The 144179-nt window shown below is 42.3% G+C and overlaps 2 protein-coding genes across 5 annotated transcripts in view; both read right to left on the bottom strand.

The window, feature by feature from the left end:
• LOC122539984 (uncharacterized) overlaps positions 1 to 9506 on the bottom strand; it is a 36189-nt gene extending 26683 nt beyond the window's left edge. Inside the window, exons 1-2 of one of the 3 annotated variants that reach the window (XM_087981812.1) lie at positions 9178 to 9316; positions 8393 to 8526 (exon numbers count right to left, since the gene is read on the bottom strand). In XM_087981812.1, the coding sequence (XP_087837938.1) occupies positions 8393 to 8414 (22 nt within the window). In that variant the 5' untranslated portion in view covers positions 8415 to 8526; positions 9178 to 9316. Of the gene's footprint in view, positions 1 to 8392; positions 8527 to 9177 lie in introns of all 3 variants that reach the window. The other 2 variants (XM_087981808.1, XM_087981804.1) reach the window with 2 other exon arrangements.
• A 38046-nt stretch (positions 9507 to 47552) lies between these two features.
• LOC122547290 (interferon gamma receptor 1) lies at positions 47553 to 138290 on the bottom strand. Of its 2 annotated transcripts, none has more exons than XM_087981795.1 (7): positions 138151 to 138290; positions 61460 to 61589; positions 61178 to 61359; positions 59812 to 59975; positions 57707 to 57863; positions 51584 to 51693; positions 47553 to 48065 (listed from the first exon to the last, which is right to left on the bottom strand). In XM_087981795.1, the coding sequence occupies exons 1-7, from the start codon at positions 138152 to 138154 to the stop codon at positions 47832 to 47834; spliced, it is 981 nt and encodes a 326-aa protein (XP_087837921.1). In that variant the 5' UTR covers positions 138155 to 138290; the 3' UTR covers positions 47553 to 47831. The 2 variants fall into 2 exon arrangements, with proteins under 2 accessions (XP_087837921.1, XP_087837914.1); XM_087981788.1 differs by lacking the exon at positions 138151 to 138290 and adding an exon at positions 108568 to 108948.
• Positions 138291 to 144179: the final 5889 nt, after the last annotated feature.

Raw genomic sequence — 144179 nt, 5'->3', positions numbered from 1 at the left:
ACTTTGATTTTCAGATTAAAACTGTATAAACATGGAAGTATCATCATTCAAGATTAAAGAAAATCATTATGGAAAGGCTGAAATTCAAAATCTACATTTGGGGAAAAAGTGCACAAGTGAGTTCTCAAGCATGCAGAATTCACTCAGATATGTACTTAACATTTGCATGTTCAAACGTTCACCCATCTTTTCCCCACTCATGTTAGGATGTAAAACAACAAATGAGATTACATGTTGGCAGGTTGTAAAAGACGGCACATGTATATTTCATGTTTCTGTTCCATCATCGCAGAATGACATCCGTTGATGCAGTGCCACCCTACAACTCATTGTGATGTTAAAAGATTAAACTGGAACATCTCTCTGGATATTAATGTAATATTAAAGAGTTAGACTGCAAAGCTGAACATTCTGGAAATGGTGGGGGTGACATTCTGTCTCACAGATAGCATGCAGGAATGTGGATGACTATCCATTGTAATTCACACTTCATATAGACAGTTATTTGCTAATACTCCTCCTACTATTATCAAATTGAGGGTTATAAAATCATGAGGGGCATAGATAAGGTGAATAGCGAGAACGACTGAACAGGTTAAACCTTTATTCACTGGAGTTTAGAAGAAGTAGTGATCTATTAAAACTTATAAGATTTTTGAGGGACCTTGTCAAGGTGTTAAGACGACGGTTCCCCTCATGGGAAAACATTGAACTAGGGGACATAGTTATAGAAGAAAGGCACATTTATTTAAAATTGAAATGCATGGGAATTTCTGATCCCAGACGATAATAAACGTCTAGAATGCTTTTTCCCCCAGAGAATTGTGGAAGCTAGATCACTGAAAGTATTTAATGGGGACGCAGATAGATTTTTGAAATATTGGAAGAATCGAGGCTGGCAAGAGAAAAAAAAGAGCTGAAGGCAATGGTGGAAAAATAAAGATAAAGACAATTACAATTACAATGCAAATTCCTTTTTTGTGAAGGACAGATTAAATAGAACAGCCGCCACAGATTTGTAAAAGACAAATTGTGCCCAACTAACTAACTAAAGAGAGGATTGATGAAGATAGTACTCCAGATATTGCAAATAAAGTTGCATTGGTTCAAAAAGCATGAAAACAAAGTACCATGGAACTGGTTTATTCAGAAGCCAGGAGTACAGTTTTTAAAAGGATAGTGGTAACTTTTAATATGCAATTAGCAAAGGGAAAGAGAGCAAGTGATTGTGGTGAACTGATGTTTTTCATATTCAAAAAGTACATGCATTGAGGACCAGTAGATGCCAGCATTAAGACCATTACATGTTAATGTCATTTTTGTTTTACTTCTGTTGCTGAACAAAGAGATCTTGGAGTGCAGGTTCATAGCTCCTTGAAAGTGGAGTCGCAGGTAGATAGGATAGTGAGGAAGGCGTTTAGCATGTTTGCCTTTATTGATCAGTACATTAAGTATACGAGCTGGGCAGTCATGTTGTGGCATTACTGGAATGCTGCATGCAATTCTAGTCTCCCTGCCAAAGGAAGGGTGTTGTGAAACTTAGTCACAGAGATGTACAGCACGGAAACAGACCCTTCGATTCAATTCATCAATGCCAACCAGATATCCCAACCCAATCTATTCCCACCTGCTAGCACCCAACCCATATCCCTCCAAACTCTTTCTATTCATATACCCATCCAGATATCCTTTAAATGCTATAATTGTACTAGACTCCAGCACTTCCTCTGGCAACTCATTCCATACACGTATCACCCTCTGTGTGAAAAAGTTGTCCCTTAGGTCTCTTTTATATTTTTCCCCTCTCACCCTAAACCTATGCCCTCATTCTGGACTCCCCCACCCCAGGGAAAAGACTTTGCCTATTTACCCTATCCATGCCCCTCATGATTTTATAAACCTCTACACAATCACCCTCAGCCTCCAACACTCCAGGGAAAACAGCCCTAGCCTATTCAACCTCTCCCTATAGCTCAAATCTTCCAACCCTGGCAACATGCTTGTAAGTCTTTTCTGAACCCTTTCAAGTTTCACAACACCTTTGCGATAGGAAGGAGACCAGTATTGCACACAATGTTCCAACGGGGCCTAAAAAATGTCCTGTATTGCTGCAACATGACCTCCCAACTCCTAAATTCAATACTCTGACCAATAAAGGAAAACATACCAAAGGCCTTCTTCACTATCCTATCTACCTGCGACTCCACTTTCAAGGAGTTATGAACCTGCACTTCATGGTCTCTTTGTTCAGCAACACTACCTAGGATCTTGCTATTAAGTTATAAGTCCTGCTAAGATTTGCTTTCCCAAAATGCAGCGCCTCACATTTATCTAAATTAAACTTCACCTGCCATTTCTCAGCCCATTGGCCCATCTGATCAAGATTCTGTTGTACTCTGAGGTAACCTTCTTCGCTGTCCACTACACCTCCAATTTTGGTGTCATCTGCAAACTTACTAACTATATGTCTTATGCTCACATCCAAATTATTTATATAAATGATGAAAAATAGTGGACCCAGCATCGATCCTTGTGGCACTCCACTGGTCACAGGCCTCCAGTCTGAAAAACAACCCTCTACCACCACCCTCTGTCTTCTACCTTTGAGCCAGTTCTGTATCCAAATGGCTAGTTCTCCCTGTATTCCGTGAGATCTAACCTTGCTAACCAGTCTCCCATGGAGAACCTTGTCGAATGTCTTACTGAAGTCCATATAGATCACATCTACCGCTCTGCCCTCATCAATCCTCTTTGTTACTTCTTCAAAAATTGCAATCAAGTTTGCGACACATGATTTCCCACGCACAAAACCATGTTGACTATCCCTAATCAGTCCTTGCCTTCCCAAATACATGTACATTCTGTCCCTCAGGATTCCCTCCAACTTGCCCACCACAGACATCAGGCTCACAGGACTATAGTTCCCTGGCTTGTCCTTACCACCCTTCTTAAACAGTGACACCAAGTTAGCCAAGCTCCAGTCTTCAGTAAGAGGCCTAGCAATCACTTCCCTAGCTTCTCACAGAGTTCTAGGGTACATCTGATCAGGTCCTGGAGATTTATCAACTTGTGTGTGTTTCAAGCCACATCCTCCTCTGTAATATGGATATTTTTCAAGATGTCACCATCTATTTCCCTACATGCTATATCTTCCAAGTCCTTTTCCACAATACACACTGATGCAAAATACTCATTTACTATCTCCCCCAACTCCTGCAGCCCCACACAAAGGTCGACTTGAAAGAGTTCAGAAAAGATTTTTAAGGATATTGCCAGAATTGGAGTGTTTGAACTACAGGAAGAAGCTGAAGAGACTGGGGCTATTTTCCTTGGAGCATCAGAGTCTGAGGGGTGATCTTATAGAGGTTTATAAAATCATGAGGGGCATGGGTATGGTAAATAGACAAGTGCTTTTCCCTGTACTGAGGGAGTCCAAAACTAGAATGCATAGGTTTAAGTGAGAGGGGAAAAATTGAAAAGGGACTTCAGGGGCAACTTTTTCACACAAAATCATAGAATCCGCATAGTGTGGAAATGGGCCCTTCCGCCCAACAAGTCCACCCTGACCCTCCCAACAGCAACCCACCCTAACCCACCCCACCATCCCTAACCAATACACCCAACCACCACTTCCCCAAACACCAAGGCCAATCCACCTAACCTGCACATCTTTGGATTGTGGGAGGAAACCAGAGCACCTGGAGGAAACCCAAGCAGACACGGGGAGAATGTGCAAACTCCACACAGAAAGTCGCCCAAGGCTAGAAATAAACCTGGATCCCTGGCGCTGTGAGGCAATAGTGGCAACCACTAAGTCACCATGCCGCAGAGGGTGATGCATGTCTGGAATGAGCTGCCAGAGGAAGTAGTGGAGGCTGGTGCAATTACAATGTTTAAAAGGCATCTGGATGGGTGTATGAATTGGAAAAGTTTAGAGGGATATAGGCCAAATATTGGCAAATGGGACTTGATTTATTTAGGATATCGACATGGAAGAGTCGGACCAAAGGGTCTGTTTCCGTGCTGTATATCACAATGACTATATGATTTTCAAAATCTTAAATTTGAAACTTGAGGATGCTATAAAACTTCTCAATACAACAAATAAAGGAAGAATGTATCCTATTGGAGTAGACACACAAGAGATTCAACTTAAGTGGCAAACAAGTGGAGAGCCATTACAATCAAAATGATACCTTTCTCAAAGGAAATTTACAAAATCAGGGGACTTGGATTAGATTAGATTACATACAGTGGGGAAACAGGCCCTTCGGTCCAACAAGTCCACACCGACCTGCCGAAGCACAACCCACCCAGATCCATTCCCCTACATTTACCTCTTCACCTAACACTACGGGCAATTTAGCATGGCCAATTCACCTAACCTGCACATTTTTGGACTGTGGGAGGAAACCAAAGCATCCAGAGGAAACCCACGCAGACACGGGGAGAATGTACAAACTCCACACAGAGAGTCGCCTGAGGCGGGAATTGAACCCGGGTCTCTGGTGCTGTGAGGCAGCAGTGATAACTACTGTGCCACCATTCCGCCCAGGATTGATTCATAATTTTTAAAAAATATTTTTTCAAAGTTATTTATATGAAGGGGAAATTATTGCCAACATAATATTTATTGAAAACAACAAATGTTGGAGATCACAGCGGGTCAGACAAAATGCATGGAGAGATGGCAGCCTCTTCTAGACTCGAAATGTTAGCTCGGTCTCTCTCCATGGATGCTGCCTGACTCGCTGTGATCTCCATCATTTGTTGTTTTCAGTACAGATTCCAGCATCCATGGTAATTTGCTATTAGCACTCATTGCCCTTCTTGAATTGCCTTTATGGAGATGCTGATAGCAGCTTTCTTGAACTACTTGCAGTCAGTGTGTTGAGGATACTCAGACAGTGCCATTAGGAAGAATGAGCTCAAAGATTAACAGATCAAGTACGAAGGAATAGTGATACATTTAAAGACCAGGATATTGTATGACTTGGAATAGTAACTTGCTGATGTTGATATGCCCATTTGACTACTGTCTTTGCCCTTCTAAATCATAGGAACATAGAACAATGGTTAAGGGAAAAAGGCAGCAAAGTGCTGTTGAGGATTATCAGATCAGCCACGTACTTACTGGAGCAGAGTTGATGGGTCAAATGGCCTACATCTGCTCCTACATCTAATGGTCTTGTTGGAAATTGTCATAGACAGTGATTTGTTTGGCACGAATGCTACTTGTCACTTAGTGGCCCAAGAATAAATGGCGTCCTTCTGTGGTGCAGAATTCTAGTTATCTATGCCCTGTGGAAAACTGGCAAAACTAGTTCTCTTAAATCTAATCATGTGATCATATTTTGTACTGGTGTTTGAAATTTCTACATTATTGTACTTTCAAATGGCACTACAATACTTTGTGGGTGAATGAGAATTGTACAAGAGCCTGGAAGAAATATTCAAATACATAACGTGGGTGGCATGGTGCCTCAGTGGTTAGCACTGTTACCTCACAGCGCCAGGCACCCAGGTTTGATTCCCACTCTGGTGACTTGTGTGTGGAGTTTGCACATTCTCCCAGTGTCTGAGTGGGTTTCCTCCAGGTGCTCTGGTGCTCCCACAATCTAAAGATCTGCAGGTCAGGTAAAGTGGCCATGCTAAGTTGTCCATAGTGTTCGGTACATTAGTCAGGAGAATGGGTCCGGATGGGCTACTCGGAGAGTCGGTGTGGACTTGTTGTCCCAAAGGGCCTGTTTCTATAGTGTGGGGAATCTAATCAAACATAACTGCTAAATCTAAAAGTGGCTGTTAAATAAATTTCAATTAACCAACTGACAACCACACTGTATGCTTTCGCAACACTCAAGCGGTTGCAAACTGTGATGTAATGGATAGTTTGCTATTTTGTAGGAAGCAAAACAGTACTAATAAACACATTAATCATTGTGTATGACTCTGCACAATGACAATAGTATAGAGGCAATAGTGTGCTTTGTAGAATGCTTGTGCTCATACCAGAGAAAGAAATATAGTTTATTATTCATTAATCAGATATCAACGGGGTTTTGATTTGTTTTTAAAATTGCTATAATTCAAGAACACTGAATGCAGCCTGTATTTTTTATTAGAGAATCTTTTGTTACTTTAATAACAAAAGTATGAGAAAAAGTAGCAAGAAATATGAAAACAGACAGTGACAACTTCCATAAGCATCTGAAAAGGAAATAGTAAAGTTAGTGTTGGTCCTTTAGAAGGTGACACTGGGGAATAGTGAAATAGTGGAATTAATAATGGGGAAACAAGGAATTCGCAGATACTTCAAAAAAGGCACAAAAGAATCCCACAATTAGCAGAAAAGCATCTAGGGAGCACTGGATTAGTGGTGCTGGAAGAGCACAGCAGTTCAGGCAGCATCCGAGGAGCAGTAAAATCGACGTTTCAAGCAAAAGCCCTTCATCCTGATGAAAGGCTTTTACCCGAAACGTCGATTTTACTGCTCCTCGGATGCTGCCTGAACTGCTGTGCTCTTCCAGCACCACTAATCCAGAATCTGGTTTCCAGCATCTGCAGTCATTGTTTTTACCTATCTAGGGAGCACTATCAGGGTAAGGGAGTACATGATGAATGGTAGGATTCTAGGAATTACAGAGGACCAGAAATAGCTCAGTTTGTGTGTCTGCAGGCTCTTAAAGGCAACAGGACAGCTGGATAAGGTCGTTAGCAAGACGTAAGGAATATCTGCCTTTATTAGTCAAAGCACTGAATATAAAGAGGAGGAAGGTTATGATGGAGCTGTATAAAATGTTAGTTAGGCCACAGCTGAAGTACCGTGTGCAGTTTTGGTCATCATACTATAGGAAAGATCTGACTGCTCTCAAGAGATTGCCAAGGAGAGTCATCACGATGTTGGCTGGGCTGGAGCAATTCAACTAGGAACAGAGACAAGATAGGCTGTGGTTGTTTATGATACAGCAGAGATGACTAAGGGTGACCTGAGGGAGGGGCATAGACAGGTAGATAGAAAGAAAGAAACATTTTCCTTAGCACAGGAGTCACTAACTGGGGTATTGTTTTAAAAGGAGGTTTAGAAGGGATTAAAGAAGAATTGTTTTTAACCCAGAAGGTGGTGGATATCTGGAATCTACTGTCCGAAAGGACAATAGAGACATGAACTATGGCAACATTTATAGTGTATTTAGATGACCACTTGAAGCTCAATGGCATGCATGTTTCTAAGCCGAGTGCTGGAAAATGGGATTAGAATAGGTTGGTCTTGGTGACCATTGTAGAATTAATGGGTTGACGGGCCTCCTTTCCTGCAGTAAAGCTCTATGGCACTAAGCTCTGCTTGTCCAACCTTTCCCCTGAAGACAAACCTTGCAGGTATCAATCCAATAAATGTTCTCTGCATAGTTTCCAATGGATTTAGAACCTTCCTTAAATAAGGAGATGAAACCTGCACACAATATTTGTGGTCTCACTGATGCTCTTTATAACTGGACCTTAATTTCCTTACTTTTAGGTTCAATTACTTTCCTAAAGGATAGCATTCTATTAACAAGATTTGTAAATATTTTCTAACCAACCTGTTCAGAGACGTTATTACACACCTCTCGAGCCGGAGTTCTCCAGTCTGGAGTTACGTTCACTAGCACTGCACCAGAGCTCTCCCCTCCAAATACTAACCAGGCCTGAACCTGCTTCGTGTCTGAGATCAAACTTTTTCAGACTAATGTACACAAAAGACAGGGATTCATAACTTGAGGTTGAGAAGCCAGTGATTAAGGGTTAATGGACCCAAAATATTGGCTCTCCACAGATGCTGCCAGGCCTGCTGAGTTTCTCCAGCAATCATCATCATTGGCATCCTTCACAGACACTTCTACTCTCAGGGTGAGTCCATACAGAGCAATGTGGCTTCCGTAGACTCTGCCACACTTGGGGCAAAAGATGGTTGTGTCCTTGAACACCCATTTCCTGCAGTGGAAAAAAACAGCCAGTCAGACAGCACTTGAGGTGCAGGGGAATAACGTTTCAGGCATAAGCCCTCATTCCTGATCAAAGGCTTATGCTCTAAACGTCAATTCTACTGCCCCTCGGATGCTGCCTGACCTGCTGTGCTTTTGCAGCACCACACCTTCAAGTGGTCATTGACTCTGATCTCCAGCATCTGCAATCATTCCCATCAACCATTTCTTGCAGGCAGCGCTGGATCTCTTATCAATAAGCCACGTTGGACTTATTAAAGATTCATGTTCGCTCTTGATTTAGCAAACCATTTTGGTGCTAATTAAATGGCTCTATTCTTTCAAAAGCAAAAATTAATACCCGTGCGAGAAGCTTACATTCACTCAACCACTATTGAGTTTTTAAAAATAGCGTTGAACTACGCCCTCACCTTGGCTTCTTATGATTAGCATCTAACCAACATTACTGTCCTTCTTATTCAAAAAACGTTTTCCAATACAGTATTCTGCTTCAAGATTGAGGTCGTCCAGAATTTTGCTCTCCTTCACTGAAAATGTTGTCACTCTGAAGTAGAAAACTCAGTCCTAATTTTTTTTAAAAACAAGTCGAAATCCTAAAACCTTACATTAGTCAGAGCTTTTAAAGTTGAAAAAAAAACACGAACGTACAGTATAAAACTACAGATCGGAGGTTACACCAAACCGCGAGCGAGAATATTGCAGAAGGTGTAAACCAACCGAAAGCGGAGGTGAAAGATGCCACTGCTGCTCCCTGACTGTACAGCACCAGTGCACGGCACGGCACGGCACAGCACGCCAACCCGAGGCCTGAACAAAGACAGGAATAGGGCCGGCTGGGAGAGGAAATGGTGGTCCCCATAGGAAACCTCCCTGTGCGGGTTCAAATCATCATTCTGCAATGCGCCTTTTTAAAATCTTAACCCTAGATCCAACCCCGCCCCCGAAAAAGACACAAGAGCTAATTCCCACGGAGTGTGCACGGCAGAGAGCGGAGGAGAGAGGGTGTGTGGAAAGCCCCTCGGTCACGGAGACTTTCTCCAGTTGTATTTGTTTCTGTTCTGTCTTCGAGGTGGGTGTGAGTAATTAGAGAGAGAGAGTGACCGTATTTTTTGGGGGGGGGAGATCCCACCGTGAAACCGTGTACAGCCGGTACCGACACGAATACAATAAAATCCTATGATTCTATGTCACTTACTTTGTCCGTGGAGTGAACGGCAGAGGCAAAGTACAAAGGAAAGCAGCAGGCTCGATACTGAGCCTCTACTCCGACACATTGTAACCAAGCTCTTCAATCTCTCGGCCGGATCCAGAGACAGTACAGACCCCGGGCAGGAGCCCCCGGCCTGCCTAATCCGGCGCAAGACTTCCCTAACCCCTGGCAGCAGCTTTACTGCTCTGGTAGACTGTCTCCTCGCAACAGGAAGTCGCCTCCAAACTTGCACAAATCCACAGCAACCAAGTTCACTTGGCGGACTTTCCCGATGCGTCATCGTTATTTTGCATAATAAAGCAAGTTACTGCAGATACTGGAAATCCAACTCAAAGTAGGAAGCGCCGGAAACATTCATCAGCTCTGAGAGTCATACATTTGTAAAGCACAGAAACAGATCCTTCGGTCCAACTCGTACGTGCCGGCCAAGTTAAAAATCACACATCGCCAGGTTATAGTCCAACAGGTTTTATTGGAAGCACTAGCTTTCGGAGCGCTGCTCCTTCATCAGGTGGTTGTGGAGTATAAGATTGTAAGACACAGAATTTATAGCAAAAGTTTACAGTGTGATGTAACTGAAATTATATATTGAAAAAGACCTGGATTGTTTGTTAAGTCTCTCGACTGTTAGAAAGACCATGATGGTTTCAGTTCCTTAATCTGTAAATCGCAAATGAACATTATCTGGGCCAACATGACACCAATTGTTAAAGTTCACTTGAGAGTGAAGTTCACTCAAGTTCACGCAATCTTATACTCCACAACCACGTTGGACTATAAACTGGTGTTGTGTGATTTTTAAGTTTGTACACCCCAGTCCAACACCGGCATCACCAAATCATGCCGACCAAATATCCTAAATTAATCTAACTCTATTTGCCAGCATTTGGCCATATCCCTCTAAACCCTTCCTATTCATGTACCCATCCAGATGCCTTTTAACTGACCTGATAATGACTAAATAAACCACCTCATGAACTCGTGCTTCCAATTAAACCTGTTGGACTATAACCTGGTATTGTGTGATTTTTTACTTTGTACACACCAGTCCAACACCCCGGCACCTCCAAATCATGACTTTAAATGTTGTAATCGCAGCTCATTCCATACAAGCACCACCCTCTGCATGAAAATTTGCCCTTTAACTTCCTTTTATATCTTTTTCCTCTTACCTTAAACCTATGCCCTCTACTTTTGGACTCACCCAACCTGGGAAAAGATCTTGGCTATTCACCCTCATGATTTTATAAACCCCTCATGATTTTATAAACCTTTATTAAGTCACCCTCAGCCGCTGACGCTCCAGGGAAAATAGCCCTGGCCTGTTCAGCCTCTCCCTATAGCTCAAACTCTCCAATCCTGGCAGCTTCTTTGTAAATTTTTTTTGAACCCTTTCAAGTTTCACAACATCCTTCCTGTAGCAGGGAGGCCAGAATTGCAAACAGTATTCCAATAGTGGCTTAAACAATGTCCTATAACAGCAACATCACACTTAGCATTGACCAATAAAGACGAGCATACCAAACGCCACGTTCACTATACTATCCACCTGCAACTCCACTTTCAAGAAACTATGAACCTGCACTCCAAGGTCTCTTTGTTCTGCAACACTCCCGAGGACCTTACCATTAGGTGTATAAGTCCTACCCTGAGTTGCCTTTCCAAAATGTTGCACCTCACATTTATCTAAATTAAACTCAAACTGACACTCCTCGGCCCATTAGCCCATCTAATCAAGAGCCCGTTGTACTCTGAGATAATCTTCTTCGCTGTCCACTACACCACCAATTTTGGTGTAATCTCCAAACTTACTAACCATACCTCCAATGTTCACATCCAAATCATTTATATAAATGATGAAAGTGGACCCAGCACCGATACTTGTGGCACTCCACTGGTCACAGGTTCCCAGTCTGAAAAGTAACCCTCCACAACCACCCTCTGTCTTCTATCTTTGAGCCAGTTCTTTATCGAAATAGCTAGTTCTCTGTGTACTCCTGGTAACTTTGCTAACCAGTCTACAATGAGCAACATTGTCAAACACCTTCCTGAAGTCCAAATAGAACACGTCTACTGCTCTGTCCATATCGATCCTCTTCTTTACTTCTTCAAAAATCTTAATCTAGTTGGTCAGACACAATTTCTGTGCACAAAACCATGTTGACTATCCCTTATCAGTCCTTGCCTTTCCAAATACATGTTAATTCTGTCCCTCAGGATCCTCTCCAACTGATATCAGGTTCACCGGTCTGTAGTTCTCTGGTTTTTCCTTACTACCTTTCTTAAATTCTGGCACCGTGTTAGCCAACCTCCAGTCTTTTGGCACCTCACCTGTGACTATCGATGATACAGATATCTCAGCAATGGGCCCAGCAATTGCTTCCCCAGCTTCCCACAGAGTTCTAGGTCCCAGGGATTTATCCACCTATATGCATTTAAGACATCCAGTACCTCCTCCTCTGTAATATGGACATTTTTCAAGATGTTGCTTTTCTCCCCCATGTTCTCTATCTTCCATATCTTCTCCACAGTAAACACTGATGCAAAATTCTTCTTTAGTATCTCCTGCAACTCCTGAGCTTCCACACACAGGCTGCCTTGCTGATCTTTAAGGGTTCCTATTCTCTCCCTAGTTGCCCTTTCATCCTTAATGTATTTGTGGAATTCCTTTAGATTCTCTTTAACCCTATTTGCCAAAGCTATCTCATGTCCCCTTTTTGCCCTCCTGATTTCCCTCTGAAGTGTATTCCGACTGCCTTTATACTCTCCTAAGGACACATGGTCTCTATTGTCTATACCTGACCACTTCCTTCTTATTCTTCGACTTCTCTAGTCATCCAGCCTTGCCCCTCGTACTAGCAAGAACATATTGTCTATGGACTCATGTTATCTTATTTTTGAAGGCTTCCCATTTTCCAGCTGTCCCTTTACTTGCAAACATCTGCCCCCAATCAACCTTTGAAAGTTCTTACCTGTTACCATCAAAATTGGCCTTCATCCAATTTAGAACGTTAACTTTTAGATTTGGTCTATCCTTCTCCATTACTATTTTAAAACTAATAAAATTATGGTCACTGGCCCCAAAGTGCTCCCTCATTGACACCTCAGTCACCTGCTCTGCCTTATTTCCCAAGAGTTTTGCACTTATCTAGTAGATACATCCACATACTTAATCTGAAAATGTTCCTGTACACACTTAAATTCCTCTCTATCCAAGCTCTTAACACTATGGCAAACCCAGTTTACGTTTGAAAAGTTAAAATTCCCTACCATAACCACCCTATTATTCTTACAAATAACTGAAATCTCCTAACAAATTTATTTCTTAATTTCCCACTGACTATTAGGGGATTTATAGTGCAATCCCAATAAGGTGATCATCCCTTTCCTATTTCTCAGTTCCACCCAAATAACCTCCCTGGATGTATGGCCAGAAATATTCTCCCTAAGTACAGCGGTAATGTTATCCCTCATTAGAAATGCCACTCCCTCTTCTCTCTTGCCACCCTTTCTTTCCTTTATTTAGCATATATATCCTGGGACATTAAACTGCCAGTCCTGTCCATCCTTGAGCCATGTCTCTGTAATTGCTATAATATCGCTGTCCAATGTTCCCGACCATGCCCTGAGCTCATCTACCTTACCTGTTAGGCCTCGAGCATCTGAGGAAAGTTTTAGCAATAAGTGATTGTTTATTTTAGCCGTTATTATTTGCATCTGTTCAGTTTTAGTTCTCTCAGATTTCAGGTCAAACTTCAGTAGCTATAAGAAATATCCATAGCAACAGCATCTTGCATTTACATAGCACTCCAATGTAAAAATGTCCCATGACACTTAGCAGCATGATGAAGCAAGATTGAACACCACAGGACCAGATCAGAAAATGGGAATTCAATCCCTTCCAAAGTGCATGGTGGTTTAGTGATTAGCACTACTGCCTCACAGTTCCAAGGATCTGAGTTCAATTCCACCCTTGGGTGACTGTTTGTGTGCAGTTTGCACATTTTTCCTGGGTCTGCATGAGTTCTTTCTGGATGTTCTGGTTTCTTCCCATAGTCCAAGCATGAGCTTGGCCATGGGAAATGCAGGGACTGGGGGGGATGTCCATGGGAGGGTTGGTATGGATTTGATGGGTTGAATAGCTAGCTCCCACACTGTAAGGATTCTATGACAGGTGAAAGGCCGTCCACTTTTTACAAGGTAGCCAAGAGTGTGATTAAGCAATCTTCATTTGCCTTGATGGGTGCGGATTCAAGGTTATTCTATAAACCTGACACCATGCAAATAGAAGAGCTGTTGATTGTAATGCTCATCCATTCCATTAAACGTTCCCACTGAGTACCAAGTGTAGAGTGTTAGCAGGATGTATTGTGTACAAAATGCACAGTGATTACTGTTCAGGGCTCCTTTGACAGTCACTTCCAAATAGACGAAAGTGGGGACTGCAGATGCTGGAGATTACAGTCAAGATTCGAGTGGTGCTGGAAAAGCACAGCAGGTCAGGCAGCATCCGAGGAATAGGAAAGTCGACGTTTCGGGCAAAAGCCCTTCATCAGGAATGAAGCTGGAAGCCTGGGGTGGAGAGATAAATGGGAGCGGGTGGGGCTGGGGAGAAGGTAGTTGAGAGTGCAATAGATGGATGGAGGAAGGGGTAAAGGTGATAGGTCAGAGAGGAGGGTGGAGCGGATAGGTGGGAAGGAAGATTGGCAGGTGGGACAGGTCATGAGGATGGTGCTGAGCTGGAAGCTTGGAACTGGAGTAAGATGGAGCAGGAGAAATGAGGAAACTGATGAAGTTCACATTGATGCCTTGGGGTTGAAGATTCTGAGGTGGAAGTTGAGACGTTCTTCCTCCAGTGGTCAGATGGTAAGGGAGTGGCTGTGGAGGAGGCCACTCTGCCAAGGACATGCAGGTCCTGGGCCTCCTCCATTGCCACTCCCTCACCACCCAACGCCTGGAGGAAGAACGCCTCATCTTCCGCCTTGGAACCCTTCAACCCCAGGGCATCAATCAGTTTCCTGATTTCCCCTCCCCCCACCTTACGCCAGTTCCAGACTTCCAGCTCAGCATCATACTCATGACTTGTCCCACCTGTCCATCTTCCTTCCCACCTATCTGCTCCACCCTCCTCTCTGACCAATCACCTTTACCCCACCTCTACTTATTGCGCTCTCAACTACCTTGTCTCCAGCCTCACCCCCTCCCATTTATCTCTCCACCCCGAGGCTTCCAGCCTCACTCCTGATGAATACCCAAATGCTCCTGCCCAAAATGTCGATTTTCCTGCTCCTCAGATGCAGTCCTTTCCAAAGACACAACTCTAACAGCTTAAAGGACAAATGTAACAGATGCATGGGAACACCAGCTCTTTTCAAAATCGTAGAGCATCTTCTGTCACAACTGTATCACTGTTCCTTCACTGGCACCAGGCCAAAAACTTGAGACTTGCCCTACATTTCCTTCCCCAATATAAAAGTTGACAAGTCATGTTGCAGCTGCATAAGACTTTAGTTCGGCCACATTTGGAGTATTGCGTACAGTGCTGGCCACCGCGTTACAGGAAGGACAGAGAGACTTTGGAGAGGGTACAAAAGAAGTTTACCATGATGTTGCCTGGATTGGAATCTATATCTACAAGGAGAGATTAGGCAAATTTGTATTGTTTTTGTTAGAGCATCGGAGGCTGAGGTATGATGTGATAGAAATATAAAAAATTTTGAGATGCATGGAAAGGTGGATAGTCAGAGTCTTTTTCCTAGAATGGAAATGTCAAAAATGATGGGGCATGGATTTAAGGTGAGGGCAGGAAATCTTAAAGGAAATGTGTGAGGCAAATTTTTAATGCAGTGGGTGGGAGGTACCTGGAATGCGCTGCTAGAGGAAGTGGTAGAAGCAGATAGGATAGCCAAGATTGAGAGACATTCAGCCAGACGTATGAACAGGCAGGGAGTAGAGGGATACGGTCCATGCGTAGGCAGAAGGGGGATAAATTTGGAATGGCATAGTGGTTGGCACTGACATAGTGGCCAAAGGGTCTGTTTCTATGTTGTACTGTTTTATGAACTATGTAAGTATTCAGAGGGAGTTGCATGTCCTTGTATGCAAAGATAAAGTGCAGATATAGTAATCAATTAGATAAGCAAGTGGTACGTGAGCAACAAAAATAGAAATTGCTGGAAAAGCTCTGCAGGTCTGGCAACATCTGTGGAGAGAAATCAGTGTTAACCTTTCGAATTGAGTGATCCATCCTTAGACCCTTTCTCCAGGCATGTCCACTTGCTGCCACATCAGTGAATGGGTTGGAGAGAGGAGCAGAACTTTTTTCAAGATGGACATGTTTGGAGAAAAGGTCTGAGGACAGGTCACTCGATCCGAAAGGTTAACATTGATTTGTCTCCACAGATGCTGCCAGACCTGCTGAGCTTTTCCAGCAATTTCTGTTCTCATTTCTGATTTACAATTTCTGCAGTTATTTCAGTTTTTATTTAATATGTGAGCTGTTGGACCAGAAGAACTTATTTTTAGTTCTATGGTTATTAGGGAACAAAGTAGCAGTGGAATAACTAGGGAGGTCCTGCAGAGATGTTAACATTTATGTACTAAAATCAGTGAGATAACCTTTTTAAAATCTGCTTCATTGCTCCATCTGTGGCAAGTTTGGTTTCATGACAATCATGTCTCACGAATTTGATCTGAGTTTTTTGAAGAAGTAACAAAGACGATTGATGAGGGCAGAGTGGTGGATGTGGTCCATATGGATTTCAGTAAGGCGTTCGACAAGGTTCCCCGTGGGAGACTGGTTAGCAAGGTTAGATCTCATGGAATACAGGGAGAACCAGCCATTTGGATACAGAACTGGCTCAAGGTAGAAGACAGAGGGTGGTGATAAACAATAAGAGTATACTTAGGAAGTTTGCAGATGGCACCAAAATTGGAGGTGTTGTGGACAGCAAAGAAGGTTACTTCAGAGTACAATGGGATCTTGATCAGATGGGCCAATGGGCTGAGGAGTGGCCGATGGAGTTTAATTTAGATAAATGTGAGGTGATGCAATTTGGAAAAACAAATCAGAGCAGAACTTATACACTTAATGGTAAGGTCCTGGAGAGTGTTGCTAAACAGAGAGACCTTGAAGTGCGTGGTCAGAGTATTGAGTATAGACGTTGAGAGGTCATGTTGTGGCTATACAGGACATTGGTTGGGCCACTTTTGGAACATTGAGTGCAATTCTGGTTTCCTTCCTATCATAAGGATGTTGTGAAACTTGAAAGGGTTCAGAAAAGATTTACAAGTATGTTGCCAGGGTTAGAAGTTTTGAACTATAGGGAGAGGATGAAAAGGCTGGAGCTGTTTTTCCTGGAACATTTGAGTCTGAGGGGTGACCTTATAGAGGTTTATAAAATCATGAGGGGCATGGAAAGGATAAGTAGACAAAGTATTTTCCCTGGGATGGGGGAGTCCAGCACTAGAGGGCATAGGTTTAGGGTGAGAGGGAAAAGATATGAAAGGGACCTAAGGGGCAAATTTTTCATGCAGAACGTGGTGCATGTATGGAATGAGCTGCCAGAGGAAGTGGTGGAGGCTGGTACAATTACAACATTTAAAAGGCATCTGGATAGGTATATGACTAGGAAGGGTTTGGAGGGATATGGGCCAAGTCCTGGCAAGTGGGACGAGATTAGATTAGGATATCTGGTCGGCATGGACGAATTGAACTGAAGGGTCTGTTTCCATTCTGTACATCTCCACGACTTTATTACACTCCAGTGAAACGTATTAGGATCCTTTGCTATGATAAGGGTATCAAATAAGCAAATATTTTCTTGCTGTTGTTAGAGTATTACACAGTGACTCGACCAACATTACGAGGATGGTTCCTCATTCACACAAACTTGAGTCATAATGAATGATTTGCACTGTTTAAGAGGGTACATAGTTTTCAAGAACGCATTGGAATATGGAGTATCTCATGGTAATGCACTCACAGATGAAATCAATGCCACTGATACCTTCACTATGCACCTAGAGCCCAAAGTCGGTGCCAACTTCTCCCGTAAGCACATGTATGATGCATAGATTCCCAAGGAACTGTTGCTACCTTCATTGCAGCATCATTAGAGCCTGGATATCCCACTCCCCTCTCTGTTTGCAGACCTTCACCCTGACTCCCTACTTCATTCAGCACACCCCTCTCTCTGTTCAAAGCCCCGCTGCCCACCCTGCTTGCTATCTTCCTGATCGTTCTTATCCTGACTCCTCACTGTCTGTCTCGGTCCCATTTGGTGTCTTGGCTAAGTGATGGGTCAACAGTGGGGCAGCATAGGCTGAGAGTGGGGAAGTCGTGAGGAGGCAGGAGCGGGACAGACTAATATTTGGAGGGAGGCTGTGAGCAAATCACAATCTCATGGTTTGAATTTGTTTAGAGTAGTTGAAAAACACCCACTTTAAATTTCTTTTTTCTTCAGTGAAGGTACCTTGCTGCATGTCACTAGCTTTGATATCATGGGCACGTGAGAAGACATGAGTGCATCCCCTACAAATACTGTGCTGCAGCAAGCACAGTTATAGGAAAATATCAAATGAATGAAACACAGAGAAAACTCAGACCGCAAAGTCCAATAATTACAGAACTTTAGCGATCAATTAACATGAGCATAATGAGTATATACTACCACGCGTGCTTTCTCTATAATAGTGATTACTCTACTCAGGTCTAATAAAGTCACTTGTAATGTCAGAGTAATGAAGGGTGGTGAGTAATTTTGTTTTTTATTTTATTCATCCGTGGGTATGGGCTTTGCTGACGAGGCCAACTTTTATATGCATCCTTATACCCTTGAGAAGGTGGAGTGGTATGCTATTTTGAATTGCTGCAGTCCTTGGGATGTAGAGATACCTACAGTGCTGTTAGAAAGGGAATCCTGTGATTTTGACCCAATGATGTTGAAGAAATGACGATAGAGTCCCAAATCTGGATGGGGTGGTTGATACGGGAACTTGAAAGTGGTCGTGATGCCATGCATTTGCTGTCCTTATGCTTCTCAATGGTAGTGGTCATGGGTTTGGAAAGTGCAATCGAAGGAGCCTGGTTGAATTTGTGAGTGCATCATGTAGGTGGTACACACTGCCAACACTGTGTATTAATAATGAGGGAGTAAATATTGAAGGTGGTTGATAGGGTGCCAATCAAGTGGAATGCTTTGTCCTGGTTGGTCCCTCTGGGTGACATGAGGTGACATCAATTCAGCCACATTCCCAAATTTCACAATAATTTCCATTGATTGCACTATCACCCAAAGTGAAAATCATTTTTTTAGTGTTTTCATTCCAAAGCATTGGAAATTAGATGGGAATTCAATGAAAGATATTTTATACAAAAAAAACTAAGAATGACAAAAGTGAAATATAATATTTCAGTTGAAGAGACAGGATCCAAATACAAAACAAAATTCATCAAGACTCCATCTCTTACATCTTTTGGAAGTTTTATCTCATGCGAATCTGCTCCATTAGAAGATTAAACAAATTGGGCTAAGTCTACTGTGACAATATAATGGCTTAAGAAGTGTGTTTTATTCTGGTCTTTTTTGAAGAGTGGTTTTAAGACAGACATATCAAATGTCTAATTGGATCCAATAAAGTAAACAGCTTGTGAGGTCTTGGGGTTTTTTAAAGCTGGAATGATAGAAGCAGCCTGAATGGGGGTGGGAGTGGGAATCAAGCTCCCTTTGAGCCAGGATATATTGTTTTAGTTTTTCAGTAATAGCTGCTGGGTTCTAGTGCTTTAATAGCTCTCCTGTCTTTCACACCTTTTATTCTTGTCCCATCCACCCTTTATCAAAACTTACCACATCTTGAACTTTTGACAGTTCTGACGAAAGGTTGCAGACCTGAAAAATAAGCTCCGTTTCTCTCTTCACACAGATGCTGCCAGATTTGCTGCAACCTTTTTCCAGCACTTTGTGTTGCTTTTCTTTTGAAAATTCCCTCCCACTCATATCTAGAATATTTCTTTCAGTAGCTTTCAATTATTGATTGTTGTGTTTTCTTAACTACCTCCATACCATTCTTCATAAAGGTCAAAAATCAGAAAGCACAAGTATAGATCATTACAGACTTCACTAAGTGCGTTTTTCTCTACGATGGGCCCCAAGCTGACACATCATCTTTCAAAATACATTGCTCACAACCCTTACTCAGCTTAATGGTAGAATAACTGGTTTAACTCATTGTGCATTGTCCTTAACTTAAAATACACTGTCCTACGGTCTGCTCAGGACTTGAAGATATTTAGGCAGAGCGTAGCCTCATTCCCTTAGGTTCCACTGTGGTACTGGTGGAAGTGACCACTTGGAACATAGTGAACAACCTGGTTTTCACACTTGAGATGATTTGGAGTTGAACTCTTCCATTCTCTGAATCTTATTGCCAGCTCCATGCAAAGCTTGCCCAGTTCGCCCAGTGTATGTCAATCTCCATTGATAGTCTAGGCTTGCAAAGTCAATAGCTGAATCTCCAGCAGTGGAATTAGTAGATGGCTTCATCTTCCAGTGAAGAGAGACTTGTTTCACACTCTTGCCTGTGGTAGTTCTTGAATGCTTGTGCCCAGTGAGCCACTCTAAACTAGCCTCTAAAGTTTGTGAGGTTTCCGTATTCTGAAGGTGTTTGCAAAACTGAAACCAATTATCAATGTGCTTCCTTTCTGCCACTGGCTGGGACATGTATACATTCTCAGCAACAGAGACAAAATGTAACTTGTAATGTAAGAGAAAGCAGGTAGAATGAAGTTGCAAGTATCTACAGATTGTTATGATCCGTGTAATAGAGAGTGAGAAGAAATAAAGGAGGATCTGGTCAAAATACAAGTGTATGATCAAGCAATTTTAGCATTTTTAGGGACAGCCGACGGGGCTGTCCCCTTTCGCCACTGCTTTTCACATTGGAGATTAAACCATTGGCGGAGGCCATTCATAGGGATCCCAATATATCGGCTCCAGAAGTGCGGTCAAAATAACATAAGATTTTGTTGTATGTGGGTGACGTCCTCATTTTGTTTTCTCAAACCCAGCAGTTTCGGTACCTCGCCTGATACAGTGCATCAGTGTGTTTGGCACTTTTTCGGGGTACAAGGTTAATCTTGCAAAATCAAAGGCTATGCCTATGGGTGGTCTTATGAAAGTGCTAGGTCTTGAGGGTGAATCTTGATTCCCATTTAAGTGGTCACAGGAGGGTTTTGTTTATTTTGGCATATTCATCACTCCAGTTCTTGATTGGTTGTTTAAAGCTAGTTTTGTTCAATTATTCGACAAAATCAAACAAGACCTTCAAGGATGGGAAGCGCTTTCGGTCTCGTGTTAGGTTGGATGGTGCTTTTTAAGATGAGTATTCTCCCTCATTGTTGTACCCTAAACGGATGCTCCCCCTGATTTTTGATAAGCAAACATTCAGGAGACTGAATGGCTGGTTCAGCTCTTTTATTTGGCATCATAAGTGGCCCCTTATTAAATTAACTAAACTGCAATTGCCTCACAGATTGGGGGTGAGTGGATCTCCTGGACATTAAAAGCTACCAACTAAACTCGCTTTTATCTTACGTGAGTGATTGGGCATGTGGGGACCCTCTTTCAATATGGTTAGATATCGAAACCTCTCAGGCAAAGTGCCCCCTTACCAGTTTGCTGTTTTTGGACAAAGTGAGGACAGTTAGGGAATATTGCCATAACACAATAGTTATCAATATTGTTAAAGCATGGAGGGCAATTCAGCAGAGGGAAGGCAATATTGGCAAAATGTCTTTTCTTACACCTATAATGGGTATACCGAGTTTTCAACCAGGGATGATAGATTCAGGATGATAGATTCAGGATTCAAACATTGGCAGATCGGGGTGTGTCTTGCATGGGCGATTTATTTGAGGGAGGCACAATGATGTGTTTTGATCAGTTAACACGGAAATACGAGCTATGTAACAGGGACCTCTTTTGTTTCTTTCAAGTTAGGGATTTTATTCAAATCTGATCCCTACAAATCTGACATAGCAAGGAGGGTGCTTAGTGCTAAGTGTACACTTTCTATCATCAAGTGGGAGTGGCCCCTCAGATGAGTTCAATCGGCTTTGTATGGTATGGGAGAGAGAGAGCTAGGCGTTGAGGTTTTCTCAGAGGCATGGGAAGATATTTAGGAAAACGCAAGAAAGATATCAATTTGCAAAAGGACCCATGCTTTTGTAGAGGTTTTGGAATGAGAATTTGTTTCCCCTTTAAGAATTACTGGCAGATATAAATAATGATTTCACAGGCCAATAGAATTTAGATCAGACAGACTGACTGACGTAATTGTAATTTCAAAATTTGCTTCAACCTGTTGCAAAAGTTCTTTGTGGCTTTGATTGAAGAGACAAATCCAGTTGATTATAGAATCATAATCATTGGACTGATAGTTGAGCTCGGCTAATTTGTCAAATTTTAGGATGCTTTTACTTTCATTCGTTTATGGGACGTGGCTGCTGTTGTCAGGTCTAGTTGCCCCTCCCTGGCTGCTTCTGAGAAAATGCTGCTTAGCTTTCTTTTTGAAGCTTTGCAGTCACACTATACCACATAGCTGAAGTCCTCCTCCCTCCTTGGTATCATCCTGGTAAACCTCCTTTGTATCCTCTCCAAGGTCATGGTATCTTTCTTAAAGTGTAGTGTTCAGATCATACACAGTACTCCAACTGTGTCCAAACTACAGACTTATAAATGTTTAGCATGACTTTCTTGTTGTGTATTTTTCAAAATACGTAAACTGTTTTTCTGATTAACCTGTGAACTTTTTCCGTTTCTCTTAAAAGTAGAAAATTGATTGACCATTTGTGCTTGCGTTCTTGTAAATCCACATCCTCTGTTCCCTCCCTGCCCCTACCACAACCCCACCCCCACTCCCACAAATTCCGTTTAGATTATATTGCCTTTGCATATTGTATTTTCCAAAGTGCTTAACTTACATCTATCCATATTAAGTTTCATCTGTTAAGTTTCTATTTGATCAGAAAGTTCTTGGCACAGGACATTGTCTTTTGTGTTGTCCTCTGCTGAAGGAATGCCAATCAAAATTTGCCCATGGCAATAAATTGCACCTGTAACTAACCAACTTCAGTTCAACCTAAAGGCATGACTTTTACTGATTGGCATAATTTATGAGTCATTTGAAACCAGGAAAGTCAATTACTTATTGCTTCATCCAAAAGCTTCCTTTGATTAAAAAAAAGTTTGCAAATGTCTTGAGCCAAGCAACTTTCATGTGACTAAAAGGTGGAGACTGTTAATAAACGTTTCAGACATTACTTAACAAGATCTAACAGATAACATTGAGCAAAACTGTAGGCTGACTTGTTTAATAGTCATTTCAGGCATTGAGCTTTATTGCTTTAAGATTGAATTAGGAAATGATGAGCATACTCTTTCCACTGCTTCAAAACACAACCCATACATCATCATATGAAGGAATAGTTGTAGTTTCTATAATCTAATTTTATTGTGATTTATAACATATTTTAAGAATGTGAGACTAATCTACATATTAACTCTGTGGATTGATAATGTCATTCGCCCAATGAAATTCAGGCCTGCTCTTTTGTCGAAAAGAGTGGTGCTGAAAAAGCACAACAGGTCAGGCAGCATCTGAGGAGCGGGAGAATCAGTAACATTCCTGTTGAAGAGCTTATGCCTGAAACGTCGACTCTCCCATTCTCTGGATGCTGCTCGATCTGTTGTGCTTTTCCAGCACCACCCTGTTTGACTCTGACTCTCCAGCGTTTGCAGCCCTCACTTCCTATCTCTTTCTGGGCAAACTAAGGATATGCATTACCCTGGTGGTAAGCCTGAAACTTCCCCCATTATTAGGCCTCAGGCTTCATTTCCATGAAATGAAGTTGTCAAACTGCAAAGAACAAGAGGTTTGGAAGGAAACCAACTGAATGTTAGCAGTAGTGGCTTCAGGTTGGTGGGAGAAGGCGAGAAATTGGTTTGGGAAGGGTGGATAATTGTGCTGGATAATGTATCTATTGAGCTGATAGCTGAGAAGTTACGAGGTTGGGTAGGAAAATAACCTATAATCATTTGTTAGCTGTTCTTGCTGGCTCCATAGTCAGAAACTTCACAGTGGTGGCATCCTTTGAAGAGTCAATAGTCAGATAAGCATTTTGGAAAGATAGACTGAAAGGAAAATGAGATGGTGTAGCTTTGCTAGTGAAGGAAGGGATCAGTGCTGTAATGAGAAATGGCATAAGTATGGGAGATCAAGATGTGAAATCAGTCTGGGTAGAAATAAGGAATATCTAAGGGAAGAAGTACTTGGTAGACTAATCTACAGGTCCCCAAGCAGTAGTTCTGCAGTGGGGCACGATTTAAACCAGGAAATATCAGAGCCTTGCAAGAAAGGTACGGGCAATAATCATGGGTAATTTTAACATGCACATGGATTGGATGAATCAAATTGTCAAGGGTAGCCTGGAGGAGAGGTCATTGAATGTATTTGAGTTGGTTCCTTGGAGCAGTTTGTTGTGGAACCAACCAGGAGGCAGGCTACCCTGGATTTGGTATTGTGTAATGAGGAGAAATTAATTGATAACATCAGAGTTAAGGATTCTGTAGAGTGTAAGAAAGTGGAGTCCCACAGTAGTGTTCTGGAATTAAATAAAGGAAAATAATAGGCGTGAGGACACATTTGGCTGAGTAGATCGGGCAGGAAGGCTAAAAGGTAAGACAGCAGATGAGCAGTGGCAGATGTTTAAGGAGTACAGAATTCCCCACAACTAAAATGTATCCTAGTAAGGAAGAAAGATGTTAAGGGGGAGTGTGTAAAAAACATCCATGGAAGGAAGTCAAGGACAATATAAAGTCAAAAACTAAGGTATACCATATTGCAAATGCCAGTGGCAGGCTGGAAGATTGGGAAACTTTCAAACATAAACAAAGGGATACTAAAAAATTTATAGACAAAGTTAAGTTAAAGTACAAAACAAAACTAGCACAAAATATCAAAAAGGATAGCAAAAGCTTCTATAGGTATATAAAAGGAAAGAGAATTGCTAAGGTGAATGTTGGTCCCTTGGAAGATGAAACCAGAGAGTTAATAGTGGGGAACACCAAGATGATGGCAGACATGCTAAATCAATACTTTGCCTCAGTTTTCATGGTGGAGGACAATAGTACCATTCCTCTTGGAACAGGCAAGACAGAGGCAATAGAGAGAGTAGAACTTAGATTAATCAACATTGATTGGGAAAAGGTACTCAGCAAACTATTAGGATTGAGGGCAGACAAGTCCCCCGTAAGGAAGAGGTGGCGGAGATAGTGGATCCATTGGTTAGATTATTCCAAAATTCCCTGGACACAGGAAAGGTTCCAATGGATTGGAAAATGCTAATATAACTCCCTTATTCAAAAAGAGAGGGAGACAATATGTGGGAAATTACACACCAGTTAGTTTAATAACTGCTGTTGGAAAAGTGTTATAATCAATTATCAATGAAGGAAGAGCAGGATATTTGGAAGTTCATAACGCTATCCATCAGAGTCAACATGGTTTTATGAAAGGTAAGTCATGTTTGACTAATTTGCTGGAGTTCTACTAAGATGTAACAAGCAAAATGGATAATGGGGATCCTGCAGATGTAATATATCTGGACTTCTGGAAAGCATTTGACAAGATGCCGCAAAAAATGTTAATTCATAAGGTTGGATCGTATGCGATTAGGTTAATTTATTAGATTGGATAGGTGACTGGCTGATGGACAGAAGACAGAGAGTCGGGATAAATGTTTTGTTTCTGGATGACAAGCTGTAACTAGTGGGGTGCCATAGGGTTCAGTCCTTGGATCACTGCTATTTACAATCTACATTAACGACTAGAATACAGGGATAGAAGGCTCTATAGCCAACTTTGCGGACAATACAAAAATAAGTAGAATAATAAGTTGCAATGACGAAATAAGAACCTTACATATGGATATAGATAGGTTAGGAGAGTAGGCCAAAATGTGGCAGATGGAGTTTAATGTGGATAAGCCTGAGGTTACGCATTTTTGTCAAAAAATGGGAAGGCAACCTTTTATCTAAATAGGGAAAGACTTCATTGTGCTCCAGTGCAGAGAGATTTAGGTGTCCCCGTTGATGATTCACAGAAAAAAGGCACAGTGGATAAAGAGCGTAGTTGGAAAAGCACAGCAGGTCAAATAGCAAAAGAGGGAAAGGGGAGCTAATGTTTCAGGTTGGAACCCTTCATCACATTGCACAAGAAGCTTGAACAGTTCAATCATTTCACCCAAACCTTCCACCCTGACCTCAAATTCACCTGGACCATCTCTGACATCTCCCTCCCCTTCCTGGACCTCGCTGCCTCCATCTCCGGCAAAAGTGCTGCCTAGTGCTCCCACAAGGAGCTCAAACAGTTTGTCCACTTCACTCAAACCTTCCACCCTGTCCTGAAATTCACCTGGGCTATCTCTGACACCTCCTTCCCCTTCCCTGACCTTTCCGTCTCCCTTTCCTGCAAATTTGGACTCGACAGAGAACTAGTATGCTGGTACAGCAAATAATAAAAAAAAGTGAATGGAATGTTGATTTTTATAGCTAAAGGAATAGAATATAAAGGTAAGGAAGTATTGTTGTAATTATGCAAGGCATTGGTGAGACCGCACCTGGAGTATTGTACAGAGTTTTGGTCCCCTTATTTGAGGAAAGATATAGTGACATTGGAAATAGTTTAGAGGAGGTTCATTAGGTTGATCTCAGAGATGAGGGTTTGTCGTATGAAGAGAGATTGAACAGATTAGGCCTATACGGTCTGGAAGTTAGAAGAATGAGGGGAGATCAAATTGAGATACTCAAGATGATAAAAGGCATGGATAAAATAGATGTGGAATAGATGCTTCCTCTTTTGGGGCATTCTAGGATGAGAGGTCATAGTGTTAGGATAAAGGGACGCAAATTCAAAACAGAGTTGAGGAGAAACTAATTCTCCCAAAGGGTTATGAATCTGTGGAATTCGCTACCCCAAAGTGTGGTGGATACTGGGACAGTGATTAAATTTAAGGAGAAGTTAGACAGATTTTTAATTGTGATGTGGATGTGCTAGTGTTGGACTAATTGGTTGAAACGTTATGAGGAGAAGGCAGGAAAATGCAGGTGAGGAGCATATCAGCCATGATCAAATGGGAGAGCAGACTCAATGGGCTGAATGACCTAATTCTGCTCCTATATCTTATGAATTTATAACTTGTCTGTTAGATGCAATCTAAACAAATGGTTCCATTCCATTCTTATTGACCATTCATAAATTAATAGGAGGTTCATAAGTCCCATCATACTGTAGTGCAGTGGTGTACAATGTCTGGCATAATAAAATGCAACATTAATTTGAAAAAGGTTTAATTCATGAGTCCTAAAAGAGAATTTGATAAAATGGAAATCCACAGATGACCATTACTAATGAATATCTTCAAACTTATTCAGAGATCACTGGCCTTTTCCTTCTTGCTGGGCCATCACAGAGCTTTTGTAGACTAACGCTTTGGGTGGATCAAAACAGATACCAAGTACGACCCTCTTCGAGCTTGTGCTCAGACCTGACTTTGATCTCTGTTGCCATTCCATCTGTTGTTGCCAAGTCCAAGCTGGAGCCTGCTCCTGATTCAAACTCCAACCAGGCCTGCTTCCTGGATCTAGGCTAACCCTCCTGCTCCTGATTCAACCTCCAACCAGGCCTGCTTCCTGGATCTAGGCTAACCCTCCTGCTCCTGATTCAACCTCCAACCAGGCCTGCTTCCTGGATCTAGGCTAACCCTCCTGCTCCTGATTCAACCTCCAACCAGGCCTGCTTCCTGGATCTAGGCTAACCCTCCTGCTCCTGATTCAACCTCCAACCAGGCCTGCTTCCTGGATCTAGGCTAACCCTCCTGCTCCTGATTCAACCTCCAACCAGGCCTGCTTCCTGGATCTAGGCTAACCCTACTGTTCCTTATTCAACCTCCAACCAGGCCTGCTTCAGGATTTAGGCTAATCCTCCTGCTCCTGATTCAACCTCCAACCAAGCCTGCTTCCTGGATCCGGGCCTTCCATCCTGCTCTAGATGGGTCAGCCCCTGGGCGACTGTTTCATGCCCTGCCTCATGGTCTGGCTCAAGGAACCAAAGGGACTCATAAACCATCAGTCAGCAGTGCCATGATTGGGGCCAGAGAAGCAGAGAAGCCTCTATCACCATCACAAGGACGTGGAAGAATTGGTTATCCTGACTTATTCTGGTGCAGTTGTATGTCATGTATTTTCAGAAGATTAGACATAGGGAATGTTGAAAGAACTTCACTAGATGTTACAGCCTGTCAGAATAGCTTACAAATGGCAAATGATCATATCAATGAAGTGCCAGATGTCTGTCAATTTCACTGGAACCAAGCCACATCATGATAAGCATCTTTGAATTAAATATCTAGGGCTCTTTGGCTATGCATCAGATGACTGAAAGCAGAATTTCAGGGAGGAATTAATGTATTGAAAGATATTGGTGTAGATATCTGCCTTTTCTAATTTGGTGCTAATATGAATGATTGCACAGCACCTTTGGTAGATTTCTTTTTGTAGATTGCACCGAATTTTCCTTCCATTTATGAACATGTGAACAAGGAACAAGAGATGCCACTCAGCCTTTTGGTCCTTGTGAGAAACGAAGCTCACTCACTTCAATAATTTCAGTCCAAGACAAGATTTGAAGCAATCAGTATGTTTATTATACGCTTGCAAGTGGGAAAGAGATGCTTATAGCTACTGCTTGTACAAGCATATCTGGCTTAACCTACATCCTCACAGCACCTTATCTATTTGTCTGTAATATCTACCATTGTTTGCAGGCACATTTCATTCTTGTATGCACATTTTAGCTAATACAAAAACAATTATATATTTCCTTCATATAGTTTTCATTCTTGTTGACTCAGCTCTTTGTTACATCCATCTCCTTTTGAGGAAGGGAATTTCAAAAACTCACGCTCTCTGAGAAAAAAAAAGGTGTCTTCATTTTAAATGGGTGGCCCCTTATTTTTAAACATTGTCCAGTGTTGTACATTTGTCCAGCATAGGAAACATTGTTATGACAATCACCCAGTTGAGTCCCTTTCGTGTCCTATTTGTTTCAATTCAATTCTGATTCTTCTAAACTCCAGAGGGATACAGACCTAGTCTGTCTGGCCTTTCCTTATAAGGCAATCCTCTCAGTCCAGGTATTAGTTTAGTAATCTTGTTTGAACTGTCTCCAAAGCATTAACATCCTTTTGTAAGTATGGTGACCAGTACTATACACGGTACTCCAGATGTGCTCTCGCCAGTCACCTGTTTAACTGAAGCATAACCTCCCTATTCTTGCATTCATTTTCTTTCACAGTAAAACATAAACTTCTATTAACTTTCTCAATTTAATCTGAAATTGGTAAACTAAGTTGAGCTACACATATGACACTTTATTTATACAAATATTTTTCTGCTGTATGAATGCACGCAATCTTTGTTTTATCTACTCCTTCCTCCAATTTCTTAATTTTGAATTATTGCTCTCCAACATGAAAAGATCCACAATCCAGATTTGAGCTGCCTGAGTGTTTCCTTTGGGAAACTACACTAGTGAGAATGCTTCCCTCCCTGTCGTAGAATGATTTCGGGGTAATGTAATGGGCAACATTTCTTTAAATTCAACTGGCTGGAAATCACATTGACCAAAATAAGATGCTGGAATTGTGATTGGGTGCCACAGATACCTTTTGCTTTCCATTTTGAGAAGTGTAGAATGCCCTGGATGAAATTTACCTGCTACAAACACTTTGTAGATGAAATTCCCTGAGGCCTTATCTGTTGTGACCGGTGACTTCGACCAGACCAATTTCAAGAGGGTTCTGCCAAAGTACCTCCAACAATATCTCCTGCCCAATGAGAGGACTGAAAGTGCTAGGCCACCGTGACACAACCATCACAGGTGTCGACTGCTCCATCCCCAGCCACACTTCACAAAATCAGATTGCAACATTGTACTTCTGCTCCTGGCTTACAATCAGAAACTGAAACGAGAGGATCCTTCACAGAATGCTGGTCCAAGGCAGTGGAAGAGCATCTCTGAGACTGCTTGGAATTGAGGAACTGGACCAAATTCAAGTACTCATCAGAAAACCTAGACAAGTATGCCACTACTATGTGTGGAAGACTGGGTGCCAAAGAAGTCAGTCCAGGTGGATGAACTGGGTAATCCACTGCCTACTGAAGACCAGGCATGCAACATTCAAGTCGGATGACCCACACCAATGCAGAAAATCCAGATATGATCTTCACAATGCCATCACAGATGCTAAGAGGCAGTCCCAGACTATGTTAGAGGCCCAAACCAACCACACAGACACCCATGTGGCAAGGCCTAAACAACATAACGGGATACAAAATGAAGCAGAGCAAGATAGCAGACAAAAACACATCCCTCCCTGATGCACTCAATGTTTTTTAAGCTCAGTTCGAGCAGAATGCTAGTGGCACAGTGTCATCTGCCCCTACAGCCCCAGACAGACCTGTTGCCTCCGTCACTGCTGCAGACGTCCGATGTGTCGTTCTGGGAGTCATCCCAAGGAAAGCGACGACCGTGCACTTAGTTCCCATGTGGTATTCACTGTTATCTTAAATTTCTTCATCCTACAAGCCGAAGATCCACCTGCTTTAAGAAGACCATCATCACCCCTGTACCAAGGAAAGCACATTCAACATGCTTTAATGATTACCACTCAGTGGCATAATCCTGAAGTGCTTCAAGAGACTGATCATGGCCCACATTAACTCTAGCCTGCCTCAAACCCCTGCAATTTGACGACCAATGCAACAGATCTACAGTGGATACCATTTCCCTAGCCCTGCACTCATCCTTGGATCACCTGGACAACAAGAACACCAATATCAGACTCTTACACATTGATTACAGCTCTGCCTTTAATACCATTATCCCCACCAAACTGATCTCAAAGCTTTGAGACCTAGGTCGCGGGTCCACCTCTACAGCTGGATACTCAGCTTCCAGACCCATAGATTGCAATCAGTGAAGATAGACAGGAGCATCTCCTCCTTGATAACCCTCAACACTGGAGCCCTTTAAGCATGCATTCTTAGCCCCCTTCTATACTCCCAGTATCCCCACCACTGTATAGTCAAATTCCAGATGCTCGCCATCTACATGTTTTGCTAATGACAACACTCTGGCAGGACGGATACAAAACAATGATGATTCAGAATACAGAAAGGAGATATAGGACTTGGTGACATGGTGTAATGATAACAACCTCTCTGTCAATGGCGCCAAAACAAAAGAAGTGATCATTGACTTCAGAAAGAAAGGAGGAGAACACATCCCAACCCACATCAATAGAGCGAAGGTTGAGAGGGTTGAAAGCATCAAGTTCCTGGGAGTGACAATAACCGAAAACCTGTCCTGGACTTCCTGCATAGATGCAATGATTAAGAAGGCACAACAATGCCCCTTTTTCCTCAGGCAGCTTAGGAAGTTCAGCATGTTTGTAAGGACCTCACCAAATTTTACTGATGCACTATTGAAAGCATTCTATTGGGCGCATAATGACATAGCACAGCAACTGCTCTACCCAGGACCATAAGAACCTACAGAAGGTTGTGTGCACAGCCCAGACCATCACAGAAGCCAACCTTCCAGTCACATACTCCACTTGCACTTCTCGTTGCTGTGGAAAGGCTGCCGACATCATCAATGTCCCCTCCCACCCCAGTAATGCTCTCCTACAACCTCCTCTGTCAGGCAGAAGATACTGAAGCTTGAACACATGCACCAGCAGGTTCAAGAACAGCTTCTTCCCAAACTAAGTCACATCCTACACTGGGCCTCATTATAAACTGGGAAATAGTTGGAGTCCCTAACTTCAACAATGTTGATCTTGTTAATATTGATCTTGGTTCGTGCACCTGCTATGCGGTGTAACCTATATGTCTCGCTCTGTCTAAGCATCCTATTCTGTGTATGTCCTTGCTTACTTTGATTTGCCTGTACTACTCACACATAAAGTTTTTCACTGTACTTAGGTACATATGACAACAATAAATCAAATATAAATCCAAATCCAGACTTGTGGCTTTGGGGGCTGCAGGTAAAAATTGTAAATGGCAGGATTTTGATGGTTCCAAGGTAATGCCAACAGTAACTCATGAATAACACTTCTTTCCCAGGGTCAGAAATTTATGGTTCAAGTCACACACAAGATCTTGACTGCATACTCCAGGCTGATATTTCAGATCAGCACTGGATGGTAAAATCTGTAAATAAACTTGTATAGCTTTATGTAGTCCTTGTACTTACATGACTATACTTGTACTGCTAAGCATACCTTTTGGATTCTTGGCAAAGGCATCATTTTTCAATTCCAGGCTATACAGCCATGTTTTTAAAAATTAATTCACAGGATGAGGGTGTTGCAGATTTATTGCCCATATCTAGCAGCCCAGAGGGCAATTAAGAGTCAACCACATTCCTGTGGGTCTGGAATCACATGTAGGCCAGACCACGCAAGGATGGCAGTTTCCTTCCCTAAAATCCTCCCTAAGTTTTTCTGACATTCGACAATGGTTGCCATGAGACTCTTAATTCCAGATTTCTTCTCATTAAATTCAAATTCCACCAACTACTGTGGTGGGATTTGAACCTGGGTTCCCAGAACATTACCTGTTGTCACTGGATTAACAGTCCAGTGATAATACCGAAAGGCCATCACCTCTCCCTTAGAAGACACACATATGTTTACATCATGCCTTTTACAGAAATGAGGTTCCCAAAAAACTTCACAGGAGTAGAAAGAAACAAAATTTGCCTCTGAGACAAACAAGGAGACAATAAAAAGCTTGGTCAAAAGGTAAGCTTGGAAGAATATCTTAAAAGAAAAAAGAAAGATGAAGATGTTTAAGGAATGAAGATGTTTAAGGAATGAATGTCAGAATTTAGGAACAGGTTATACAGGCTAAACACAAGCTCCTCAATGCCATTTTGCCACACTATTTCCAGATCTCTTAATGCCTTTTTTCTTCAGAAACCTACTAATTCTATCTTCAACCTGCTCAATGATTGAGCTAACGTAGTCCTCTGGGCTAGAGAATTCTAAACTTTCACCAGCCAAAGGTCCTTTTTTGTGCTGCGTGACTCTATGAATCTTTGAACCTATGAAAATTCCTGATCATCTCACTCTTAAATGGTCTATCGCCCATCCTGAGATTATGTCTCCAGGTTCTAGAGACACCAGTTAGGGGAAGTATCCAGCCAGCCATGCCCTGTAAGAATTTGTAAGTTTCAAAGAAGTCACCACTCGTTTTTCAAAACTTTGGAGAATACAGATGCAGTTTTCTCAATCTCTCCTCTTAATTGTATTGCATCATCCTTATGTGTAGTATGTTGGATTTGTTCTTGTCCATTTACTTAACCTGTCCAGGTTCTCCTGAAGTCTTGCACTCTCCTCAGAACGTATATCAGCAACTGTGGAAATATTGCAATTGGTGCCTACATCATAATCACTTTTGTAGTTTCTGAACAGTTGTGGACCTAATGCAGAACCTTGTGTGCCTTCATAGTAACGGCTTGTCCTGGATTGATCCGTTTATTTTTACTTTCTGCTTTCTCTCATTCCAAACTAATATGCCCCCAATCCCATGTGTTCTAACTTTATTTACTGACCTCCTGTTTGGGACCTTATCAAAAACCTTCTGAAAATCCAAATGGCCTATTCCTTCTCCTATTTTATATGTTATTAGGCTTATGTAGACAGAAAGTGGCAAGGATGAAAATAGTAAAGTTGATATATTACTTGTCCAGGAACAAGTGTCAGTGATGGAGCACCTGGGTGATGGTTGAATAGAACTTGGCGCAAGTTTTACCATGAGCTGTAGAAATACTGTTGACCTCAAGTCTACATAAAGTAGAATGTGGGAATCTGCTCAGGTTTGTGTTGGCTGATTCACTATCTCAGTGCCATATTCCCACTTCCTGCCCATAGCATCTTGATGCCTTTAAAATCCCAAAATGCATCTATCTCTTTCTTGAATACATTCAGTCACTCAGCCTTCATGACCTTCTGTGATAGAGAAGTTCACAGGTTCACTACCCTTTGAGTGCCTAATTTTTCCTCATCTCAGTCCTAAATGGTCTACCCCATATTCAAGACATTGATCCCTGGTTCTAGACTTCACAGATAGAGAAAATATCCTCCTTCCATCTAACTGTTTAGCCCTGTTGGAATTTCATCTATTTCAATCAGATCCCTTTTCATCCTTCAATACTCTAGTGAATACAGGCCCAGTCAAACCAATTTCTGCTCATAGGTCAATCTCCTCATCAGCCTAATGAACCTCCAGATGGTAAATTTATCCTTTCTTAGGTAGGGAAATCAAAACTGCATGGAATGCTCCAAGCATGGTCTCACCGAGGCCTGTATAACTACAGGAAGATATCCTTACTTCTGAACTTAAGTTCTCTCTCTGTAAAGATTGAAACACTATTTGCCTTCTTCGCTACCTGCTGCACCTGCAAGTGTACTTTCAGTGAATGGCTTGCAGCTTTTACCAGCAATTTTATATATCTCCTCTTTGCATGTAATAATTCTTTTTTAAACTCTGGTTTAGACCAGCATTCCACTTTAATTTTTGTACCAGACTGGAATGAGTTATGGTCATACTTTAAAAAGTATGAACTATTGACTATCCACTGTCAGCCCTTTTAGTAAGGTTCCCCAACGCATCTTTGACAATTCAGACCGCATACCTTTGCAGTTCCTTTATTTAGTTTCAGATTCAACTACTTCACTCTCCAACATAATGAAGAATTCTATCATATTAAGTTACATTTCTCCAATGGACCTTACACAAAAATATTAATAGTTAATTATAGAATCAGTATAGATTAGAAGCCATTCAGCCCATGTGCATCAATCCTCCGAAGAGCATCCCACCCAGATCCAGCGAACCCCACCCCCAACCCCCATCCCTGTAACCTCTCATTTCCGATGACTAACCCACCCAGCCTGTATATCCCTGTACACAACAGTCAATTTAGCATGGGCAATCAACCTAACCTACACATCTTTGAATTGTGGGAGGAGACTGGAGCATCCGAAGGACACAGACACGGGGAGAATGTGCAAACTCCACCCAGTCACTCAAGATTGGAATCAAGCCCGGGTCCCTGACATGGTGATACAGAGGTGCTAACCACTGAGCCAATATACCACCCAATTCTTTCACTTTGCACAGTATCCAGTCTAACATAGGCAACATGACGAGTTGAAACGGAGATAGAAATTGCCAAAGTCGAGAAGATTTTGTTATATTGTGGGGAGGGGAAAGAAAAGCAGTGAAGATATCACTGAGAGTTATTTTAATTTACTTAATTAGGCACGAGTGAACAAGAATTTTGAAAGAGAGTGAGAGAGGTGGAAGCAGGTAAGATGGTCAAAGGAGGAAAAGTACCAGAGAAATAGGGCATCAAAGTCGAAGAGTATGGCCATGGAAAAGCACAGCTGGTCAGGCCACATCTGAGGAGCGGGAGAATCAATGTTACAGGCGTAAGTCCTTCATCAGGAAAGCCTTAAGCCTAAAACGTTGATTCTCCTGCTCCTCAGATGCTGCCTGACCGGCTGTGCTTTTCCAGCACCACACTCTTCGACTCTGATCTCCAGCATCTGCAGTCCTCACTTTCTCTGAATAGGGCATCAGGCCCAGTTGTGATATTGTGATGTGCCACACTGCCCATATGCCAAATTTGGCATAGCATGTGATTTTTTTTGTACTTTATTTTGTTTATAAGATATGAAATACTAAGAAACAATGCACAATGGTCCAAATGCAAACTCTTGCTGAACATAATCACATCTTCCAATTACCTTTATTAACTTTACTTCTGAGATAATAAAACACCTCAAGCTATTTTTTGCATTTGATATTTGGGATTACTTAATGTCAAGGCGAAATACCTGATTTATGTATGGGCATCCTGTAGAGCTTCCATTATGACAGATGCTTATCAGTATGTTGCTAGTGTACTGTCTGTTTCATAGAGACTACTGGAACAAAGCTAATTGCAACATAATGTGCCACATAGACAAAACCCAATTCAGATGTTAACAAATCCTTCAAACTTAAATTACATGCAAAAGGTGGAGAGAAATGAGGATAATTGATCACTGGCAAAGTCCACAGACTCAGCAGTCGGAGGAGTTAAATGAGAAGGAGGTTGGCAACAGTAACACAACAGACAGGTTAGGTTAGATTGACAAGACTGTGAGTTGGAGTATTGAAGTGTCTGCTCAGAATGAATGGATGTCAAGTGCTTCAATGATCCCTTCAGTAGATGCAAAAGCAGGCACAGAGGGAAACTGAAAGTTTATCTATAAGACCATAAGTTATAGAACATAGAACATAGAAAAGTACCGCAAAGAACAGGCCCTTTGGCCCACGATGTTGTGCTGAGGTTTAATCCTAATGTAAAATATAGTAACTTAACCTACGCACCCCTCAATTCACTGCTCTCCATGTGCCTGTCCAGCAGTCGCTTAAATGTCCCCAGTGACTGTGCTTCCACCATCACAGCTGGCAATGCATTCCATGCATTCACAACTCTCTGCGTAAAGGAGCAGAATTGGGTAATTTGGTCCATCGAATCTGCTCCGCCATTCAATCATGGCTGATATGTTTCTAAATGCCATTCTTCTGCCTTCTCCCTACAATCCTTTATCTCCTTATCATTCAAGAATCTATCTTCCTCTGTTTATATATACACTTAATGAATTGGCCATCACATCCCTCTGTGGCAATGAATTCCCCAGATTAGCAACCGTCTGACTGAAGAAATTCTTCCTCATCTCAGTTCTAAAGGGTTGTCCCTTCACTCTGAGACTGTGCCCTTGGATCCTAGTCTCTCCACCTAGTGGAAACATCTTCTCTATGTCCACTCTTTACAGACTTCTTAGTATTCTGTAAGTCTCAGTCAGATCCCCTCATCCTTTTAAACTCCATCAAGTACAAACCTAGAGTCCTCTACTGTTCCACATTTGACAAGCCCTTCTTTCCCAAGATCCAAACCTCCTCTGGACCTCCTCCAACACCAGCACTTCCTTCCTTAAATATAGAGCCCAGAGCTGCTCACAATATTTCAAATGCAGTCTAACCAGACCCTTATACAGCCTCAGCAGTACATCTCTGCTCTTGTATTCTGGCCCTCTTGAAATGAATGCTAACATGGCATTTGCCTTCATAACTTCCAACCAAACCTGCACATTAACCTTAAGAGAATCCTGAACTAGGAGTCCCAAGCCCCTTTGTGCTTAGACTTCTGAAGTCTTTCCCCATTTAGAAAATAGTCTACAACTGTACTCTTGCTACCGAAAGTGCATAACCTCACATTTCCGCACGTTACATTCCACTTCTTTGCCCACTCTCCTAGCCTGTTCAGGTCCTCCTGTAACCTCCCCACTTCCTCAAGACTAGCTGTCCCTCCACCTATCTTTGTACCATCTGCCAACTTAGCAACAATGTTCAAAGTTTGTGAGAAGATTTGTAGCTCGGGTGCTCGTTGGTGTGGTTCTGTTCGCCGAGCTGGAAGTTTTTGTTGCAAATGTTTCGTCCCCTGTCTAGGTGACATCCTCAGTGCTTGGGAGCCTCCTGTGAAGTGCTTCTGTGGTGTTTCCTCCGGCATTTATAGTGGCCTGTCCCTGCCGCTTCCAGTTGTCAGTTTCAGCTGTCCGCTGTAGTGGCCGGTATATTGGGTCCTTCGTGTTTGTTGATGGAGTTTGTGGATGAGTGCCATGCTTCTAGGAATTCCCTGGCTGTTCTTTGTTTGGCTTGCCCTATAATGGTAGTGTTGTCCCAGTCCAATTCATGTTGCTTGTCGTCTGCGTGTGTGGCTACTAGGGATAGCTGGTCGTGTCATTTCATGGCTAGTTGATGTTCGTGGATGCGGATCGTTACCTGTCTTCCTGTTTGTCCTATATAGTGTTTTGTGCAGTCCTTGCATGGGATTTTGTACACTACATTAGTTTTGCTCATGCTGGGTATCGGGTCCTTCATTCTGGTGAGTTGTTGTCTGAGAGTGGATGTTGGTTATAAGTCCTAGTGGTCGCAGTAGTCTGGCTGTCATTTCAGACATGTTCTTGATGTATGGTAGTATGGCTAGTCCTTTGGGTTGCGGCATGTCCTCGTTCTGTTGTCTTTCCCTTAGGCATCTGTTGATGAAATTGCGAGGATATCAGTTTTTGGCGAATACCTTGTATAGGTGTTCCTCTTCCTCTTTTTGCAGTTCTGGTGTGCTGCAGTGTGTTGTGGCCCTTTTGAATAGTGTCTTGATGCAACTTTGTTTGTGTGTATTGGGGTGGTTGCTTTCATAGTTCAGGACTTGGTCTGTGTGTGTGGCTTTCCTGTGTACCTTAGTGTACCTTAGTGTACCTTAGCAACAATGTTCCTCATCCAGCTCATTAATGCATAATGAGAATAGTTGTGGTCCCAACATGGACCTGTGCGGAACTCCACTAGTCACCAGCTGCCATCCCGAAAAAGGCCCCTTAATTCCCACTCTCTGTCAGTCATCATAAAAGACCACAGGGCTGCTCTCTCATTAGAGAGAGATGACTGGCGGTGATTTAATCTGTAGGTCACCTCACGTTCAAGGTAGCCTCAGTCAGTGTGGGAAATGAAACTGCGCTGTTGGCATTACTAACTAGCTGTGCAACCAAGTGAGCTAACAGTTAACTGTCATCTGGTTGGACTGTAGTGACTTTGGGGTCAGTTAGCTCAGTTGGCTGAGTGGCTGGTTTGTGTTGCAGGGTGATGCCACCAGCTTGGATTCAAATTTTGCACTGGCTGAGGTGATATTGAAGGTTTCTCCTTCTCAAACGCTCCCTTTATGTGAGGTATGGTGACCCTCTGTTAAACAACTATCAGCCATCTCTCTTTAATGAAAAGGTAGCCCTATGATTTTGTAAGACTATGGCATCTTTACCAAGGACATAGCCAAACCTGGAATGGCAACAAAAGAGCAGGAAGGTCAAGGAGTGCTGAAGGATTGAAGTAGAGAATTTGGAAGGCACGATATCTAAAGAGGGGAGCAGTGAAAGGAGGCATGCTGATCACAGAGAAGATTCCGGAAATGTTGAAGAGAAAAAGCAGTATAATTAGTAATAAGAGATGGGGTTGGGGACAGGGTGATGCTTGATATTATGTGTGAATTAGCAACACATCATTCACATTCTAAATTGATCAAATTGACAGTAGGTCTGTGCAGAATTGAACTGGTCAAGGGTCAAAGTAAAAATCTGTTCTCTATTTTCTGTTTCGTGATTGTAAAATCAAGAATTTAAATTTATTTATACTGATCATTTTTGCTGTCTGGAGCAAGACAGATGGGAAGAAAATTCAGTTTAAAGTCTGCTGTACGAGGGATTGGTGTATCAGATAAAGGGAAACCATGCAGATAGCAATGGTCTGGTGTGCACTGGCTAATATATTAAAGTAAATTCCCATGTTTAGGAAGAATAAATCTACAAGCTTATAAAGCTAACTTTCTATCTTTCCACATATGTCACCCAGTGCAGTCGAGTGTGTTCTGACATAGTTAAGTAAGTTTCAGGAAGTACTGGGTAACCTGCCAGGTTTCAAATTCCTCCACACATTTCACGCAATACAATCTACTAATGAATACATCCAGACTTTAAAATAGAATAATTATCATTTGTATGGCACACGACCCTTCTCGGAATAAAATACTGTTCACTATGAAAGTTTCTGTATCAGATTTATTCCATTTTGTATGTCAGTGGTAGCTTGCTTAGTAGTACTTCTGCTTTTGAGTCAGAACATTAGTGAGTTTAAGTCCTATTCGAGAGTAACATTTTATAGTTTCCCCACTGGCAGAATATGTAGGTGGGGGTGGCCTATAAAATTCTTCACTACCTACCCAGCCATGTCTGACCTGGCAAGTGATTTTACACAGGCAGACGAGGCCTATGCCCTTACTCCAGCCACTTAAAGGCAACTTCTGCCCCAGCCACAATGTTTAGGTGAGCAGGAACAGATCAGGGATGAGAGGGGCACAAAGCAGATTAGTGTGAGAAGGGGGAGGGAGATGTCTCCCTTATGGGACCCCTTTCCTGAATGTATTTACCAACTGCTCCCGCACCTCCACTAGCCCCCCCCCCCCCCCCCCCCACCTCATCTTCTGGTTCCTGACACTTGGCCAGAACAAAGTTTTCTTTTTGCATGGTTTCATTAGTCAGACTGTTCTAGTTTTGTGCTGAAATGTCCTATTAGCTTGGTCAGCTGATGGAGTTGGGGCCCTCCCAGGTATTCAGGCCTTGGTCATTGCCTAGAGCCCCGGAAGGATACTTCTGACATCTCAACTGTGACAGATGCCCTTGATGTGCCTCTGAACAGGACAAAGGGTTCAGAAAAGATTTCCAAGGATGTTGCCAGGGTCAGACGGTTTGGGTGATAGGGAGAGGCTGAAGAGGCTGGGGCTGTTTTCCCTGGAGTGTCGGGGGCTGAGGGGTGACCTGATGGAGGTCTATAAAATCAAGAGGAGCATATATATAGGGTAAATCAACAAGATATTTTCCCTGGGGTGGGGAAGTCCAGAACTAGAGGGTGTAGGCTTGGGGTGAGAGGGGAAAAATTTAAAAGAGACTGAAGGGGCAGCTTTTTCATGCAGAGGGTGATGCATGTATAGAATGAGCTGCAAGATGAAGTGGTGAAGGCTGGTACAATTACAACATTTAAAAGGTATCTGGATGGGTATATGAATAGGAAGGTTTTGATGGTTGTGGACCAAGTGCTGGCAAATGGGATTAGAATAGTTCAGAATATCTCATTTGCAAGGACGTATTGGACTGTAGGATCTGTTTCTGTGCTGCGACTCTATGTGAAGAAATCTCCACCTGACTTCATGAGTCAGCAGGAACTATAGTGATGATCTTACTGCTCATTTCATCAAAGTATCTGACATCACAGATTTTAGGGTCTGTTCAGAAAAAAAGAATGTATACAGTATGTGCAAGGACCTATAGTGCATATGTTTCTTATGATAAACATGTCAATAGCAAAGACCTGGATTTAACACAAGGGTGGGCTTTCCACGCACACCAGCAAAAACACCAAGAGTACCCCACATCTTGTTGCTGCACTTCCAGGCTGGCAGGTTGGCAGACTTCTGTGAGAGATTTCTGGAGGTTTAGAATGCATGTTGGACATGGGAAGATTAAGGGAGATGGGTAGATGTGGGAAGGAACACTGTGAGATGTGGGCCTCTGATAAATAATGGAGGCACAGTAAGTAGGACACCCTCCCCTTCCAATCCCATGTTTTACCCACCAGCCTGCAGGGTCCAGGGTTCAGTTTTGGTCACCTTGCTATAGGAAGGATATTATTAAACTTGAAAGAGTACAGAGGAAATTTACAGGGATGCTGCCAGGACTCAATGGTCTGTGTAATAGGGAAAAGGTTGGACAAGCTAGGACTTTTTTCTTTAGAGCATAGGGGACTGAGGGGGGTATCCTATAGAAGTGTATAAGATCATGAGAGGCATGGATAGGGTGAACGCACTCAGTCTTTTTGCCAGGGATGGGGAATCACGGACTAGAGGGCATCAGTGTAAGGTTAGAGGGGAAACAATAAAAGGGAACCTGAAGGGCAATGTTTTTATACAGAGAGTGATACGCATATGAAATGAGATGCTGGCAGAAGTGGTTGAGGTGAATACATTAACAACATTTAAAAGGCATTTGGACAAATACATGGATAGGAAAGGTTTAGAAGGATATTGGACAAGTGCAGGGAAGTGGTGTTAGCATAGGTGGACATTTTGGTGGCATGGACCAGTTTGGGCCAAAGGGCCTGTCTGGGTGCTGCAGGATGCTATGATCCTGACTCTATGACACTGTTTTACCATGTTGAGTTCAGAATTTGTTTATACAAATACAAATTGTGGGAATTATAAGATGACAGGAGGCCTGTGACCTTCTGACCTGCGAAAGAAATAAGCAGATTTATTTTGATAATGCAGAACATTGTGGTGATACAAGAAAATAGGGAGATATAAAATAAAGTTGTTTGGTATATCAACATTTATTTATGTTGTAAAAACCAAAAGAAAGCTTTAAGAACACATCAGGTCAGGCAATATCCATGGAAAGAAGCCAAATAAATTGTAGGTATTAATATCATTTTATCAGAATTTATTCATCATAACTTATTTGAATTCAATTAGCTTTATTGTCACATATCCTCAATGAGTACAGTGAAAAGTTTATATGTTACCACATACAGCACCTTCCTAGGTGCAAAGATATATCAGTCCAGATTCTTCAGTTACAAGATATTAGAAAATAAAGAAATAATAAGTCCAGTATTGCAGAAATAAAAGTTCCGAACAACAGTCTTCCAACCCAAACCACACTAGCACCTAGCCTCCAACCTGCATTGGGCCTTGGCTCCAGACAGCAACAAGCCTCACCTCAAGATTCATGTGGCTGGGAGATTGCTCTGGAATCACCTCGATAGAGTCACAGAGTTTTTAAAGCATGGAATGAGGCCCGTTGACTCATCATTAGCTGGCTATTATCTCATTGCTGTTTTGGGACCTTGCTGTTTTCAAATTGAATTTGCTTTTCTGATGTTTAAAACAATGGTTACAATTTAATGGCATTTCATTAGCTGCAAAATACTGAGGTCAGTAAATGCAGGATCCAAATATAAGAGATTATTTCCTTGACAATTACAGGAGGAGGTTCAGGCACTGTGCTGGTCTGCTCTGCTGTAACTTCATTTGCAACAGATTGCCTTCTATTCTTCATTTTCAAATAATTATACCAGCACTTCCTGTTTAACCATTTATAATGTAGCATCCTTCCTTCTCCCTTCAACTTTGTACAATGAGAACTCTGAAACCCCGATATGACATTCACCCACCGGAGGAAGCAACTTTTCAATATTTACCCAGAATAAAGTTCTCAAATTTCACTTGTCCAATTAATGGTTGCACCTCTCAGTATTTCATGTCATGTTAACTGAAGTTCAAATTTCAAGACATTTAGGTTTCAATGTTGCTATTGTGGTTTGACACGAATGTCTCTTGATTAAACTTAAATTAATAGTTATGGCTTATATTTTAACGTGGGGCAGTGTTTGTAGAGGAATAAGACAGTGTTATTTTCTGGGTCTGTAAATTATGAAGGAGCAAAAATGGCCTTTAATAGAGTGATATGTACTTCTTGTCAGATGTGGGAGTTTAAAGAGAGTTTAAGGGTTACTGCAGATTATATCTGTCATAAATGCTGTAGGTTGCGAATCTTATCAGATCGAATGGATCGGTTGGAGAGACAGTTAGAAGCAATGAGAAATTTGCAACAGCAACAGTATGTGATGGATGGCAGTTATACGAAGGGGGGCAAGTCTCAGATACAGTCACAAAGATGGGTTAATTCCAGGAAAGGTAAGAGAGGTAGGCAGCTGTTGCAGGAATCTTCTGTGGCTATACCCATTTCAAACAGGTATGCTGTTTGGAAAATGTAGGGGGTAATGGATTCTCAGGGGAATGTAGCATGAACAGCCATGTTTCTGGTGTTGAGACTGGCTCTAAAGCAACAAGGGGTACGTCAGGTTCCAAGAGATCAATTGTGTTAGGGAATCCTGTAGTCCGAGGTGCAGACAGACATTTCTGTGGCTAGCAGAGAAAAAGCAGAATGCTGTGTTGCTTCCCTGATGCCAGGATCAAGGATGTCTCAGAGCGCGTGCAGAATGTTCTCACGGGGGAGAGGGGCCAGCAGGAGGTCATTGTCCACATTGGAACCAATGATATAGGAAGGGAAAAGGTTGAGATTCTAAAGGGAGATTACAGAGAGTTAGGCAGAAATTTAAAAAGGAGGGCCTCAAGGGTAGTAATATCTGGATTACTCCCAGTGCTACGAGCTAGTGAGGGCAGGAATAGGAGGATAGAGCAGATGAATGCATGGCTGAGGAGCTGGTGTATGGGAGAAGGATTCACATTTTTGGATCATTGGAATCTCTTTTGGGTAGAAGTGACCTGTACAAGAAGGATGGATTGCACCTAAATTGGAAGGGGACTAACATACTGGCAGGGAAATTTGCTCGAGCTGCTTGGGAGGATTTAAACTAGTAAGGTGGGGGGGGGGGGGGGGGGGGAAGGACCCAGGGAGATAGTGAGGAAAGAGATCAATCTGAGACTGGTACAGTTGAGAACAGAAGTGAGTCAAACAGTCAGGGCAGGCAGGGACAAGGCAGATGTGATCTATATAGACTTCAGTAAGGCGTTTGACAGGGTTCCCCATGGGAGACTGATTAGCAAGGTTAGATCTCATGGAATACAGGGAGAACTAGCCATTTGGATACAGAACTGGTTCAAAGGTAGAAGATAGAGGGTGGTGGTGGAGGGTTGTTTTTCAGACTGGAGGCCTGTGACCAGTGGTGTGCCACAAGGATCGGTGCTGGGTCCTCTACTTTTTGTCATTTACATAAATGATTTGGATCCGAGCATAAGAGGTACAGTTAGTAAGTTTGCAGATGACACCAAAATTGGAGGTGAGGTGGACAGCGAATAGGGTTACCTCAGATTACAACAGGATCTTGACCAGATGGGCCAATGGGCCGAGAAGTGGCAGATGGAGCGGAAAGATATAAAAGAGACCTAAGGGGCAACTTTTTCACACAGAGAGTGGTACGTGTATGGAATGAGCTGCCAGAGGAAGTGGTGGAGGCTGGTACAATTGCAACATTTAAGAGGCATTTGGATGGGTATATGAATAGGAAGGGTTTGGAGGTATATGGGCCGAGTGCTGGCAGGTGGGACTAGATTGGGTTGGGATATCTGGTCGGCGTGGACAGGTTGGACTGAAGGATCTGTTTCCATGCTGTACATCTCTATGACTCAATGACTGGGAGACTACGCTGAGGCCATGCCATGCTGAGAGACAGATGCATACTGCTGCTTGACCAGCATTCCGAGCTGAGAGGTGCCATGCCATGCCAGGGAGCCACCATACCACACCAGGAGGCCACCCATGCCAAGCTGGGAAGCTGCCACACCAGGCTGGGGAATGCTATGCCAGAGTGGGAGGACCCCTCACCATATCAGTGCTGAAGCTGCAAGTTGACTGGCAGCCAGGAGAGAAGAAGGAATAAAGAACATGGAGAGGAAAGAAAAGAGAAGGAAAAAAAGAATAGGTGGAGCGGACAAGATCCGGCTGAAGAGTCCTACTCTGCCACCATCTTGTACTGGTTTATGTTATACCCTCTTTTATTTATTTATTATCCTGTTCCACAACTTCCTGTTCCTCTGCAGCCTTCTCACATTCCACTGCCATCTCACTTTCATCAGCATCTCTGATGACTTTCAAAATCAGCAATGTTTTCTTCATTGCAAAGTAGCATAATATATAACAAACAACAGAGTCTGGAGGCTTGCAGGACTTTCCAAGTCTTCACTAGATGGATTTAGTCACCTAAAACAGGTCAGAATAAACCAACAGTCAGCCATTTTACAAGTTTTGTCTGCTGTTCCCTCTGTATTAATGAAATAAAAATGTTTGTAGGGGAGTTCTACAATCAACAAACAATCAGATTACATGCAGGACTGGCTTGGTAGATTTTCATAATGTAAATATATTGGCATCTTGCTGGATAAACAGTCAAATTCAAGATGTAGCTACCTGACGAAGGAGCAGTGCTTCAAAAGCTAGTGCTTCCGAATAGACCAGTTGGACTCTAACCTGGCGCTGTGTGATTTTTAACTTTATCCACCCCAGTCCAATACCGACATCTCCACTTCTTGAGCTATTGCAGTCCTTGGCATGTAGATGAATTCACAATGCTGTCAGAAAGAATTCTTTGACAGTGATATCATTCAAATCAGAAGTGTGTGTGGTTTGGAGGGTACCTTGCAGGCGGTGGTGTTCCAATCCATCCATTTTCCTTGGTCTTTGAGATGGTAGAGGTTGTGGCTTTGGAATGTGTTGCTGCAGGAACCTTGGTGAATTGCTGAATGGGCAATAGTTAGATTCAGTTGTCATTGTTGGAGATGAGGAGAAAGTGAGGACTGCAGATGCTGGAGATCAGAACTGAAAAATGTGTTGCTGGAAAAGCACAGCAGGTCAGGCAGCATCAAAACAGCAGGAGAATCGACGTTTCGGGCATAAGCCTGAAGAAGGGCTTATGCCCGAAACGTCGATTCTCCTGCTCCATTGTTGGAGATGATGCCACTTATCAACTCAACCCTGAATGTTGTCCAGCTCTTTCTACATATGATGCAGACTGTTCCAGTGTTGTGAATGCTATTGAACATTGTATAATCATTAACAAACGTACCTATTTCTGAACTTAATCATGGAAAGAAGGACATTTGTGGAGCAGCTGCAAATGGTTGAGCTTCGGATAATACCCTGACGAATTCCTATGGTACAGACACTAGATTTTAATTATCATTGAATCAAACTCTGCCAGGTGCTCTGGTGGGTTCTGAACCCATGTTACCAGGCCATTAGCCTGGGATTATTAGAAAACAGTGACATTATTGCTATGCCAGTGCCACCTTAGGCTTGTGGTTGTGACATGCAACAAGGCCAACTACAAGCAGTCAGTCATTCAATGAACTTTTGGATCCCTTGTGAACACTCAATAAAAAGAAAAGAGCAGAATAAAACCCAATTTGTAGACTATTTAATTAAAAATCTGTTAGTCCCATTTTATTTTAAATTTACTGTATCTACTAATTCATCAGAAGTGAAATTACAGCACAGATTTTCCTCTTTATATGGTGCCATTAAACATTTTGCATAGGTGGAGTTTTTGGTGCTGAAGAGTTTCTTCCCATTTGACGTCACTCTGAGGAAGATCTTCTATTGCAGTCGATAGCATGTTTTTCTCTAAGGCAGAAGCTCAGGTTTAAGTCTCACCTCAAGATGTGTTGGCCACTGAGCCTGGCTGAGATAAATTCGCTCAGTATGCCTCTGGCAGGTGGTAAGAATGGGGCAGGTTTCTCATCAGCCATGTCTGATGGATAGTGAAATCCTCTCAAATTACAGTGACTGGTAACACTTCGCTGGAAGTGACTTGTGCCAGGGAAAACAATAGCAATGGAATCAGATATAAGCTAGATATGGGAAAGATTCCAGGACTCACATTCCCTTAGTTCAATTGTTGCAATCTTGCCTTTGATTCAAAAGGAAATCAGATTATGCCCTACTTCAGGAACTCAGTTTACAGTGTGGGCTGACATTTCAAGACTACCCTGGAACCTTAATAATAAAAACAGGAAAAGCTGGAGAAACTCAGTTGGTCTGGCAACATCTATGGAGAGAGATACAGGTAACAATTCAAGATTCTTCTTCCAAATTGGGGATTGATGATGAGTCTTTGGACTCAAAACACAAACTCTATTTCTCTTTTCCACATGGCAAATCTGCTGAATTTCTCCAGCATTTTCTGATTTAATTTCAGATTTCCAGCATCCACAGTACTTTGAGACATTGCTGCATTATGAGAGCAGTTTTGTTCCCAGAAGATTTGTTAAACAAGTATGTTATCGAGTATGACTTTTGTCCACTCTGTTACTAATTGTTATCAGAATGAGGAATGTATTTAAAATGATCTGCTGTTCACTTGTGTGTGGGACTACCTGATTCAGAATGTGGGATAGTCAGTCAGTAGTCCTCCCCAAAACAGTCTCATCAAAACATTAAAGTTGAGGTCTTTCGCTTAGAATGCCAATGTAATTTGAGGGTCTGCTGAATGGTGCATGTGCTGTGCCCAGTTGAAATGATTGTTATAAGTAGTCAAAGAAATGGCCTTACAGACTGTTAATAGCACCTCTACATCTTCCTCCCAATGGAACTATATGCTCATCTCTTTAATGATGTGGTTCCACCTTGTTTCCATGGAAGAGAGCTCAGGTATGCCACCTTCCTTTTACTGTTTAATGCAAATCAAATCATAGCAGATCCCAATAGTGTTATTCCAGTGAAGCCCAACTCCAAAAATTGCATCAGGTATTCAGTGAGCTTTGTTATTATTGAAAAACAAAAATGGAAATCATCGCCCACGATTGTTTTTTAGAGTGTCTGGGAGATTTGTCTGGGAGATCTCTCCATTTCCTGTTCTGTATTCATTTTTCATTCAATATCACCAGGACAGATATACTACTTATGACGTAACGTATGCAAGTTGGCATTTGTCTATTGTGAACACACTTGAAATTTAATCCGTTTCTCTTAAAATTTGAGGATATGAAAGCCATTATATAAATGATTGATTTTTATTTCTTTTGCAACTTTATTCGAAGCCAAAATCCATATATACAGTAAACATACCAGACAGTGAATATATAAATCCCAAACACTGGGAGAAGTTTTGCTACCACAATGTAAGTTAAACCAATATTAAACTTCATGTTGTACAATCCTGAAATATGAAGTCTTTTATGAAATTCCCTTAGTCATTAATTACACAATAATGATGCATAACATCTACCAGATGTTTGGGACATGGCGCTATATGACAACATGTGCACTCTTAGGAATTGAAGAATTAAGTAATATTTAACAGAGTTTGAGGTTGATCATATGGCCAGCCCTTCCCAGCGTATTTCAGATCAACAGTAAGTGGTTCAGTGACATCTGGATTTGAAATGGGCTTTGCCACTTCGTCATAAAAATCATTACTTTCAACTGGACACACATCCTCACATTTAATCACAACAGATACTGCATCCTCCTCAATCTTCATATCAGCATATGGCTTGATGGCCTTAACAATAAGCATCTAGAAAATAGAAATTGAAATTTTAGTTCAAAACTAGAGCACAGATAAACTCAATGCCTATGTGCTAATCTATTAAAATCTATTAATCAAATAATTGTTAACACCAATGATATACACAATCAAGTTGCTTAGTGACTGCTGACATATGTTTCAATTACATTACACAGGGAATTTTGAGGAGGCAGAAGTTAGTAAATCACCCAGGGCAGGAATCTCCCTATGTGGGGTTTCAGCCCGGGATTATTTGAAATGTCAGATATTGTGTTCTCAGCTCAGTCGAATGGATGCCATCAGCGCTTCCTTTGCCTTTTGCTCTGAGCATCCTTTCCATCTGTCCCACTTGCACCCCTCACCTCTTTCTCATCAGTATAATTTTGTTTAGTTTTTCAGTAGTCCCGTTGGGAATTTAGGAGAGTGGGAATGGAGGTTAGGGAAGTTGAATGTTCCTCTTGCAGAATGTGGGAGACACCTCTAGTGTCCTTGCCGACTGCATCTGTGGCATGTCACTCAACTCCAGCTCCTCGAAAACCAAGTTAGGGAACTGTAGCTGTAGCTGGATGAACTTCGGATCATTCGGGAGGTGGAGGGGGTTATTGAGAGGAGTTACAGGGAGGTAGTCACACGTCAGGTAAAAGAAGAAGGTAGATCGGTTACTGACTGGGAACAAAAAGGGAACCAGCAGGCAGTGCAGGGATCCCCTGTTGGCATTTCTGTCAACAACAAGTATACCATTTTGGAGACTGTTGGTGGGATAACTTACCAGGAGTAAGCCGTGGGGTACAGGTCTCTGACATAGAGTCTGTTCCTGTTGCTCAGAAGGGAAGGGGGAAGAGGAGCCGAGCATTCGTCATTGGGGACTTCATAGTTTGGGGAACAGACAGGAGGATCCATGAGAATGAAAGAGACTCACAGTTGGTGTGTTGCCTCCTAGGTGCCATGGTTCGTGATGTCTCTGATTGTGTTTTCGGGATCCTTGAGTGGGATGTGAAACAGCCCAAGTCGTAGTCCACATAGGCACCAACGGCATTGGTAGGAAAGGGGATGGGGATTTAAGGCAGAAATTCAGAGAGCTAGGGTGCTTAGTGGTAGAACAGAGTTGTTATCTCTGAGTTGTTGCCTGAGTCACATGCTAGTGAGGCAAGGAATAGAGAGAGAGACGAGTTGAACACATGGCTACAGCAATGGTACAGAAGGGTGGGCTTTGGATTCCTGGATAATTGGGTCTCTGTCTGGGGTAGGTGAGGCCTCTACAAACAGGATGGTCTTCACCTGAATCAGAGGGGTAGCAATATCCTTGGGGGGGAAATTTGCTCCTGCTCTTTGGGTAGGTTTAAACTAATTTAGCAGGGGGATGGGAACCAAAGTTGTAGCTCAAGTATACGGGAGATTGAGAGTAGTGACGTCAGAACTAAGATTTCAAGATTGCAAGAAGGCACCGGCAAGCAAGAAGCTGGTTTGAAGTGTGTCTACTTCAATGCCAGGAGCATTCGGAATAAGGTGGGTAAACTTGCAGCATGGGTTGGCACCTGGGACTTTGAAGTTGTGGCCATTTCAGAGACATGAGTAGAACAGGGGCAGGAATGCTTATCACGGGTTCGGGATTTAGATGTTTCAGTAAGAACAGACAAAATGGTAAAAGAGGGGATGGTGTGGCACTGTTAGCCAAGGACAATACTACAGTTGCAAAAAGTATGTTTGAGAACTCGCCTACTGAGGTAGTATGGACTGAGATTAGAAACAGGAAAGGAGAGTTTTCTATAGGCCTCCAAATCGTTCCAGAGATGTACAGCAAAGATGATCCTTGATAGGAGCGAAAGTGACAGGATAGTCGTTATGGGGGACTTTAACTTTCCAAATATTGACTGGGAATACTATAGTTTAAGTACTTTAGATGGAAGAAAATGAGGATTGCAGATGCTGGAGATCAGAGTCGAGAGTGTGGTGCTGGAAAAATACAGCAGGTCAGGCAGCATCCGAGGCGCAGGAGAATCAACGTTTCAGGCATAAGCCCTTCATCAGGAACTTTAGATCAAGTACTTCATTTGGGTCAGTTTTTGTCCAATGTGTACAGGAGGGTTTCCTTACGCTGTATGTAAACAGACCAACAAGGGGTGAGGCCACATTAGATTTGGTATTGGGTAATGAACCCGGCCAGGTGTTAGATTTGGAGGTAGGTGAGCACTTTGATGATAATGACCACAATTCAGTTATGTTTACTTTAGTGTTGGAAAGGGATAGATATATAGCGCAGGACAAGAATTATAGCTGGGGGAAAGGCAAGATTAGGATGAATAGAATGGGGAAGGAAACTGCAGGGGATGGGCACAATTGAAATGTGCAGCTTATTCAAGGACCAGCTATTGCAGGTCCTTGATATGTATGTACCAGTCAGGCAGGGAGGAAGTTGTCGAGCACGGGAACTGTGCTTTACTAAAGAAGTTGAATCTCTTGTCAAAAAGAAGAAGAAGGTATGTTATGATGAGATGTGGTGCCTCAGTAAGGGTATTGGAGAGTTACAAGTTGGCCAGGAAAGACCTGAAGGGAGAGCTGAGAAGAGCCAGGATGGGACATGAGAAGCCATTCGCAGATAGGATCAAGGAAAACCCTAAAGCTTTCTATAGGTATATCAGGAATAAAAGAATGACTAGAGTAAGATTGGGGCCCATCAAGCATAGCATGGGAAGTTGTGCGTGGAATCAGAGGAGATGGGGAATTGCTAAATGAATACTTTTCGTCAGTATTCACACTAGAAAAGGACAATGTGGTTGAGAGAACATTAAGATACAGACTACTAGACCAGATGGGATTGAGGTGCATAAGGAGGAGGTGTTAGCAATTCTGGAAAGTGTAAAGATAGATAAGTCCCCTGGGCTGGATGGGATTTATCCTAGGATTCTCTGCAAAACCAGGGAGGAGATTGCCAAGCCTTTGGCTTTGATCTTTATGTTGTCATTGTCTATAGGAATAGTGCCAGAAGACTGGAGGATAGCAAATGTTGTTCCCTTGTTTAAGATGGTGAGTAGGGACAACCCTGGAAATTGTAGATCTGTGAGCCTTACTTCGGTTGTGGGTAAAGTGTTGGAAAGGGTTATTAGAGACAGGAATTATAATCATTGAGAGAGGAATAAGTTGGTTAGGGATACTCAACACAGATTTGTGAAGTCTAGGTTGTGCCTCATAAACCTTATTGAATTCTTTGAGAAGGTGACCAAACAGGTGGATAAGGGTAAAGTGTTTGATGTGGTGCATATGGATTTCCGTTAGGTGTTTAATAAGGTTCCCCATGGTAGGCTATTGCACAAATCACGGTGGCATGGGATTGAAGGTGATTTAACAGTTTGGATCAGATATTGGTAGCTGAAAGAAGACAGAGGGTGGTGGTTGATGGAAATATTCATCCTGGAGTTCAGTTATAGTGGGGTACTGCAAGGATCTGTTTTGGGTCCACTGTTGTTTGTCATTTTTATAAATGACCTGGATGAGAGCATTCCTTACTTGTATAGTAGGGGATGACTTACCAAAGATTTTGGTAAGACTAATTCCTTCTTTACAAATATCCAGATGATGCTGACAGTTATAAGCCCTACGAAAAATGCAATCGCAGCTACATGTCCAAATAGAATTTTTTCTGCAAGGCAAAAGAAGAAACCAAAATAAAGCATTACAACTTTGTCCTGAAGGTAAGAGTAGAATTATACAATTATGCTGTATAAAATGTGATGCAAAATACTGTAACTTTCTTTGGAATGATGATATTATTTAAACCGATACCACAGAGCAGAACATAACATAACTTCTCTTAAAATGATGACCAAGAAATTCATAAATGAACCCCTGACCCTATTCCTAGTCCCAAAGTCAAAGTAATTTCTCTATATGAATTACTAAGTTAAAATAAAATATGAAAACACAATAAAGGGGTATAATTAAAACACACCTAATTATTATACATAAATGAAGTGCACTAGAAAGCCAATTTGTACTTTGGCATTAGTAGATAATGTACCTTTACATATCATTAAGATAATCATTTCAGATAGGAGAAATGGTTCCAGAAAATCAACAAACTGAATGACAGTGCAGCAATCCTTGGAGTCTCTTTGAGGAACATTTTTTTACTAAATTTCAAATCCAATCCTGTCGCTTCTGAGGCCCTTAACATCATTAGACACAAAGAATACATGCAATTCTCACAAACCCCACAGTGTACTTCTTCTGTCTGAAAATTGTTTATCTTGCTGCCCTAGCACCGAGGGCTTTTGGTTCTATATTTTAATGTCAATTAACATAATACTCTATTATTCTTTTTGTTTCTCTGATAGTGTATTGTCATTGAATATGAACTGTAATGAAATAATGCTAACTGCCATCACTAAGAGTAAAATGTCTCAATGTCAATGGAAGCTGAATAAAATTAGCAGGATAATTAAATAATATGCATTGTGTGACATTGAGACGTTGTATTCATTGAGTTCAAGGATTGGAGGTGAGAAGAATAGAGGGATATCAATTTGATTAACAGCACAATTTGTTCTACTAATTTCTCAAGGTTTTTCATTGCATTTTCTCTTATTCATTTGTCCAACAAAATATACTTGATACTCCATATGATGTACTGTAGATCATAGTGTGTAAGTCAACCTTTGAAGGCTCCAATACTACTCCCAAAAACATAACATAACTTATGACTCATACACCAAATATAAAACATGAACTACCAGTGTACATGGCTTCTATTTTGAAATGTGAGAAAAATAATATGAGTCAATCATATTAAATGACCATGGCATGGCTTATTGAATGAAATAGCTGTACAAAATATTTGAAACCACAACAAAACTATTTCAAAATGATCAAATTTGTTGCCTTTGGCATCACGCAGCAAATTCATTCTGAATCGCTTTGGGAATAGTGGCTTTACAAGGATCCTGTTCTAGATCAACTGTGGCATTTTTGGTTTCAGAATCACCCTTCCTGGACAAACCATCTCTCTCTCCATTTACTGAATTGGAGTATTTAACATTCTTGAATGATCTGATGATTTTTGATCTTGAAATTTGATAATGAAGCCTCATCAAACACAGCTGAACTCAAATTTATACTCTTTGCTAAAGTTTGTTCCTCATTCAACCAACCACCCATTCCAATTGCTGTGACCATGATTCTCAAAGTGGTTTGTTCAGGCACATATCCAAAGGTTGAACTATGCATTTTAAATCCCCTGAAATAACTACAATTTCTTCACAGGTGCATCTTGGTCTCATCAGTTACAGGTGATTCGAATGTGTCCCACAGGAATATGCAGCATTTTTATATAACCTAAGGGATGTTTATTCCACACCTTACTGATCTAGAACTTTGCTTCATCCTTATCCATCGAACAGCACAACAAATCTCACAAGGAACTTGGAATGCTCACGTTTGAAAATTACCAAAAGCTTCATTTTTATTCTTTTGGTTACACAGGTTATGCATATGAAACGGTTTTTTCATGTACTTTTTTCTCATTAGAATTGTTTCAAACATTTCCACTCAGCAGTCTGTCTAATAGGAGTGGGTGGCACGGTGGCACAGTGGTTAGCACTGCTGCCTCACAGCGCCAGAGACCCATGTTCAATTCCCACCTCAGGCAACTGTCTGTGTGGAGTTTGCACATTCTCCCTGTGTCTGCGTGGGTTTCCTCTGGTTTCCTCCCACAGTTCAAAAATATGCAGGTTAGGTGAATTGGCCATGCAGATTTGCCCATAGTGTTAGGTGAAGGGGTAAATGTAGTGGGTTGGGTTGCTCTTCAGAGGGTCGGTGTGGACTTGTTGGACTGAAGGGCTTGTTTTCACACTGCAAGTAATCTAATCTAATAGGATTATGGTTGATGTGATATAATGGGTCCTCATGTTTTTGCCAACTCTTGACGATGAATTACAGGAAAACAGAGGTATTTAATGTTCCCAGAATAATCTTGGTTTTCCGCTTCAACAATAGGCTATTTTACTCCATAAAGTGTTACCCAAGTTAGCAGTTAGTCTAAAATGCTGCATTGTTTGATTTGGTCCAGATAAGAGTGTACACATTCCTGATGATGATGTAACCATTCTGATGACTTTTCAGGACCCATTCTGATACAGACTTATGAAGATCTAGCCAGTGACTGGACTCTCTTCTGGTTTTACTTTTAAACATCTGCTTCAGGTCAAATTCCTTCTTCCATTCTCAGACCGGTTTTACTTTTACAAACACTGAATTCTTTTACTGTGGCAGTTATTTGGTGAGTTAGTAAATGTTATGAGTTGTAATTTAAATCCAGCTTTATCCTTCATTTATTTTCCGGGTGGACCAATTTCAAATCTCAGTTCATCAACACCATACTATGTGTAGTTTGCTCTATGTGATCGGTGGAGCATGATCCTTTGGGTGGTGTCTTAAACATCACTTAAATGTCCTTTAGTGAAGGAAACTGCTGTCCTTACCTGGTCTTGCAACACGGTTGACTCTTACCTTCCCTCTGAAATGGCCTAACAAATCACTCAGTCATAATAGTTGGTAGAAAAGGAAGAAGGTATGAAATCAGCAAGACCACCAGGTATTAACTAAGGCACCAGAAACAGAAACAGCAAACACAGCTTTGTCAATCCTAAGAAGTCCTCTTTGCTAGTATTTAGGGCTTATGCTAAAATTGCATGAGTGTCTCACAGACTAGTCAAGCAACTAGTCAAGCAATCTCAGTCAATGCTCACAGAAACATACCTTGCAGAATATGTCCCAGACATCATTATCACAAACCCTGGGTATGTCCTATCCTATCAGCAGGAAAACCAGCAGGGGTGTAGATCAGTGGAATATGATTGAGAAAGAGACACTCTGGGAGATTTCAACATTGAGCCCAGTCTTATAGCATCAAGTTGACAAAGAAACCTCCTGCTGATTATAACATTCCCTCCTCCCTCGGCTGATGAATCAGAATTCCACCTTGAACAACACTTCAAGGAAGTACTGTGGATGCAAGGGTACTCTGGGTGGGGGATTTCAATGTTCACCACCAAGAATGGCTCGGCAACAGAACTACAGATTGAGCTGGTCAGGTCCTAAAGGAAATAAATCTTAGACTGAATCTGCAGCAAATGGTGAGGGAACCCACAACAACTCACAGAAAGGCTTCTGAGGAAGGCCACTGGACTCAAAGCATTAACTCTGCTTTCTCTCCATAGATGCTGCCAGATCTGCTGATATTCTACAGCCATTTCTGATTTTGTTTATCTACAGGATTTCCTTAGGCTAATGTCCTTAATCAAACCACCTTCATTGATTCATCAATGACCTTCCCTCCATCTTGAGATCAGAAGTGGGGATGTTCACTGGTGACTTCACAATGCTCAGCACCAATAAGGACTCTTCAAATATTGAATCAGTCTATGTCCAAATGCAGCAAGATCTGGACAATATCCAGTCCAGGGCTGACAAATGACAAGTAACATTTGTGTCACACAAGTCCCAGACAATTATCATTTCCAACATGAGAGAATCTAACCATTGTCTCTTGATATTCAATGGCATTCCCAATACTGAATCCCACACTATCAACTACAGAGGGTGACCATTGACTAGAAGCTGAACTGGACTATAAGTAATGTGGTTACAAAAGCAGATCAGAGGCTAGGAATACTGTGGCAAACAACTCAATTCCTGACTCCCCAAAGTCTGTCCACCATCTACAAGGCAGTCACTGGTGTGATGGAATACTCCCCACCTGCCTGGATAAGTACAGCTTCAACAAAACTCAAGAAGCTTGACACCATGCAGGACAAAGCAACCCACTTGATTGGCACTACATTTACAAGCATCCAATCCCTCCACCATTGACATTGAGTACTATCTACAAGTTGCACTGTGGAAAATCTCTTCAGGGAACACCTTCCACACTGGTGACCATTACCATTTAGAAGGATAAGGACAGCAAATAATTTGGAATACCACAACCTGCAAGTTCCTCTCCAAGTTACTCACCATCCTGACCAGAAATATATCACTGTTCCTTCAATTTCAATGGATCAAACTCCTGGAACCCCACCTGCGATAGCAGTGTGGGGACACCTAAACCAAATGGACTGCAGCAGTTCAAGAAGGCCATTACCTTCTCAAGGCAATCAGGGATTGACAATGAATGCTGATCCAGATGGTGATGCCCACGTCCCATGAATTAATACAAAACCCCCAAAACACCACCATAAAACAAAAACATGCAACTTCCTTTTAACCCAACCTGCATCATGCCACTTGAACAAAAGCTCTGAGCAAACAATTTATTATTTTATTCACTCAGCTAGACCAGCACTTACTGTCCTCATTGCCCAGAAGTTAAAAGTCAACCACATGCAGGCCAGGCCAGGCGAGGATGGCAGGTTTGCTTCCTGAAGAACGTTAATGAACCAGTAGAGATTTTATGGCAAGCAGCAGTGGTTACATTGAGACCACTAACACTTTAATTAAGGATTTATATTAAATTCAAATTTTCACAGTTGGGAGTTGGTGGGACTGAACTCATACTCTCAGAAGGTTAACGGGGGTGTTCTGGATTACTAGTCCAGTAATTACCACTATGCCAGCACTGCTCAGAGGCTAACTGCTAAATCAAGGATGGCACTTCATGGCTGAAAAGGTGGATCAGGCGGTTTAAATCCTTCATGCTTTTTGGTGCCAACAAAATGGATGTCCATCGACTTGTAAACTGTGAATACAGTATGTCACCAGTTGTATGTTCAGATTATAATCCAAGTAAAGGGAGTGCATCTGAGATGCAAAGATTCAACAAGCTCACTAAGAGCTTTATTAAGAGAAATTAATGTGGTCATTTATAATGAGATTTTAGATAATAGTTAGGGGTGTGGCAAATATTAGTTATCATGGGATCTGTAGGTTAACACAGATATAGGACTGATTTCCGCATGGGCCTTGGATCCTGACCTCAGGATTAAATGAAAAACCTGAACCTGTATTTAACAACTGCATGTCAAAGGCACACCTTTCTCAGAGGCAGTCTCTTAACTGGTCACTTCCATGCTCACTTTGCTATTAAGACATGTACAAGGTGCTGAGGCAGGTAACTTTTCACAAGAGACTTTCAACCTGGAAGTGCCTGTACATACATATACTTAGAGCTACAATCATCAGGTGCATAGTCTTGAGGCTCCTCAAAGCTGAGGTATAGACAACCAACCGGTGCAATGTTTGGACAACAGGAGCAAGCCTTCCTATCTCTCGGAGACAGAACTGCTGGTTTGGATGACATCCCACTCCTCTAACATTGAGGTTCTCTCTACAGAGTTGTGTTGTTCTACTGAAAACTAAATGTCAGTGCACTCTTAAAATCTGGATTCATGATCAACTTACTTGGTCACATGTCTCCATGATGCCGACGGCCCATCCAGGTCACTGTCTGCCCATGGCAGAAGCCAGCCTGATATTGCTCTCCCCTATTTTCGTAGAAGGATCCTTCTCTGTCTTCAAGCCCACTTTCACAGAGGAGGAAAAATTTAGCCATGGGCTTTATTTGATGTATTTGGCCATTTCCATTGACATTTGAATGGCAGTAATTTACAATGCAACCTGAGATATAATTCTCACTATGTTCTACATTTCAACACACTTACCATGCAAACTTAAGAATTGGACTTGGAAACACTTTTGCGTTGACCATTCTGTTTTCATTTCCCATTGCATTGAATTCACTCGAGCAGACACACACGGAGTAAATTTTGGTTGTGTTATATTAAGCTTAAATTTTGATTTTCGAGTTGCACAATTTTTCTACAATAAAATAGGAAGATTATGACAATTTACTTTAATATCTGTATAATTTATAATATGTCTGAAATTAATTTGTCTTTTCATAGCTGTCACCAAAGAAACGTTGTGGTTTTTTCCAGTTTCAGTGTAAAATAGAAGCTGTCCAATATCTTGGACATGGGAGGACAACAACAAATGTTTTTTTTAACTTTACTCATTCTTGCTTTAATTCGAGGTTGTGGGATCAAGTCTCACTCTAGCATTTGTTATGCAATGATTGAATTTCAATACAAGTCATTAAGTGAAGGAACTTGAAATATCCTTAAGATTTAATGGATGGAATAGACACATACTATCTTTATTTATTTCATGCTGGAACCGTGGGCACTTGAAGAAATAAAACAGAAACCTGGCAAAAGAGGTGTTTTTTTTCGCAGTTATGAGACAAATTAACAAAGTAAACTCATCAGTACATCTAGTGCCATATAATTAGTCTCATGGATAAAGTGTGCAATCAGGGAGTTAAATTTTTGGTAGAGAGAGATTTCAGCGATGCACCTCCATGTGTTAAATGAGCTTTATTGAAAAAAGTTCCAACCAATTATGTCAATGCAAGGATAATAACTTGATGTGGATTAGAGGAAAGAAAGAATAGAAAAAGGGACAAAGAATAGGAAAGACAGCAAAGAAAATCAGGAAATTACAAAAAGCAGATTAGAGGGTGAATGGATTACAATGGGTAAGATTATTAAATAAACAGAGCTGGAGAAAATATGTGAGGTAAAGTACAGTTCTGGTGCTGAAATTATATGATGCATTGAACAAGAACAGGACTTAGATTATGGCAGGGCTGTATGCAAGATAGCAGGTTGATCAGAGAAGTATTGCATTGGTCAAGTGTAGAGGTAGGAAAAACATAGATGAGATTTCAGCAGCAAAGATTGAAGCAGGGTCAGAGACAGTCAATTAAATGGAAGTTCAGGTTCTTCATGATGGTTCAAAAGGTTAGCACAGGGTCATTCAGTAAGGTTGTAGATAATATAATGCAGCTTCAGACAGTGGCCAGGAAGAGGAATGGTTTGGGAACAGATATTGTTAAAAAACAATAAATTTTCTCTTCCCATATATATTTGGATGATCTTTCTGATCACACAATATGTAATGATATTGAGACACCAGGGTGGGGCTTGGAGAAACAATAGACCCTAATGGAACATGAGCTACTCAAACGTGTTGTTAAGTTACAGTTAGAATCCTGGGCTGAGTTTTAGGCGAGTTACTTTATAACTTATACTCAAATCAGGAAAATGACAGAGAAGAGATTCAGTAAGATGGCAATATGGATGAATGGCATCATTTTACCCGGAGAGACTGGAAAAAAACAGAGAATCATAGAGATTTATAGCACAGAAAAAGGTCCTTCAGATAATCGCATTTGTGCCAATCAAAAACAAGCATCTGACTATTCTAATTCCATTCTCCAGCTCTTGGCCCATAGCCACGTATGCCTTGACATTATAAGTGCAAATCTAAATATTCCTTAAATGTCATAAATGTTAGGCAAGGAATTCCCGATTCCCACCACTCGCTGGGTGAAAAATATTTTTATCACATCTTCTGCCCCTTACTCGTGCCTCACTCATGCATATATTCTCATAGTTTCACCCAAGCTGTGGCTTTAATGAATATTTTCTGCACACTTCCTGTGACATAATTCATAAAGAAAACACAAAGTGGTTTTTCCAAATTCTGAAAAATTTCTAGAAATAGGGAAAATATTCCCATTATTACATTATTCTGTTAGCAACAGGAGGCAAATTTAAGTTCATGACCAAAAGAACTTAGCAACAAAATAAGGAACATAACTGACCAAAGGCCAATTGTCTGACATGGTCATTGAGGTTATGCTCACGTAAACTGTGCACATCAACATTCTGTTAATGACATTTCCTTTTTTAGTTGTACATACCAATTCATTGTGTCCTTCTTGCCAAACACAAATATCACACCGTAAGTCATGGTCTACTTTCCGGCCAGTTGCTGTAGTGAGTTTCGTAACAAAAGGGTATATACAACTCAAAACTACTTTGTGCCCATGAACTGAAATGTCTACTGTGGGCGCACCTATTGTGGCTGTTCAAAACATAGAAACATTATAAGTAATTAACTAGCATTTAGAATTCTGCTAAAGACATTATTCATAAAGGATAGCTATTATTCACAATAATTGAGTGGCATTGACATTTTTACAAAAGTGGGATTATTGTTTCAGTTAAATCAGTGGATGCAAACATGTCACACAGACAGAATATTACGATGAGCACTTTCTCTGCTTACACCAGTGATGTTCACATTCCATGATACAATTTTTTAAAAAAATGTCACATAAAGATGTGATCAGGGCTAATTCAAGCTAGGAAGGCCTAAGGAATTATTGCAGCATTTTCTTTCACTTACCTGATTCTCAAGAAGTTCAGCCAAAAGAAAATCTCTTATATTTATTTATTTTAGTTGAGCTAGTTGTGAAGCCCCTCAGATAAAAAGATGACACTTGCTCATGGCAAGAACATGTACACAGAGTCTTTTAACATGGGGAAGCTATTGAGTTGAAGCTACCTCATAATTCTGGCTGACCAGGAAATGTTCCCACTCTTATCAGCTAACATGGTGTATTGGAAAGATTTACAGTCTAATAATAGTGCCACGGCTAAGTCCTACTGTGAAACTTGAACCCAGAGGTAGGAACACCACCACTGCATCATAGGATCTCGCACAGTAGCCAGTCAGCTGCTGCCACTGCACTTCTGTGGTTGGGTTTCACATAATGAAGACTGCCCCAGTGGAAGCTAATGTTGTGGTACCAATGATGTAATTGTGCAATTACTTCTTTGCATTAACTAGACCTCCACCGATTTTTTAATGGAAACCTCATCATAATTTGTCATAAAATTGATACTGCCTGGGAATACAGAGGGTTGGAGCAGGTAGTTAGGTTTGGGAGTGAGTCAGGACAGAATATATTTTGATGCACAAGATATTACAATCCTATGGCATAAGCAGTATAGACTGGAGGATCTTTTGATGTATGCTATTGCAGAAGAAAATGAAATAAATGGTTACAGCGCAGAAAGAGATGATTCAGTCCATTGTGTCTGTGCAGGTTCCCTGCAAGAGCAACTCCACTAATTTCATGCCCCTACCTTTCTGTATATTTGACCATTTATTCCAAAGTTCTGTTTTCTTATTACATTTCCTAGAAATACAATCCATGTTCTTTACATTGATCGGTATAGCTGAGCCTTCTGAAGTTCTGTTGAAACATAAGATGCACTTACCATTCTGTTGAAAACTGAATCTTTCCGTGAGGACAAATTGTGACTCCTCAAATTTTGTGATTGCTTGGACTTTGGCATAATAGGAATTTGATGTACTAAGGTTCACACTAAAGGCTTCAGTGACGTCGCAGTGATATAAAGCAATGTTTGAACAGGGTGGGAACAGCTGCCATCGAGCAGTCCTACATGTAAAGGAGAAGTAAAGAAAGTCCTGTTCAGATTGACAAATTTCAAACTATTTGAAATAATTATAACACGTTAAATATTAAAATAAATACACACTGGTAATCCCTGAACTGGACAGTAAAGTTTGTTGCTTCAGATGTCTTATTTACATAAGTCCATGTTAGTACGGTCTTAAAATTGTGTGACTTCAAAGACAAGTTCACTGGACGAGAAGGTTTATGATAACCTGCAAAATAAACAATATTTAAATATAAGAATATGGACAGAATCCAGATACACAAATTCATAGAAACATCATTAGCATTACTGAAGTTTTATAAATCCACTGCCAAAGTGTCCATATTTTGTGGTTTTGTTTAAAGGAGAAAGATCTGGAACAGCAGTTTAGAAATTTGAGACTTCCTGTTACAGTTTCCTAGTCACAGTGCTTCTCAGATGGAAAAACACATTACGAGCTGACTGGTTTTGCTCTTCCCTACAATCAGGAAGTCATGGCGGATGTCAATGATTATGGGAATCACTGAATTAGAAGTCACAGACGTCCATTCCTGCGTGGGAGCTTGATGCCTGAGGTGGAAGATCCAGAGCATTATGGTCAAAAAGCTGAGACATCTGAAACTTGACAGGGGAAGCAGACTTCTCCTGAACTTCCTCTCACAATTCTAGTTAAATCCTATGATTGATGGCAACATCCTGCATGGCTAATGTTACACATCAATGTGTCCGAAAGGATTCTACCCCTGTCTGCCGCTTGTTGGGATTCTCATAATGAGGCTTGGTTGGTGACCTGAATTTTTCATATGGACAAAAGGAAACCTCAATCTTCAGACACCAGGAAGAAACATCAAAATTTAAAAGAAAGCTATGTAGCACCTCGTGCAAAACTGTGTTAATTTAGAACAGGTTGATTGTTTGCAGTTTGGAATGCATTGTGATAAAATACAAAATAATAAAACTAAGGAAATGTTTTCTTCAGTTCTGTAATGTCATCAATCCAAAGTGTTAGCTGATTTATACTGTCATGCGGCACAGAATCAAACCCTTCAGCTCAACTCATGCAGGGCTGACCAGGTTTTCAAAACAGAAGCAGTCTCATTTGCCTGCATTAGATACATGTTTCTCTAAATGTTACCTATCCATCTACATGTACAAACGTCTGTTAAATATTGTAATTGTACCCACCTCTGCCAGCTATTTCCATATACTCATCACCATCTGTGCAATAAAGTTGCCCCTCAGGTCCCTTTTAAATCTTTCCCCTCTCACCTTAAACCTATGCCCTCCAGTTTTGGATTCTCCCACCTTGGGAAAAGGTCTTGGCTATTCACCTTACCTATGCCCCTCACAATTTTATAAGCCTCTATAAGGTCACCCCTCAGCTTCCTGTTTCAGGGAAAAACATCAACGTCTCCTTACAGCTCAGAGAAAGTGCAGAGCGAGAGAGATCAATGTTATCATTTGAGAGGTGTGTTCAAAAGTATTTTTACAGAGGGGGAGAAACTGTTCTTGAATCTGTTTGTATGTGCAGTGAAACTTTTATATCTTCTGTCCAATGGAAGAGTATGGAAGAAAGTATAACCAAGGTGAGAATGGCCTTTGATTATGTTGGTTTGTGATGAAGTTTAATATACATCATTTTGTTAATAATGATAATTAATGTTATTGCTAACATTGCTAACATTTTCATTAGTGGTACAGTGAAAATGTCACTGGATTAGAAATCCAGAACCACAGCATGAAACTCTGGGGAATGTGGGTTGGAATCTCACGACAACTGTATTGAACAATGCAATTATCTGGAATATAAAAGGCAGTCAAGTTAATTAATGGTGACCATCATTGCTATCATCAGTAAATGGGAAAAAAAAACAGTCTTTAATGTCTTTTAGAGAGGATATCTACTTTCTTTACCTCGCAATGGTCTACATTTGGCTCTGAAAGCATGGCAATATAGTTAACTCTTAATTGACTTAACAAGCTATTTTGCTCAAAGGCAATTAGGACTATGCAATAAATGCTGGCCATGTCAATAATGCACACTTACCCTTGAAAGAACAAAGGAAAGAAAACACAGCAATAATGCTTGGAAGGGATAAGGGGGCTGCAGGATAAATGCATGTTAGAATTGATACTGGTTCAAGGGTATGGGCCTTCATTTGAAAGTGGGAGATTCGGAGCAGTAGTGTTAAAAGTTGACATTCTTCACACACTTTAATGTTCTGCATTAGTTGTGCTGGCATCGCATATTAATATCTATATTTCATCAACATTTATAGTGGGAAGCACTAGCTAAACCGCGTTTTACCTGCTCAAATGGTTGTGATGACATACTTTGTTCTTCGTGAAGTAAATGCTACTTTGGTTTCCTCTGCTACATCCATCGTGCTCATTCGCCATAATAACAACATCAATGGTGTAACAAGAGTTTGCCCAGAGGCAATGCTAGATCAGTTTTTGAGAAACTGTGACTGAGAGCAAAAGGTCCAAATGACTTCAGGAACTCTGACCCTGAGGAAAACAAATTCATGCACGTGTAGGCAGAATGCCAATTTCTTTTTTTGTAAAAGTGTTTCTCTGCTTTATAAGTTTGTATTGTAAACTCTAGATTGATTATGTCAGGAAATCATCAGCAGAGCCTGGCAGCTGTTGTGCCTTGTAAATCTCAGCTAAAGTTACACTTCAGCATGTCAAATGCAATGAACTCACTGCTTACTGTAACACATGTAAGCCATAAGCCATGTAAAGACTCTGAAACAGTGGGGAAACTAAGAGAAGGTATCTTAAAGACATCATGTTGGAAATTACTCCTACTGGACTATCTTGCAAAGAACCGAAATCACACCTCATTTCGGCACTATAAATGCAATGTAAACACGGAGCAAGTTTACACTCTCAATGTTTTTGGTCCATTAACAAAGCTACAATTAACTTCTAATTAAAACTTTCTCAGGGATTAATCTGATCACACACCTTGACTCCAGAAGAACATGTGCCAATCGTCTAATGACACAATGACGGCAGGTCACACAAAGTCCCGAATAAAGTTCTCAGTGACTGTTGATGACATCACATAATACTCACTCATTTTAAAACAAGGTAGGTCAACATGAGCAAAGTCATTGATGGTCTATTAGTGGTTTGGAACATGGGACTGGATTTTATGGCACATGGTCAAGCATGTTTTCAGTCAGAGATATGTTAAATATAACTAGTGACTAGCCCAGTGCTTCCCCACCCAATGCTGACACACTCCTGATGGTATGGAAAGCTCCCATCATTTTTGGAAAGAAAATTAATAAGAAATTAAGCTGCATAACAAACCAAACAGACCAAATGGTTCACTGCCATGCTACAATATTCTTGGAATATGCAGGCAAGTGGGAATTGGTGGGCTTTTTTCTTAAATGCAGACCGATGAAAAGGTGGCTAAAAAAAGTTGCTGAGTCTTTTGGCATGCAAGTAGTCCTGTTCAGTAGCTTCACCAGGTTGACAACTGGCACATCTTTAGCTATGCCTGGTGTTGCTCCTAGCATGCCCACCTGTACCCTCCATTGAACCAGTGTTGATCCCCTGGCTTGATGGTAATGGCTGAGTGGGGGATATGCTGGGTTATGCGATTGCATATTATGCTGGAGTACAATGCAGCTGCTGTTGATGACCCACAGAATCTCATGAATGTCTAGCCTTGAGTTACTAGATCTGTCGGTCCCATTTAGCACAGTGATAGTGCCACACAACATGATGGAAGGTATTCTCAATGTGAAGATGGGAATTTGTCTCCACAAGGACTGTGCTGAGATCACTCATTTCTTCCAGGAGATTGGACAGTGCCTCTCATGTTCCATATGAGAGGAATTTCTCTCTCCCTGGTGTGGCAAGATTACCTGCCAGAAAAGTGAGGTGATATTGTAAGAATGAGAAAAAAATAGATTTCCAACATTGAGACAAATTTTTTCCTCAAGTGATGACTTGAATGATGACTTCAGATTCTTGCTCTTTTATGCCACATATCTTATTTCCAGGCATTTGCATCTCATTAATGCACCAACTGGACTTATGACGCATCATTTCAAACTCTTCTTTCCTCCACTGAGAATCTCAATGGGTCAACTTCCTACCATCTAAATCAGTGAGTGTAACTGCAGGCTGCAGCTCCCTGAATTCTTGTCCCAGCATCATACTCCTACTTCTGCAGAATGACATCCCTGTCTAGCCACCACCTTCTGCCACCCTTCAATACGCAACTCTATTTTAGCGAATCACCAGCTTTGTCGCATCACAATGTCTGGTCTCAGACCAATTCAGACTCTTCTCTAATTTACTTTTGAAGCTCAGCAGCACCTAGGACATGCAAGTTTCTGTCATGTTGTTTTGCATCCAAGGCCATATACACATACATCACTATAGGATACATCTTATGGCTCTCAGCTTGCTTTCTTAGGACTTCATCACTTTTGCTTAGTTCTGGGCTGTCAGCCTCTGTCTATCATTGCTTTCTTAGTAAGGACTCATCGGCTTCAGCACTGACTTACAGGCTGCCAAATCCTGTATGAGTCTCATTGCTTTCTTAAAGCACGAGATCTTTAGTGTTCAGTTACCAGCTGCCATCCTCTGTGGCTTGTTTTGCCTTTGAGAACAGAGGGTGCTTGCTGCATTGGGGAGCACTGAACAGTCAGTCTACCAGTCACTTCAGGAATGAACTTATCATCGTGCGGCACAGCTATGTCAGCAGTTTATCTGTGCTTCAAGCAAGTGCAATATGAAAGTCAAACTGGTGCAGTCCTTAGTAGGGTGAAGGGTGATGACAGTTAGTCAGGGACACTTCCATAGTCAGTCACAGAATCTCAGAATCAGTATGGTGCAAAAGGAGGCCATTTGGCCATCTTGCCTGCACCGACTCTTCAAATGAGCATGATTATCTTGTGGCAATCTCCTGCTTTTGCACGATATCCCTGCACTTTATTAATATCCAAATAATCATCCAATGTCTTTTTGATTGTCTCCATTGGATCTGCCTCCATTACATTTCCAGGCAGTGTGTTCCATAACCTAACTACTCGCTGTGTGAAAAAGATTTTTTTTTACATCACCCTTGAATTTTTTGCACATCACTTTAAATCAGTACCCTATCATTCTTGTCCTTCAGGAACCACTTTGAAAAAGAAAAAAAAAGTCATAAGCAATTTTCCTGATCTGCTACGGCATCACCGTCACCAAATCTCCCACTTCTAACATTACTGGTCAGAGTTTAACTGGGCCAGTCACTTCAACGCTGTTTGCCATTCACTGCCCCAAAATTCACTTCCTTTAGCACCAACGTGGCTGCAATATGTATCATTCACGGAGCATACTGCATCTGCTCTTTGAGCTGGAAGCATCTAAGAAGTGTCCTCCATTCTCAGTTACTGGCCACAATTGAGTGATATAAGTGGTATCAAATATTTGAGGAACAGCAGGGAGAAAGCTCCCTAAAATAAGGGGCAATACCAGTGTTATGACCATTTTGTAGTGCAGTGCTTTTTCCAATATCTCAGGCTCTTATGACCTCCCCTTGAGTGTTACAGGGCGGCTAACTCCATTGACTGGTGGCCTCTTCGTGTGGACATTTTGGAAGGCGCTGGTAGTGTTTGGAAGATGGCTGCTGCGCAGTGGTTTCAAAGACCCGCTAACTGAACTAATCCCATTCACAGCTGGAAATGTGACCCGCTGGTGGGAGTATATCAAGGACACATTCTGTCATGACCTATTTTCATGGCCCTCTGGGATCCCACACTGCCATTGCAGGGCCAGGAAAATTCAGCCCGCAATGATTTCTGTGTTCGGCACCAATGAGAAAGGCAAGAGCAATAAGATCAACAAACACCACAGTCTCCAAATAACACACCATTCTGCTTTGGACAGACATAACTGCACTGTCACCGTTATGGAGTCAATACCTGAATTTACTGCCTAACACCATGGTGTGCAATATGCTTGAAGCAAAGACACTCCATTTCCTCAGGCTTTGTGGGAACTGTCAATTAAATTTTTTTTGACAGCATTGGCCACATCCCTAGGAAAAAAATACTGAACCAGTGGTTCCACCTCCTCCTGTGGAAAATGGCGAATATGTATTACAAAAACCATCAGTGCTCCCATAGAACTGAAACAGAGAACTCCTTATCATGGATTACAGAAGTGAGATTAACTCAGGACTGCAAAATCCTGTTATACTGAGGACACTTCTGTTGTCAATGCAAAACATTCAAGTTTATGAGAAAAGTGCTAAACCTAACCAACTTTCAGTTCTTTAAATGATAACGCTTTAAACAACTTTAGAAAAGTGTGCATAGTCATTATTGTTGTACTTCATTCCATATGAAATACGAAGTCCTGAGCAATAACACTGCCCAACCTAGCTGACCCTCCATAACAGTCACATAAATCATTCCTTTGATGCCAATTTGTGAATGAAGGTTTAATTATTAGATGGCAATATCCATCTAAATATATTGAAGCAATTCTTATCATAGGTTAATACTGCATTATATAAAACCTGTGAATAGCCATCAAAATATAGAGTTAAAAGCATACAATTGTATTTGATTCATGAAATAAAGTGGAACATAGAAACACTACTTTGTGATGAATCCGTTTAGACTCAAATAAGGCCAAATGCATTTGGGAGTAGAGCGGAGGAGGAAAAGCAGAGGATCTTTGTTCATATGAATAAAGCCTATATAATTACTGTTGATTCACATGGGAAGAACATAATACAGGATGCTTCTGATGTACACATGGTAACTCAGTGGTTAGCACTGCTGCCTCACTGCACCAGGGTCCCAGGTTTGATTCCAGCCTCAGGCAACTGTCTGTGTGGAGTTTGCACATTCACCCTGTGTCTGCGAGGGCTTGTTCTGGTTTCCTCCCACAGTCTGAAGGTGTGCAGGCCAGGTGACTTGGCCATGCTAAATTGCCCACAGTGTTAGGTGCATTAGTCAGAGGGAAATGGGTCTGGGTGGGTAACTCTTTGTAGGTCTTCGGAGTGTGGACTGGTTGGGCTGAAGGGCCTGGGTCCACACTGTAGGGAATCTAATCTACACTTTGCCTCCGTCACCCACTCCTTCCATATTACAAGATACTTTCTCAAGTGCTGTGATATTGTTAAGCTGAAAATTGGCTGGAAAATGTAACTTTTATCAAACTTTGGGGCATTCATTCCAGATATGGGAGTCAACAAGAGGGTAATATGGAAGATATTCACACACCATTTGCTCAAATAATTACTTATCAGTCACTCATACTGTGTTGTGCTTACAGTTAGCTGAAAAATGATCAGAATTCTTTCCATTGGTAAAAATGCGTTAAAATGAAAGGAGGATGATTGTGTTTCCTTCATTAAAAGTAAACGATAGGACCCTGATGTGAAAGAAAATAGTTAAGAGATCAATTGTTCATATAGCTAGACTAAATAATCAAAATTTAATTATCACTAACCTTTGATATATCGCTTCTGCAGGCTTTAAGTAGCATCAGATTTAAGGAAATGCTTAAATGTTCTGGTACCTCTGCTTCAAAGTATTCAACAAGGATGGTCTATTGCATTACTAACTAAATACTAGTGACATTTCATCAATAATTGTGTTATGATAATTGCAAATGGGTCACACACACACACACACACACACACACACACACACACACACACACACACACACACACACACACACACACACACACACACACACACACACACACACACACACACACACACACACACACACACACACACACCACACACACACCTCCCCGCAAAGAGGAGCGTACCTGGGATACATTCACCTTGATATAACACAGGTGGATGTTACAACACTAGCACAAGTGCAGCATTGCAAGGCAAGAGAATGATATGTCTTTTAAACCAATTTTACTTACAAATCTAGAATGCCATCCTAATAAGCATTCCCTGCAGTGTGTCAAAACAGATAGTTCATCTCTGAAAGAACCAATTTTTTAAAAACTGCAATATTTGAAATAATGAATTAAAATCAGAAATATTGGACAAGCAAGGGAATCCGAAAGAGAAAGGCATACTAAAATGTCAATGCTCATTGAGTCCTGATAACAGGCCCTATGCAAAACAATAACATATGTTTTTGCTTTCACATTCTCACAGACTGACTATTGTCTGTTTTTATTTAATGGAAATACCCATTCATATAGAACTGTTTGTTTAGGGCCACTGATATTGTCATAACTTGCCACCTAAAAATAAAGTAGGGCTTTCTGCAGGAGAGTGAATTCCTTCTATAAGTTTTGAAATCAAATAACAATCCTATCTTACAAAAACTCTTAATTAGCAAGAACAATTACTGGTATTACTTCTTGAAACAGAACAAATGGATTCCATTGCATACCCCAGCGTGGCCGTATGAAATAGATACAGTAGTAAGGCATTTGAACCTTCAAACCTGCTCCACAATTCAATAGGTCACACCAGATCTGTTTGTGTTTCAAATTCCACATTGATCTCTATCTGCAATAACCTTTGATTTCCTTGTTTAATAAGATAGTATTTGGATTGAAATATAGTCATGCAGAAACTATCTGAGTTGACACACTCTCGCATGAGGCTCACACCCTGTAGATTGGCATCTTAAGCTTCACTTCAATAAAGTCATTGTGTTCAACAAGCTGCACTATTGTACACTCAAAAGGTGGTGTCAGAAGAGGCACTGCGGTGCATGCCCAGAGCTGAACTAAAATGCACAACTGCAATCTGTGAACTGCCACTTTAAAAAGAAGAAAGTGTCAAGGTTGTGAATCTACAGCCAGAGCAGATTCATGGCAGAAGAGAGCAGGTCTTGCAGTATACTGACACATGCTGGAGGCTGGGACAATCACAGGGCAGGATGCAAATACTGCAGAAACATCACGCAAAAGAAGGTGGCAAAAGAAGAAGCACAACCAGTCCACAGGAAAACCAGTGTTTACTGCAAGTAATTTTGCCCACAAGTCTAAGACCAAAAAGAGCCACAACAAGCAGCATAGATGCCATCAAGAGAGTTACTGCCTGAAGATTCTGATGAATCACTGTATATCATACAACAAGTTGGTTCAGTCAAGCCGATAGGGGAGCAGGGGTTTTCTACTTTGGAATAAGGATTGCAGAAGGAGCATATCACATCAACATCAAACATTATCATGAAGCCATCAACTCAGCAAAGGCACTGATTATAACAGACAAGCACCTTGCTCAAATCAAGCAAACTATCCAACAAGATGCAAATCTTCAACCATTGCAAGAAATAGTAACAAAAAGAAGGCCAGACAGCATGAGGATGCATCTGCTACTATAAGACCTTATTGGATATAGAGACATGAGTTGACAACCCAAGATGGCATTTTGTTTAAAGGAAATAAATATCTCAAAGAAATTGTGAGGAGAGATAATAAAGTACATCCATGCAAACGACCAGGGAACTGAATCAAGTCTGAGGAAGGCAAGAGATGTGTTCTACTGATGGAACATGAGCAATGAAATCAAGAAGTGGCGTTTTTGTCATGAGTACCAAGATAAGCAAGTTCGAGAGCACTGATGGCATATAACATCCCAAATAGTCCAGGTGAAACTGGAAGGACATCTCTTCATACTTGCAGGAACTGATTTTTATGTCCCTGGAGACTACTCTGAGTACTAAGAGGTGGTTCAGTTGACTTCAATGACTAGCACTGAGATTTTTGAATGTCTTAAAGTACACTTCAGTCACTGGCATTCCCGACATTGCCATGAATGACACTGGGTCTGCTGTTAACAAGTGAAGAATTGAGTTGCTCCATTAACATCTGAGAATTTCAATGCAACACATTATCTCCACACGAACCCCAAATGGAAAGGCTGAGGTAGCCGGGAAGATCACCAAAGGAATCATAAAGATTTTGAGGTAATCCTCGAGAGGAGACACGTAAAGTCTTTTCCCTGGGGTCGGGGAGTTCAGAACTAGAGGGCATAGGTTTAGGGTGAGAGGGGAAAGATAGAAAATAGACCGAAGGGGCAACTTTTTCACGCAGAGGGTGGTACGTGAATGGAATGAGCTGCCAGGGGATGTGGTGGAGGCTGGTACAATTGCAGCATTTAAGAGGCATATGGATGGGTATATGAATAGGAAGGGATATGGGCCGGGTGCTGGCAGGTGGGACTAGATTGGGTTGGGATATCTGGTAGGCGTGGCTGGGTTGGACCAAAGGGTCTGTTTCCATGCTGTACATCTCTATGACTCTATGACTCTATATCTACTGAAAGCACGGACAGTAGGCCAGTATAAAGACTGACATTGTTCTACACACAAGCTCCTCTCCCAATGGCAAAAAAGTTATTGAAGCCAAAAGTAGTAACAAGGCAGTGAAAAAGTCAAGCCTGAAATGGCAGAAAGTTAATTTTCATTTCAGCAGACTGCTAACCACTGCCAGAGTTGGAAAGCCAGTCAGTGTGCATTCAACAATCTCCACAAAGCCAGACCAAGTAGCAATGTGGGACCTGCAGCTGTCAACTCAATGCAATGCAGTGAAAGTGAATGATCAGATAAAACCATCACAACCACAGCCACACACACCCAACTGGAGAAGCAATTCCTCATCTAGAGGTGGCTTATCGTACCACCTACACAGAACACACATCAACCATTGGACACAAAGATCCAGAGCAATCGAACAACAGAAATAGAGTAACAACAGCAGCTACCACAACAGCAACAAATGACTTGAAACCAAATGCCAGTTACAACAACACAAACTTGAACCCTTAAGAAACCAGGAGAAAGTGAGGTCTGCAGATGCTGGGGATCAGAGGCAAGAGTGTGGTGCTGGAAAAGCACAGCCTGTCAGGCAGCATCCGAGGAGCAGGAGAATAAGCCCTTCATCATTACTTAAGAAACCAACATGATTTAAAGAATATATGTGCAATGCATTCACAAAGACTGATAGAATTAAATAGCTAAGGCATGAGAAGAGTAATTATATATAGTTGGTAATGGGTAACTAAAATTGTACATGAACATTTAAGAATCCCTACAGTATAAAAAGAGGCCATTCAGTTCATTGAGTCTGAGCCAACCCTCTGAATAGCATCTCATCCAGATCCAGACCTCTACTTTTTCCTGTAACTCTGCTTTTAGCATGGCCAATCCATCTAAGCTTTACATCCCTGGACATCAAGGGGCAATTCAGCATGGCCAATCCACCTAACTTAATCTTTGGACTGTGGGAGGAAACCACAGCACCCAGTAGAAACCCATGCAGATACAGGGAGAATGTGCAAACTCCATCCAGTTACCGAAGGCTGGAACCAAATCCAGGTCCCTGGTTCTGTGAGGTAGCAGAGCCATCATGAAGCCATTTCTCTAAATAAGAAGCCAATATGTCAATATGCTGCGCATACTATTCAGTGTTTTAGCAATGGTATTTTAAAAGTTGTCTATTTGTAATTAATATTCAGAACATCTGAAACGTTTTCATTCCCAGAAGATACTGAGATGTTTAAAGAAAATAGTGGTTTCATTTTTAGGTTACAAGTTCAAATGTTATAAATCTGAAATAACAAACTTGACATTGCACTAACCTCTGAATTCTAACCAAACTAGAGGTGGGATGAAAACTGGGCAACCAATCATTTTGTTGAAGTCAAATACAAAGACTGCATTCCTTCATCTTTCTCATGTTCCTCCAGGAGTATGACAGATAAAGGATGCACAAAGGGATGGATCCATGAGGCATGTGACTTTATAGCACTGCATTGAAGGCAGCAGGACCCACTGGTCCATTGGTAAACACAACCTCATTTCAATAACCTCCCCACACACATTCCTCAACACCAACTCTCTTAAGCTCACAGACCTCTCCCATTTTTCTCAGTTTTCCAACTCACTCTATTATCTCTGCACCCCCTCCATTTCTCTTCATGATCTCTGACTATGCTCTGATCTCTTCCTAATTGTCTGATAGCCAGACAGTGCAGGATAGAACACTGGAGCACCATCTTTCTAGATATTTTATGATCAACGTGGTCAGCAATGTTATTATACACTGGAGTGGTGGGACTTATACCCAGTCCTTTGCACTTCCAAAATAACAATATTTTTTCAACCTTCTCTCATATATATTAAGATGTATACAAGAGCACAGCTGACTCCCCAATTAATACCTACAATCTGAAATACAATAAACACCTAGTTAATGTCAAATGTATATTGATGCTCCCAAAAACTTCATGTAACCCTAGTTCCCTGTTAATTCATGATTTACTCAATCACTGATCTATACCTCCAAAATCCACAAAGTTTCCTGTTCCTGGGCTGCTGACCAGTTTGGTACGATCCCAAAGGTGCATTGCAAACTGATGGTTAGCAAGCCTGTTAGAAAAACTAGAGTCAGTGGGTATTTGGGGACAAACTCTTCATTTGACACCATTCAAGACAAAGCAGCCTGTTATTCAGGCTTGCAGTCAGATATGAACAAATACCAAGCATTTAAAACTTTATGATGTACAAGAAATACCATTTTGAGGGTGTGCTCCAATTAAATAGTGAGAAATCTATGGCCATCAACTTCATTCCCTAGCTGCTGTGTTTTTTACACACTTGTGGGATGTTGGCATTGCTGCTAGCTGATCAGCATTTATTGCCTGTCCCTAGTTGCCCCTGAGAAGGTGGTGGTGAGCTGCCTTCTTGAACTGCTGCAATCTTTGTGCTGTAGGTTGACTCACAATGTCATTAGGGAGAGAATTCCAGGATTTTGAAGAAGTGACACTGAATTTCTATGTCAAGATGGTGGGAACTTGTATCTGCAGCTCTTGTTCTTTAGTGGTCATGATTTTTCAGGATGCTGCCTAAGGATCTTTGGTGAATTTCTGCAGTGCATTTTGTAGATAGTACACACTGCTGCTACTGAGCCTCAGCGGTGATGGGAGTGGATGCTTGTAGATGTAGTCCCAATCAAGCAGGCTGCTTTGTCTTGGATGGTGTCAAATGAAGAGTTTGTCCCCAAATACCCACTGACTCTAGTTTTTCTAACTGCGAACCATTGACAACACTTTCTGACTTCTCCCTCACTCCACATGAAATACGTGTTTTGCATTTTTCACCAAACATGGCTGTGCCTATGAACATGATTCTAATGAGGATTTATGACATAATGCCAACCATGAAGATTGGAAAAATAGACCCCCCCAAGACATTATGAGCACTTAACCTCAAAATATCATCATTTTAAACTATGCCTTCCTTCATGTATTTAGAAAGGCAAGGACTGATTCGGAATAGTCAACATGTGTGGGAAATCATGTCTCACAAATTTGATTGAGTTTTTTGAAGAAGTAACAAAGAGGATTCATGAGGGCAGAGCAGTAGATGTGATCTATATGGACTTAAGTAAGGCGATCGAAAAGGTTCCCTATAGGAGACTGATTAGCAAAGTTAGATCTCATGGAATACAGGGAGAACGAGCCGTTTGGATACAGAACTGGCTCAAAGGTAGAAGACAGAGGTGGTGATGGAGGGTTGTTTTTCAGACTGGAGGCCTGTGACAAGTGGAGTGCCACAAGTATCAGTGCTGGGCCCTCTACCTTTTGTCATTTACATAAATGATTTGGATGCGAGCATAAGAGGTACAGTTAGTAAGTTTGCAGATGACACCAAAATTGGAGGTGTAGTGGACAGCGAAGAAGGTTACCTCAGATTACAACAGGATCTTGACCAGATGGGCCAATGGGCACAGAAGTGGCAGATGGAATTTAATTTAGATAAATGCAAGGTGCTGCATTATGGGAAAGCAAATGTTAGCAGGACTTATACACTTAATTGTAAGATCCTGGGGAGTGTTGCTGAACAAAGAGACCTTGGAGTGCAGGTTCATAGTGCCTTGAAAGTGGAGTCGCAGGTAGATAGGACAGTGAGGAAGGCTTTTGGTATGCTTTCCTTTATTGGTCAGAGTATTGAGTACAGGAGTCGGGAGGTCATGTTGCGGCTGTACAGGACATTGGTTAGGCCACTGTTGGAATATTGCATGCAATTCTGTCTCCTTCCTATCGGAAAGATGTTGTAAAACTTGAAAGGGTTCAGAAAAGATTTACAAGGATGTTGCCAGGGTTGGAGGATTTGAGCTATAGAGAGAGGCTGAACAGGCTAGGACTGTTTTCCCTGGAGCGTCGGAGGCTGAGGGGTGACCTTATAGAGGGGCATTGATAGGGGAAATAGGCAAAGTCTTTTCCTTGGGGTCGGGGAGTCCAGAACTAGAGGGCATAGGTTTAGGGTGAGAGGGGCAAGATATAAAAGAGACTTAAGGGGCAACTTTTTCACGCAGAGGGTGGTATGTGTATGGAATGAGCTGCCAGAGGAAGTGGTGGAGGCTGGTACAATTGCAACATTTAAGATGCATTTGGATGGGTATATGAGTAGGAAGGGTTTGGAGGGATATGAGCCAGGTGCTGGCAGGTGGGACTAGATTGGGTTGGGATATTTGGTTGACATGGACGGGTTGGACTGAAGGGTCTGTTTCCATGCTGAATTTTCTATGACTCTATGAGGTTCCACGACATGCACTTCTGAAAGCTCTAGCCCAAATAACTTAGCCAACAATTTCCACTTGATGCCGTCCCTGCTGCCATCCAGACAGATGACCTTGGCCACTGTGGATCTTTGTGCTTGATGGAGCATGTGGACCACCTAGGCTCCAGCAGATTAGCAATACTGAGGTCTTGTCTTGTGAGAGTGGCAGTGGCACAGTGCTGCCCTCTTTTAGGATGACAGCATTTGTGTTCTCACCAATACCAATCCTCCAACTACCTTGCTGTCTTTTCAATCAGCCAAGCTGGCACCAAGAGGTGCAGCCTAATGCTTCTCCTCAAATTCTGGAGGTCACCCTCCAAGACCATTTGTATTGTCCTGCAGTGAAATTCATTCCAATGGCCATGCTGCAGCTCTGGGATAACATTGAATATGAACCCGTGATTATGCAGGGGCATCCGAAAGACAGGGTCTATGAGGATGTACAAACATGATTAGTTTTGTTAACTTTTTGCATTACTGATGATGTATAGCAGGATAAAATTATTGTGTGAAGGTATTTGCTTTTGGCCTTTACTGGTTTTGACTAAAGGGACTTGGTAATGGGAAGTCTGAAATGGCTGTACCATCAGAGGATAATTAGTTCATATTGATGGTGAAAAATTCTTTTTAACCAAAGCAATGTTTCACAATGCAATCTCACTTACTCTGTACAGTTGCATGTGGTCTCTTTTCTGCATCCCTCTCTTACTCTCCATGTTCTGGATCTCAGAGAGATTCCCTCTGAGTGACAACAGTCACCAAATCTCCACCTCCATAGACCAATGAGTGTCTCCAAGGTTCTTATTGAATAGCCTTTGACCTGGCCTTGTGGCTTCAAGCCAGTGGAGGATGGTCAGGAGGCCTGTATGGAAGGATGCTCCTTGTATTCCTGCTATCTGCTTTGACATCCTTAAGGAGTTAAAGAATACTGACTGTCACAGGATAAAAGCATTGTGAGCACTACTAGGGTAATGGGCATTCACTAACATCACTTTCTTAATGTGGTCACACATCAACCACACATGAAGAGAGAGGTAACCACTGTGGTTGCGCTTATTGTATTTCTCCTCATTGACTTTGGCAACCTTCAGTGCATGAGTGCAAATGATAAGTCTGAAGCTTTTGCAAAAATCTTCAGCCACACACAAGTGCTGAGCAACAATCATCTCCAAGGAGAGAGAATCTAACCATTGCCTTTGACATTCAATGGCAGCATCTATCAACATTCAGGATGTTCCCACTGTCCAAACTCCAAATGAGATTAGCCACATAAATACTGTGGCTGCAAGAGTAAATCAGAGTTTAGGAATTCTGTCGTGCATAACTCACTTCCTGATTCTTCTGTCCACATTCCAGAAGGCACATGTCATGCATGTGAAATAATTCTTTTTACTTCCCTGGTTCAGTGACTATAAACAATCTAGCAACACTTAAGAAGCTCAACATCATCCAAGATAAAGCAATCCAGCTGATTGGCACCCATCCACCACCCTTCATCATTAGTGTACAACGGCACGTTACTCACGGAGGCTTCTTCAGTAGCATCTTCCAAATTCATGGACTATGCCACCTCAAATGACAAGGACAATACATGCAGAGAAATATCCCAACCACTTATAAAATTTTCGCTCCAAACAACATTCTGAATTGGAATTATATCACCGTTCCTTCACTGTCACTGGATCAAAATTCCTTCCCCAAAGAAAGGTGATGACCCGTGTTATTGGATTAATAATCCAAGGATCTAAGTAAGGGTCTGGGAACCTAGGTACAATCCCACTGTGGTAGAATTTTAACTGAATAAAAATCTACAATTAAAAAGTCAAATGATGACCATGAAACTATTGTCAATTGTTGGAAAAGCCCATCATGTTCACTAATGTCCTTCAGAGAGGAAATCTTTGTCCGTACCTGGTGTGGCTTACATGTGACTCCAGGTCCACTGCAATGTGGTTGACTCTTAACTGCCCCCTAAAATGGTTTGGCAAGCTACTTAGTTGCATCAATCACTAGAAAGTCTCAAATAAAGCATGAATTCGAATCACCGTCTGGCAGTAACTAAGGCACCAGAAACAATAACTGCAAACACAGTCCTGTTGACCCTGCAAAGTCCTCCTTTCTAATATCTGGAGGGCTAGTGTCAAATCTGGGAGCGTTGTCTCACAGACTAGTCAAACAATAGCCTGACATTGTCGGCCTATCACCCTCACCTTGACCTCCTTCCACCTATCGCATTTCCAACGCCCCTCCCCCAAGTCCCTCCTCCCTACCTTTTATCTTAACCTGCTGGACACACTTTCCTCATTCCTGAGGAAGGGCTTATGCCCGAAACATCGATTCTCCTGTTCCTTGGATGCTGCCTGACCTGCTGCACTTTTCCAGCAACACATTTTCAGCCCTGTAGAAAAAAGGCAAGACAAATCCAACTCTGGCAATTACCACCATCAATCTACTCTCCATCATCAGTAAGGTGATGGAAGGTGTCATCAGCGGTGCTATCAAGCAGCACCTTCTCAGCAATAACCTGCTCAGTGGCACCAGTTTGGGTTCCGCCAGGGCTACTCAGCTCCTGACCTCATTACAATCTTGGTTTAAACATGGACAAAAGAGCTGAATTCCAGAGGTGAGGTGAGAGTGACAGCCTTTGACATCAGTGCTGCATTCAACCAAGATTTGGAAGAGCCATTGCTGGATTGGGGTGTACAAAGTTAAAAATCACACAACACCAGGTTATAGTCCAACAGTTGGACTATAACCTGGTGTTGTGTGTTTTGCAGCATTCAACCAAGTGTGGCATCAAGGAATCCTAGCTAAACTGGAATCAATCGGAAACAGGGACATATTCTCTGTTGGTTGGAGTGAGACCTGGCACATACAAGGATGGTTGTGGCTGTTGGAGGTCAGTCATCTCAGCTCCAAAACATTTCTGCAGGAATTTCTCAGAGTAATGTCCCAGGCCCAACTACCTTCAGCTGCTTCATCAATGAAATGGGTTTGCTGATGATTGCACAATGGTCAGTGCCATTTGTAATTCCTCAAACACTGAAGTAGTTCAGTTTCAAATGCAACAAGATCTCGGCTGACCTGTAACAAGTAACATTTGTGTCATATAATTGCCAGGCAATAACCATTGTCAATAAGAAAAAATCTAACCATTGCCCTTGACAATCAATGGTATTACCATTATCAAATCCTCTACTATCAAAGAATCCTGGGATTACCATTAACCAGAAACTGTCCTAGACTAGCCATATAAATTCAGTGATACAAGAACAAGTCAGAGGCTAGGAATCTTATAGCAGGTAACTCATTTCCTAACTCCCCAAAACCTATCCACCATCTACAAGGTTTGAATCAGGAATGTGATGGAATATTCCCCACCTGCTTAACAACACTCAAGAACAAAACAGCCTGTTTGATTATCACTACATTCACAAATAATCAGTCCTCCATGCACAGTAGCAACAGTGTGTACTGTCTACAATGTGCACTGAGGAAATTCACCAAGGCTTCTTCTAAACTCTCAACCACTTTCACGTAGGACAAGGGTAGCAAGTACAAGGGAATACCACAACCTACAAGTTCCCTCCAAGCCGCTCGCCATATATCTCTATTTAATCCCTGTCACTGGGTCAAAATCCTGAAACTCCCTTCCGAATGATGTTGTGGGTTTACTTACACTGAATGGACTGTGGCAGTTCAACAACTCAGCTCACCACCACCTTCTCAAAGTTGCTTAGAGATTGACAAAAAAATGCTGGAGGAGAAAGTGAGGTCTGCAGATGCTGGAGATCAAAGTTGAAACTTTATTGCTGGAACAGCACAGCAGGTCAGGCAGCATCCAGGGAACAGGAGATTCGACGTTTCGGGCACAGGCCCTTCTTCAGGAATCAGGAATGTGATGGAATATTCCCCACCTGCTTAACAACACTCAAGAACAAAACAGCCTGTTTGATTATCACTACATTCACAAATAATCAGTCCTCCATGCACAGTAGCATCAGTGTGTACTGTCTACAATGTGCACTGAGGAAATTCACCAAGGCTTCACCACCTTCAGGCCCTGAAGAAGGGCCTGTGCCCGAAACGTCGAATCTCCTGTTCCCTGGATGCTGCCTGACCTGCTGTGCTGTTCCAGCAATAAAGTTTCAACAAAAAAAATGCTGGCCCAATCAAACACCCAGACATGCTGTAAACTGATATATTTTCAAAAACTGAGGTCATCATTGCTCTGGTTTGTGAATCCAGATCATTGTAACAGAGGATGACACAATTTTGTCACCATTTCCTTTGTGATGGACACCTTCTGGTGAACTGCTTCTGGCTCATTCCAATATGGGGATGATGTTTCCTGAAGATTCTCTCATTGTAAGCCCTTTTAACGAGATAACTTCTGTTCCCTCCTTGCAGTTTAATCCTCAACATGTCCTTCCCATGCTTAAATGACACACAGAGTGGAAAAGCACAGCAGGTCAGGCAGCATCTGAGGAGCGGGAAAATCGACGTTTCGGGCAAAAGCCCTTCAAGGGGAGGCTCCATTCTTGATGAAGGGCTTTTGCCTGAAACATTGATTTTCCTGCTCCTCTGGTGCTGCCTGACCTGTTGTGCTTTTCCACTCTAATCTTAAATGACACTGTACCTATTGCCTCCATAATTATTTTATGATTATAGTGAAAGTAGATTATCAATAATCAACTTTCAAAATTTGACTTGAATACCTGAAGCTTTCATGGACTCAGGACCCTCCTGACTGAAAGTCAGTGCTGTGATCAGCTGACAAAGCCCAGGAATCTCAGATGGTATATACAAAATTAGCTGCATGAAATTACTATTTTATCCAAGAGGCATCAAGTTCTTCACAACCTTTGTTTTTTCACATTTGGATGATAAAATTCACATATTGTCAGATACAAGGTCAATGTCTTTAGAACTGGAATATATCAATGAATCATACTTTGGTGACTTGCTTTTGAGTAGCATCAAGAGAGAACAAAAACAGCAAGGATATGAACACTTCAATTCTCACTTTCAACCTCAAATACCAGTGCGTGGTGAAGAAGCAACTTGGAACAACAACTGCTCACAGAGAACTCAAGATACGTAAATTTCAGGACTTTTGAAGAAGCAAGGTAATAGTTAAAAGGTCAGGACTCAAGTTGAAAATACAACACTTCAAGGGCTCTACACATGTTATACAGCAACTATGATTAGATTTGATTCCCTACAGTGTGGAAACAGGCCCTTCAGCCCAACAAGTCCACACTGACCTTCCGAAGAGCAACCCACCCAGACTCATTTGCCCCTGACTAACACTATGGGCAATTTAGCATAGCCAATTCACCTAACCTGCACATCTTTGGACTGTGGGAGGAAACCGGAGCACCCGGAGGAAACCCACACAGACACGGGGAGAATGTGCAAACTCCACACAGACAGTTGCGCAAGATGGGAATTGAACCCAGGTCCCTGGTGCTGTCAGGCTGCAGTGCTAAGCACTGAGCTACCGTGCTGCCCCAGTGGCAAAGTCAAACAGAGAAAAACTATCTTAAACTTCCTGCCTTTGTAGATACATCAATCTTATTACTTATATTTATGCCTGTGTTTGATGTCACATTTTGATTATTTTTGGAGGTACAGGTACACTATTCTTTATCCGAAGTTTTGAAATTCGAAAAGCTCCGAATCCGAAACTTTTTTCCGTGGAGTGTGGAGTGTCATTTTGGTGTGCGAACAGGTGATCTAACGCCACACCCATTCGAAACACGTCACTCAGGTGTGATGTGGTTGCGTGGCCTAGCACTGGCAGGCCTCAATTGTGTCTCAGTGCTCGTACTATTCACACGTGCGTCTGCTGTTAAATAATTTTTATAAATTTCACTGTGAAAATATCATTTATTTGAAAAGTTCTGAATTCTGAAAAACAATTTGGCCCAAGGATTTCAGATAAAATTGTGTACCTGAGTAGCTAATAAATCTCCTCTTCCCTTCACTCAAGTAAATGTTAAAATTGGCTTTTTCAATTTGATCTAGTTAACGAGATTTAATTGAAGTGGGATAGCCATGTGCTAAAGAAGAATTAGAAATATTTGCAATGACTGCTTGAGAGCAGGTTAAAAAGGCAGCACCCAATAACCCTTCCTCACGTGGTCACAAACAAGTTGCTGTTATGCAATTCTCTCAGCTTTTCTGTTTAGCAAAAATCTTTACGTTCGTCCAGATCATCCGCCAAATCTTCCTGTGTGCAAATAAGTTGAAAGTACTTCAGCTGTAACTTATGGAAAAAGTGAGGACTGCAGATGACGGAGATCAAAGTCAAGAGTGTGTTGCATCAGAGGAGTAGGGGAATCAACGTTTCGGGCATAAGCCCTTCATCAGGAATGAGGCTTGTGGGCCAAGGCTGAGAGATAAATGGGAGGGGGTGGGAGGAAGGTAGCTGAGAAAGTGATAGATGGATGAAGATGAGGGAGAAGATGATAGGTCAGAGGGGGGAGTGATGGACAGGTCCAGAGGGTTGTGCCAAGTTGGAGGCTTGGGACTGGGATAATATGGGGGGAGGGGAAATGAGGAAGTTGTTGAAATCCACATTTACCCCGTGTAGTTGCAGGGTTTCGGGGGGAATATGAGGCATTCCTCCTCTAGGCGTCGGGTGGTAACAGTTTGGCGGTAGAGGAGGCCCAAGACCTACATGTCCTTGATGGAGTGGGAGGGGGGGAGTTGAGATGTTCAGGCACTGGGTGCAGGTTTTGCACTTCCTGCAATGGCAGGGAAAGGTGCCAGGAATGGGGTGAGGGCTGGTTGGGGGGGGGGTGTTGTGGACCTGACAAGGGAGTCACAGAGGGAATGGTCTCTCCGGAATGTTGATAGGGGTAGGGAGGGAAATATATCTTTGGTGGTAGGGTCCATTTGGAGGTGGTGGAAGTGGCGGAGGATGATACGATATGTGACAAGGTTGGTTGGATGGAAGGTGAAGATCAGGGGGATCTGTCCTTTTTGCATTGGGAGGGGTGGGGTTCAAGGGCAGTGGTGCATCAAGTGGAGGAGATGCGATGGAGGGCATCATCAACCACGTGGGAAGAGAAGTTGTGATCATGGAAGAAGGAGGACATCTGGGTTTTTCTGATGTGGAACTGGTAATCCTGGGAACAGATGCAATGGAGGAGGAGGAATTGGGATAAGGAATGGCATTTTTACAGGAGGTAGGGTGGGAGGAGGTGTAGTCTAAGTAGCTGCGGGAGTTGGCGGGGTTGTAGTAGATGTCTGTGGTTAGTCAGTTGCCAGAGACGGTAATGGAGAGGTCCAGGAAAGGGAGGGAGGTGTCTGAGATGGTCCAGGCGAATTTCAGGTTGGGGTGGAAGGTGTTGCTAAAGTTGATGAACTGTTCAACCTCCTCGTGGGAGCACGAGGTGGCGTCAATACAGTCATCGATGTAGAGGAGAACAGATGGGGGGTAGTGAGGTTGCAAAACCTGTGCCCTCACCACTCCCCTAATCTCCGTCCAAGGCCCTAAGGGATCCTTCTACATCTGTCAGAAATTCACCTGCACCTCTACCAATGTCATCTACTGCATCCATTGCATCTGGTGTGCACTCAACTACATCAGGGAGACAGGACGCCTTCTTGCGGATTGTTCCAGAGAACATCTCTGGGACACCCACACCCACCAACCTCACCACCCTATGGCTGAACACTTCAGGGTCCTGAAAAATGGCTGCACCCGAAACATCGACTTCTCCACCTCCTGATGTTGCTTGGCTTACTGTGTTCTTCCAGCCTCCTGCCTGTCTACTTTGGATTCCAGCATCTGCGGTGTTTTTTGTCTCTAACCTATGGAACAGCTCTTTAATTTGTGTCCCAGAACCGAGCTCAGTTTGCTACCATTTTAGAAGTGAATAAGGAAAGTATTCCCTAAATATTTGTTGGTCAGTTTTGGTATCTGGAGTTGCATTAACCTGTTGACAGTACTGATGTCATGATGATAAATGCTCAATAACCTGGGGCACACGTTAAAGCTATTAAACTAAGTGGACTATTTGTAGTGGTCACTGGTACCTCCCATACTACAAATCTTCAGCTCAGTCTACAAAAGGCACTAGTGATGAGGAAATATCAATTGATCACAGAATTAATATTATCGATTAAGCTAGTCTGTATTGTTATTTCATGGGAGAAAGTTCTGAATCTCTATTATAATTCTACAACTCTTTGTGTGAACACTGTTTTGTAATTTCTCTCTTAAATGACATGACTCTAACTTTAAATGAGGAATTTAAAGATTTTAAGGTTTCAGTTTCTTGTCTTCAATACCCCTACTAATGTATTTGATGCTTTTCTGTTTGGGCTAGTTTGTGTACCATTCATTATGAGGACCAGGTCCTCGAAGAAGCATGTATTTTGGGGTAATTTACAACACTAAATATTTACATTGCTCTCATATTATGGGTGTACAAATATAGTCTGGGTTCTTTGTTTACAGATCCACATCCAGAACTAGAGGGCATAGGTCTAGGGTGAGAGGGGAAAGATATAAAAGGGACCTAAGGGGCAACATTTTCACACAGAGGTGGTACATGTATGGAATGAGCTGCCAGAGGAAGTGGTGGAGGCCAGTATAATTGCAACATTTAAAAGGCATTCTGGATGGGTATATGAATAGGAAAGGTTTGGAGGGATATGGGCCGGGTGCTGGCAGGTGGGACTAGATTGGATTGGTCCTCATAATGGACTGAACTGAAGATTTGTAGTATGGGAAGTACCAGTGACCACTCGAAATAGTCCACTTAGTTTTATTAGCTTTAAACTGTGCCCCAGGTTATTGAGCATTTACCATCATGACATTAGTACTGTCAACAGGTTAATGCAACTCCAGATACCAAAACTGGCCAACAAATATTTAGGGAATACTTTCCTTATTCACTTCTAAAATGGTCAGTAAGGATGAGTTGAACTGAAGGATCTGTTTTCGTGCTGTACATCTCTATGACTCTATGTACCTGACTGACTACACTGACACATGACACTGAGAGGTGAGGTGATACTTTTATGTTGGAACATCATATTGTGATGGCATGTAACTGTCTTAAAGGTACAGGTCTGTCTGGACTAGAATCTATGCCATAATATAATATTTATCAGCAGAAAATATTACTCTCCAATCTGCCTTAAAAATTCTGAAAACCCCAATTATGTTACGTCTTACCTTCTAAACTTAGGTTTATGTGACCTCACTTCAAAATATAACCACTGAACTCCTGGTATACTAAAGAGTTTGCATGGCTCTGCATCCAAGACTAGAAGATTGTTTCTAAGGTGCAATGGTTAGAACTGAACACTACCCCAGCTATGGTGTGGCCACGGTTTTGAGTAGTGAAGGGTGAAAGTCTAAGGTTCAAAATCACACAAAGCTGTAGAAAAACAGCTCCATAGCTAATACGTATGATAAACTGAAAGGTCTAATTTTTCCCATTGGTATTAAGTGAATTCATTACCTGCTATTCTCCATTGTCATCTTTGCAGTTACATGTACAGATGCACAGCTGGTTTCATTTAACCACAATTATGATGAAACATTCTGTGAAGCATCATTAACCACAGGTGTCTCACTGCATGAGGTGCAGCCTTCCTGTTATTGAATTGTTAGTGCTCCTCACTGACGGAAACAGGTTTGTATTTTAAGTGGCATCAATTTCATTAATCAGAACTAGCGATTCGCGTAAATGCCACTGTCACCACAAAGGAAAGTATGAATTAAGAAATTTCACTGGAAACTTCTCAAAATAGGATGTAAAAAAAAATGGCTTCCTGCTGGCCTCAAAGCTCATTGAAATCCAACAACAGCAGTTAGATTTAAATCATCAACTGACATTTCATAAGTTGGAACATTTTAGTTTAAATAAAATACATTGTCCACAACAGTAAAGTTGTTGTTATCACAGTGGAACCTCAAGGAATCTAACCAATCTCACATTTTGATCCTATTAAAAGGAAATTGAATTTGCAACCTTTAAAAAATACAAACAAATGAAAACATTGTCACATTTTGCACTACAAAGACACATAAACCATGTTTGGGAGACCTCCTTTCTCACTCCAGGCAAGAATCAGATCTTCTTGAAGCCTAAGATCCAACTCAGGGCTAGAGAGGAACCTGGAGTGGGAGGGGAAGAATCCAGTCAATGTGGTCCATGTAAATACTAATGACATAGGCAGGATAATGAATTAACCTCTACGTAGTCAACTAAGGAGCTAATACCAAATTCAGCAGCAGAACCTCAAAGGTCATAGTCTCTGCATAACTACCTGAACCATTTCCAAATTGGCTTTGAACAAGTCAGATTAGAGGGATGAATGTGTGATTCAAATGAATATTTTGCCTCAGTATTTGCTTTGAAGAAAGACATTGAAGCTAGGGAAATTGGGGAAATAAATAGTGATATCTTGAAAAGAGTCCACATGACAGAAGAGGAAGCGATGGAAGTCTTACTAAATATAAATGTAGATAAATCCCCGGGACCTGATCAAATATATCCCAGGACATTGTGGGAAGCTAGGGAAGAGATCACACAGGCCTTGCAGCGATATTTATATCATTGACAGCCACAGGTGAGGTGCTGGAAGACTGGAGGGTGGCTAATGTGGTGTCATTATTCAAGAAAGGCTGCAAGGAAAATCCAAGTATAGATTGCTGAGTCTGACATCAGTATTGGAGGGGATTCTGAGAGATACAATTTACATTTGTTTGGAAAGTCAACAATTGATTATGGATAGTCAACTTGGCTTTAAGTATGGAAAACCGTGTCTCACAAACTTGAGACTTTTGAAGAGGTTACCAAGAATAGCTGAAGGCAGAGTAGTAAACGGTGTCCATATGGACTTTAGCAAGGTCTTCAACAAGGTTTTGCATTGTAGACTGGTCAATAAAGTTAGATCACATGAGATCCAGGGAGTGATAGCCAATCAGACACAAAATTGGCTTGATGGTAGAAGGGTGGTAGAGGATTATTATTCAGATTGGAGGCCTGCGACTGGTGGTGTGCCACAAGATTCAGGGCTGGTCCACTGTTGTTCATCATTTATATCACTGATTTGGATGAGAATATAGGAGGTATGGTTAATAAGTTTGTGGATGACACCAAAATTGGTGGTATAATGGATTGTGAAGAAGGTTATCTAAGAGTACATCGAGACATTGATCACCTGGGCTAGTAGGCCAGGAAGTGACAGAGGGAGTTTACTTCAGATAAATGTAAGTAGTTGCATTTTTGGTATGTCAACCCAGGACACAACTTACACAGTTAATGGTAGGGCCCTGGAGAGTGTTGTTGAACAGAGGAACCAAGGGATGCAGGTGCACAGTCCCTTGTAAGTGGAGTCGCAAGTAGACAGGATGGTGAAGAAGGTATTTGGCACAGTTCCCTTTATTGGTCAGAGCGCTGAGTATTGGAATTGGGTTATTATGTTGCGGCTGTACGAGACATTGTATAGGCCATTTTAGAATACTATTTTCAATTCTGGTCACCCTGCTATAGGAATAATGCTGTTAAAGCAGGAAGGCTGCAGAAAAAAATTACAAGGGTATTGCCAGGCCTAGTAGGTTTGAATTATAAGGAGAGGCTGGGACATTTTCCCTGGAGCATCAGAGGCTGAGGGATGACTTTACAGAAGTTTACAAAATCATGAGGGGCATAGATAAGGTGAATACCCAAGGTCTTTTTCCAAAGGTAGGAGAGTCCAAAACTAGAGGGCATAGGTTAAACAAAAACAGAAATTACAGGAAAAACTCAGCAGGTCTGGCAGCATCTGCAAAGAGAAATCAGAGTTAACGTTTTGGGTCAGGTGACCCTCCTCTTCTGGGCAAAGGTTTAAGGTGAGAGTGACAACTTTTTCACACAGAGGGTGATGTGTGTATGGAATGAGATGTCTGAGGAAGTGGTAGAGGTGGATAAAATTACAACATTTAAAAGATATTCAGACAGGCACATGAATAGGAAAGGTTTGGAGGGATAGGGGTCAAATGCAGGCAAATGGGTCTAGTTCAGTTTAGGATACTTGGTCAGCATGGATGGGTTGGATCGAAGGGTCTGTGTCCACGCTGTATGACTCTTTGACTCAATAAAATATGTGGTGGATACTTTACCAAAACCACATGTTGTGGACATTTGAAGCCACTGAATTGTTAAAAAGATAGCTACTATTATCTAGTAGATTATTCCAGGGATACCTGACACCACATTGAATTTGGCAACACTCGATGATTATGTGTTAACTCTGGGAAAATTGGGTGAGTACTTGTCTGTTTGTATTGTAGATGTTGAACAAGTATTCAGTGTTGTTGGAGTTTTGTCATATGAGTTGAACCAAGATTCTGACTACAAAATATTCTGCCAGGACTTGTCTAACCAGCCTGATTAGATTAGATTCCCTACAGTGTGGGAACAGGCTCTTCAGCCCAACAAGTCCACACCAACCCTCCAAAGAGTAACCCACCCAGACACATTCCCCTACATTTACCCCCAAATAATGGATCTAACACTACAGGCAATTTAGCATGGCCAATTCACTTAACCTGCACATCTTTGGAATGTGGGAGGAAACTTGAGCACCCGGAGGAAATCCACGCAGACATAGGGAGAATGTGCAAATTCCACACAGACATTTGCCTGAGGCAGGAATTGAACCCGGATCCCTGGCATTGTGAGGCAGCAGGGCTAACCACTGACCAACCATGCCATTCTGTATGCAAATGATGATCAATGGAAGAATTAAGGAACTACATGAATCTGTGTTACTTCTTACTGAATAGAAAATAAGGGTTTTTTTTGGCTTTTTTGCTACCATGCAAAGCATTATAAGATTCAAAACGATACGGAAATAGATGAATAAAGTATTAACTTTCAGAGATGAAATATATCAAAGATTTACCAACTGATTATGAAGTGTAGTCATGTTTTGACTTGATTGGATTTAAACTCAGAAAGCATGAAGTTCCACAGAAGAGTATATAACGTTACTCAGTAGGTTGTATGCAAATATGTAGAAATTCTATTTCAAAATTCTAACTGTGTTGGCGTTTAAGAAATTAGACTGTGCCAAAAGATAAAGTGCAAACAGAATTGTAGTTTTTATGGGGGTTAAGTTTGCAGATAAATACACACTGCTAGAAAAATGTTGGAAGTATTGAAAAATTCTTTGAAAAACATTCCTTTACAGCAACTTTTGTGCTGCTAATGGGAAAATTGACATCCAACAGAAACTGGAACCCTTAATATTAATAGACTGTTGAAACCATCTAAGTAAGGGTTAAAACAGAGCAATACTAAAGAAAATTTTAACTAAGAGAATGTGGACGGATGATCATTTTGAGAAGCAAAGGGAATTCAGCACCTTCAATAAATGAATGATCTCTGAAAGTTCCCAGGGTGTAGTCAATTGATCTTTCAGGTTTATTTTGAATTACCATGCCACAAACTGAGCTTAGCAATAATAGAACACTTAGAATTAATCACAAAGTAGAAGATTCTCAAAAAGAAGTTTGAGATAAGGATCAAAACACTTTTGAGGACAAGGTAAAGGAAAAGCTGATCGAGATGGGATTTGGACCATTGATAACATTTCTCACTGTTAATGGGGGTGAACTTGTGGAACTATGAACTGAGAAATGTGAGTGCAAAATGAACTTAATAGGAAGGCAGCAGAAGGCCTTTTTAGCAAAGGGCTGTGCAAAAGGAATCACACAGTAATATACAAAATGGTTCATATACCAGTTTGGCAGATCAGATGAACTGTAAATTACCACATGTACCAACAGAGGCAGTCCATGTTAAGAATTCACTGCAGATAGCCAGAGGATATAGAACATATCAGTTCATTTTTGGAAGAAATACTGAAGATTTGTCAATAATAAATAATCAACTCACAGCTGGGGAGAGGATTACAATTAGCTCTATTTTACATCAACATTTAAATGCATTGCACACAGGCAGAAAGGCTTCCAATGGAGCTGAAGTCCCATAAAAAAATTGGTGAGCCATAAAACACAATGTAAGACCATTGGAAACAGTTTCAGTAGAAATACATGATTTATTATAGTAGTAACAGGCATATAGATAGGTAAATAAATACTGTATGGTATGCAATTCAGACTGTTCCGGTACACTTTTCAAGTTTGCTTGGTATGGATTACAAAATTACATTTTACAAAGCAGCTATGGAAAATAACATGGAACCAGGTATTTCTCATTAGCATCTAACACACAGCTATGAGCATCAGTTTGTCACAGTCAACAGTTTGTCTGATCAAGGACAAAATAGTTCAGGTGGTCAAACTGAGGCTATCAGCTGTATCCAACAAAAGTGGGTACTAAAGTCAAATATTTACCAGAAGGGCCTAGTCAATTAATGTGACAACTATAAGTACAGCAGGGAAGGTCACTGGGAAATAACAAATGGTTGAATTTACAGGATGATGAGCAAGAAGATAGGCCCATGGATCAGAAGCATGAAGCACAAAATTGGGCAAGTCAAGAAGACACAGTGTCAACTTGGACAGTGGCACTGAGAGCAAACATGTTTCTGAAAGAGGTCAAGGACCATTGAAAGGAGTTAATAGAAGGGGGGCATCAAACAGTATCAGTCTAGAAAGAGATAGATTGAAGGATAGCAGGTATAGCTTAACATGGTCAAATAATATAATTCAGACTAGGTATGCCACAAGGTGTACAGGTCCATTGCACTCTGGGCCAGTGAATTCCACAGATTCACCATCCTGTGAGTGAAGTAATTTCCCCTCATCTCTGTTTTAATTCTGCTACTTTGTACCCTACAACTGTGATATCTTGTCCTAGACTGTCCCACATGAGGCAACAACCTTTCTACACTAACTTTGTTAGTCCCCTTTACCATTTGGATACATCAGTTAAACTGCCTCTCATTCTTCTAAACCCCAGAGAGTATAGGCCTAAACGGCTCAATCTCTCTTCATAAAACAAAATCCTCATCTTGAGAATCAATCTAATGAATGTCCTCCAATCCAATTCTGTCTCTTCCATTAAGGGGACCAAATTTGTATGCAATACTCCAGATACAATCTCCATAAAACCATAAGACAAAGTAGCATAAATTAGGCCATTTGGCCCATCTGCCATTCAATCATAGTTAATAGGTTTTTCAACCTCTTTTTCCTGCTTTCTCCCTGTACCTATTGATCCCCTTGGCAATCAAGAACTAATCTATTTCTGTTTTAAATATACTCAATCTCATTAGTACCTTGTACAGTTGCAGCAATACTTCCCTACTTTTATACTTCATTCTTTAGCAACAAATGCCAAACTTTCACTTGCCTCCTTATTATCTGTTGCACCTGTGTACTAATTTTCTGTGATTCGTACATGATGATATGCCTCTGCACCTGACATTCTGAAGTGCCTCTCAATTTATATATGTTACATTTTCATTTCTGTGACCAAAACTGATAGCCTCACACTTATTGGCATTAAAACTTCATCTACCAGACTTTTCCCAATCCACATCGATTTATAAATTATTACCTATCCTGTTCATCTCTCTCTCTCTCTCTGGGCTCCATCTCTACCTCTCCCCTCCCCTCACTCACAATTTTGGCTTCAGCATAAATACCATTCTTTCCCTGCTGCAGTTCTGATGAAGAGTCATCAAACTCGATACATTACCTCTGTTTGCTTCTCACAGGTGCTGCCAGACCTGCTGAGTTTCTCTGGAAATTTCTGTTTTTATTTAAGATCTCTAGTGGGTAAAAACAATGACTGCAGATGCTGGAAACCAGATTCTGGATTAGTGGTTCTGGAAGAGCACAGCAGTTCAGGCAGCATCCGAGGAGCAGTAAAATCGACGTTTCGGGCAAAAGCCCTTCATCAGGAATGCAGGCAGATAAATCTCTCCACCCTTCAGGCTCTCTGCCTGTATTCCTGATGAAGGGCTTTTGCCCGATACGTCGATTTTACTGCTCCTCGGATGCTGCCTGAACTGCTGTGCTCTTCCAGCACCACTAATCCAGATGCAGATCTCTAGTATCCACTGTTCTTTGTTTTATTTGTCCATTTATAAATTTCTTATTTCTTGCAACGTACATTCCCACCTATTTTACTGTCATCTACAAATTGGGCTGGAGTACATTTTATGCATTTTATAGATTGTAAATAGTTGGGGCCTGAGAATCAAACCTTGTGGCACTCCACTGCTACATTTTGCCAACTAGAAAAAAAATCACTTATCCTGACTCTCTGTTTTCTGTTGGTTAGTCAATCCTTTATCTAAACCAATAAATCAGTCCTAATCCTGTGTGGTTATACTTTGTGTATTAATCTTTTGTGTAGTGCCTTATCAAGTGCCTTCTGGAAATCCAGAGATGTTAGTTCGACAGGATCCCAATTGTCCACTTTGCTAGTGACATCTCTGAAGAACTTTTGTAAATTAGTCAAACATGATTCAAGACTGAGATGAGGAAGAATTTATTCACTCAGGCTGTTGTGAACCTGTGAAATTCTCTACCACAGAAAACCGTTGGAGCTAGTTCACTAGATATATTCAGGAGTGAGCTGGATGTGGCCCTCGCAGCTAAAGAGATGAAAGGGTATGGAGAGAAAGCGGGAGTCGGATACTGAAACTGAATGTTCAGCCATGATCATATTGAATGGTCCACAGGCACAAAAGGTTGAATGGCCAACTCCTGCACCTATTTTCTATGTCTCTATGATTTACCCTTCATAAAGCCAGGCTGATTCTGATGAGTTGAATTTTAACCTTCTGAATACCTGTTATTACTTTCTCAATAATCATGATTTGGAGGTGCTGGTGTTGGACTGGAATATTCAAAGTTAAAAATCTCACAGCACCAGGTTTACTTGGAAGCACTAGCTCTCAGAGAGCTGCTCCCTCATCCACCTGACAACCACCTGATGAAGGAGCAGCGCTCCGAACGCTAGTGCTTCCAAATAAACTTGTTGAACTATAACCTGATGTTGTATGATTTTTAACTTTCTTTGTAATGGATTCTAACAATTTCCCAACAACACATGTTAAAATAACTGTTCTATTGTTTCTCGTTTTCTGCTTCCCTCCATTTTTCAATAAGATCTGAAATATTATTTTCATGAATTGCCATTCTTCAGGCCCTAGTTTTTTTGGTTATACTTTAATATTTTGAGATTAGTTTAATTGTAACATTTGTTAATTACCTTACATCAAAGACATATCAGAAATGAATTCCGAGACTACTCAGACCCCTTGGCATCAAGGTAGCCCACAAACCTACCAATACACATAAACAGCGACTAATGAACTTAAAGGACCCAATAGATACCACCAGCAAAACTAACATCATTTACAAGATACCATGCCAGAACTGTAAAAAACACTACATCGGACAAACTAGCAGGAAACTTGCCACCAGGAAACATGAACATCAACTGGCCACCAAAAGACACGACCCACTATCACTAGTTTCTATGCATACAGACAAAGAAGGACACCACTTTGACTGGGACAACACACACATCCTAGGACAGGCGAAACAAAGACATGCACGAGAATTCTTAGAGGCATGGCACTCTGACTAGGACTTCATGAATAAACACATCAGTTTAGACCCTATCTACCTTCCTTTGAAAATAAAACAACTGAAAACGACATCCCCCACCTTAAGAAACCAAGACCTATAAATAGAGAAGCGGGACATACCACCAGCGCTTCACCAGAAACTCTCACAGATGATGTTACCTAGTATGATGACGAAATGTCTGAAAAGAAACCTTCAAGCTCGGCGAACTAACTTACATACTTATCATCAACCTGAGCTACAGATCTTCTCAAAAATTGCTAATTTGTTAATTGATATAACAGGATAGGATTCTATCATTGAATAGAAATATTATTTAGAGACAAAAAAACTACCAATGCTGGAATTCAAGGTAAACGAGCAGGAGGCTGGAAGAAGACAGAAGGTGGCAAAGTCGACGTTTCAGGTGTAACCCTTCTTCAGGACGGGGGGGGCTGGGTGAAAGGGGAGCTGCAGATAAAGAGAGGTGGGGGTGGGGGAGGGTTTTGGGTGGGGGAGGGTGGGGTGGTGAGGTTGGGATAAGTGAGCACAGGTGGAGGATACAACCTGTTCCTCCCATAAACCAGCCTATCTTAACCTATCCCTACCTCGCCACCCTGGCCCCCACCCCCTTTATCTGCAATTTCCCTGACACCCAACCCCAGTCCTGAAGGAGGATTACACCCGAAATGTCGACTTCTCCACCTCCTGATGCTGCCTTGCTTGCTGTGTTCTTCCAGCCTCTTGCCCGTCTAGATATATTATTTGGCAATGTTGTATAAAAGCTTGATAATCATAATCAGTTCCATATTGTTATCTTAACAGAAGCATTGCTTATTAAAACTGATTGATTACAACAACATTAAAATAGTAAAGACAAATTTAATAGGGAGTATTACATCTTCTTCTAGTAACATCATTTAGTCACATACAATTTTGAGTTGTACGTGTGTGTGAGAGATGTTGTCATTATACCATTCTTTGCAGACCCAAGCTTAATATATGAGATAACTGAATTTCTTTCTAAGTACACATGAGCAAGGAAGAAAAGTTGATTTTGTATTTTTAACAACATTTGTTTTAGAGAAACGATGTTGAACATTTTTCAAAATATCATGTGCTGTTCATATTTCAAGTTATGCACTTTATCATTCATACCATCCAGTTATTGTGAAATTAGTTGCCGATTGCAAAATACTCTGATTCATCTACCTGAAAGTGCTTTGTACTCCCACGCTGGAGGAGATTGAATGGGTGTACTATACGTTTTTGCGTTTGCACTGTTAGGAAAGCCAACAGTTACAGAACAACAATTGCATTAAAAAGTGGAAAGTACTCAGGATTGTTAAGAAATAACTTGTATTTTTATGGACTCTTACGACTTCCTCAGGATGCCTCGATTGCTTATCAGGGTTGATTCCAATTTGCTTCATCATTCTGTTTGATTGTTCAACAGCATGATAGCAAACTCCAAGTTGTCTTAAACTTTTCATACACGTGCTTCTCTATAACATTACGTTGAATAATTTGTGGCAAATGCATTGGATCTTTGGAACACGCAGCAAGCCCCTGAATAATCCTGTGGCTGGTACAAAATTCTATTTTAAGAATCTTTGTACAACAGTGAACTTAGTAACAGTGTGTTGCAAAAAGTGGGCTGATGAAGTTAGGTTGCAGATCAGCCATACTCTGATTAAGAACTGTAGGAAAGTTACTTTCATTGGTAGCAAATTAGCACATTTACTTAAATTGGAACAATATCAATAGTGTTCTCTCCCAGTAATTTGTCAGAACTTCAACTTTTTGTTCAGGAACAACAGAGTTATAAACTTCTATTACCTCTTTATGTAATTTAATTTCAAACCCAAATCATCTAGCTCAAATGTTTATACTATGCTCATAGTCCTAACCTCTCCAATCACCTGATTTTCTTGTCTTACTCTATGTATTCCGGTTAATATCTCGAGAAATTCAGTCAAATGACTCCGTGGCTTTGTAAATTCCAGGAGTTACAAGCTTATTTTGTATTATTGCTCCTTAACTCTTGAAATTAAGATATTATTTTGGTAAGTTAATGTTACATTCCTTAAAATGCCAACATTATGCCATTGCTGTGAAACCTAAGAGTGGGGACTCTGATGCACTGATATAACTTTTATAATTTAATCATGAGATCTCGGTGTTGCTGACTAAGCCAGCATTTATTGCCCATGCGTAGTTGCCCTTGAGACAGAGGGGTGAGCTGCCTCCTTGAACATCTGCAGTACGTTTTGTTTAGGCACTTGCAAAATGTAATTAAGGAGATAGCTCCATGATTTGATCCAGCAACAGTGAAAGAAGAACAATATACTTCCAAGTCAACATGGTGAGTGGAACTTGCACTGTTGGTATTCCGATGTAACTGTGGCCATTGTCCTTCTATATGGTAGAGATTGTGAATTTGGAAGATGCTTGGCGAACTTCAGCAATGCATCTTGTAGAGAGAATACATTACTGCTACTTAGCATCAGTGGTGGAGGAAGTGGTGCTTGTATTAGTGGTACCAATCAAGTGGGCTGTTCATCCTGGTTACGGTCAAGCTTCTTGAGTGTTATTGGAGCTGCACTCACTCACACAAGTAGGCTTTATTCCATCACACTCCTGACTTGTTACTTTGTACATGGTGGACAGACTTTGGGGAGTCAGGAGAGGAGTTTCCTGCAGGATTGCTAGGCTAGTAAGACACAGTCCCAGATGAATGTGCTGGGGACAGGGGCTCAAATCCCAGAATGGCAAATGGTGAAATTCAAATTCAAATTCAAATTCAATAAGAACCTGGAAGTTATAAGTTATTTGAATGCTGACTATATAACCACTGTGATTGCCATAAAAACAATCTGTTTCATTAATGGAAAGGAAATCTGCTATCCCATCTTCAAACTGTATCACTGGGTCAAAGTCCTGGAACTCCCTCTCAAACAGTACTGTGGAGTTCCTTACACCCTAACTACATCAATCCATGAAGACAGTTCACCAATACCTTCTTCAAGGCGACTAGGGATGGGCAATAAATCCAATAAAAGTCAATATCCCCTGAACAATTAGAATTCCTCACTGTCCTCCCGGCATTACTTAATCAGGACTTCGTAAAGTTGAAGCATAGCTCCTACAACTTATATTCTCGTCTTCTAGATATAAAGGCCAACATTTCATCAGCCCTTTTAATGATTATCTGTACCTGTGCATGACATTTTAAGATTGATGTACCTTGATCACCAAGCCTCTTTGGACCTCCACCTTTTTATAACTTTTTGCCATTTAGAAAGTGTTCTGTTCTATTCTTTTTAAGTCTCATATTTGCCAACATTGGGTTTTGTTCACCATAGTTTCTCCTATTCATTCACTCTGTCAATATCTCTTAGGAGAGCCAAAACATTTTTACAGCACAGAAAGAGACCCTTTGGCCCATCACATCTGCATTGGTCATCAAGAACCTATCTACTCTAGTTTCATTTTCCAGCACTTGGCTTGGAATCTTTTATGCTGTGGTGTTTCAAGTATAATTGAAATACTTCTTAAATGTTGTAATGATTCCTGCCTTTACCACCCTTTCAGGTTGAGAGTTTGAAATACCGCCATCCTCTGGGTGAAAATAAAAATCTTCCTTAAATCCCTAAACCTAAATCTATGCCCTCTGGTTATTGACCCTTCTATTAAGGGGAACAGTTTCTTCCTATTTATTTCATCTAATCCCCTCATAATTCTGTACGCCTCACTGAGGTCCCCTTTTGGCCATCTCTGTTATTAGGAAAACAACCCTAAGCATAAGCTTCCCTTTGCTTCCTTATCTAATCCTGTACATCCCTTGGCCTCTAGGGTCCTCTGCACTTGTGTGTCACGCCCTTCATCTTTACAGGAATGTGTTGCCCTGAACTCTCATTATTTTCTTTTTGAAAGATTTCCAGTACTCTGGTGTAGATTTTCCAACAAGTAACTGTTCCCAGTCCAGTATGGCTCGATATAAATATGCCTGCCCCAATTCAGAACTTATATTTCTATCCCATTATTGTCCTTTTTCATCACTACCTTAAATCTTACTGAATTATGGTTATCCTATCACCCATATTGGGACCAGTAACATAGAATGAAAGAGAAATGAGGTCCTGCAAACAGACTTTAGAGACTTACATAAGAACTCGAAAAGTAGGACTTCAAAGGTATTAATCTCCAGATTTGTGATTGTAAGAATAGAGGGATATGTCAGCTGAATGTATGGCTGGAGAAATGGTGTAGGAGGGTGAATTTTAGACTCCTGAGGATTGGGATTATTTCTCCAGGGGAAGTGGGACCTGTAGAAGTTGGATGAGTTACATCTGAACAGGAACAGGATGAACATCCTCATGGCAAGTTTTACTACTGCTGTTAGAATGGGCTTAATCTTTATTGGCAGAGAATGGAATCCTAAAGAGGAGTTGAGAGGGGAGAGGAGGTGAAAAAAAGAACCCAAGGAACTGTGGATGCTGGAAATCAGAAACATAAACATATATTGCTGGAAAAACTCAGCAGGTCTGGCAGCAACTGTGCAGTGAAAGCATTTCAAGTCCACTGACGCTCCTCCAGAATAAGGAAGGTGAGAAGGAGAGATGGAATTACTAGTTAGGTAAGTGAGTTTGGAAGACAGAGGAAACATGGGAAAGATAAAAAAGATAAAAAATGAATTTAGCAAGGCTAAATGGAATATATTTCAGTACAAGCAGTTTGAGGAATAAGCTGAGCTGAGGATACAGATAGGCCTTCAATACGGTGATTTCTCACTGAGATAGATTCTTGAGCAGTACAGGAATCAAGAGTTGTGGAAAAAGGACAGTAGTGTTGGATCAGTCATAGTCCCACTGAATAGCAAAGCAGACACAAAGGGCCGAATGGCCTATTCCTATTCCTATTTCTTACGGCCTTATATCATAGCTATGGCAGAGACTTGACTGAAAGATTATGCAATCACTTAGCAGAACACCCCACTCTGCCCACAAGCAACCCTGAGCTTCCTGTTGTTTGCCACTTCAACTCACCACCATATTCACTGGCCAACATCTTTGTCTTGGGCCTGTTGCAGTGCTACAGCAAGGCTCGGTGAAAGCTGGATGAACAGCTTCTCATTTTCCACTTGGGAAGCTTGCAGCCTTTAGGGCTCAAGATTGAATTCAATAATTATATAGCCTGAACACTTTCTTCAGTGTCCTTTACCCACTCCCACACACTAGGCCCTGTCATGACACAGGCTGCTTTCTGTACAACTAATCCCTTGCAATTCACTTATCAGCGCTACAGGTCCATCACAGATGCCATCTCCCTGATCCAACACTAATGCATGGAATATTTGGATAACAAGGATACCTACGTCAGGCTCCTAATTATTGACTACAGCTCCACCTTCAACACTATAAACTCATCTCCAAACTCCGAGACCTAGGTCTTGGCATCCCTCTTTATAACCACATCCTCGACTTCCTGACGCATAGACCGCAATCAGTGAGAATAGGCACAACATCTCCTCCACAACAATCCTCAACACTAATGCCCCGCATGGCTGTGTACTCAGCTCCCTACAGTACTCCTTATACACTCATGACTGTGTGGCCAAATTCTGTCCAACTCCATTTACAAGCTTGCTTACAATACCACCATTGTAGATCGAATCTCACACAATGATGAGACAGAGTACAGGACAGAGATTGAGTGCTTAGCGGCATGGTGTAAAAACAATCATCTCTCCATCGACGTTAGCAAAATAAAGGAGCTGGTCATTTACTTCAGGAAGTGGAGGGGAGGTCACATCCCTGCCTGCATCGATGGTGCTGAGATGAAGATGGTTGAGAGTGTCAAGTTCCTGACAGTGATGACCATCAATTATCTGCCCTGACCTACCCACATCAACGCAGCAGTCAAAAAACACAACATCAACTCTACCTCCTCAGGAGGCTAAGGAAAGTTGGCATGTTCACATGCCAAAGACGCTTACCAATTTTGATAGGTGCACCACAGAAAGCATCCTATCTGGGTCAACACAGTGTAGTATGGCAACTGCTCTTTCCAAGTCAGCAAAAAACTACAGACAGTCATAAACATAGCCCTGTCAATCATGCAAAACTGCCTTCCATCCTCTGACTCCATCTGTAGTTCCCGCTGCCTCAGGAAAACGTAACCAACATAACCAAAGACCTCTCCCACTCCAGTTATACTCTCTTCCACCCTCTTCCATCAGAACAGACGATATAAAAATTTGAATACATATTCGAACAGATTCAAGCACAACCTTTTCCCTGCTGTTATCAGATTTTTGGACTGACCTCTGAAAGGTTAATGTTGATCCCTTTCTGCACATTCTCTGCAGCTGTAACACTGTATTCTGCACTCACTTCTGCTGACTGATGCACTTTGTATGGTACAATCTGCCTGGTATGAGCACACAAAACAACTCTTTTCACTGTATCCTGGTACGTGACAATAACAAATCATACCACATTATTTTATCTTTAATCATTAAGATTATTCCTTCATTTCCATGATTTTCCTTATTTTTCCTCTTATATTTAATTTAGTCCTGACTGTTTTCGGTCTTGCTGTCATGTAATATCTTCCAAGGTGAATCTGCATTTGAAATTCATTCAATTTGTTCCATATACTTTGTGCATTGTATAGCATAAACATTGCTTCTGCTCTAATGTATTGCTCATGTTTATACCATATTTATATTTTACTTGTGTTTTCTGGCTTAATAACATTTTAGCTTTTAGTTCTTGCTTTAGAGACCAGGGTTCATTTCCCGCCTCAGGCGACTGACTGTGTGGAGTTTGCACATTCTCCCCGTGTCTGTGTGGGTTTCCTCCGGATGCTCCGGTTTCCTCCCACAGTCCAAAGATGTGCAGGTTGGGTGAATTGGCCATGCTAAATTGCCCGTAGTGTTAGGTATAGGGGTAAATGTAGGGGTATGGGTCTGGGTTGGTGTGCTTCGGTGGGTCGGTGTGGACTTGTTGGACCGAAGGGCCTGTTTCCACACTGTAAGTAATCTAATCTAATCTAATAAAAAACCTGTATTATGTAAATCACAATTTCTGATGGTTACTAAATTCTCTTCACTTTCACTTGTTTTTAAACTATTTAATGTTATCGTTTCCATTCCAGATATCCCACACAAATCTCTCATTCATTCAATAGTTTAAAGCTCTTGTGTTTGCCATAGCTATCCTTTCCTGCAGGTTCCAGCTGGTTCTGGTGGAGTCTATCTCACCAGCAAAATTCCTATTTTTGCCAGTACAGTTGTCACCATCCTAGGACATGTAATACCTCTTGCCCACAATGATCACATGATATCCTATCTAATCTGTTTATCCTACACCAATTTGCATGTGTTTTGGGCAATAATCAAAGATTATAATCCCCAAATTGGTGGGCCAAAGGGCTTGTTTCTGTGCTGTACTGTAAGAGCCTGTTCTTTAATTTAATTCTTAATTCCTGGTACACCTAACAGGAGCGTCTTGCCTACAATTTATTGTGTTGTTGATTCCAACATGGATTACAAAAGCTGGATTCTTCACCTCATTGTCCGGTATCTCAACAAAACAATTCAAAATACTCCTTGCCATGACATCAGACAGGTATGCATAAAAAGACTGCTATCTATCTTCCAAATTATTGAATCCCCAACCACCTCATAAAGCATCTTCTCACTCTCCTTCCTTTGGATAGCCTTATGTTTCAAAGTGACATGGTTCAGTTCTGGTTGCCTTCCCCCGGCCTCTGGAACTGCTCAGATGCCATTAGCCATGCGGCTGGTGCAGCCACCAACCCCCACGCTGATTGATGATGTCACTTCCGCCCCCAACATAGCCGCTTCCGCAGCCACTTCCACCCCTCACAATTCCACATGCACCACACGTGAGATCACTTCCACCCCTCACATCATTGCTGATGTCTCACGCTTAGTGACGTCCGCCTCCCCTACTGCCGTGTTTGCCACCACTTCAACCCCCATCAACGCCACTCACCTGCATTCTGCTGACACGCCCCCCACAGATCCCACTGTCACCATCCCCGCCCCCCCCCCAGAATCCTGAGGGGAATACGATCCTTGCTCATAACTCCACCCCCACTCCCCCACCACCACACCCACTCCAGTTACCGGCCCCGCCCCGACTCCCAGCTCCACACCTACACCAGATCCCAGCTCCCAGCCCTGTCGGGTTTTCACCATCCCTCCAGACCTCCCCCTCACTGAGGATGAACGATCAGTCCTCAGCAAAGGACTCACCTTCATTCCCCTCCATCCATGCATCAATGAATTTAATACACACCGTGACGTCGAACACTTCTTCCGCCGCCTCCAAGCTTACTTTCACAATCAGGACTCCTGCCCATCTTCCGAGGACCCCTTTTCCCGCTCCAACACACTGCATCCACCTAGACACCCCGTGCTGGCCTATTACCCGCCTTCAACCTCTTCATTTCCAACTGCTGCCAGGACATTAACCGCCTCAACCTGTCTACCCCCCTCTCCCACTCCAACCTCTCACCCTCACAACGCGCAGCCCTCCAATCCCTTTGCTTCAATCCTGACCTCACCACCAAGCCAGCAGATAAAGGGGGCGCAGTGGTAGTCTGGCGCACTGACCTCTAAACTGCTGAAGCCAAACGCCAACTCGAGGACAACTCTTCTTACCGCCCCCTTGACCATGACTCCACACCCCATCACCAAACCATCATCTCCCAGACCATACAGAATCTCATCACCTCAGGAGATCTGCCACCCACAGCTTCCAACCTCATAGTCTGGGAACCCCGCACTGCCCGGTTCTACCTCCTTCCCAAGATCCACAAGCCTGACCACCCTGGCCGGCCTATTGTCTCAGCATGCTCCTGCCCCACTGAATGCATTTCTACCTACCTCAACACTGTCCTATCCCCCCTAGTCCAGGAAATCCCCACATACGTTCGAGAAACCACCCACGCCCTCCACCTCCTCCAAGACTTCCGTTTCCCCGGCCCCCAACACCTCATTTTCACAATGGATATCCAATCCCTCTACACCTCCATCCGCCATGAGCAGTTCCTCCAAGCCCTCCGTTTCTTCCTCTCCCGACGTCCCCAACAGTACCCTTCCACCGACACTCTCATTCGTTTGGCCGAACTGGTCCTCACCCTTAACAATTTCTCCTTCGAATTCTTCCACTTCCTCCAGATCAAAGGGTTAGCCATGGCACCCGTATGGGCCCCAGCTATGCCTGTCTCTTTGTTGGCTACGTAGAACAGTCCATCTTCCGTAATTACACCGGCACCACTCCCCACCTCTTCCTCTGCTACTTTGATGACTGCATTGGCGACACCTCGTGCTCCCGCAAGGAGATCGAGCAATTCATCAACTTTACCAACACATTCCACCCTGACCTTAAATTTACCTGGACCATCTCTGACACCTCCCTCCCCTTCCTGGACCTCTCCATCTCCATTCATGACGACCGACTTGACACCGACATTTTTTACAAACCCAATGACTCCCACAGCTATCTGGATTACACCTCTTCCCACCCTATCTCTTGCAAAAATGCCATCCCGTATTCCCAATTCCTCCGCCTCCACCGTATCTGCTCCCAGGAGGACCAGTTCCACCACAGAACACCACCAGATGGCCTCCTTCTTTAGAGACCGCAATTTCCCTTCCCACGTGGTTAAGGATGCCCTCCAAAGTATCTAGTCCACATCCCGCACCTCTGCCCTCAGACCCCACCCCTCCAAACGTAAGAAGGACAGAATGCCCCTGGTGCTCATCTTCCACCCTACCAACCTTCACATAAACCAAATCATCCGCCGACATTTCCGCCACCTCCAAACAGACCCCACCACCAGGGATATATTTCCCTCCCCACTCCTTTCCGCCTTCCGCAAAGACCACCGTGACAACCTGGTCAGGTCCACGCCCCCCTACAACCCACCCTCCCGTCCTGGCACCTTCCCCTGCCACCACAGGAATTGCAAAACCTGCGCCCACACCTCCTCCCTCACATCCATCCAAGCCCTAAAGGAGCCTTCCACATCCATCAAAGTTTTACCTGCACATCGACCAATATCATTTATTGTATCCATTGCTCCCGATGCGGTCTCCTCTAAATTGGGGAGACTGGACGCCTCCTAGCAGAGCGCTTTAGGGAACATCTCTGGGACACCCGCACCAATCAACCACACCTCCCTGTGGCCCAACATTTCAACTCCCCCTCCTACTCAGCCGAGGACATGGAGGTCCTGGGCCTCCTTTACCGCCGCTCCCTCACCACCAGACGCCTGGAGGAAGAACGCCTCATCTTCTGCCTCGGAACACTTCAACCCCAGGGCATCAATGTGGACTTCACCAGTTTCCTCATTTCCCCTTCCTCCACCTCACCCTAGTTCCAAACTTCCAGCTCAGCACTGTCCTCATGACTTGTCCTACCTGCCTACCTTCTTTTCCACCTATCCACTCCACCCTCCCCCCACGACCTATCACCTTCATCCCCTCCCCCACTCACCTATTGTACTCTATGCTACTTTCTCCCCACCCCCACCCTCCTTTCATTTATCTCTCCATCCTTCAGGGTCTCTGCCTGTATCCCTCAGGGTCTCTGCCTGTATCCTGCTTTTGCCCGAAATGTCGATTTTACTGCTACTCGGATGCTGCCTGAACTGCTGTGCTTTTCCAGCACCACTCTAAACTAGAATCTGGTTTCCAGCATCTGCAGTCCTTGTTTTTACCTAACTGTCTAATCCTCACAGTTAACAACTACATTGTACCAGTTGGATAACATCAGCACAGGAATACGGGTAGGCCATTCAGCCCCTTGAGCCTGTTCCACTGTTTACTGAGATTGCGGCTGATCTGTGGCCTTATTCCATATGCATGTTTTGGCCTATATCCCTTAAGATCTTTTCTTCACAAAAATTTATTTATCTCAAATCCAAATTTAATAAGTGATCCTGCATCCAGTGCCATTTGCAAATGAATGTTCCAAACTTCTACTTCCCTTTGTGTGTCAAAGTGCTTCTTAAAATCTCTCCTGTATAGTGTGGCCCTAATTCTCAGACTATGCCCCCTAGTTATAGAATACAAAACCTATGAAACAGCTTATCTTTGTCTACCTGTCTTTTCTTGTGAATATCTTGAAGATCAGATTACCCCTTATCCTTCTAAACTCTAGAGAAAAAAAGCCTAATTTATGTAATCCCTCCTCATAACCACTGAAATCCAGGTATCATTCTTGTAAACCTACCAATATATTCTTCCAAATGTGTGGTGTTGGAATCCACTCACAGTTCTCCAAGTGAGGTCTAATCAGAGTTTTGTATAACTGCAACATTACTTCTATATTCTAGTACTCCACTTCTCTAGAAGTAAAAGCCAGCATACCATTAGCTTCCTTGATTATTTTCTGCACTTGTTCATGACATTTTTAAGATCCATTTCCCCTGAACCCCCAAGTCTCTTTGGACAGCCACTGTATTTAGCTTCATACAATCTAGAAAGTACCCTGAATCTATCCTTTGTCAGTCCTAAATGGAAAACTTCACTGAACTCTATTTGCCACAGTTTTGGCCATTTGCCTAATCTATCAATGTCTCTTTGTCATTTTATGCTATCATCTATACTGTCTACAATGCCGCCTAACATTGTGTCATTAGCAAAGTTGGATATACATATAAATATATCCATCCTTACCTTCCTCCCTCAGCATTCTGGGATAGGTTCCATCAGGTCCTGGGGACTCTCTTCAAAAGATTCAACGAGGTTTGTCAGCTTGACCTACCTGATAGGAGTCCATGCTGGCTCTCCCCGATTAACTAAAAAATTTCAAGTTACCCAACCTTTGATTATAGACTCCAACAATTTCCTCACCACAAACGTTAGGCTGACTGGTCTGTAATTCTTTGGCTTTCCTCTTTCACCCTCAGTAAAAAGCAAAGTGACAATATGCAATTTTCCAATCTAGAGGACGACCCATGAATTTGGGAAACTCTGAAAGATTATAGTTAGGCTGTCTACAAAGTGCTCCCCTACTTCCTTTAACACCTTTGGTTAGAAACTGTCAGGTCCCAGAGATTTGGGATTCCATCAATCTCCTCATTACCAATGTTATTTTCTTCATTTCCTGTTCCCAGTCCACTATTACTTCCTCAAAACTTCCAGCAAGCTCTCCTCCTTGTCTACTACAAATACTGAGGCAAAGTAATTATTCAACATGTCTGCCATTTTCCGATAGTCATTGACAATATCCCCACTTTCAGTCTTTCGTGACCAACATCACTCCCGACCACCCACTTCCCATTATGTAACTATAAAATTTCTTCTTATTAATTTTGATGTCCCTGACAAGTTTCCTTCTCATTGCAGTTTCTGCAGAACTTTGTTTTCTATCTCACAGCAGTTTCCCTTAATCTGTGTATGACCCAAAACATTAGGTCTACTTCTGCTCCACAGATGCTGTTGGATCTGTTGAGTTTTCCCAGCAATTTCTGTTTTTGTTTCTGACATACATCCTGAATCTCTTCCTATTGGATTGCATCCAAGTTGAATTCCAGCTCAATGACTTTGAGATAGAGAGATTCAAGGGACAGAGTTCACAACTGCAGATGTTGCTTGGCAGTGCAGAACTCAATGAAGGGAGACATGCTTTCAAAGTTTTTCATGTTGAACTTATCAGGTCAGCTTTTCAAATATGCCAAATCATGCATTGGTGTTCTTGGATTTGTCCTTATAAGTGCACAGTGAAATTGTTTGATATCATGGTTCTTTTTCATAATGCAAAGGTTACAGATATGCTTGCTTAGGACAGTCTGTTCACAAAACTCCCACATATTGCCTAAAAACCAAAAGAACTGCAGGTGCTGTATGTCAGAAACAAAAGCAGAAATTGCTGGAAAAACTCAGCAGATCCAACAGCATCTGTGGAGCAGAAGTAGACCTAATGCTTTGGGTTCTGAAGAAGGGCCACTGGATATCTCTTCACAGATACTGCCAGATCTGCTGGCTTTTTCTGTTGTATCTTCATTTATTATGAACACCTGCCTTTCAATGTTCAGACTTACTTTCATTCTAAACATTAATTTCTACTGAACACATTCACACAATCATAGAATTATTAGACTGCAAAAGGAGACCATTCAGCCCATTGTGATAGCACCAGTTAGGTTTGCGATTAGAGTGATGACAACAATGTGGGTTCAGTTCCTGCACTTGCTGAGGTACCATGACAGACTCTCCTTCTCCCAATGCCTGAGGTGTGGTGATCCTAAGGCTAAACTACTACCAGTCTCTTTCTAAATGAGACAGCAGCCCTATGTCTGTAAGTATTATGGCAATTTTACCTTTACATCTTTTTAAAATCAACTTAAAATGCTGACTCAGATTCCAGCTAATAGGAAGTAGCAGCAGTCAGGCAATCACATACAACTGATAGACAGTTAGATATCGTTGACAGAACAGCGCTTGAGAACAGGTTTTGCAGAGCATTTGAAGCAGAGTCATATTGAACTTGAGATGTTAACCCTCACTTCACAGATAATGACAGTTCTGGTGAGTTTCTCCAGCATTTGTTTTTTATTGATGATTTTTTAATTCACTCATTGGGCATAGGCATCGCTGGTTGCACCAGCATTTATTGCCTATCCTTAGCTGCCTTTCAGAAGTTAGTGGTGAGCTGCCTGCCTGCCCTTAGGGAGGATTTTGACCCAGTGACAGTATTTCTCCAAGTCAGGATGTTGAGTGGTTTGGAGGGGAACTTGCAGGTGGTTGTGATCCCATTATCTGCTGCCCATGTCCTTCTAGATGGTAGTGGCTGTGAGCCTGGAAGGTGCTACCTAAGGATCTTTCTTGAATTTCTGCAATGCATTTTGGAGTTAGTACACTCTGCTGCGACTGAGCATCAGTGGTGGAGGGAATGGATGTGGTGTTGTCCTTGATGGTGTCAAGCTTCTTAAATGTTGTTGGAGCTGCACTAATCCAGGCAGGAGAGAACGAACCCATCATACTCCTGATTTGTGCCTTGCAGATGATGGCCAGGCTTTGCAAGTCAAGAAGTGAGTTACTCCTTGCAGTAGTTTTTCTTCATTCACGATGCTGGCTAGGTCAGTATTTATAGCCCATTCCTAATTGCCCCAGAGGGCAGTTAAAAGTCAACCACATTGATGTGAGTCTGGATTTACATCAGCCAGAACAGGTAAGGATGGCATCTGTGAACCAGGTGGGCTTTTACAGCGATCATTAGACTTTTGTGCCATGATGGTAGTCAAACTTAGGTCTGCAGAGCATTACCTAGTTCTCTGGATTAACAGCATAGCAACAATACCACTGGCCATTGCCTTCCCTATAATCCTAGCTCCTGACTGTGTTTATGTTCATTGTTTTATGGTTTTCAAAGTTCTTCTTTAAATTCATCAAAAAAAAAGCAGCTTGAGTTACATTCACCAAGACATACCAGAAAATTCCCATTCTCACAAGCTCCCTAAGTGCAGTGTACTGAGGCTCTGCATGTTGGGAGCCACTGACTATTGCGTAACAAATGAAACTGTCTTTAAAAATGAAGGGGATATTTGCTCTGACCCAGCATCACAGTGACTGTTTGCTTTATTTGTAACTGGTTAGACTATAAGAACATGAGAAAGGGAACAAGACGCCATTAATCTCTGTGCCTCATCACTCAATAAGATCATGGCTAATCCTCAAATCCAGTTTCCTGCCCTTTCCCTGAATGATCAAGAATCTTTTTATCTCAGCATTAATTATACACAAAGACATCCCCCACACCTCTCTGTGGCAAGGAGTACCCAAGACTCGCAAACTGCCTTTCCACCTAACTTTGTGTCCTCTGCAAATGTGGCCACAGTACATTCGCCTCCTTAGTTATTCTGGAAACAGTCGCGGTCCCAACACTGAACCCTGTGGAGTGTTAATTATCATCACAGAAAATCTGTCAGTGCACAAGGCAGGACCGCGCAACCCTTCATACGGTGGTCAGAACACGACCCCAAAGCGAAACAAGTCATCAATGCAGTTCACTAACTTGCATTCAGAATGTTCTCACTCGATTCCGTGGCGGAGACCTGCAGTCTGTTCCAGGACACACAGCACAGGCATAGAGATAAGGCTAAGGGTAGGAATCCAGTCCGAAACATCCCGTCCAGCCGACTTCAAAGAGACATATCCCGATTTTTCTCGGTGCAATATAGGCGTCAACATGAAGGAGATTTCACTTTCTGTTTTCATTTCCACCGTTATTTCCCAGCAACTGCTCACCCTCGGCTTATCCGGGGTTTTCTCTGCTCAGCTCAGCAAAATAAGGAGAAGTAGGGTTTCAGTCACTAACCCAGGGCCGCGGTTTTGTTGGTAATTCAGTGTTTTTTTTAAACTTTACCAGCAACTAAAACTGGGCATACGCCTACCCAGTGTGTCCAATCTGCAGTCACACAGAGCGGTTTGTGCGTGTGTGTGTGATGTTTGTGGGCGGGGTGGTGTGTGGGTGTGTGGTGAGGGAGGACAGACGCTGTCTGAGTCAGGCAAAGGTCATCATTAACCGGCAAACCCAAGGACACATTCAGATCATCTTAAAATCAGAAACAAAAACTGAAATTGCTGAAAAAGCTCAGCAGATTTGGCAGCATCTGTGGAGAGAAGTCAGAGTTGACATTTCCTGTGGAGTGACTCTCAGAATTTACAATCTTACAGTGTTACAATCAGATGGGAATGAGGTGGAATGGTTTCTCTCTTTCACAACTCCTATTTGTCAGAAGTTTATATTCGAAAATGGTACAGTTGAGCCTTTGAACAAAAAAAACATAGAATGTGGGCACCATTCACAAGGACAGCATTTCTTAGGCTCACAGCCCTTGTTAGAGAAAGATAAGGATGTTGCCAGGGTTGGAGGATTTGAGCTATAGGGAGAGACTGAATAGGCTGGGGCTGTTTTCCCTGGAGCATCGAAGGCTGATGGGTGACCTTTTAGAGATTTACAAAATTATGAGGGGCATGGATAGGATAAATAGAGAAAGTATTTTCCCTGGGGTGGGGGAGTCCAGAACTAGAGGGCATAAGTTTAGGGTGAGAGGGGAAAGATATAAAAGAGAACTAAGGGCAACTTTTTCACACAGACGGTGGTACATGTATGGAATGAGCTGCCAGAGGATGTGGTGGAGGCTGGTACAATTGCAACATTTAAAAGGCATTTGCATGGGTATATGAATAGGAAGGGTTTGGAGGGATATGGGCCGGATGCCGGCAGGTGGGACTAGATTGGGTTGGGATATCTGGTCGGCATGGATGGGTTGGACCGAAGGGTCTGATTCCGTGTGGTACATCTCAATGACTGTATGTCTGGAGTTAAATGTTAGTCAGACCAAGTACAGAATTCTCTCCCTGAAGGTATTTGTGAAATAGATGAGTTTTTGTGACAACACTTTCATAAGACCATTACTGAAACCAGCTTTCAATTCTATTTATTGTTATTAATTAACAGAACTAATTAATGATTTTAATTTCTATTAGTGGCCACATGGGATCTAAATTCATGGGCGTCTGGATGACTGCCTTTGCTGTGACATGATGTGGAGGAGCCTATGTTGGACAAAGTTAAAATCACACAACACCACGTTATAGTCCAACAAGTTTATTTGGCAGCACTAGCTTTCAGAGTGCTGCTCATTTATCAGGTAGTTTTGGAGTAGGACCAAAATATACAGACTTTATAGCAAAAGATTCCAGTGTCATGCAAGTAAAATTATATATTTAACAAACCTCGATTGTTGTAAGTCTTTCATCTTTTAGAATGCTTCACAGGTTTCGGTTCATTAATATGTAATTATTAATTATCCCAGTTCTGGAATTTATCCATAACCTCATCACCTCAGGGGATCTCCCATCCACCGCCTCCAACCTCATAGTCCCACAACCCCGCACTGCCCGTTTCTACCTCCTGCCCAAAATCCACAAACCTGACTGCCCCGGCTGACCCATTGTCTCAGCCTGCCCCACCGAACTCATCTCTGCATACCTCGACACAGTCCTGTCCCCCTTAGTCTAAGAACTCCCCACCTACATTCAGGACACCACCCACGCCCTCCACCTCCTCCATGAATTTCGCTTCCCCGGCCCCCAACGCCTTATCTTCACATTGGACATCCAGTTCCTATACATCTCCATTCCCCATCACAAAGGCCTCAAAGCCCTCCGCTTCTTCCTTTCCTGCTGACTCAACCAGTACCCTCCCACTGACACCCTCCTTCGACTGACTGAACTGGTCCTCACTCTGAACAACTTCTCTTTCCAATTCTCCCACTTCCTCCAAACCAAAGGAGTAGTCATGGGCACCCGCATGGGCCCCAGCTATGCCTGCCTCTTCGTCGGATATGTGGAACAGTCCATCTTCAGCAGCTACACTGACACCACCCCCCATCTTTTCCTCCGCTACATCGATGACTGTATCGGCGCTACCTCATGCTCCCATGAGGAGGTTGAACAGTTCATCCATTTTACTAACACCTTCCACCCCGCCCTCAAATTTACCTGGACCGTCTCAGACTCCTCCCTCCCCTTCCTAGACCTCTCTATTTCTATCTCGGATGACCGACTCAACACGGACATTTACTATAAACCGACCGACTCCCACAGCTACCTAGATTACACCTCCTCCCACCCTGCCCCCTGTAAAAACACCATCCCATATTCCCAATTCCTTCGCCTCCGCCGCATCTGCTCCCAGGAGGACCAATTCCAATACCGAACAACCCAGATGGCCTCCTTCTTCAAAGACCGCAATTTCCCCTCAGACGTAGTTGACGATGCTGTCCACCACATCTCCTCCACTTTCCGCTCCTCCACCCTTGAACCCCGCCCCTCCAGTCGTCACCAGGACAGAACCCCACTGGTCCTCGCCTACCACCCCACCAACTTCCAGATACATCATATCATCCTTCGTCTTTTCCACCACCTCAAAACAGACCCCACCACATAGGATATATTTCCCTCCCCTCCCCTATCAGCGTTCCGGATAGACCACTCCCTCCGCAACTCCCTCGTCAGGTCCACACCCCCCACCAACCCAACCTCCACTCCCGGCACCTTCCCCTGCAACCGCAAGAAATGCAAAACTTGCGCCCACACCTCCCCCTCACTTGCCTCCAAGGCCCCAAGGGATCCTTCTATATCCATCACAAATTCACCTACACCTCCACACACATCATTTACTGCATCCACTGCACCCGATGTGGCCTCCTCTACATTGTGGAGACAGGCCGCCTACTTGTGGAACGTTTCAGAGAACACTTCTGGGACACCCGCACCAACCAACCCAACCGCCCTATGGCTGAACCCTTTAACTCCCCCTCCCACTCCACCAAGGACATGCAGGTCCTTGGCCTCCTCCATCGCCAGACCATGGCAACATGACACCTGGAAGAAGAGCGCCTCATCTTCCGCCTAGGAACCCTCCAACCACAAGGGATAAATGCAGATTTCTCCAGCTTCCTCATTTCCCCTCCCCCCACCTTGTCTCAGTCCCAACCCTTGGACTCAGCACCATCTTCTTGACCTGCAATCTTCTTCCCGACCTCTCCGCCCCCACCCCCTCTCCGGCCTATCACCCTCACCTTAACCTCTTTCCACCTATCGCATTCCCAACGCCCCTCCCCCAAGTCCCTCCTCCCTACCTTTTATCTTGGCCTGCTTGGCACATCTTCCTCATTCCTGAAGAAGGGCTTATGTCCGAAACATCGATTCTCCTGCTCCTTGGATGCTGCCTGACCTGCTGCGCTTTTCCAGCAACACATTTTTCAGTATTAATGAACCAAAGCCTGTAACCCATTCTAAAAGATGAAAGACTTAACAACAATCAAGGTTTGTTAAATATAGCATTTTACTTGCATGACACTGTAATCTTTTGCTATAAATTCTGTGTCTTATGGTCCTATTCCACAACCACCTGATGAAGGAGCAGCACTCCGAAAGCTAGTGCTTCCAAATAAACCTCTTGGACTATAACCTGGTGTCGTGTGATTTTTTTAAAACTTTGCTGTGACATCACAGGCTTCCCTTCTCATTTGAGCACATCAAGATTTTTGAAAGGACATGCTTGCCAATTCAATGTGTGTTTAACTGTGCACGTGAGGTGATCATAAAGTACACAATTAGACCGGTTTCTTGAGTTTTTTTATAAACAGAAGCTAGTAATTTTATTGGATTTAACTTTGACTAAATAAACTAACTTTATAAATGCTCTGACTTTCACATGCACACATAGGCACACATAGATTACAGATAGGAGAGGACAGATTAAATTGAGTCCAGTAAAATTGAGGGAGTATATGATACTTAAAGATTTGACTGTCTATTTGACTGTCCTCAGGCTGAATTCAATGGTTCTGCTGTGTTGATTTGGTGAGCCTTCTGTTTTTCATGTTGAGGTGGTTTAAAGATGCAGACAACTTATCTATTTTTTCAGAGACATCTGAAGCTGAGTTTATTTTTTAAAGTGCATTTCAGTGGCTCCTGAGTTGTAAACACTAGTTCACGGAGTTTGAAAATTTGGAAGTTGGGTGGAGAGATGGAGATAAGAAATGTACTCAGGGACTTGTTCCTTCTGTGTCCAGTTGTGCAGAGAAAACTAGTGTTTATACACAGTGATAGTTGGCTTATCATATGACCTCTCTCCAGAGGTCTCCAGATCTTTCTCCCAATGACTCAAATAAGGCCACGGCTAGTGCATTCTAATTGTCTAATTTACATGTTGAAATGATGTCTCTTCTTGACACAGTCAGTGCCCCATTGTCGAAGTGCATCCTGGTTTGTTTCCACCATTTGAGTTCCCAAGTGATTGCCTGGATACTGTGGTTATGGGATTGATGATGCCTCCCCCATTCAATCCCTATCAAGGCCATTGTTCAGAGCAGCAGTCAGAGAGATTGTATTCATTTCAAGGTTTTTTGCAATGCAGTCATACAAACGTGCAGTCATCTTTGACTGTGACTCAACCCTTTAAAATAGGGCTTTGATCTTACATTAAAAAAATTGTGTTCCCAACTCCCCAATTCCAAAGTCATTTTTTGATATAAAGCATGTTGTCATAACCAATGCAACTCAGTTTTCTTATAATAGAAGAAGATCTCGTTTACCAGTTTCTCTGTTTATACATTTGCAGGATCACAGTGTTGCTGCTGGATAAGGTTAATATTTCTTGTTCACCTGTCATTGACCCTGACGGTGTTATGTTTCACTGCCTAGTTAAACTGTGTTAAAAATCAGACAACACCAGGTTATAGTTCAACAAGTTCTTCATCAAGCAGTGGTCTGAAAGCTAGTACTTCCAAATAAACCTGTTCAACCTTAATTTGGTGTTGTCTGATTTTTAACTTTGTCCTCCCCAGTCCATTACTGGCACCTCCACATCATTGTTGAACAGTGTGCAGTATAAGTGCTGTTAACTCAGGACTCTGAGAGTTTGGGAATGACTTATGTACAAGCTGCAACGTATATAGTTTCAAATCAGAATGGTGTATGTCTTGCAGGGGAACTTGTTGAAAGTGGCGTGCCCATATGTTTGCTACCTTTAACTTTTAGGTAGTGGAGGTCATGGGTTTAAAGAAAGGTCATTTTGAAGAAACCTTTGAATTGTTGTAGATGGTACACACTAATGCCACTCTATTGTAAATGCTTAAGATGGTAGATTAGGGTGATGATTGAGATATCAGTGATATGTACTCTACTGCACTCCATTACAAGTGAATTAAGGTTCTTCAGACATGTGATAAAGGCTTGGAGGTGATAGTATAGTGGAATTGTTACTGGACTACTAATCCAGAGAACCAGGTAATGATCTGGAAATCCTTGTTCAACGACACAACAGAATTTGAATTCAAAAAATATAAACTGGAACTCAAAGTCTGATGATGATCATGAAATTGTAAAAATCCATTTCATCACCAATGCTATTTACGGAAGAAAATCTGACATCCTTACCTGGTCTGGATTATTTGTAACTCCAGGCAAACAGCAATGTGGGTAACTCTTACTTACACTCTGAAATAAACTAGCAAGCCATTTAGTTTTATTAAACACTACAAAGGAAAAAAAAACAAATGAAACCTGACATCAACTAAGACACTGAAATGACAATGCCAAAAAAAGCCCTGTTGATTCTGTAATTTCCTCGTTACTAATGTGGGGCGAGACTAGTCAAGCAACAGTCTGACATAGTCATACGGAATCATATCTCACACACAATCACCCAGACACCACATCGCCAGCCCTGGGTATGGCCTGTCCCACCAGGAGGATATGCTGGAGGAGGTGGTGGCAAAGTGATTTTCATTCAGGAATGAATTACCCTGGGAATCCTAAACATTGCCACCAGACCCCATGAGGTCCTATGGTATCAGGTCAGACATGGGCAAGGAAACCTCCTGGTAATTATCACCTCCTCGGCTGGTGAATTAGTACGCCTCTATGTTGAATATAGAGGAGGAAACACTGAGAATGACAAGAACACAGAATCTACTCTGGGTGGGAGATTTCAATGTCCAAGACCAAGAGTGGCTCAGCTGCATCGTTACCGACTGAGTTCGTCAAGTCCTAAAGGAAACAGATGCTAAACTGAGTCTACAGCATGTGGTGAGGAAAATAAATTAAAGAAAAATATACTTAACCTCATCTTCACCATTCATAGAGCCAAAGAGATGTACAGCATGGAAACAGACCCCTCGGTCCAACTCGTCCATGCCGACCAGATATCCTAACCTAATCGCGTCCTATTTGCCAGCACTTGGCCCTTATCTATTGAAACCCTTCCTATTCATATACCCATCTAGATGCCTTTTAAATATTGTAATTGTAGCAGGATCCACCACTTCCTCTGGCCCCTCATTCCATACATGCACCACCATCTGCATGAAAAATTTACCTCTTAGATCCTTTTGAAAACTTTCCCCTCTCACCCTAAAGCTAGGCGCTTTAGTTCTGGAATCTCCCACTCCAGGGAAAAGATCTTGTCAATTTACTCTATTAATGCCCCTCATGATTTTATAAACATCTGTAAAAGCACCCCTCAGCCTCCAACATTCTAGGGAAAACAGCCCCAGTCTATTCGTGCAGCTCAAAACCTCCAACCTTGGCAACATGCTGGTAAATCTTTTCTGAACCCTTTCAAGTTTTACAACATCTTACCGATGGGTGGTAAGGCAGAATTGCACATAATATTCTAAAAGTGGCCTAACCCCAATGTCCTGTACAGCTGTAACATGACCTCCCAACTCCTGTACTCAATATTCTGACCAATAAAGGAAAGCATACCAAACGGGCTTTTGCCCGAAACGTCGATTTTGCTGCTTGTCGGATGCTGCCTGAATTGCTGTGCTCTTCCAGCACCACTGATCCAGAATCTGGTTTCCAGCATCTGCAGTCATTGTTTTTACCTCGTTGATTTTAACCCTACTGCGAATCCTCTTGCAAGGATGCCTGCCTTGAAGAAGTTTTCCTCCTATCTCTACAAGAATCTCAGGGAGTCCCTCTCCCACTGCAACTCCCACGTCATTTCCTCTGCCCTGAAGCTCTTCAACCATGTCGTGAAACAAACTCGGTACCACAGCCACATTTGCTTCCTCAGTGCATGCCTCCGTAACCAACACATCCCACACGGACTCCGGACCACCTTTAAACCAGCAGAGTTCAGACCCGAACAGGACAAACAGTACAGACTACAGATTCAAAAACACCAGCAACAGTTCTCCTTCAAGATCCTCCGCTCCACGCCTGCAGCAATGCGCTGGCACCTAACCTCTCTACAGTCAGCCCTGCCTCAGCTGAGAGCCACACTCTCTCAGAATTGCAAAGGACCCACTCTGTACTACATCCTCAGGAGAATTCATACTCTCAACAAACAGTATTTCAATTCCATCTCAAACATCAAAAACTGTATGTACAACAAACTTTTATCCACCCACCTCCATAACCAGCGCTCCTGAAATATTCCAGAAGACTCCCCTGGCCTCAGAAACGCCATTAGCCATGCGGCTGATGCAGCTACCACCCCCACGCTGATTGATGATGTCACTTCTGCCCCCATCATGGCCACTCCCACAGCCACTTCCGGCCCTCACATCATCGCCGATGCCACACGCTCAGTGACTTCCGCCACCCCTACTGCCGTGTCTGCCACCACTTCCGACCCCACCAGCGCCACTCACCTGCATTCTGCTGACCCCCCCCCCCCCCTACAGACCCCACTGTCACTATCCCCACCCCCCAGAACCCCGAGGGGAACACTACCCCTGCTCATGCCTCCACCACCATTCCCCCCACCATCACACCCACTCCAGCGTACTGGCTCCGACCCCACTCCCAGCTCCACACCCACACCAGATCCCAGCTCCCAGCCCTGCCGAGTTTTCACCATCCCTCCAGACCTCCCACACACTGAGGACGAACGATCAGTCCTCAGCAAAGGACTCACCTTCATCCCCCTCCGTCCACGCATCAATGAATTTAATACACGCCGTGACATCGAACACTTCTTCCGTCGCCTCATCCTCCGAGCTTACTTTCACAATCAGGACTCCCGCCCACCTTCCGAGGACCCCTTCGCCCACCTCCAACACACTGCATCCACCTGGACACCCCGCGCTGGCCTATTACCTGCCCATGACCTCTTCATTTCCAACTGCCGCCGGGACATTAACCGCCTCAACCTGTCGACCCCCCTCCCCCACTCCAACCTCTCACCTTCACAACGCGCAGCCCTCCAATCCCTCTGCTCTAATCCCAACCTCACCATTAAGCCAGCGGATAAGGGGGGCGCAGTGGTAGTCTGGCGCACTGACCTCTACACCGCTGAAGCCAAACGCCAACTCGAGGACACCTCTTCCTACTGCCCCCTCGACCATGACCCCACCCCCCATCACCAAACCATCATCTCCCAGACCATACAGAACCTCATCACCTCAGGAGATCTGCCACCCACGGCTTCCAACCTCATAGTCTGGGAACCCCGCACTGTCCGTTCTACCTCCTTCCCAAGATCCACAAGCCTGACCACCCTGGCCGACCCATTGTCTCAGCATGCTCCTGCCCCACTGAACTCATCTCTACCTACCTCGACACTGTCCTATCCCCCCTAGTCCAGGAACTCCCCACATACGTTCGAGACACCACCCACGCCCTCCACCTCCTCCAAGACTTCCGTTTCCCCGGCCCCCAATGCCTCATCTTCACCATGGATATCCAATCCCTCTACACCTCCATCCGCCATGACCAGGGCCTCCAAGCCCTCCGTTCTTTCCTCTCCCGACGTCCCCAACAGTACCTTTCCACCGACACTCTCATTCGTTTGGCCGAACTGGTCCTCACCCTTAACAATTTCTCCTTTGAATCCTCCCACTTCCTCCAGACCAAAGGGGTAGCCATGGGCACACGTATGGGCCCCAGCTATGCCTGTCTCTTGGTTGGCTACGTAGAACAGTTGATCTTCCGTAATTACACCGGCACCACTCCCCACCTCTTCCTCCGCTACATTGATGACTGCATTGGCGCCACCTCGTGCTCCCGCGAGGAGGTTGAGCAATTCATCAACTTCACCAACACATTCCACCCTGACCTTAAATTTACCTGGACCATCTCTGACACCTCCCTCCCCTTCCTGGACCTCTCCATCTCCATTAGTGAAGACTGACTTTACACTGACATTTTTTACAAACCCACCGACTCCCTCAGCTACCTGGATTACACCTCTTCCCACCCTATCTCTTGCAAAAATGCCATCCCGTATTCCCAATTCCTCCGCCTCCGCCGTATCTGCTCCCAGGAGGACCAGTTCCACCATAGAACACACCAGATGGCCTCCTTCTTTAGAGACCGCAATTTCCCTTCCCACGTGGTTAAAGATGCCCTCCAACGCATCTCGTCCACATCCCGCACCTCCGCCCTCAGACCCCACCCCTCCAACTGTAACAAGGACAGAACGCCCCTGGTGTTCACCTTCCACCCTACAAACCTCCGCATAAACCAAATCATCCGCTGACATTTCCACCACCTCCAAAAAGACCCCACCACCAGGGATATATTTCCCTTCCCACCCCTTTCCGCCTTCCGCAAAGACCGTTCCCTCCGTGACTACCTGGTCAGGTCCACACCCTCCTACGACCCACCCTCCCATCCTGGCACTTTCCCCTGCCACCGCAGGAACTGTAAAACCTGTGCCCACACCTCCTCCCTCACCTCTATACAAGGCCCTAAAGGAGCCTTCCACATCCATCAAAGTTTTACCTGCACATCCACTAATATCATTTATTGTATTCGTTGCTCCCGATGCGGTCTCCTCTACATTGGGGAGACTGGGCGCTTTAGGGAACATCTCTGAGACACCCGCACCAATCAACCAAACCGCCCCGTGGCCCAACATTTCAACTCCCCCTCCCACTCTGCCGAGGACATGGAGGTCCTGGGCCTCCTTCATCGCTGCTCCCTCACCGCCAGACGCCTGGAGGAAGAACGCCTCATCTTCTGCCTCGGAACACTTCAACCCCAGGGCATCAATGTGGACTTCAACAGCTTCCTCATTTCCCCTTCTCCCACCTCATCCTAGTTTCAAACTTCCAGCTCCACACTGTCCCCTTGAGTTGTCCGGATTTGTCCGAACTGCCTAACTCCTTTTCCACCTATCCACTCCACCCTCTCCTCCCTGACCTATCACCTTCATCTCCTCCCCCACTCACCTATTGTACTCTATCCTACTTTCTCCCCACCCCCACCCTCACCCTCCTCTAGCTTATCTCTCCATGCTTCAGGCTCTCTGCCTTTATTCCTGATGAAGGGCTTTTGTCCGAAACGTCGATTTTGCTGAAGCTCCTTGGATGCTGCCTGAATAGCTGTGCTCTTCCAGCACCACTGATCCAGAATCTGGTTTCCAGCATCTGCAGTCATTGTTTTTACCTCGCCTTCTTCACAATCCTATCTATCTGTGACTCCACTTTCAAGGAGCTATGGACCTGCACTCCAAGGTCTCTTTGTTCACTACACTCCCTAGGACCTTCCCATTAAGTGTATAAGTCCTGCTCTGATTTGCCTTTCCAAAATGCAGCACCTCACATTTACCTAAATTAAACTCTATCTGCCACTCCTCAGCCCACTGGCCCATCTGACCAAGACCCTGTTGTACTCTGAAGTAACCTTCTTCGCTGTCCACTGCATCTCCAATTTTGATGTCATCTGCAAACTTACTAACTATATCTCTTATGCTCACATCCAAATTATTTATATAAATGAAAAAAAGCAGTGGACCCAGCACCGATCCTTGTGGCACTCCACTGGTCACAGGCCTTCAGTATGAAAAGTAACCCTCCACCACCACCCTCCGTCTTCTACCTTCAAGCCAGTTCTGTGTCTAAATGGCCAGTTCTCCCTGTGTTCCATGAGATCTAACCTTGCTAACCGGTCTACCATGAGAAACCTTGTAGAATGCCTTACTGAAGTCCATGTAGATCACAACATTCAGTCTTCCTTCATCAATCCTCTTTGTTACTTCTTCAAAAAATGCAACCACTTTTGTGAAAATGATATCCCATGCACAAAGCCATGTTGACTATCCCTAATCAGTCCTTGCCTTTCCAAATTCATGTACATCCTGTCCCTCAGGATTCTCTCCAACAACTTGCCCACCACTGACATCAGGCTCACTGGTCTATTGTTTCCTGGCTTGTCCTTACCACCTTTCTTAAATAGTGGCACCACATTAGCCAACCTCCAGTCTTCTGGCACCTCACCTATGAATATCGATGGCACAAATATCTCAGCAAGAAGCCCAGCAATCACTTCCCAAGCTTCCCATGGAATTCTAGGAGGAGAAAGTGAGGTCTGCAGATGCTGGAGATCAGAGCTGGAAATGTGTTGCTGGAAAAGCGCAGCAGGTCAGGCAGCATCCAGGGAACAGGAGAATCAACGTTTCGGGCATAAGCTCTTCTTCAGGAATGAGGAAAGTTTGTCCAGCAGGCTAAGATAAAAGGTAGGGAGGAGGGACTTGGGGGAGGGGCGTCGGAAATGTGATAGGTGGAAAGAGGTCAAGGTGATGGTGATAGGTCAGACTGGGGTGGGGGCGGAGAGGTCGGGAAGAAGATTGCAGGTTAGGAAGGTGGTGCTGAATTCGATGGATTTGACTGAGACAGGGTGGGGGGAGGGGAAATGAGGAAACTGGTGAAATCCGAGTTCATCGCTTGTGGTTGGAGGGTTCCTAGGCGGAAGATGAGGCGTTCTTCCTCCAACCGTCGTTTTGTTGTGGTCTGACGATGGAGGAGTCCAAAGACCTGCATATCCTTGGTGGAGTGGGAGGGGGAATTGAAATGTTGAGCTACAGGGTGGTTGGGTTGGTTGGTCCGGGTGTCCCAGAGGTGTTCTCTGAAACGCTCCGCAATTCTAGGGTACACCTGATCAGGTCCTGGGGATATATCCACTTCTATGCATTTCAAGACATCCAGCACTACCTCCTCTGCAACACAGACATTTTTCAAGATGTCACCATCTATTTCCCCACATTCTATATCTTCCATGTCCTTCTCCAGAGTAAATACTGATGCAAAAAACTCATTTAGTGTCTTTCTCATCTCCTGTGGTTCCACACATAGGCTGCCTTGCTGATCTTTGAGGGGCCCCTATTCTCTCCCTAATTACCCTTTTGCCATAGAGTCATAGTCATAGAGATGAACAGCATGGAAAAAGACGCGTCCATGCCGACCAGATATCCCAACCCAACCTAGTCCCACCTGCTAGCACCTGGCCCATATCCCTCCAAACTCTTTCTATTCATCCTTTTAAATGTTGCAGTTGTACCAGCCTCCACCACTTCCTCTGCCAACTCATTCCATACACGTACCACCCTCTGTGTGAAAACATTGCCCCTTAGGTCTCTTTTATATCTTTCCCCTCCTTAATATATTTATAAAATCCCTTTGGATTCTCCTTAACCCTATTTGCCAAAACTATCGCGTGTCCCCTTTTTGCCCTCCTGATTTCCCTCTTTCATATACTCCTACTGCCTTTAAACTCTTCTAAGGATTCACTCGATCTCTGCTGTCTATACCTTACATATGCTTCCTTCTTTTTCTTAACCAAAACCTCAATTTCTCTAGTCATTCAGTATTTCCTATACCAACCAGCCTTTCATTTCACCCAAACAGGAATATACTGTCTCTGGACTCTCGTTATCTCATTTTTGAAGGCTTCCCATTTTCCAGCCACCCCTTTACCTACTTTTGAAAGTTCTTGCCTTATACCATCAAAATTATCCTTCTCCCAATTTATAACTTCAACTTTTAGATCAGGTCCATCCTTTATCATCATTATTTTAAAACTAATAGAATTATGGTCGCTGGTCCCAAAGTGCTCCCCCACTGACCCCTCTATCACCTGCCCGCCCTTATTTCCTAAGAGTCGGTCAAGTTTTACACCTTTTCTAGTAGGTACATCCACATACTGAATCAGAAAATTTTCTTGTACACACTTAACAAATTCCTCTCCATCTAAACCCTTAAAACTATGGCCATCCCAGTTGATATTTGGAAAATTAAAATCCCCTACCATAATTATCCTATTATTCTTACAGATAACTAAGATCTCCTTACATATTTGTTTCTCAATTTCCTGCTGACTATTGTGGGGTCTATAGTATAATCCCAATAAGATGATCATCTCTTTCTCAGTTCTCAGTTCCACCTACAATAACTTCCCTGGATGTATTACCAGGGATATCCTCCCTAAGTACAGCTGTAATGCTATCCCTTATCAAAAACATCACTCCCTCCCCTCTCTCACTGCACCACACCCCCCACCCAACCCCCAACCCCTCCCCTCCTTTCTATCCTTCCTATAGCATTTGTATCCTGGATAATTAAACTGCCAGTGCTGTCCATCTCTGAACCACGTCTCTGTAATTGCTATGATATCCCAGTCCCATGTTTCAAATCATGCCCTGAGTTTGTCTGCCTTCCATGTTAGATCTCTTGCATTGAAATAAATGCAGTTTAATGTACCAGTCTCAGATTGATCTCTTTCCCCACTATTTCCCTGGGACCCCCCACCCCTCCGACCTTACTAGTTTAAATGTTCCCAAGCAGCTCTAGCAAATCTCCCTGCCAGTACATTAGTCCAATTTAAGTGCAGTCTATTATTCTTGTACAGGTCACTTCTAACCCAGAAGAGATTCCAATGATCCAAAAATGTGAGCCCTTCTCCCCTGCACGAGCTCCTCAGCCACACATTCATGTGCTCTATCCTTCTATTCCTACCCTCACTAGCTCATAGTACCGGGAATAATCCGGATATTACTACCCTCGAGGACCTCCTTTTTAAATTCCTGCCTAACTTTCTATATTCTCCCTTCATCCTTTTCCCTCCCTATGTAGTTGATTACAATGTGTCCAATGACCTCCTCCCTCTTCCATTTGTGAACATTCTGCATCCTCTCTGAGACATCCTTGATCCAGGCACAAGGGAGGCAACACACCATTCTGATTTTTCACTGCTGGCTACAGAAACGTCAGTCTGTGCCTCTGACTAGAGAGTCGGATATCACAATCAATGGCTTGGAACCTGATGTACCCCTCACTATATTAGAGCCATTCTCAGTACCAGAAACCTGGCTGTTCGTGTTACATTCACCTGAGAGTCCATCACCCCCTACATTTTCCAAAACAGCCTGCCACTGATGCATCTGTCCATGACAGTATTAGGAGGACAGACCACTGCATAGTTCCTGTAGAGACCAAGTCCAGTCTTCAGATTGAGTATACCCTTCATTATGTTTGACATAATCACCAAGTACCACGAACTGAACTGATTTAACAATGCAAGGTCCATGAGGAGCAACGGGAAATCCATGGCCCGGCATATCCCTCATTCTGTCATTACCATGAAGCCAGGATGTAAATGTTGATTCAATGTAGGGTGCAGGAGGGAATGCAAGGAGAAGCACCAGTCCTAAGAATGAGATATCAACCTGACGAAACTACAACACAGCATTACTTGCCTGTAGAAAAGCATAAGTGATCGACCCCACAACCAGTGGATTAGATCAAAGCTCTGCAGTCCTCTCACGTCGAATTGTGAATAGTGGTGGACAACCAAACAGTTCACTGAAGGAAGAGGCTCCACAAATCTTGCCATCTTCAATGATGGGGAAGCCCGACACATCAGTACAAAAGATAAGGCTGAAGCATCAGTACAAAAGATAAGGCTGAAGCATTTCCACAACCTTTAGCAGTACTGAGAGCAAATAATGTACTTTGGCTTCCATCAAAGACCACCAGCATCACAGATAAAAGTCATCAGCCAATACAATTAACTTCACAAGATATCAAGTCATGGCTGAACACATTTTCATCTAGAAGGACAGGAGCAGCAAATACATGGCAATACCACTACCTGCAAATCCCCCTCCAAACTACACACCATCCTGACTTGGAAATATATCAGTGTTTACTGTCACTGGTTGAAGTCCTAGAATTCCCTCCCTCACAGCATTGTGTGGGTGTACCTACCTCAAATAGACTGCAGCGGTTCAAAAAGGTAGCTGACCACCACCATCTCATGGGCAAATAGAGATGGGTAATAAAACTGGTCCAGTCAGCAAAGCCCACCTCTCCTCAATGAATAAAAGTATTAAATAAGTAAATGATCTTAACTTCATGTGCAGAGTGCCATAAATTCAGGAACATAACAGATTAACCTTGTATTGATGGCAGCTCCTTTACGTGGTGCCCGCTTGTCCTAAAACTTCAGGTTAGTCTCTAGTGGAGGCAAAAATGTTAGAGACGGTCAAGGATACTCAGAGCATCTGGAATGAATGGCAATGGGACTGATTCCCGATGCTTCTCCAGACTTAGTGACCAGTTTCAGACAACCATTTCTAGAAGCCTTGCTGCTCTGATTCTAACGTATAGCTAATTTCCCACCAAACAGTGCTCATACAGAATGAGTATCCAGTACCTGTGGCATGGCAGAATGCCCATACATTAGACTGCTAACTCTCAGGACGTCAGTTGATGTGTATCATCCTACCCATCTCCTCAAAAATCTATGAATGTGTCAGGAAGTATGCAGCATCAGGTAGTAGTATAAAAGGTATAGTCTGAAAAAGAGTTCATCTCCAGATCCAGTTGCTTGAAAATGGGGCCATCTCAGTATTTTGAGGCTTCTGAGGAAAAGCAATAGCTAGTGTGCTCCAAATACATATGTAGTATCCATCAGTAACATGAGGCGAAGTTTAAGAGCGCATAGATCATAAACTTCCACAAGGGGATACACAATTAAAAGCAACACCCACATACTTGGCTCTTTCTTAGCATCTAATAACCTCAGACACCCATTTTATACAGGTGTGATTAAAGTCCAGCAGTATTGACAGGATGTGGGTTGTACAATGTCACCACATCATCAACACTGCTTCATGTAAATATGTAAGTCCCATTTGGCTGTGCAATTCTGGCATTCACTAGCAGTGGCACCAGAAAACTTGAAAAGGTGAGTAGGATTCAGTTTAACAGTTTCCCATCATGTATTCTTCCAACCTCCTCCCAGCCTCCCCACCCCCCAAACCTCAGTGCCAACAAAAATTTGGTCCACGCGTAAAGGAAAATTAGCTGTTCAAGACTGTTACCTAAACTTCAAAAGTAATTTTCTGGCTGCTTACAGCTAAGCTTTGGTGGGTGTGAAAACATAAGAGACACATCCGGGAGATATTTTCACACTGTCAAACCCCAAGGCAGCCTCAAATCAGCAAGGTAAAACCACAGAAACATCACAACTTTTACTTAAACACCATGAACTACTGCAGTCACTGAATTGTCATTAAAAATCTCATGCAAGTGTAATAAACCCACGAGGTTTATAAAACCTCCACCATCAACTTGCTGAGCTGATTACAGAGTTTCTGGGATCATCATTCCTTTGGTAATATCTTTAAAATAAAATGTATTGACTGAGAATCTCTAGGGAGCATATTAGACTTAAGGGTTTATTTTCTAGCTTGCCAACTTGAGAATTGTTTGCAAAGGACGAGTCATGATTTTTCCCATGTTCACACGATATTAAATCTTCCATTTGCTAAAATCTTCATTTAAATACTAAAATGTGTGGATTTGTTGGGCCGAATCCCACACTGTAGGGATTCTGTGAAGTCAGACACATTATAGGAAGGATGTGATTGCACTGGAGGCGGTACAGAGGAGATTCACTAGGATGTTGCCTGGGTTTGGAGCATTTTTGCTGTGAAGATAGGCTGGATTGGCTCAGGTTGTTTTCTTTGGTGGAGAGAAGGGAGAGCTGATTAAAGTGTATAAGATTATGAGGGTTGTGGTTAGGGCTGATAGGAAGCAGCTTAGTTCATGGGTGAACAACGAACGTGTGTAATTTTAAGGTGAAGGGCAGGAGGTTTAGAGGGAATTTGAGAAAAAGTTTCCTCTCCAGGAGAGTGGTGGGAAACTGGAATACATTGCCTGGGATGATAGTTGAGGTGGAAAACCTCGCAAACTTTAAAAAGTACGTTGATGAGCCCTTGGAATGTCACATTCAAGGCTGTGGACTAAGTGCTGGAAAGAGGGACTACTGCAGATATGTCAGCACAGACCCGATAGGTTAAAGGGCCTCTTCTGTGCTGTATGACTTTATAACATATTGTGAGTTGTTAATGTCAGTTATTAACAACTTCTTGATTCTTTTGGGGGGAAGCATGTTTAGTTTTGGACTTTCTGTTTGGAATTTTTGTGGTAGCAATTATTTTCTTCTTGCAATTTTACTTTTTAAGATTTTGCAACAAGTGGTTAGATTGCGCCAATTGAAAATGCAGCCATTGCAAATTCTGTCAGATTAATTTTTTTCTTCAGTTGTTTTCGAGAAGAGAAGAGGATTGGAGAAAACGTACAAGACGATCTGGACAATCCTTTTAGCCAGAGATAGCAATATCTGCACATTTCTCGCCAAACCTATCTGCCAATGTCTTGGAAAATTATATTTGCAGGCCTGTCTTCAAGAAACAGACAGTGATGGAGGTGCATTAAATCTTAACCTGCACATAACTTGAGGTATCACAACAACATTGTAACAGTGACGAAAGTGTCTAAAGTTCTGGGCTCTATATTTCAGGCTCATTTCAAGCTATTTCAGGGAACAGCAAATTCAGTCACTTCATAATGTGCATGAATTGAAATCGTCAAACACCAAAATTAAACAGGCAGCATCTCTGAATGGAGAAACTCAGTTAACCTTTCAGGTCAACCATTCAAAACTGCTATTTAAACTTTGAAAGTAGTTTTCCAGCTGCTTATAGTTAAGCTTTGGCAGGTGTGAAACCATTGAGACATTTCTGGGACTTTGTTAATAATTAATTTTGCTACTAGGCTACAGCAACGTAGAATACACCACACAGTGCATCATACAGACCATGTGTGACAAATACATATGCATTCTCTTTTAAAGGCCAACTCACTAAAATTAAACTTATTATAAACCACTTGGGGGTAGATAATTTTGGTCCCCTCTTCTAAAACACAGTCTCAGTCATTATCATGCAGCGTTACACTTCAAATAGAGAGCTGTTAACGTGGTCAAAATGAAGTAGACAATAATATCCTTTTATTAAGTCAGTTAGAGTTTTGTTGCCGACCATGGAAAAAAATAATAAACCCTGTCATCAAATACACATGCAAAGACAAGTAGTTGGTTTAAAAATGAGAGATAGACAAGAAGACTAAAGGTTATGCAGTTCAAAAGTCTTGTGGTGTCAAAATTTTAATCTGAGAGCACAGCTAATTAATTGTTGAATAGTATCCTCAATGCCAATGAAGTTTGTATGATCACCAAATTCTTGGTGCATGTTTCCTTCCCCAGCCTGTTTATACACTTACATTACCTTCAGAGAGTCTAAGAGAAATGGAAAGAGAGAGATTTCCAGCTCATATCATGACAAATGTATTTTTCTTTCTCTCTGCTGTGCTGCTCCAAAGCAGTGGTTTAAATATAGCTCTGTGCGTACGTCTGAATTTGGCTGCATTACCTCTCAAAGCTGGCTAACTGGCAGGCAAACCTTTTATATACCAATATGTGAAATTACCAGACATATGTGAATTAAAACCAGAGATGCAAATGTGTTGATGTGAACTACATTGCCTGGTTTCCATGTCTTGAGATAAAATAGGCATTTAAGTGCAGATGGTTTCATTTATTCCCCATTGGTTTCCTGGACTTGCCTCAATCTTTGATCAGCTGATCATGCCAGCCATCGCCCATGAAAGGTCTCAGATATTAAATTCAGCTGAAGGAAGTTGAAGACTGTTAGTGCGCAGTTATCACTATCTAAAAAGTTCACCCTTGTAATTAAGGTCTAAATAAGTGCTTTCAGATTCAAGATTTCATAACAGACTTGTGCAACAGACAAGGTTCGATGACTTTGGAATGAGTAGATGCTTTATACTCTTTGCAGAGTTGTTCAGTAATTGAAAACGTGTTCAATAGTCTAAGTTGCAGGGGTATGGAGGATAACTGAGAAAGAAAGGGGAGTTTAATGGGCACAGGATAAGGATTCTGGCCCAGGATGGAAGGGTCAGTGGGGAAAGGTGGAGAGTTGTATGTGAATGTGAATGCTTCAACTCTAGATGTGAGGGGTTTCACAGGCAGGGTGGGGGTTGAGTATTGTACCCACAGGGAAGGGTGAGAAATATCAAAGGGCGGTTCCTGAGGATTAAATGGTGGGTGTTGAGTAACTGGAGTAGTGACAATCCTGGGGTGAGGGGAATGGGAGGTGGTAGAATAGGAGCTGCAGGGTCAGAGATGATAAGTGAAAATCTCATGGTGGAGAGATCCCTCACGGTGAATGAGGAGGTGGCTTCAATATCAGTCAGGGTAGTCAGGGTGTTGTCTCAGCCTGGAGCATAGGTAGGAATGAGAAAGATCAAGAATGAGAAAGGGACGTTTGCTCCTAAAATGAAGACAGTCAACGCTAATGGGGGAGAGGGAATTAGTAGCTGAGAGGCTGAGGATACAATGTGGTTGATCTGCTTCGAAAAGTGATACACACTTTTGCATCTTTCTCCAGCTCCAAATGCAGTATCTTACTAATAGTGAAGAGTTGAATTGAGAGGAAGGAGTTTGCGGGTTGCAAGGATTACTGCAGTGTTCCATGGACTAAGTTAATGAATTGTCCACATGAGAACAATCTTGAGCTCCTCACTGAGTTCCCTTTTGCTCCATGACTCAGTGGACTCACAACATTGAAAGCCCAGCAAGGCCGAGAGCTGCAGAGTAGTTTGAGATGAAGTGCATTTCGTGTTGTCTGAGGCAGGAACAGAGGAACAGCTGCAAAGAAAGTGCTGCATGGAGAAATCCCTGTCACTTGTTCGCATTTAGTATCTTATTAAGGTGGGACATAATCTCTGAAGTTGACTAGCTCTGATGCAGTGAGGCGTTGCAGAACTATGGGGCCATGTTCTATCATGCCTTTAGCATCTCCAGGGACTGGAGCAATTTCAACACAGGCCGACATAATGCTGTTGTCTTGCAGTGACAGAATTACTGTTCAGAGTCCTTTAATTAACCTCTCAATGTCAAGTGTTCTGATAGCATAATGTTGCAGTGACAGCTTCCTGCCCACTTCCACTGCAGGACTTGCTGTGTTATTTGTGCATGTAATAAGCTGAGACTGAAAATTGCACAAGTGAAGCCTGATCTGCCCTTCCAGTGGAAGTGACAACACATCCATGCCCGATACTGAATTTAGCTAACATGACAGAAGATTTGACCAATCATGTCTGCACTGGTTCTCTGAATAAGCACTGTACCAGCATGGCCACTCTGAATGATGGCTTTTGCTGGTAACACAGGGGCAGCAGAGATAGTCCAGAGAGTCATAGAATTGTACAGCACAGAAACAGACCTTTCAGTCCAACTCGTCCGTGCTGACCAGATATTCTAAATTAATCTAGTCCCATTCCCATTTGCTGGATCTCTGGAGAGAGAGGTTAATGGGACAGGATGAGGTTTATGGGGATGGGTGGAGTCACTGACAAATGAGGGTAAGGTGTCCATTATAAGGGGAGGAAACTACTTTCAATGGTTCTCCCTTTCTGAATGCTGCTCCCTTAGGTAGGCTCTGAATGAGGCACATGCTGGCAGGTGACTGGCAACTTGAACAGGGTCCTTCAGAAAGCAGTGGTGAGTCAAAGAATCACAGAATTATACAGCACAGAAGTAGACCTTTCAGACCAACTTGTCTGTGCCAGACAGAAATCCTAAACTGATCTAGTTCTGTTTGCTTGCATTTGGCCATATCCATCTAAACCCTTCCTATTCATGTACCCATCCAAATGTCTTTTAAATGTTGTGATTGTACGCCATACATGGCAGCTCATTCTATACATGCATCATCCTCTGGAGATTTTCAAGCATGGGGTTAATGCTGGTGCTGGTGTGATGCTAGGTACACAGGCTGTACATTCCAGCAGCCAGCAGGTTGTATTAAACAGTGTATCGCTTTGGTTGTCACAACCAGCCGTAGCCAAGCTCACCATGTCCAACCTGGCCACACTTCCAAAGCTCAAAGCCATCACCAACATTAGATGTCATTCTGCAATTTGACAGCATTTACTAAATAATCCTGCATTTACAAAAAAGTTACACTGACAACTAATGTTAAATTGTCAATCATGCTCAAAGTGTGGCATACTTGCTATGTACATTAATGCACACAGCCCTGTCCTATACAGACAGAAAGAACATGGACTTACATTGCAATTGTTTCAACTCAGCAAAATAGGGGTCAGCCATTCTGTGGATGATTTCTCAGGTCAATGCCTTGACCAATCAGAGCCAACATACTTGGTTTAAAATTTAAACAAAGCTTGACAGTTTACTGCTCGTCATCATCTAGTTAGTGCATTCCCCAAGGCAAGTCCTCTACCAATTAAAATCCGCTTGCCATTAAACCAACGTTTTCCTCTCATACAGTATAAATGTTGCTTTCCCTTTACATTCGTATTCTTGTGACTGCAAGATGAAACGTTTTGACACAATGTATACTCCCACTCACTTTGCTTTTTGTTTCATGACATCTTTGTAGTTTAATCTCTCTCTCCCTCTACTCTCTCCCAATTCTTCCATTTTGTTCTATCTGCCTCTTCCCCCTGCCAGCCCCATGCCATGAAACCTAGGTTTTGGATTAAAGATGGATCAATAAGATTTGCTTCAGACCAATCATTATGCGATTGAATGGTGGAACAGGCTCAATGGACTGAATGGCCTATACCTGTTTCTACACCTTTGGTCACAAAAGTAGGGTAAATGTTTGAAAGTGCCAAGTTGTGTGCTATGGATCTAAGTAGTCATTCATTATACCATAAAAAGCCACTTGGTGTCACTATAATATTGTTAGCTAAAAATTTACCTTTGCATTAATACAGAGGTTAACTTCATGGAAAATACAACACTACACTGGTGTTACAAAAATTGGGTTAAAAAAATATAAAATCACAGGTTTATTACAAAACAAAAATGCTAGTTTGTTTAATTCCTAAAGTAAATGACACACTACTTCTTTACACCTCGGGTAACTTTAAATTATTCTTTTTATTTTGGGTGTTGTTTTGTATGACCTGCAGGTTAAGTGTGAGTATTTGTAACACATATATCACTCAAAAAGACCAAAGGCAATGAGACATTTTCTTTAAGTCAAGACTCAGACGTATCATATATTGAAGAAAGTCATTTGGCCTATTGTAACAAAATATAACAACTGCCCCATTAATCTAACTCCCCAACTGCAAATTGCTGTTTATCTATCCTGTCAAAACATAGAAAATAGGAGAAAGAGTAGGTCATTCAACCCTTCAAGCCTGCTTTGCCATTCAATATGATCATGGTTAATCATCCAACTCGGTACCTGAAATAATTGCATAGAGGCTGGTTTCCCTTCATCTTGTTGCTCTTTATTTACATGTGCACAGTACATGGATTCTATATAGTATATCTGCACAAGTATAAGCTTTAAAATAAAAAGCTAACTTTTGTTTTACTGTCATCTGCTGATTAACCATTTTAGAATTGGGAAGATCATTTGACAGAAACAGTGATTGCCATATCTCAACATTTTATTGGCAATGATACTAAAACCATTCTAAATCTGGGCTTCTGACTAATTCAGGAGCTTGTTTAATTATGTGGGTTGTGCAGCCCTAATGCTCCCCTCCCCACTCTGCCCTCGGCTAGTTAGAGTTCGCATGGCACAGGCATGACCTAATTTGTGTCAAATACTGCAGAATAGTTCTCAGATAGGTGTCAGACCCTTTGCATTTATAAACCAAGCCAATACAGCTCAGAGGCTGCTTCAAGGGGAGTCTAAAAATCGAGAAGACTAATCTACTGATGACAACGGCACATCAGGGGCAGGACCTCACACCCCAGCTTTATGGTACATATAACAATGCTCGCCTCAAAATGTCTCATTTCAGTGTGGCAACTAACCTCTTGCTCTTTGCCTTCCTCTTCATTCGGCATGCTTGAATTTTTTTTTCATTTCTACTGCCTCCATTCAGAAATATGCCAAGTTGTTAGTGTGATCATTCCAAACAAGTTTCTCGTGCATTCCTGTCCATATATGGCTGATTTTGAATGCCAAGCAATTCAAACTCTGGCTTTTAGATATATTGTCTGGTCATAAAGCAGGCCATTTTAGCTGTTGTGCCATCAAGCTTCTCTCACATGAACTGCATTTAACTGATTTTGCACTTCCATCCATCAATCCCTTTATCTTCAGGCTTGTTGCTGTACTGGTTTAAATCAAAGAAGTGAGTGCAGAATTTTACTGACTTAATTTCTATTCTGATAATGAGCTATCTCCAGTCTGTAGGCTTTACTTAAAATAAACCAGTCTGTTGTTTAATCTCTGTTCCTGTTTAGCCTTTGCAGAAGTTAGGCTTTAGCGTTTTGAGTGCTGTCAAACTTGAACAATCCCACAGGCTGCAGCATGCTGAGATACAATCTCAGAATGAAGACAGTGTGTACCCCTACAAAACTGCAGAATTACTCACACATGCTGAGATGTAATAGTTGGTCCACTTTCATACTAGCACTTTTGTTCTACTGCATTGTGAGGGCTTGTATATTTTGCAATCTAATCTTCAAAAGCACATTTGCCACTACAAACTGCCACCATGTGACACTCTTCTCTTAGCTAATCACACACAATACTTGGTGAAACAATAATGTGGGTTATTTATTTGAAAGCTGTACCATATACAGGTTTATTTAAATTTAACTTAATTTTCTATTTAACCTATTTTTCTAATCAACCTGTTCAGAGATGTTAGTAGGCACCTCTACAGCAGAAGAGACAAGGGAGCCTGAAACCGGGGGTGAAAGACAATCTACCTGACTCTATTACCACTGATTCTGATTGCCTAACAAACCATGAGACTAACACATCCTTGCCTGATGAGGGAGATAAGAATTGGCAGCAGTTTATGTACATCATATCACAACAGGCCCTGAGAAAGAAGCTGCTGTAACAAAAAGGCAGTCGACCATTAAGCACTATTTTCAGAATACTAGCCATATTTTATGGTTTAGAACACTTAGTTATTTGGGTGTTAAGTACAAGCTATGCGAGCAGTCTATCTTAAAGGAAGGGAGGATTATATTCACTGGAACATTTGAATTTTGAGTTTTATTGGGAGAGTAAGACCCATGCTGAAAAAACCTGTTGTTTACCCTAACAAATATTATAAACGTTCCTGCAAATAAATCATATTTAGGAAGACAAAATAAAACAGGAACACTGGCTGATCATCCCTTTCCTAATCTCACAACGCCGATGCCAACTTTCGCACTCTAACTGGAACAAGCCAACTCTGACTGGTCCTGGGACCCGTAATATAACATTCCAGAGAACAGATTTTCACCCAGAATCATTGTAACAAGTTAAATTCCTCATATATCTCCAGTACGTATTTTTACACATCCTTTTATAATTATGATCTTTGTCTGTATAAAAGATGTGTTCAGTTTGCTTTAAACAAATATGTTTATAGTTACCTGTGTAAACTTTGGGAACAGAGCACACACGGACTTTCCGTCTGTAAGGTAAACATGTTTGCTTTTCTATTTTTGGCTATGGGCTGACCATCTCTCCTGGGCTTATTAGCTGTAAATCTAAGAGCTTTCGGGAAGATTCATCCTTCTGTTTACAGTTGGATCTATTATGGGGAGAAGGAACAAAGGAAAGTCCAGTTGTGCCAATTGGATGAAATGGAATCACTTTCGTTTTTCACGCAGTCTGATTTCAAAGTGGAAAGTTCTAAAATGCAGAAGTGTTTATGTATTGGGCTGGACTTTTACGCTGCCTGATGATGGTGGATTTTCCAGGAAAGCTGTTCGCAAACATATGTAAATGTATACCCTAGACTTTTATTACGTCTTTTCCAGGTTGCTGTGGTGAGTGGTCGCGGTTTCAAAACAACTATGTGGAGGAAACTCCATGGTTTAACCTTGTATCGGGAATGGCAGATGCTCGTGCCTGTGAGAGCTGGCACTGACATTGTAATATTAGTTGAGTCAGGAGGTTACCCAATTTGAAGAAAGCAGATATGAACCCTAGGGGTTAATCCCAGACGCTAGTCTGCATAAGGACACCGCCAAACGCTGGCAGAATACTGATACCACCAGATCTGTGCTGCTCGACTCTATGACTGTTTCAGTTTTATTGTTCCAGTTTAATTCCATTCCATAGTTTTACAAGAGAATTGGAGTCATAGAGTCATAGTGTTGTACAGCACCGAAACAAGATCTTTGGTCCAACTCATCCATGCCAAACAGATATCCTAAATTAATCTGATCTCATTTGCCAGCATTTCGCCCACATCCCTCTAAACCCTTCCTATTCATGTCCCATCTTGATGACTTTTAAATGTTGTAACTGTCCCAGCCTCCACCACTTCCTCAGACAGGTCATCCCACACACGCAGCATCCTCTGCATGAAAACGTTACCCCTTAGCTGGGAGCTTTATGCCGAATTTCCCTGTAGCAGGGAATGTAAACATACTTATAAATCTATTGCACTGGGGTCCTTCCAGGCTGGTACAGGTGACATCTCATACCAAGGTCAGGTGCGTTGCTGCCCATAGCTGATGATAGATGTTGTGTTCATGTGAGTCAATACTAACCTAGAATTTATTATCTTGTTAATGACTGACATCTGAACTGGTGTATAAGAGGGCCACATAAAATTGTCCCTCTTGCCCCAAAGGGAGGTAAACAAGTGTGCTTGAATACTTTTTGTACCCTACTCACAAAGAGGAAGAAAGTCACTTGAGTGAGTCTGAATTTGAGGATGGGGGGCTGTCAGTGTTTGAAGGAGATGGAGAGAAGCTAATCGATGCCCAATGGTTTCAATTAGTACTCATGCTCCGACTTGGCTTTATGTACATTTTACTTGATAACTGTTCAAAGACCACCTCTCTTTGTCCCTCTAAGCACTGATAGTTTGGTTGCTTGAGGCTTGAGAAAACTGATTGCAATCTTGCACATCCCTTGCTACAGTCAGTCAGGATTAACTGGGTAAAAGAGAAGCAAGTGCTTTAAGTCCTTGTCAGCAACACAGCTGGGGCCTGCCTTTGTATCAAGACACTTCGAGTGACCTGTTTCAGAAAGTGACACTTTCAGTGATGTGTCTTCAGCTTGACTTTCCTGCTGACTAGATCTAATGAAGTTACAGAAGTGGAGAAAGTAAAGTATTTCAATCACTGGAGACTTAAACTTCACCATCGTAAGTCATCTCCGGCCCTTCACTTCCGAATCAAGTGCTTGTGCTATTTGTAGGAACAAAAGCAAGATTAGTCCTGACGGCAGTCACCATTCAATGAAGCTGCTTTGATAGGTGGTTGAAAGAGTAGGTCAGACTGATTTCTATAGTTTTAGTAACTTTAGCTGTGGCTTTCAGAATGTTATAGAGGTTATAATGTCCCATGACATTGGTGACTGTGCTGCAATTTTAACTTCAGCTGCCCTTTCTCAGAGTGGGCTGTATATTCTGGAAGTGTACGTCACACACCCTGAGAGCTGGACACCTCCACCTTATCCTCTAGGTGTTAGAAGCTAGAAGGGACTTCTGCCAATGACCTAGCTCATGTCCATGCTCTGGATTGATTCTCCTTTTACATGCTGAGTGCTGGCAGTCAGATTCCACCAGCTTACTAACCTGAGATCACTTGAGATGACTTTCCCTTCTCAATCCCCTTTTACCACTTCCACTGCCATCTTCTTCTATCACTTGTGTCGAGTACAATATCCAGTGAGTTGCCTTCAAACTGACCATGCAGATTCCTTGGCAGATTATTATCTCTGAGTTGTTAAGTGCCATAAGTCACATGAGACAAAGTGCGGAATATGAGAGGCATGTAATGGCGATCAGGTATTGTGAGCTGCCTCTTTTACTTGGTGAAGATCATAAATAAAATAAGAGATATCTGTCTATCTCTGGGAGGGCCTCAACTGGGACCTTGGGTTAAGGTGACCACCATTGCACTATACACACACACAGACACTCCTATACACAGACACTCCTACACACACAGACACTCCTACACACACACACACACACACACACACACACACAGGCACTCCTATACACACAAACACAGGCACTTCTATACACACACCGACACTCCTATACACGCACAGACACGCACACACACTCCCAAACTCGCACATGCATCCTCTCACAGATTTAGACTCTTTTACACTTACACACATACATATACATTCTCTCTCACAGACACTCACAACCCCCCACCCCAGGCACACACACACTCCTACAGACACACATACTCCCAAACTCACACATACATCCTCTCAGACTTAGACCCCTTTACACTCACATACACATATATGCTCTCTCACAGACGCTCACAACACCCAATCCCAGACACACGCACACAGACACTCACATACACTCCTGCAGACACACACACTTCCAAACTCACACATGCATCCTCTCACAGACTTAGACCCCTTTACACTCACACACACATATACACTCTCTCCCACAGACACTCACAACCCCCCACCCCAGACACACACACACTCCTACAGCCACACACACTCCCAACTCACACATGCACCCTCTCACAGACTTAGACTCCTTTACCCTCATACATATACACTCTCTCACACAGACACTCACAACCCCTCACCCCAGACACACACACACACATACAAAAACCCACATGCAGATATGGGTTTTTGGGGTGAATTTGTATTTGCAGAGTTACATTGTATTTTGCTCAAAAACTGCATGAATCCATGTAAGATTCTGTTAACTCATATTTTAGATTAGTATCAGTCTAAACGTTATGGCACACACAACAGAACAGAGGGGACTAATACCTTCAACATCTTATCTGGCCTGACACCAATTGTTAACCTGAGAATGTAACTTTTAAAAGGAGTATTGTGATTTACATATGAAAGAAGTGAAGTCATTCTAACAGATGAGAGACATAACAAACAATCAAGGTATTTTTCAGAGTATAATTTCTGTTACATCACATGTAAGCTTTTGCTATAAATTCTGTGACTTACAATTATGTACTCCACAACCCCCTGATGAAGGAGCAGCGCTCAGAAAGCTAGTGCATCCAATTAAACCTGTTGGACTATAACCTGGTGTTGTGTGATTTTTAAATTGGTCTCTCTACAAAGTCAGACGTAAGGTCATTGACAACGTCACATTATGTATCTCAGGGATTGAAACCCAGAGGGAAATCTCGATGAAAGCAACATACCGCTCTGACTTTCCTAGCGTACTTCAACATGAAGCTGCAGACGGACCAGTTTGTTAATCTCCCAGTGATAACAGTGCTTTATTGTGGTTTTCCCCACTGGGAAATACTGGAGTTCACAGCTCTACCACTAAGAAGTAATTAAGAATGAAGTGCATTTATGGACTCAATCAAACGTTTTAACCTATGAAATTGAATGACACACAAATGAAACTAGAAAATAATAAATTCATGAAATAAGCTTTTTTGTGTTATTGGTGCCATCTGCTGGAAATATCTAGAACTGCGAGTTCATACGAAAATGACCGAGTTGTTTTGCAGAACATCTTATCGGGTTGCGAAAATGTTTCAGAACACTTCACATACATTGGATGTAAAGTGTAGGGACTGTTGCTTTGTAAACGAAACAGAAAAAAATCATGAGTCAACAGTACAGCGTGTGAGTGATATGTAGATTGGACCTGGTAGAAATGTAGATTCCCTGTCTTGATACACCTTCACAAACTAGTTGGGCTTTAATCTTTCATTTGTTTCTGATGGAATCAGCATTAATTTACAAAGCTATTATTCAATTCAAGTCTAGCAAGTCTGCACAAGAAGTAGGATTAGATCACCCACTGCTTGCACACTTTGTCTGTTTGCTTCCTGCTGACATAATTTGAACGGAAGTTCCGGCAGGATGTATAGTTACCGTTTGTTTTCTTAACATGCAACTGGAGAGATTCGAACCGCAATTGTGACTATATATACTATATTCACGAATAAAGTATATTTTTGAAATAAAATATGTATAACTACTCACCCATTGTCACATGTGGAGCTCTCCTGTAAGTACCATTACCACAACACAACTGTACTCTTATCAAAAACTGCTGTGGAACGAGCAGTCAATTTGTTTGTTTGAATTGTTGGTATATGATTTAACTTGGACAGAGCTGTGCTAGCTGAGGGGTGCAGCAGTTCAGACATACAGCTCATGTAGAACATCATTCAGCATCACAGATAGTCTTAAGTCGTGAAGAACAACGACAAGGACAATTTGCATTTATATAGCGCCTTTGGAGTAGTAAAACAACCTGAAGCACATTGCAGAAGCATAAGGAAAAAAGTACCCAGCCAAAGTAGGGGCTATTATGAGAGGTGAAGAACAGTTGGTCTAAGTGTGCGTTATGGAAAGGACAGCATAATCTAATTAAGGAACAATACTGTGACTACTGTAACTGAAATGAAAACTGAAAACGTGGGATACATTCAAAAGGTCTGACAACACTCGTGGAAAAATCAATGTGGAGATTTCTGATGAAAGGTAATAGCCTAAAACGTTAACACTGCTTATCTCTCAACAGATACTGCCTCATCAATTGAGTATTCCCAGCACTTTCTATTTCTTACTACATCTATCCCCTTGGACCCTAGACTTCTAAATAAAAAGGGTATTATTCCATATTGATTCTTTTCTGTCATTGTTCATGTCTTTTTAATGATCACCAACTCTCCTTGGACCTTACTACTTCTAGATTTTCAGCATACAGAAACTATCTCCTTTTCGATCAAAATCAGATGACCTCCCATTTCTCTACATTATAATCTATTTGCACTGTTTTGCTCATTAACATAATCAATGAATCCTTTCCAGTTCTTTGCTCAAAGGCTCAGCAGGATCTCCATCACATGGAGGGATTTTCTGTATCATTCCATCGAAGGGATTTAAACTCTGTGCTGTTAATAACAATCTGATCTCACTGGCCACCCAGTCAACTGAATTCCCCAAGGAGTCTAAATAACATGTACTTTTAGATGCATGTTGTAGTCCAGAACTAGGAATAGTGATGACAGAAGCTTCATTTTTTTTCCATAATATTGCTGACCAGGAATCTCTCCTGCTCTTAAATTGCTGGAAGAATTTACGCGTTGATGTGTTTATGAATGACTGTATTGTGAATGCATCTTCCTTAGGCATCAACTTGTGGAGTAAAAGTGGAGCACTAGCTTTCTCAACTACATCACTATTCACTACATCACAAGAATGCCTTAATGTATTAATATCTCTTTGTATTAGAATGTTTTGCAATGCCACCTTTGTTTATGTCAACGGGAAAGACAGATATGAGGCTTTCTATGCTATCATCTATATTGTTAATAAATATGATTAATAGCTGAAGCTTCAACACATTTGCTTGCGGGCCACCACTAACATGATCTCGCCAATCAATGTGCCTGCTCATTATTCATTGTCTCTGCTTCCTCTAAGCAAGGACAATAATTTGGCTTCAAATGCATGAGCTTTAAGTTTAGAAAAAGTCTCTTATGAAGCACATTCTCAAATTTCTTCTGGAAGCCTTAAAAAAAATTCCATAAACACTTCCCTGTCCTCTACTTGGTCACCTCTTCAAAAATCATGTTTGTCAGACAAACACTGGCTTGAACCAACAGATACAAGGTACTGGCTACTCATGGGGACGATTTTACAGTCAGATCACTAAATGTGGTTCCCCAAGTTATTTTGGCTCCAGTAGGTGTCTCAACATTGACATGCTACCGGGTGAGGAGGCATTTATTCACCTGCCCCATGATTGGTGGCAACAAGGTTAATTTATGAAGGATCCCATCCTTTGTGGATGCCTTTCTTCAAGACTAAAGAATTTTTGTTTTATCAGAAGCCAATTTAACCAGGCTTTCTTAAGTTAGCTTAGCTGAGTTTATTAGTTACTAAAGACGAGAAGAAAAAATAATGTAACACATGCGCCGAACCTTGTGCTTCTTTGAGTTGCATCAAGTTTTGGAGGGTTTCCTCTGTGAGATTACTCTCTGTATCTTACCAAATCCACCTCATTAATGACCTACTCATCCCTTATAATGTCTGATTCCTGTTCCAGCTTGCTATGTGCCACTCCAGGAATAACCCATCGCTCACTGGATATCTGCCAAAAGACTGGCATTCCGGCCAGCTGTGCCATATTTTAGAGGCCACTGTACCCCTGGACGAGGACTGGAGTTCTAAAATTGCTTTGCTCACTGACAGACAGACTTTGAACATGTCGGAGAAGGGGAAGATGGCACTTTGATTTTCTGACAGGGACCAGGAGGTTCTAGTTGAGGGGGTGGTGCAGAGGAGAGCTGAGCTCTTATTGGAAGATTAGTAAAGGAGCCCACAACACCAGGCCCTGGCAGTCTACTCCAGGCTGCCACCTAGGTCATTGCAATCTCCACAGTCTGTCAGAGTGACCAGCAGAGCTGTACGAAAGTCAATGACCTTTGCTGTGCCAACGTAAGTGCCACTCTCTTCTCTCTGCCACCTCATATTCACTCTATCTCAGCCACTGCACCCACCTCCCAGAAAGCTCTATGCTTTGCTACTCTCACTATTTTTGCAACATCTTCCTTCACTCACTTTTAATTCACTCCAACCCCCACACCACTAACCCTATATACCGTCCGTGCTACCTACTGAGCTCCCCTCTGAATACTTCACCATCTTTCCTCCAGCTGCACCAACAGTTATCTTAGTGCCACCCACGTTCAGCTTATTGAATCCCATCCTTTCTCTCAGTATAAGAGTAGGCAGCCCTCAAAACGACAGAAAGGGTCCAGATGGGTGCCCGACATTAAACTCCTCAGCCCCTACAAGGAGAGAATTCTGATCTTTGCAGAAGAAAAGAGGGACAGTTCCGCTTCCTGTCCAGTCAACCCCCCTCTTAATATATTACCTTCTGGTAGCTCTTATCAACTGAAACAAATACAGGGAACACTGGAAAAACTCAGCAGGTCTGGCAACATCTGTAGAGAGAGAGAAAAAAACAGAGTTAACTCTTCAGTTAGCCGCCCTGTCCAGATATGCATTCTTCATTCCACTACAACTCTCACCTAATCCTACTATTACTGCCATCCACCCCACTCTGATCCTAATCACTGGTCACAATGCTTTCTCTCTGTTGTATCTTGCAGGTGACAGCGGGATTTCTACCATCAGTGTGAAGAAACAACCAGCTCCTCCAGAAGCCATCTCCTTAGAGGAAGCTTCAGTAAAGCTCAGACACTGACACTGCAGCGGGGACCTTTAACTTTAAAGTTTGGAAGCATGAGTTGGTGAGGACCCCAGTGCATCATTTCTGTAGCTGGCTGAGGGAGAAACAGCCTAGGACACTGAGAGAGAGCAGGCCCCTGCTCAGCCCCAGGTAGGAGAGGACCCTGCATGAGTTACTCTTGCTCTTGTTTCCTATATTCATATATAGACCTACCCTGTCCAAATCCAAACATTTCACCATCACTCTGTCCTTTATTGTAGACTCCAGTGACTTCCTGACAACAGGCTAATGGGTCTATAATTCCCTGTTTACTTTCTCTCACCTTTCTTTAACAGTGGTATGACATACACAGTTTCTCATCCAAAAGAATGATTCCTAAACTGAGAAAAAATTTGAAGATTATTTTTCTCAATGCAGTGTTCTCACCCACTTCCTTTAAGGTCCAGGGGAAAAAAAACAAACTTTTGGAGGTTTTTTACATGTTGGTGCACTTCCTATCCTTATCACTATTATTTCACAAACCTTACCATGTTTGTTTCCTCAGGATTTTCAATGTTTTCTTCTTTCTCTAATGTAAGTACTATATTTTATGAAAAATGATTACACAACCATTTTCTTATTTTCAATGACAATATCACTGTTACTAATTTTCAAAGGATGGGTATTGCTCCTCATCACTTGGGTTTTGCAATCACTTTATAATTGTAAACCTTTTGGTGTGGATTTGCGTATCCCTTGCAAGTTTCTTTATATACTCAAGTCAAGTCACCGTAGTCTTAACAGACCATAGGACTGCTTTCTCATTACAGAGAGAGATGACTGGTGGTGATTTAACCTGAGGGTCACCACACCTCAGGAGTTGTTGAGGAGGAGAATCTTTCATGGTAACCTCAGCCAGTGTGGGGATTGAGCCCACACCATTGGCATCACATTGCTTTTCAGATGAACCAGAGGAGAAAGTGAGTACTGCCAATGCTGGAGATCAGAGTTGAAGAGTGTGGCACTGGAAAAGCACAGCAGGTCAGGAGCGCCTGAGGAGCAGGAGAGTCAATGTTTCGGCATAAGCCCTGTCTGGATGAATCACTACCTGGCATGGCAACTGTATCATTCAAGATCAGACACGGTTACTTCGCCCGGAGTGGTGAACTTGGCCTGGACAATCACAAAGGCCAACCTCCCATCTATAGAATCCATCTACCAGGCTCGCTGTCAAGGAAAGGCCGCCAGCATTCTCAAAGATCCATCCCACCCTGGCAATGTTTTCCTACAACCTCTACCATCAGGGAGAAGTTACAGAAGCCTGAACACATGCACCAGCAGGTTTCAAAACAGTTTCTACTCTACTGTTGTTAGAATACTGAATGGACTCACAAAATCTTAACATTCACCTGTACCTGTGTTTTTGATTTTGCTGTTGTTTACCTATTATTTACTTATCTATGCTATTTAACTCTGTGATCTGCCTGGATTGCTTGCAAGGCAAAGCTTTTCACTGTGCCTCAGTACACGTGACAATAAATTCAATTCAAGTCAAACCCTTCAGATGAAGGACTTATGTCTGAAATGTCAATTCTCCTGCTCCTCGAATGCTGCTTGGCCTGCTGTGCTTTTCCAGCGCAACATTTTCAACTTTTCAGATGAGCCATCCAGCCAACCGATTTAAACCGACCCATTAGCCTGTTGTCAGGAAGTCACTGGAGTCTACAATAAAGGACAGAATGATGATGAAATGTTTGGATTTGCACACGGTATTAGATTAGATTAGATTAGATTACTTACAGTGTGGAAACAGGCCCTTCTGCCCAACAAGTCCACACCGACCCGCCGAAGCGTAACCCACCCATTCCCGTACATTTACCCCTTTACCTAACACTACGGGCAATTTAGCATGGCCAATTCACCTAACCTGCACATCTTTTGACTGTGGGAGGAAACCGGAGCACTCGGAGGAAACCCACGCAGACACAGGGAGAACGTGCAAACTCCACACAGTCAGTCGCCTGAGTCGGGAATTGAACCCGGGTCTCTGGCACTGTGAGGCAGCAGTGCTAACCACTGTGCCACCGTGCATGTATTACCTCCTGGTAGTGCCCAGCAGGTCTGGCAACATCTGTGGAGAGACAAAGAGAGAGAAAACAGAGTTAACTTTTCAAATCTGGTATGAATTCTTCCGAACTGAAAGATGCTGGAAAATTTGTTCTTTAAAATACTTTTGACAAAGTCAGAAGAGGAGCAAGGGAATAGATGGTGGAGAAGTCATGTAAAACACAAGGTGGTTGTTAATGGTGGTGAATAAAAAAAGATGTAAAATGGGTGTGAACTATAGTGCAAAGGGGAGAGAATAGGTCCACTCTACTCAGAGCAACTGCTATTGGTACAATTTACATCTACTTTATCAAACCTCGCTATTCTTTGTATCTCTCGCATTCACTGGAATCTTATCTTTTTTAATGTTTTTTCATCCTCTTTAGTAGTCCATTGCTATTTTTTGACAAGTAGAACTTTTGCCCCTTAGAGATATGAGCTGGTGCAGTATGAACACCTCCCACTGTTGTTGTGTCATTTTATCCATTCATAACTATCCTAGTTTACCTTGGGCAATCTCTGTCACATTGCATTGAAATCAGCCGAACCAAAATCTGAAATCTTAGAAGCTGCTTTTCATTTCTCCTTTTCCAGCACTACATTGAATTTAATCGTGTTACATTTTTTATTAAATAAATATTCCCATACCGTTAAACTGTTAACCAAACCGAGATCATTACTTGATACTAAATCTAATGTGGCATGCCCCATTATTGATTCT

This window comes from Chiloscyllium plagiosum, unplaced genomic scaffold (genome assembly GCF_037043375.1).
Source record: "Chiloscyllium plagiosum isolate Xiang-an unplaced genomic scaffold, Cpla_swu_hap1 HiC_scaffold_3, whole genome shotgun sequence".
NCBI lineage: Eukaryota > Metazoa > Chordata > Chondrichthyes > Orectolobiformes > Hemiscylliidae > Chiloscyllium > Chiloscyllium plagiosum.
This window is presented reverse-complemented; position numbering and strand designations above follow the sequence as displayed.

What these genes read in the sequence shown, in the direction of transcription:
- LOC122547290 (XM_087981788.1), bottom strand. Translation starts at nt 108,679, where the DNA reads ATGTTTCGGACTGGATTCCTACCCTTAGCCTTATCTCTATGCCTGTGC. An exon ending in ATTCAGTTTTCAACAGAATG is followed by an intron (nt 59,976 to 61,177) that starts GTAAGTGCATCT and finishes TGTTTTGAACAG; the next exon opens with CCACAATAGGTGCGCCCACA. An exon ending in AAGAAGGACACAATGAATTG is followed by an intron (nt 57,864 to 59,811) that starts GTATGTACAACT and finishes ATTTTATTGTAG; the next exon opens with AAAAATTGTGCAACTCGAAA.